The following is a 135,558-nucleotide window of genomic DNA, read 5'->3' as shown; positions in this document are numbered from 1 at the left end:
AGGAGCTAGAAGCTTCATGTGGCTCCCCCCTTCCTGAGCTAGGTGGTAATGATCGATATCATTTGGGAATCCAAACTAACTCTGGAAGAAGTGGTGCAGAGCACTATGTTACTATTCCCTTACCACGGTCTTGAATTGTCGTTGGGGTGGCAACATTTGGTTTGCAAGGTTTTACAGGTGATGTAGAGGGATTCAGCTTATGCTTAGGGACCCAAATCTGGTCATTCCCTTCGTAATACCCTTGGGCTACTAATAATTTTTTAGGGATCCATCATGTGATGTCACATTGCCCTTTTTCGAGTGGGTAGCTGCTTTCCTCCTACGAGGCTTTGTGTCTGAACGAGATTGAGCAGGAGAAGTAGCTGTGTTAACAAAGCTTTTGGGACCCATTTGTATGTACTCTTTGGCATAGTAAGCGGAGCTTTAGAGACCACCTTGCATGTTTCCACTCTTGGTGTTGAAGCGTTAGAGGGGTGGCAAACAATCAAAGATGGTTTTGCCTCTGGACTTTGTGATTTTTCATTATCTAGCATTTTGTCCAGAGTTGATGGCTTAGGAGCGGGATTTTGAGCGGGTAGCTGCTTTCCTCCTACGAGGCTTTGTGTCTGAACGAGATTGAGCAGGAGAAGTAGCTGTGTTAACAAAGCTTTTGGGACCCATTTGTATGTACTCTTTGGCATAGTAAGCGGAGCTTTAGAGACCACCTTGCATGTTTCCACTCTTGGTGTTGAAGCGTTAGAGGGGTGGCAAACAATCAAAGATGGTTTTGCCTCTGGACTTTGTGATTTTTCATTATCTAGCATTTTGTCCAGAGTTGATGGCTTAGGAGCGGGATTTTGAGCGGTCAGACCTAGTGTTGGTTCTTGCATTGTGACTCGTCTGGTTGCCCAATCGATATTGCACTTGGTGGCCATCATCCATTTGCGCCCTAAGTTTACAGTCCCTTCCATGGTACTCGCAGGCATAACCAAAAAGCTTTGAATTACGGTCCCCTTGTCATAGGCAACCGGAGTGTGCAGAATTCCTGAGACAGGGGTTTTCTTCTTGTTGATTCCTTTAACTTGGATAGCATTCTTGGATAAAGGTGGTTTTCCAAGTTGACACCACACGCCATATGATTGCAAATTGTGTTGAGCTCCTGTATCCAATAATGCATTATACAGCACCTCCCCATAAGGACTCTGCAACTCAATTGGGTATCTTAGAGGCGGGTCAGATTCCAGTGAATCCTCGTCTGCCTCCTCGAATGCTTGTGTAATCCCCGAGTTGGCTTTTTCCTTCTATCCTTCTCCATAAGGGCATTGTATACAGCCAATTGTCTTTCTTCGTTTAGCCGCTCAAGGATATATAGACGCTCTATTAAGGGATAACCATCCCAACCTTCTTGAGTAGCAACACGAAGACTAGGAATGACAAATTCCCACGGCATGACCGCTTCTTGACCATATACCATTTTGAATGGTGTGCAATTAATAGCCACTTTGTACGCAGTACGATAGGCCCATAAAGCTGTTGTAAGCTTTAGATCCCAATCCGTGCGATGAGCTTCAATTGTCTTTGTCAAAACAGAGATTAAGGTCTTGTTGGTACTCTCGGCTTGGCCATTCGCTTGCGGATAGTAAGGAGTAGATTTATGATGGGATATCATGAAATTTGTTGTGAGCTCCTTAATCACTTCATTTATAAAATGCGTACCATTGTCGCTCACAAGTTCAAAAGGACAACCGAAGCGTGTGATTATATTTTCAAAGAGGAACTTGGCTGTTGTCCTTGCATCTGCCTTACGTGTCGCCTTCGCTTTAGCCCATTTGGTCATATAGTCAGTGGGCACAATAATATAGCGAGATTGTGTGTTTCGGGCCGCTGGGCTAATTGGACCTACAGTCTAAACCCCACTTTTCAAATGGTTGGTTTACTTTGATTGGATGTAGGGGCATCTGATCTTTCCTCTGGGGTTTCTTGTATCGTTGGCATTCATCGCAACCCAACCCTTCACAAAGAGTGATGCATCTTGGAACATAGTGGGCCACCAATACCCCGATTGTAAGATCTTTCGCGCAGTTAAGTCTCCTGAGAAGTGACCACCGCGGCTACACCCATATGTGCCTCTTGCAAAATGTATAGATACTCATCCTCTCGGGCACAACGCCTAAGAACGTCATCCTTTCCTCTTTTATAAAGAGTCCTGGCTATCAGGCAATAGGGTTCGCATTCTTTGATCAGCTTTCGAGCTAGATCTTTATGAAGCTCCTTGGGTGGAAAGCCATTAACCAAAAAGTTAACAATCTTCTCACTCCATTCAGGCATTGTCTCCACCATGAACAGGGAAGTGTCAGGTAAGTCATCATCAACCCCCGTAGGAGTCTCACCATTAGGTATGCGAGACAAATGATCAGCCATAACATGTTTTTTGCCAGGTCTCACAACCTGCTTGCCATGGCCTTTCATTGTTGTGTGCTTCCTACTGCTTGGGCCTAGCTAAGGAGGCTTGGCAAAGAACGAGCTTGGTCAAGGGAGATTTTGCATCATTGCTCTCACCCTCTCCTCCCAATTCTCTCTCTCCTCCCAATTCTCCCTCTCCCCAGTCTCTCTCTCTCTCTTTCTCTCTCATAGCGTGAGAGGAACAGAGTATTGAGACAGGACCTATGGCAGCTCTATACACGAGAGACATGGATATCGCCTACACAGCCTCTTCCACCCCGAAGATGCTATACTACAGAGATCACTTTATGAGTATCATTGATGATGGATTTATAGAGAGGCATAGATACATGGAGGGATTTTTACCACACGGCTCCCGAGTGGCTATTGGTCAGCTTAGAGTTTCATCACATCGATTGGAGGTCGAGACTGGCAAAGCAGCACGGATCCCCCGAGAGGAGAGGGTATGCAGATTGTGCAGAGAGGAGGTGGAGAGTGAGGAGCATTATGTATGCAAATGCAGAGCGTATACAGCCATCAGAGAGAGATATCCCATTTTGTTCAGAGAGCCACATTCCCTATGCCAGATCTTTGAGGCAGTAGACCAGCGCATACTGGGGAGATTCATTCTAGACATATAGCGTCACAGAGAGACATCATTACAGGCTCAGACAGCTCTAGAGGGGGGACGACAGACACAAATTATTACATTTTTTTAGAGATCCATCCCACTCCCAGCCCTTACATGCAGGGAATTACTCTTGAGAGAGCAGAGACACTCAGCCCCTACATGCAGGGAATTACTCTTGAGAGAGCAGAGACACTCATCAGAGCCCACAGGAGACACAGAGGACACCTGGCTTTCGGACACCATGCCTATATCAGAGAGAGATGACAGAGATCAGAGCTCAGTTTCACAGAGAGGGTGGCGGAGCGACTGCCTCGCTTCAGAGCAGACCCAGGCATGTTCTTCAGGGAGCTGTGGACACCCCCTTCATTGATGTTTGTATACCATTTTATACCCCGAGTATGGTACAGGATGGAGCTAGCTAGGTTGCATATCATGATTGTATACTCCATGCATATAGCTTTGCATTCTCCTAGTAGTAGAGCTCCATCCCCTCCCCCACTCATTGTACTTATTGCACACCCAAATTCAGCTTTTTAGTTCAGTACTTTTTCATTTTGTTGGGATGACAGAGGATACCCCATACAAGTACACCGATTTGTCTCATAGGCCGAGTTCGATCTTTTGGAAGACGTTAATAAAATCTTTCTTTCTTTCTCTCTCTCTCTCTCTCTCTCGCTTTCTCTCTCTCTCTCTCTCTCTCTCTCTCTCTCTCTCTCTCTCATGTCTCTCCCTTTCTCCCTTTGTCTCCCCCTCTCTCCCTCCTTGCACCCTTAACCCTCTCCCCTCCTCTCTTTCATTAGTTGTCGATCATTGTCTCTCCCTTTCCCACTCATTTTCACTCTTCCTTCATGTTAGTCTCGCTCTTTTGCGATTGTTCCTATGACATCAAAAGAGTCTTCTTCTTCCCCTCTCTTCTCGTATGACTATTCTATTCTTCTTCTTCATGATTTCAGTGAGCACACCCCTCTTACCTCATTTTTATATTGCAATCCCTCTTTCTCTCTCCCTCTCACCGTATGACTGTTCCGTTTTTCTTCTTTGTGATTTTAGTGAGCACACCCCTCTTTCCTCTTTTTATATTGCAATCCCTCTTGCTCTCACTATATTTTTCCTTCCTCTTGCATCTCTCTTGCTCTTCATGTTCTCTCTCTCTCTCTCTCTCTCTCTCTCTCTCTCTCTCTCTCTCTCTCTCTCTCTCTCTCTCTCGTCCTTTGGATCAGTTAAGCCTACATACTTGTCATTAATTTATTTACATAGTTCACATGATGTCATAACTTTATTTATCCTACAATTCAATTATCCCCTATAGATCCTTTGTGTCTTCAAAGTTAACACTACTTTATTCATTTACATAATACACATAATGTCATTACTTTATTTGTTTATTTGACTTGTTGAGCACAAACATAAAAGAAACTATCTCTCTCATTTTATTTTAAAACATAGTAGTGGTAACTCTAAGATTATGTGGATCTTATTTTTGTTAGTTATCATTCTTAGAGACAATGTGTCCACCAAGACTAACCCCATGTTTATCCCACAATTGGCATTTGAGTAGGTTTAATGAGATGTAGTAGAGTCTTCACCTCTCAAAGAACCTCTCAAAGGCTAGTAAAAGATAAGATGCTCCTTCCACTTTGAGTGTACACATAAGTCATCAATAAATATCTCTAGGATCTTCCAAAAGAGACTCTTTAAGGTTATATACATCAAGCGTTGGAAGGTGTAGCAGGGGCATTGGTCAAGTCGACGAATGGCATGATATGATGTATAGGTTCCCCATTTTGTAATGGCATCTTATATTAGTCGGCTAGGTCGATCATCACTTAGTTATAGCCAGAGAAGCCATATAAGAAGTTGTAAGCTTTTTTCCTGGTGGTGGTGACTCTTTAAGCATATAATTTGTGTAGAGAAAGGGGTAGTGATATCACCATGAGTTATGGCTTTTATACCCACTCTAAGTTTTACATTATTTTTGGGAACGATCACCATGGATGACAATGAACTTGATCTCATACACAAATCCCATGTTGATGAGCTTGTCTAGCTCTTCTTCGACCATTTGACCGTACTTGGGATTCATGTGTTAAGCTATGTGTTTGGATGGTTTTGCACCTTCATGGTGGAGAGGGATGGTTTATTTCACCATTTTTGAAGGAATTCCCTTCATGTCACTATATTTCAAAAGGTAAACATCTTGAAATTACTTGAGCAAGGAAAATATCCTGAAATTGTTTGAGCAAGGCTAATGTCTTTGGCAATAAACATTGGCTTAGGTTCTCACCTAGGCTAGCAAGGTTTATTTCCTTGGTCTCGAATGGAGCTGTTATATGAATCATGTGGCTCTTCACCTAGGCTTCTTTTAGCCTTCTCACTGTATACCACTCTATCCCTAATATTGTAGGACTTAAAGTAATCAAGCACTTGCCTCAGATCTCTCAAGCACTTACCTTAGATCTTCCTCTTAAGGCTCGGTGGAGCTCTTTGAGTTTTTCTTCCTTCTCTACCTTAGCCTTGACTTTGTTGATCTTGGCAAAGCTTAGCTTGCTCGAAGCTCCTGGGCTCCTCATCACTTTTATAAACAATTGTCTTGTCTTGGTTTGAATGCTGACCTTGTTTAGGTCAACTTTCCACTATCAAAAGTGTAGGTTTTATGTGAATCTATGGTCTCAAAATAGCGAAGATAATGAACATCCATCGCCATGGGGAGAAGATTCTTCTTAAACTTTCTATGGTTGGTTTACTTTGATTGGATGTAGGGGCATCTTATCTTTCCTCTGGGGTTTCTTGTATCGTTGGCATTCATCGCAACCCTTCACAAAGAGTGATGCATCTTGGAACATAGTGGGCCACCAATACCCCGATTGTAAGATCTTTCGCGCAGTTAAGTCTCCTGAGAAGTGACCACCGGCTACACCCATATGTGCCTCTTGCAAAATGTATAGATACTCATCCTCTCGGGCACAACGCCTAAGAACGTCATCCTTTCCTCTTTTATAAAGAGTCCTGGCTATCAGGCAATAGGGTTTGCATTCTTTGATCAGCTTTCGAGCTAGATCTTTATGAAGCTCCTTGGGTGGAAAGCCATTAACCAAAAAGTTAACAATCTTCTCACTCCATTCAGGCATTGTCTCCACCATGAACAGGGAAGTGTCAGGTAAGTCATCATCAACCCCCGTAGGAGTCTCACCATTAGGTATGCGAGACAAATGATCAGCCATAACATGTTTTTTGCCAGGTCTCACAACCTGCTTGCCATGGCCTTTCATTGTTGTGTGCTTCCTACTGCTTGGGCCTAGCTAAGGAGGCTTGGAAAAGAACGAGCTTGGTCAAGGGAGATTTTGCATCATTGCTCTCACCCTCTCCTCCCAATTCTCTCTCTCCTCCCAATTCTCCCTCTCCCCAGTCTCTCTCTCTCTCTTTCTCTCTCATAGCGTGAGAGGAACAGAGTATTGAGACAGGACCTATGGCAGCTCTATACACGAGAGACATGGATATCGCCTACACAGCCTCTTCCACCCCGAAGATGCTATACTACAGAGATCACTTTATGAGTATCATTGATGATGGATTTATAGAGAGGCATAGATACATGGAGGGATTTTTACCACACGGCTCCCGAGTGGCTATTGGTCAGCTTAGAGTTTCATCACATCGATTGGAGGTCGAAACTGGCAGAGCAGCACGGATCCCCCGAGAGGAGAGGGTATGCAGATTGTGCAGAGAGGAGGTGGAGAGTGAGGAGCATTATGTATGCAAATGCAGAGCGTATACAGCCATCAGAGAGAGATATCCCATTTTGTTTAGAGAGCCACATTCCCTATGCCAGATCTTTGAGGCAGTAGACCAGCGCATACTGGGGAGATTCATTCTAGACATATAGCGTCACAGAGAGACATCATTACAGGCTCAGACAGCTCTAGAGGGGGGACGACAGACACAAATTATTACATTTTTTTAGAGATCCATCCCACTCCCAGCCCTTACATGCAGGGAATTACTCTTGAGAGAGCAGAGACACTCAGCCCCTACATGCAGGGAATTACTCTTGAGAGAGCAGAGACACTCATCAGAGCCCACAGGAGACACAGAGGACACCTGGCTTTCGGACACCATGCCTATATCAGAGAGAGATGACAGAGATCAGAGCTCAGTTTCACAGAGAGGGTGGCGGAGCGACTGCCTCGCTTCAGAGCAGACCCAGGCATGTTCTTCAGGGAGCTGTGGACACCCCCTTCATTGATGTTTGTATACCATTTTATACCCCGAGTATGGTACAGATGGAGCTAGCTAGGTTGCATATCATGATTGTATACTCCATGCATATAGCTTTGCATTCTCCTAGTAGTAGAGCTCCATCCCCTCCCCCACTCATTGTACTTATTGCACACCCAAATTCAGCTTTTTAGTTCAGTACTTTTTCATTTTGTTGGGATGACAGAGGATACCCCATGTACAAGTACACCGATTTGTCTCATAGGCCGAGTTCGATCTTTTGGAAGACGTTAATAAAATCTTTCTTTCTTTCTCTCTCTCTCTCTCTCTCTCTCTCTCGCTTTCTCTCTCTCTCTCTCTCTCTCTCTCTCTCTTTCTCTCTCTCTCTCTCTCTCTCTCTCATGTCTCTCCCTTTCTCCCTTTGTCTCCCCCTCTCTCCCTCCTTGCACCCTTAACCCTCTCCCCTCCTCTCTTTCATTAGTTGTCGATCATTGTCTCTCCCTTTCCCACTCATTTTCACTCTTCCTTCATGTTAGTCTCGCTCTTTTGCGATTGTTCCTATGACATCAAAAGAGTCTTCTTCTTCCCCTCTCTTATCGTATGACTATTCTATTCTTCTTCTTCATGATTTCAGTGAGCACACCCCTCTTACCTCATTTTTATATTGCAATCCCTCTTTCTCTCTCCCTCTCACCGTATGACTGTTCCGTTTTTCTTCTTTGTGATTTTAGTGAGCACACCCCTCTTTCCTCTTTTTATATTGCAATCCCTCTTGCTCTCACTATATTTTTCCTTCCTCTTGCATCTCTCTTGCTCTTCATGTTCTCTCTCTCTCTCTCTCTCTCTCTCTCTCTCTCTCTCTCTCTCTCTCTCTCTCTCGTCCTTTGGATCAGTTAAGCCTACATACTTGTCATTAATTTATTTACATAGTTCACATGATGTCATAACTTTATTTATCCTACAATTCAATTATCCCCTATAGATCCTTTGTGTCTTCAAAGTTAACACTACTTTATTCATTTACATAATACACATAATGTCATTACTTTATTTGTTTATTTGACTTGTTGAGCACAAACATAAAAGAAACTATCTCTCTCATTTTATTTTAAAACATAGTAGTGGTAACTCTAAGATTATGTGGATCTTATTTTTGTTAGTTATCATTCTTAGAGACAATGTGTCCACCAAGACTAACCCCATGTTTATCCCACAATTGGCATTTGAGTAGGTTTAATGAGATGTAGTAGAGTCTTCACCTCTCAAAGAACCTCTCAAAGGCTAGTAAAAGATAAGATGCTCCTTCCACTTTGAGTGTACACATAAGTCATCAATAAATATCTCTAGGATCTTCCAAAAGAGACTCTTTAAGGTTATATACATCAAGCGTTGGAAGGTGTAGCAGGGGCATTGGTCAAGTCGACGAATGGCATGATATGATGTATAGGTTCCCCATTTTGTAATGGCATCTTATATTAGTCGGCTAGGTCGATCATCACTTAGTTATAGCCAGAGAAGCCATATAAGAAGTTGTAAGCTTTTTTCCTGGTGGTGGTGACTCTTTAAGCATATAATTTGTGTAGAGAAAGGGGTAGTGATATCACCATGAGTTATGGCTTTTATACCCACTCTAAGTTTTACATTATTTTTGGGAACGATCACCATGGATGACAATGAACTTGATCTCATACACAAATCCCATGTTGATGAGCTTGTCTAGCTCTTCTTCGACCATTTGACCGTACTTGGGATTCATGTGTTAAGCTATGTGTTTGGATGGTTTTGCACCTTCATGGTGGAGAGGGATGGTTTATTTCACCATTTTTGAAGGAATTCCCTTCATGTCACTATATTTCAAAAGGTAAACATCTTGAAATTACTTGAGCAAGGAAAATATCCTGAAATTGTTTGAGCAAGGCTAATGTCTTTGGCAATAAACATTGGCTTAGGTTCTCACCTAGGCTAGCAAGGTTTATTTCCTTGGTCTCGAATGGAGCTGTTATATGAATCATGTGGCTCTTCACCTAGGCTTCTTTTAGCCTTCTCACTGTATACCACTCTATCCCTAATATTGTAGGACTTAAAGTAATCAAGCACTTGCCTCAGATCTCTCAAGCACTTACCTTAGATCTTCCTCTTAAGGCTCGGTGGAGCTCTTTGAGTTTTTCTTCCTTCTCTACCTTAGCCTTGACTTTGTTGATCTTGGCAAAGCTTAGCTTGCTCGAAGCTCCTGGGCTCCTCATCACTTTTATAAACAATTGTCTTGTCTTGGTTTGAATGCTGACCTTGTTTAGGTCAACTTTCCACTATCAAAAGTGTAGGTTTTATGTGAATCTATGGTCTCAAAATAGCGAAGATAATGAACATCCATCGCCATGGGGAGAAGATACTTCTTAAACTTTCTATGGTTGGTTTACTTTGATTGGATGTAGGGGCATCTTATCTTTCCTCTGGGGTTTCTTGTATCGTTGGCATTCATCGCAACCCTTCACAAAGAGTGATGCATCTTGGAACATAGTGGGCCACCAATACCCCGATTGTAAGATCTTTCGCGCAGTTAAGTCTCCTGAGAAGTGACCACCGCGGCTACACCCATATGTGCCTCTTGCAAAATGTATAGATACTCATCCTCTCGGGCACAACGCCTAAGAACGTCATCCTTTCCTCTTTTATAAAGAGTCCTGGCTATCAGGCAATAGGGTTCGCATTCTTTGATCAGCTTTCGAGCTAGATCTTTATGAAGCTCCTTGGGTGGAAAGCCATTAACCAAAAAGTTAACAATCTTCTCACTCCATTCAGGCATTGTCTCCACCATGAACAGGGAAGTGTCAGGTAAGTCATCATCAACCCCCGTAGGAGTCTCACCATTAGGTATGCGAGACAAATGATCAGCCATAACATGTTTTTTGCCAGGTCTCACAACCTGCTTGCCATGGCCTTTCATTGTTGTGTGCTTCCTACTGCTTGGGCCTAGCTAAGGAGGCTTGGCAAAGAACGAGCTTGGTCAAGGGAGATTTTGCATCATTGCTCTCACCCTCTCCTCCCAATTCTCTCTCTCCTCCCAATTCTCCCTCTCCCCAGTCTCTCTCTCTCTCTTTCTCTCTCATAGCGTGAGAGGAACAGAGTATTGAGACAGGACCTATGGCAGCTCTATACACGAGAGACATGGATATCGCCTACACAGCCTCTTCCACCCCGAAGATGCTATACTACAGAGATCACTTTATGAGTATCATTGATGATGGATTTATAGAGAGGCATAGATACATGGAGGGATTTTTACCACACGGCTCCCGAGTGGCTATTGGTCAGCTTAGAGTTTCATCACATCGATTGGAGGTCGAGACTGGCAAAGCAGCACGGATCCCCCGAGAGGAGAGGGTATGCAGATTGTGCAGAGAGGAGGTGGAGAGTGAGGAGCATTATGTATGCAAATGCAGAGCGTATACAGCCATCAGAGAGAGATATCCCATTTTGTTCAGAGAGCCACATTCCCTATGCCAGATCTTTGAGGCAGTAGACCAGCGCATACTGGGGAGATTCATTCTAGACATATAGCGTCACAGAGAGACATCATTACAGGCTCAGACAGCTCTAGAGGGGGGACGACAGACACAAATTATTACATTTTTTTAGAGATCCATCCCACTCCCAGCCCTTACATGCAGGGAATTACTCTTGAGAGAGCAGAGACACTCAGCCCCTACATGCAGGGAATTACTCTTGAGAGAGCAGAGACACTCATCAGAGCCCACAGGAGACACAGAGGACACCTGGCTTTCGGACACCATGCCTATATCAGAGAGAGATGACAGAGATCAGAGCTCAGTTTCACAGAGAGGGTGGCGGAGCGACTGCCTCGCTTCAGAGCAGACCCAGGCATGTTCTTCAGGGAGCTGTGGACACCCCCTTCATTGATGTTTGTATACCATTTTATACCCCGAGTATGGTACAGGATGGAGCTAGCTAGGTTGCATATCATGATTGTATACTCCATGCATATAGCTTTGCATTCTCCTAGTAGTAGAGCTCCATCCCCTCCCCCACTCATTGTACTTATTGCACACCCAAATTCAGCTTTTTAGTTCAGTACTTTTTCATTTTGTTGGGATGACAGAGGATACCCCATACAAGTACACCGATTTGTCTCATAGGCCGAGTTCGATCTTTTGGAAGACGTTAATAAAATCTTTCTTTCTTTCTCTCTCTCTCTCTCTCTCTCGCTTTCTCTCTCTCTCTCTCTCTCTCTCTCTCTCTCTCTCTCTCTCATGTCTCTCCCTTTCTCCCTTTGTCTCCCCCTCTCTCCCTCCTTGCACCCTTAACCCTCTCCCCTCCTCTCTTTCATTAGTTGTCGATCATTGTCTCTCCCTTTCCCACTCATTTTCACTCTTCCTTCATGTTAGTCTCGCTCTTTTGCGATTGTTCCTATGACATCAAAAGAGTCTTCTTCTTCCCCTCTCTTCTCGTATGACTATTCTATTCTTCTTCTTCATGATTTCAGTGAGCACACCCCTCTTACCTCATTTTTATATTGCAATCCCTCTTTCTCTCTCCCTCTCACCGTATGACTGTTCCGTTTTTCTTCTTTGTGATTTTAGTGAGCACACCCCTCTTTCCTCTTTTTATATTGCAATCCCTCTTGCTCTCACTATATTTTTCCTTCCTCTTGCATCTCTCTTGCTCTTCATGTTCTCTCTCTCTCTCTCTCTCTCTCTCTCTCTCTCTCTCTCTCTCTCTCTCTCTCGTCCTTTGGATCAGTTAAGCCTACATACTTGTCATTAATTTATTTACATAGTTCACATGATGTCATAACTTTATTTATCCTACAATTCAATTATCCCCTATAGATCCTTTGTGTCTTCAAAGTTAACACTACTTTATTCATTTACATAATACACATAATGTCATTACTTTATTTGTTTATTTGACTTGTTGAGCACAAACATAAAAGAAACTATCTCTCTCATTTTATTTTAAAACATAGTAGTGGTAACTCTAAGATTATGTGGATCTTATTTTTGTTAGTTATCATTCTTAGAGACAATGTGTCCACCAAGACTAACCCCATGTTTATCCCACAATTGGCATTTGAGTAGGTTTAATGAGATGTAGTAGAGTCTTCACCTCTCAAAGAACCTCTCAAAGGCTAGTAAAAGATAAGATGCTCCTTCCACTTTGAGTGTACACATAAGTCATCAATAAATATCTCTAGGATCTTCCAAAAGAGACTCTTTAAGGTTATATACATCAAGCGTTGGAAGGTGTAGCAGGGGCATTGGTCAAGTCGACGAATGGCATGATATGATGTATAGGTTCCCCATTTTGTAATGGCATCTTATATTAGTCGGCTAGGTCGATCATCACTTAGTTATAGCCAGAGAAGCCATATAAGAAGTTGTAAGCTTTTTTCCTGGTGGTGGTGACTCTTTAAGCATATAATTTGTGTAGAGAAAGGGGTAGTGATATCACCATGAGTTATGGCTTTTATACCCACTCTAAGTTTTACATTATTTTTGGGAACGATCACCATGGATGACAATGAACTTGATCTCATACACAAATCCCATGTTGATGAGCTTGTCTAGCTCTTCTTCGACCATTTGACCGTACTTGGGATTCATGTGTTAAGCTATGTGTTTGGATGGTTTTGCACCTTCATGGTGGAGAGGGATGGTTTATTTCACCATTTTTGAAGGAATTCCCTTCATGTCACTATATTTCAAAAGGTAAACATCTTGAAATTACTTGAGCAAGGAAAATATCCTGAAATTGTTTGAGCAAGGCTAATGTCTTTGGCAATAAACATTGGCTTAGGTTCTCACCTAGGCTAGCAAGGTTTATTTCCTTGGTCTCGAATGGAGCTGTTATATGAATCATGTGGCTCTTCACCTAGGCTTCTTTTAGCCTTCTCACTATATACCACTCTATCCCTAATATTGTAGGACTTAAAGTAATCAAGCACTTGCCTCAGATCTCTCAAGCACTTACCTTAGATCTTCCTCTTAAGGCTCGGTGGAGCTCTTTGAGTTTTTCTTCCTTCTCTACCTTAGCCTTGACTTTGTTGATCTTGGCAAAGCTTAGCTTGCTCGAAGCTCCTGGGCTCCTCATCACTTTTATAAACAATTGTCTTGTCTTGGTTTGAATGCTGACCTTGTTTAGGTCAACTTTCCACTATCAAAAGTGTAGGTTTTATGTGAATCTATGGTCTCAAAATAGCGAAGATAATGAACATCCATCGCCATGGGGAGAAGATACTTCTTAAACTTTCTATGGTTGGTTTACTTTGATTGGATGTAGGGGCATCTTATCTTTCCTCTGGGGTTTCTTGTATCGTTGGCATTCATCGCAACCCTTCACAAAGAGTGATGCATCTTGGAACATAGTGGGCCACCAATACCCCGATTGTAAGATCTTTCGCGCAGTTAAGTCTCCTGAGAAGTGACCACCGCGGCTACACCCATATGTGCCTCTTGCAAAATGTATAGATACTCATCCTCTCGGGCACAACGCCTAAGAACGTCATCCTTTCCTCTTTTATAAAGAGTCCTGGCTATCAGGCAATAGGGTTCGCATTCTTTGATCAGCTTTCGAGCTAGATCTTTATGAAGCTCCTTGGGTGGAAAGCCATTAACCAAAAAGTTAACAATCTTCTCACTCCATTCAGGCATTGTCTCCACCATGAACAGGGAAGTGTCAGGTAAGTCATCATCAACCCCCGTAGGAGTCTCACCATTAGGTATGCGAGACAAATGATCAGCCATAACATGTTTTTTGCCAGGTCTCACAACCTGCTTGCCATGGCCTTTCATTGTTGTGTGCTTCCTACTGCTTGGGCCTAGCTAAGGAGGCTTGGCAAAGAACGAGCTTGGTCAAGGGAGATTTTGCATCATTGCTCTCACCCTCTCCTCCCAATTCTCTCTCTCCTCCCAATTCTCCCTCTCCCCAGTCTCTCTCTCTCTCTTTCTCTCTCATAGCGTGAGAGGAACAGAGTATTGAGACAGGACCTATGGCAGCTCTATACACGAGAGACATGGATATCGCCTACACAGCCTCTTCCACCCCGAAGATGCTATACTACAGAGATCACTTTATGAGTATCATTGATGATGGATTTATAGAGAGGCATAGATACATGGAGGGATTTTTACCACACGGCTCCCGAGTGGCTATTGGTCAGCTTAGAGTTTCATCACATCGATTGGAGGTCGAGACTGGCAAAGCAGCACGGATCCCCCGAGAGGAGAGGGTATGCAGATTGTGCAGAGAGGAGGTGGAGAGTGAGGAGCATTATGTATGCAAATGCAGAGCGTATACAGCCATCAGAGAGAGATATCCCATTTTGTTCAGAGAGCCACATTCCCTATGCCAGATCTTTGAGGCAGTAGACCAGCGCATACTGGGGAGATTCATTCTAGACATATAGCGTCACAGAGAGACATCATTACAGGCTCAGACAGCTCTAGAGGGGGGACGACAGACACAAATTATTACATTTTTTTAGAGATCCATCCCACTCCCAGCCCTTACATGCAGGGAATTACTCTTGAGAGAGCAGAGACACTCAGCCCCTACATGCAGGGAATTACTCTTGAGAGAGCAGAGACACTCATCAGAGCCCACAGGAGACACAGAGGACACCTGGCTTTCGGACACCATGCCTATATCAGAGAGAGATGACAGAGATCAGAGCTCAGTTTCACAGAGAGGGTGGCGGAGCGACTGCCTCGCTTCAGAGCAGACCCAGGCATGTTCTTCAGGGAGCTGTGGACACCCCCTTCATTGATGTTTGTATACCATTTTATACCCCGAGTATGGTACAGGATGGAGCTAGCTAGGTTGCATATCATGATTGTATACTCCATGCATATAGCTTTGCATTCTCCTAGTAGTAGAGCTCCATCCCCTCCCCCACTCATTGTACTTATTGCACACCCAAATTCAGCTTTTTAGTTCAGTACTTTTTCATTTTGTTGGGATGACAGAGGATACCCCATACAAGTACACCGATTTGTCTCATAGGCCGAGTTCGATCTTTTGGAAGACGTTAATAAAATCTTTCTTTCTTTCTCTCTCTCTCTCTCTCTCTCGCTTTCTCTCTCTCTCTCTCTCTCTCTCTCTCTCTCTCTCTCTCTCTCTCTCTCTCTCTCTCTCTCTCTCTCTCTCTCTCTCTCTCTCTCATGTCTCTCCCTTTCTCCCTTTGTCTCCCCCTCTCTCCCTCCTTGCACCCTTAACCCTCTCCCCTCCTCTCTTTCATTAGTTGTCGATCATTGTCTCTCCCTTTCCCACTCATTTTCACTCTTCCTTCATGTTAGTCTCGCTCTTTTGCGATTGTTCCTATGACATCAAAAGAGTCTTCTTCTTCCCCTCTCTTATCGTATGACTATTCTATTCTTCTTCTTCATGATTTCAGTGAGCACACCCCTCTTACCTCATTTTTATATTCCAATCCCTCTTTCTCTCTCCCTCTCACCGTATGACTGTTCCGTTTTTCTTCTTTGTGATTTTAGTGAGCACACCCCTCTTTCCTCTTTTTATATTGCAATCCCTCTTGCTCTCACTATATTTTTCCTTCCTCTTGCATCTCTCTTGCTCTTCATGTTCTCTCTCTCTCTCTCTCTCTCTCTCTCTCTCTCTCTCTCTCTCTCTCTCTCTCTCGTCCTTTGGATCAGTTAAGCCTACATACTTGTCATTAATTTATTTACATAGTTCACATGATGTCATAACTTTATTTATCCTACAATTCAATTATCCCCTATAGATCCTTTGTGTCTTCAAAGTTAACACTACTTTATTCATTTACATAATACACATAATGTCATTACTTTATTTGTTTATTTGACTTGTTGAGCACAAACATAAAAGAAACTATCTCTCTCATTTTATTTTAAAACATAGTAGTGGTAACTCTAAGATTATGTGGATCTTATTTTTGTTAGTTATCATTCTTAGAGACAATGTGTCCACCAAGACTAACCCCATGTTTATCCCACAATTGGCATTTGAGTAGGTTTAATGAGATGTAGTAGAGTCTTCACCTCTCAAAGAACCTCTCAAAGGCTAGTAAAAGATAAGATGCTCCTTCCACTTTGAGTGTACACATAAGTCATCAATAAATATCTCTAGGATCTTCCAAAAGAGACTCTTTAAGGTTATATACATCAAGCGTTGGAAGGTGTAGCAGGGGCATTGGTCAAGTCGACGAATGGCATGATATGATGTATAGGTTCCCCATTTTGTAATGGCATCTTATATTAGTCGGCTAGGTCGATCATCACTTAGTTATAGCCAGAGAAGCCATATAAGAAGTTGTAAGCTTTTTTCCTGGTGGTGGTGACTCTTTAAGCATATAATTTGTGTAGAGAAAGGGGTAGTGATATCACCATGAGTTATGGCTTTTATACCCACTCTAAGTTTTACATTATTTTTGGGAACGATCACCATGGATGACAATGAACTTGATCTCATACACAAATCCCATGTTGATGAGCTTGTCTAGCTCTTCTTCGACCATTTGACCGTACTTGGGATTCATGTGTTAAGCTATGTGTTTGGATGGTTTTGCACCTTCATGGTGGAGAGGGATGGTTTATTTCACCATTTTTGAAGGAATTCCCTTCATGTCACTATATTTCAAAAGGTAAACATCTTGAAATTACTTGAGCAAGGAAAATATCCTGAAATTGTTTGAGCAAGGCTAATGTCTTTGGCAATAAACATTGGCTTAGGTTCTCACCTAGGCTAGCAAGGTTTATTTCCTTGGTCTCGAATGGAGCTGTTATATGAATCATGTGGCTCTTCACCTAGGCTTCTTTTAGCCTTCTCACTGTATACCACTCTATCCCTAATATTGTAGGACTTAAAGTAATCAAGCACTTGCCTCAGATCTCTCAAGCACTTACCTTAGATCTTCCTCTTAAGGCTCGGTGGAGCTCTTTGAGTTTTTCTTCCTTCTCTACCTTAGCCTTGACTTTGTTGATCTTGGCAAAGCTTAGCTTGCTCGAAGCTCCTGGGCTCCTCATCACTTTTATAAACAATTGTCTTGTCTTGGTTTGAATGCTGACCTTGTTTAGGTCAACTTTCCACTATCAAAAGTGTAGGTTTTATGTGAATCTATGGTCTCAAAATAGCGAAGATAATGAACATCCATCGCCATGGGGAGAAGATACTTCTTAAACTTTCTATGCTGGCTAGGTGACTGTGGGGCAATATAATCAAAAGTGTAGGTTTTATGTGAATCTACAGTCTCAAAATAGCGAAGCTAATGAAGATCCATCTCCATGGGGAGAAGATACTTCTTAAAATTTCTATGCTGGCTAGGTGACTATCGAGCAACATAAAAGTGGATCCTTCTATGGAGGAGTCCTTTACTAGATACATCATTAGCTACTCCTAGCTCAAAGTCACTATTAGCTTAGAAAAGGGATTATGCATTGAGCATGAACATGGAGGTGATATTCATCTCATCCAATCATGCAAACCTTGTTTTGAGATTTTGTGAAAGACTATCCATGGTGGCCAAGACATGGACCTAATCCTCAAAGTTGTCAGGCTGCTCTGGAGGAGAGTAGTCCTGTGTGGTTCTCATCTTAAATATCCAATAACTTGTTACAACATTTAAACATGTTGAACCAAAGTGGTTTGGACCATTGTGTCAAACTCATTGGCAAGAATTCCTCAATTAATGGGATGTCTTCTTTGTCTGCAAGTTTATCTTTAAGGACCAGTTGCCTTTTTGTATATATGTGTGTGGTTGGTTTTTTCCCAATCATGAACCAGTCTTGCTTCCCTAATGTAAGGCCTTTTGAGGATCATGGTATATGACCTCCTCTAAAAAATCCACCACCAGCTTAGTCCGAAGGTCTTAATCTTTGCATCTTGCAGGATGCCTAAGGGTTTATGTTCTCGCCGGCAAGCTTCTCTACAAGTCTATGAGTGACAGACTACCCTAGGCCACCCAACAATCCTTTGTGATTATGCTGACACTAGCACTACCATCTAAGATCACAGAGACTGTAAGGCCCTTATACATGATAGGTGACACAATGTTCATTTCATTACTTTCAAAATAGTGTATTGGCTTGTTCATGGGAACTTTTGGTGGCTATCCTCTAGTTTTGGTTATGGAGGGAGTATGCTCAAATGAGGCATGGTTTGCCCTCCTTCTCCTTAGGTTTAAGTTCAGTTGTGTGGGCTCTTAGATTCCCATTTATCTAGTCAGATTAGTCTCTCCAAAGTTGTGAATTTCATTGCAAAAGAGAACTTATATGAACTCAGAGCTCTGAGGACAAGAAGACTATGAGGTCTACTATGTCCCAATAAGCGAAACTCACACTAAGGTTCATAGTCACTCTAAGGTGGGTCAAGCCCTACTAATGTGTGTAAGGGTTGTGTATTGACCCTTCCCTAGGAGGTGGTGCCTTTGAAGGGGATGAGATAAAGTCGTTTGCTGATCACCTCAAAGAAAATGTTACATTGGCTATGGTGACCCATGATGGAAGGTTAACTTTTACCTCCCACTAAGTCCTTGCTCACTGCATTAGCAATGTGGGGCATGGTTGGATTAGTTCAAGAGTTAGAGGCTCCAAAACTGGTTCTGTTTGTAGCCTCTTAAGAATGAATATGGGTCTATCTAAGGCCTTGGATAAAGTTTGAGGTTCTCTCACTAGGTTTGTGATTGGCTTTGGGACAAGTTCTGGAATCCGCTTAGGTAAGGTTAGTGGTTCATACTCAACCATTGGCTCTAGTTTAGCCTATACCTTTCTCACAAGCTCTTGCGATTGTTTCATTTTATCTTTCCAACACGAGTTTGGGGTGCTAATTGAGTTTCTTTACAAGGTTTTCATAGTTTATGGGTTTCTTTTCCTAAGGAAGAGTATGTTTGAATATGAGATTGCTTGTTGTCTCCATGAGGGAGCTCTCGTCCGAAACACTTTCAATGGTCATGACATTGTTGCCCTTGACAACTAATCATGCATTGCATTTCCATGTGCTCCCACCATGTGATAAATAGCGATAAATATCGAGTAGAGGAGAAGGAGGAGTTCATAGAGTATGCAAAGAAAAGGAAGGCAAAGCAAGAAAGGTATTTTAAATACTTTTATGCATCTCCACTTTATAACTTAAGATATTAACATATAAATTTTCATAAGTTTCTTATGGTAAGAAGTTCCAAAGTCAAAAGCCATCCCACTCAACTTTTGTACACAACATAAGATAACGTGGAAGGATAAGAGCTTGAAAATATCGATGATGACAAAGGATTTGATAATACACTGCATGGTGATAGAGCATCCATGTCAAGCATTGATGAGTCTTCCCATCAATCAGTTCAACGATCTAAGGTTGGCAACGTATATTGATAGTGATATTTAGTTGTAAATGATGTATAGATAAACTCTAAATTTATATAACTAGGGGAATAAGCAACACATTGAAGAAAGTCAAGTTCAATGGGGAAAAACTTAGGCTACCAATAAGCATCAAGCATAATATATCAAGGCCAACCAAAGAAACAAAGAGAAACTTGGGCTCCAACCAAGAAGCAAGTAGAACCTTTCCCTCCACCCAATCTCAACAAGTAGAATCTCATGCTCCACCTAGCAACATCATGTAGAAACTTAGGCTTCGCCATCTGAAAGTTAGGCTCCACCAAAGCAAGACATGCAACAACTCCAAGGTAAGCACAAGAATTTGACCACTAAAAGTAGTGAATTTTGTTCCCTGGCTTATTTAGTTTTCTATGAGTGTAGTCTATAGACAGTTGCAATTTTGGCAAGATTGAGTTGGCTTGGGGAGAGGAGTTACCCCAAACTATTGTTCACTTACACAATGCTTTTAGGGAGGTTGACTCCTCCACATCACAGATTCGGTCTAAACAATGAAGCTACATCTGCATACTTTCTCTTTAATGACTTTTTGTAGAGTCCCTACAATGTTGGAGAGTAGCATAATATGGGAGATTGCTAATAGGTTGGCTTGTAACAATGTTTGTGCCCTCATTAATAAGCACCTTATACTTTGTCACTACGCCATCGGTAATATTTATACGGATTGGATCTTGTAATGATGTGCAAACATTGAGGTGCAAAATAGAGGTTGGCATAACCTATGGAAGCCATGTAAGTTGATTTTCCAATGTGTAATCTCAAATCTAAAAAACTAATGTAATAGTATTTTTAATTTAAAGCATCTTTATGCTTTTGCATTTTACAGGCTTACAATCTCATGCTATCCTTCTTTATGAGAGTGTCCTCGATATTGACCCTGAGCTAGACTTTTGGAAAGATGAAGGGAAGAGCAGGGGAGTGAAAAATAAGTAGTCATGGAGAAGCATATAGAGGTGGGTGTTTATTTCCTAAGTTTGATGAATAGGTGTAGTTTGAAATCTTGGTGGTAGCTTGATAGCTTTGCTATGTTTATAAATGGGTGGGATAAAATGTAAAAGAACTTTTTGGAAGAAGTTGTTGAAGTAACTGATCGTTCTCGAAGATGTGGTTACTAATATCCTCTTTGTGATGGAAGTGCTCTAAGTCTATTTTATGTTTGAAGTGCTCTTTGTGATGGAAGTGCTCTTTGTGATGGAAGTGCTCTAAGTCTATTTTATGTTTGCATGAACAACAATGTGAGAGAGAGAGAGAGAGAGAGAGAGAGAGAGAGAGAGAGAGAGAGAGAGAGAGAGAGAGAGAGAGAGAGAGAGGACAATGTGAGAGGTAGATGGAGACAGATAGAGAGAGTAAAATGTGAGAGGTAGATGGAGACAGACATAAAAAGAGGGAGAGAAAGGAGGAGGAGAAGCACATGAGGGTTGTGTGTGTGTGTGTGTGTGTGTGTGTGTGTGTGTGTGTGTGAGAGAGAGAGAGAGAGAGAGAGAGAGAGAGAGAGAGAGAGAGAGAGAGGAAAAAGAAGCACATGAGGGTTCTGTGTGTGTGTGTGTGTGTGTGTGTGAGAGAGAGAGAGAGAGAGAGAGAGAGAGAGAGAGAGAAGAAGAAGAAGAAGAAGAAGAAGAAGAAGAAGAAGAAGAAGAAGAGGATACATGTAGATGGGGGGGGAGAGAGAGAGGACAATTTGAGCGGTAGATGGAGACAGATATACAGAGAGGACAATGTGAGAGGTAGATGGAGACAGACATAGAGAGAGGGAGAGGGAGAGGTAAATGGAGACAAACATAGAGAGAGGGAGAGGGAGAGGTAGATGGAGACAGACATAGAGAGAGGGAGAGGAGGAGGAGAAGCACATGAGGGTTCTAGGTGTGTGTGTGTGTGTGTGTATGTGTGTGCATGAGCTAGAGAGAGAGAGAGAGAGAGAGAGAGAGAGAGAGAGAGAGAGAGAGAGAGAGAGGATTGTAGGGTTGGGTGAGCTAGTTGGAGGAGAAGGGGAGGAGTGAGGAGGAGGAAACAAGAGTGAGAAGAAGCAAAGAGGTACGGGTATATAGAGTGGTTGTGAAAAAAAATCTTGCTCCAAAAATCTCACCCTAAACTCACACGGTGATGCCTTTTGGTTTATACAGTGCTCCTGCTACCTTCCAAACTCACATGGTGACGCCTTTTGGTTTACATAGTGCTCCCGCTACCTTCCAATCATTGATGCATCGGATGCTTCAACCCTATCTATTCAAATCGGTGTTGGGATTCTTGGGTCTCTTATCTTTCTCTATCGGAAAAGGTTTATTGAGAGAAACGAACAAATTGTGGCTTCATTGAGGGGATAAGTTAAAGGGAGAGTCATTCTTTTGGGATGCAATGGCAAACAAGAGTTTTAAAGACCTCAAAAGAATGCTTACTGCTGCAACCCCTATTGTTGTATGCTTATATTTTTCCAAATCTTTCCCATAACGGCAGATGCATGTGGAAGAGGGATTGGGGCTGTTTTATATCAAGATCATGGGATAATTGCTTTTGAGAGCTGAAAGCTAAGTGACAAAGATATGGAGATATGATAAAGTAATGATAGCCATTTTGCATGCATTTAAGAAATGTCATCATTATCTTTATGGGAGAAAATTCTATGTCAAAGTGATCATCGAGTGCTCAAATATTTCTTTCACAACCTGCACTCTCACACAAGCAAAGGAGATGGTTGGCTACACTCCAAAACTATGACTTTGAGATCACATATACAAAGTAAAAAGACAATGTAGTGTTACTGATTCATTATCAAGAATGTGGGTATTTCATTCGCCGGCGATAGGAAAAGTGCATAAAGATTGGATTAAGGACATACAAGAGGAGTATTTGTTGGGTGAGGAATCAGATCTTATGATGTAGAAGTTATAGGATAGTACATGTGAAGAAAGGTAGGATCTTGGAGTTCTGTATTAAGCGGCCAAATGGTGTAATAGAGGTCCTTGTGCAGGAAGGTACATGGTATATATAAAGAATCGCCTCATTTTTATATGAGAAATGGTGTCATGTAATTCAAAGATAAAGTCTATACTTCGACATTCAAGCAGAAGGTGATGGATGAAATGCATTCTTTGATGAGTCATTTGGGACTCTACAAAACATATGGCACTATGAGAAAGAGTTTTCATTGGAAACGGCTTTGGAAGGATGTGCATGCGTATGTGTCCAAGTGTCTACCATGTCAAATGAACAAATACCCTATGCATAAAGAGGGTGGTTTGCTTCAACCCTTTCCTATTCTATAAGGCACATGGATGCATATTGGTATGGACTTCATCACCAATCTTCTCATCACCAAGAAAGGATAGATGCGTATTGCTATGGACTTCAACATCGGTCTTCTTATCACTAAGAAAGGATGGGATAGTGTTTATGTCATGATGGATAGGTTGACAAAGGCAATCCACGTCATGCTAACAAAAGTAAGATATTCGACATCACAAAAGTGGCACATCAATTCATGGAGAATGTGTTTAGATTGCACGGGATTACACAACAAATAGTAATAAGTGATAAAGATGTGAAGTTCATGAGCAGCTTTTGGCACACATTATTTGTAAGCATGAGAACAAAACTGACACCGAGCACCCCTATCATCCCGAGACGGATTGTCAAACCAAGAGGGTGAAAAAATGGTTGGAGACTTATTTGAGGTGCTATTGTTTTGATACCCAACATGCTTGGGGGATGAGTGGTTTCATATGGTGGTATTTGCGTATGATAGTACCAATCACTCTAGCACTGGGATATGGTGATGCGTATAATAGTACCTATCACTCTCTAGCACTGGGATGTCACCATTTAAGGCTATGTATGGATACAAAGTGACCTTACCAATGGTAATTTGCAAGCAATGCCCATCATGAAGAAAGTTGGAGAAGTTTCTTATCAATTATTGGTGTTTTTGAGAATTCCAATAGTAGATATGGCTTATCAAAGGCAACACATGCACGAAGCTTGCCCATTATGAGGAAAGTTGGGGAAGTTGTTTCCTCCTACCACTAGGATTACATGATGTTTTCCTTGTATCACATTTGAAGGCTTACTTGGGTCCGTATGTGCAAGTGGTGGATGAGCTACTTCCCATGAATATGTGCTGAAGATTATAGTGGGCAAGAGGGAAAGAGTGCTACAATCATTCTCTAGTGGAATACTTGGTGAAAATGGAAAGGTTAATCCCTTGAGGAGACTTCTGCTTCCATGTTGGAAAGGTTTGAAGGACTTATGGATGCATTGGGTGGTGATAATTGAGGCAAAGGGGAATTATATGCTTGTTGGAATTTCTCATAATTTTTAGTTTTTGAGGCCCTATGAGTAGGGAATTTAAGCTCCTATATGAAAATTGGGCTTTATGGAGGGCTGATTTTAGAGCATTACATGTAGTTTTTGATCATATGGATGACATTATGCTCTCATAGAGATATTTAATAGCTATATCATTTTGGTCATTTCATGACAATTGGCTTGCATGGTGTGGTGGTGTTGAATACCATCTCTTGAGTTGAAAGTTAATGGTTTCGAGGACGAGACCTATGGGTAGGGATGGTTTGTAACAATGGTGAGCCATGGACATGAGAAGTGGTCCCATGTACATATTAGCCTACAAGCCATGGAAATTATGTTAAATGGTGTGGTGCTGTTGAATACCATCTCTTAAGTCGAGTGTTAATGGTTTCAAGGACAAAACCTACGGGTAGGGAAGGTTTGTAATAATGGTGAGCCATGGACATGAGAAGTGGTCATGTACATATTAGCCTATGAGCCATGGACATTATACACTCATGGACAGATTTAACAACCATATCATTTTGGTCATTTCATGACAATTGGCTTACAGGGTGTTGTGATGTTGAATACCATCTCTTGATTTGAATGTTAATGGTTTTGAGGACGAAACCTACGGGTAGGGATGGTTTGTAACAATGTTGAGCCCTGGACATAAGAAGTGGTCATGTACATATTAGCCTATATGCTTATATAAATTTGGCATGGGGGTAGTTCAATACATGTGAAAATAGGACCAAGTATATAAGATGATTGTTGGGCCTAATCTTATACCAATTCATTTGCTAATTATTTCACCAATACACTTTCTTGGAGAGCTTATTCAAGCTTCTATGTAACCTTGAACATATAGAAGCAGACTTTCTTCTATTTTGTGCCCATTCAAGTCCTATTGAGATCTCTCCCTTGTGCAATCACATGCACAAGTAAACATCTTTTCCTTAGGCACATCAATCCAAACAATAATCTTAGAAGTGCTTACTTATACTCCTTGGATACATGAAAATCTTTGAAGGTATAAAGTCTAGCATATGTTGTAACCTATGATGGGTTCTCTCAAACTAGCTTCTTACTTTTAAGATACATATTAAAATTGCACACGTTTAGTCATGAAGTGTAGATCAATTGGCATGACTTAACATAGCGAATACTATACATACATCAAAGTTTAACAAGAAACAACACAAACACAAACTAAATGTAATAACAAACCTACAAACAAGTCTTTGAGCTTCCATCTCCACATCTCGCACCTTTAATTCCTTTCCACTTGAAGGCTCCCCCCTTATACACACACAAAAACAAAACATGACTCTATCCTAATATTTTCATGCAAAGTCATACAAACATGAGATAGCCGGTGTTTTAACATCGATAACAAGGTGGAGGAGCATTGATATCCATGTGTACCAACTATTGTAATACCACATTGTTTGCTCCCTTATACCACTCATGTATTCTCTTATATGTTTAGAGAATGGTGCAAGAACATCACATCTTGATTTCTTCTTCTTAAAGACATTAATTAAGGAACTAAATAGTTTCACAATGAAAATTAAGTAACCACCAAAAGAAGGGACAAGATTATCGAGCTCTATTTTGCTTACTACTACTTAAGAAGTCTATTGCTCCAATTGTTGCATTGATTATCTTCAACAATGTGGGGAGGCTCATTCTTCCAATCATGACATGAAATCTTTGTGTTCCCTTTGATACTTAGGTTTTTGACACTTGAATGTTTTTTCGTGTTTCACGTGATTTTCGACACTAGTTTTTTTGTACAACATCCTCCTTGGACATTGAGAATTGATTAAAAAAACAACATGAATCACATACCTTGTGGTTCTTTGTCAACAAGGATATAAATAGTATATTTAAGCTTCATATCTTCTTATACATTATTGTTGTTGGTTGCAATAAAAAGAAACTAAAGGTTTATATTCAAAGCTAGTCATCCTTGATGGACATATTCTTTTGAATTGTCTCTTTGATTGGGTTTCATTTATAGTCCTTGAGTGATTTGTATCATTTGATATTCCCACAACACCTTTTCCTCACAACCCCAAAGAGGAAAAAAATTGAGCAATTGATGTACTAAGTCTAGACATGGACATCTTGCTTCCACACCTTTCCATGCAATGAAGATCCCCTAGTCAATGGTGGAGGACATTAAAACACAACACTACCAACATATGAATCAAGTGTTTCATGTTTCTTTTCAACGGAGACACACTTGATGTAGGTAATATGAAGCTTATTGATGACAAGGAGAGCTTGGACAATCAAAGGAGTACTTGATTCAGACTAAAATTTACTTTTTTGCAACACTAAACTCTTATTTCTTAGCTCAATTACATAGTTTTGAAAACTCCACGAAAAGACTTGATGCAAGACCTCTTGGAGCATCTAATAAGGTATATACCCATGCACTTTGTTGGAAGCCACACATGGCAAAATATAATGAGTGGGATGTATCAAGGAAACCAATTAGAAAAAGAAGAGGAATGACCACAAGTACAATTTTAATGAAAGGGAGTTTAATTCATTAATGAGTACTTTTGTTGACGTGATGGTAATGATATATTAAAGCTTCAAAAGGCAAGGTTGGATGGGGCATGAGTTTTCACTCAAATGGTTAAATAACCTTCATATCTAAACATCAAAGGTATTTCTTAACTCGCCTCCCACGAGAAGCATGCTGAAGGAAACACAGAGTTGAAGGTTTAAAAAGTTTTGAAGCTTGAAATGTTTCATTTTTTAATACTTTATATTTATTTGAATCTAGTTAGAAATACCTTCGATCTTTAGATATACTTTATATTTATTTGAATCTGGTCTGTGTATATCCGCCATAGCCAGACCTTTGAAGAAAACAGCCCCAACTAATACATGGCATATAAGAAAGCTAGAGCTTTTGTGTGCTTTTTTACAACGGTTTCTCCATACCGGAGGGGTTTAAGAAAGTTATTCACAGAATGTTACCAGATAAGAGACAGGTAGGCGATGGGGGGTGGGAAAGGTGGGAGCAAAGGCCTCGCCATGAAGATCCTCTCTCGAATCCCACACTCATCTGGACCCCTTTTGCTTCTGAACCCGTGTGATTCTAGGCGACTATCTCAGTTCCTAGTAGTGCATGTGAAAGTCCCCTAGGATAGAGCGCATGAGGGGGAGCACAGTGAAGCCTTCAAGTGGACATGAATCTAAGATGCCACATTTGGAGATGGATGCTGAAGGTTATACAAAGTCAAATTCCAAGGAAGATATGGTCCATAAACTCGTGTCAAAGCAAGAAGTCCATGCTTCACATAAAAAAAATCGAAGTGCCAGTTGCACAAGACATGGCAATGCTCACAAGAAGTGGATTTCCCAACTAGGAAGTCAGATGCCTAAATGAGGAGGTGGCTGGGCCTTTATTACAGGGCTAAATCAGCCCCCTCGAAGCTGTTGGCCCGCTCCACCAGCCTATGTTCATGCTGCCTCCGACACGGCCGCATCATCTGACTCGCCCAAACAGGTCTAGCACTACCAGAACAGCTACCTACTCTTGCTGGTGTCTGGTGCGCCTGGCACATCTCCTCATAAGCTGCCATACATCACATCAATCCCAAGCGGGTTACAAAATTACCAGGGGTTCAAGCACTGTAAAACTGCTTGGACATACCCAAGCCTTCCTTGATGGTGAACAGCCTGACATGTCCCTGGATTAATTACAACAGGGCATAGTGCTCGTCACTAACCCAAAACTAGCAACTAATCGTGATTAGTATAAGTGTGATATGCACATGACACATGCACACACACGCGGGGTGGAGAGAGAGAGAGAGAGAGAGAGAGAGCACCCTATGTCACTTGCCATCGATGGAGCTAAATAACTAAGGTAGATGAACTAAGCAAGATACTCACAAACATATAATATTAGAAATTACTCAATTGCTAATGTAGGCTGATGTAAATGCGCGCGCGTGCGCACACACACAGAAAGAGAGAGTGTGTTCAAACTGTAATAGCTTGTATTATTTAGAATTTACCATGCAATACACATCTTCAGGCAACAGATCATGACGGAGCCCCCAGGTAAGAGGCAAGCCGCAAGATGTCACAAAAGACGCCACCTGCAGTTACTTCCGCTCCTGCTCCTGGACCCCTGACAATAAGTGGCTGCTTGTGATATCGTTGTGTAGTAAATGAAATTATGTTATCGCTGCCTGACAATTGTGCAAAGGCATGTGATTTCGGATACCGTCGAAGCTCAACACTGCCTGTGTTTGTAAGCACATCAACGACCCCAACATAACGCAGTACCTGCACATACACAAAGCATTTGAACATTAAACCACTAGCCTTCATGTAGGAGATATAATCGCCAATATATCCAAACATCCATTCACCTCGTTTGCACTCTCTGCCTCTACCCTTTGCTTTGTCATTTCTGCATCATGTTCCTGGAGTCTATTCAAAAATTCATCCGAGGAGCAAGCCTCCTGCAACAAGACACAGTCATCTCTCTCTCTCTCTCTCTCTCTCTCTCTCTCTCTCTCTCTCTCTAGGACTGACCCCAATGCAATTCAAACATAACAACGCAGAACTAGCCAAGGTTCAAGAGCTCGCAAAGAAGGCAACTGGGCAGCCTATCACGAGGGTAGAACCTGAAAGAAAGTGAAGAAAATAGAAAACACAGATGTAGGCCCAGGTACAAGACCTGTAAATGCTGGAAACTGATGTTTATTGCTGAAAACTGAGCACGAGGGAAGCCCATAGGTGTTGTACAATGTACGAAGTAGAAGCAGCTGCTAATGACCTCAACAAGATGCAAAAGAATGAGTGAAATGGGGGAAAGGGGGATCAGCCTTACATACTCCCCCAGAATGCTAGTCGACCAGCTGTAGCAGGCCGACAACAGACCAATAGCATAAAATGCTATAAAATACCTTAAAAATGGTAGAAAATTGTTGAATAATATCTGCTAAGATATGCCAATGCAGGGCCTCATAAATGGCCAATACAAGCATGAAAATGGTGATGTAGACCATCTAGAGATGATATACTCCAACCCGTCCTCTTCAGCGCCAGAGGGTTGGTCCAATACTAGAACGCTGAAGAAAGAACTCCAAAAGGAGCTGAAGTTCGGTCCCAGGGATCCTTTGGTTGATCAATGTCATGTAAAGCATATAAGACTGAAAAGGATCAACGAACACTGGACGAAGAAGAACACGTCCTCTCAAATTGGAAGGAAGAGATTCAAGTTGCAGTAATGAACACATCCAAAGCAGGTGATGTAGAAGCACCACCGGGATCAATCCAAAAGAAGTTGTTCTCAAGAAAGGGAACCACTGATAGCTCCAAGGAAAATGGTACCTCCTCTATATCTGCAACAAGTATCGGTACCGTAGTAGACTTCTCTAAAGAAGAAGAAGAAGAAGAAGAAGAAGAAACAACTGTGGGTACTGGTGAAGTAGGAATTGGTGACACCAAAATGCCTGGAGAAGGGCTAGGAAACAACCATCACTAGAGCAGTCACCGGAGAAACCGCAGAGGTAGCAACTCCAAAATCCACCAAAGGTACGCTAGATGAAAATACTGTCTGGGGTAAAGATTCTCCAACAATAGGAGAAAGATGATCTTCAGATGATGAATCCTCCTCTGGAGAAGGAGGAAATGAAATATCCTCTGGCACAAGAGGATCATCGAGGATAACTGAATCTGCCAGGGTTGAATTCTGAACCAAAATAGACTCTAAAATAATGGAAGTAACCACCAATGAGGATTCCATAGAACCCTCTGAAGATGCCTCCTCTGGAACATAAGAAGCGGAATCCTCCTCTGAAAGCAGATCTTGTAGCATAGGAGGGGAACCCAAAGAAATATCATCAACACCATGGAGAGGGTAGGCATGATCATCTGCAATCTTAACGGAGGAAGAAATCAATGGATGATCCACAACCTCATCCAATGTGACCCTAACCTCTTATGAAGAAGTCATAGCTGTGGTCACTAGGATTGTGTCCTGTGGAGAGGGAGAGAGAATCTGAAACTGACAATGGGCCACTTTGGCCTAGTCTTGTGATGTTGTGAGGCAATGCCTGAGTCTGAATACCGCCTGTGAAGTTCAAACCGCAGCAGAGACAAAAAGCCTCCAAAGTTAACTGAGTCTAGTATGACCAAATCTGATAGTTGGTAGAAGTAAGGGGAGGGTTTCCAGAAGCCATCACCACCAAGAATCCAAGCCTCCTCAAGAAAGACTAGAAGAGAGGGTGGATGGGAGATCTAGGCACTGGAGAAGAAATTATAGAAGGAGCAGCAGGAGAGAAATCTCATGAAGCCATGTCCTCTGACAAGAAACCTTGTCTTAAGAAAGGAGCTGAATTAAAAAAAAAATCAGCAAATCCTCCTCTCAGGTTGTGCACAGCAAGAAGAAAGGGAGGAAAGGTGGTAAACTGAAAGGAGAGGAAGAAGGAAGATCTCTCCAAGCTGAAGATCCTTGTCCTCACCACCTAGAAGAGGGCTTTAGCAATCCAATCAGCATACAAATCAGCAATCTTTGAAAATTCAGAAATACAACAGTCCCAAGCGTTAGATGAAGAAAACACAGCAATCTTGAAGAAGCCTCTGCTCTTGGAAGAAAATGCAGCACCTTCCTCGCTGTAATCTGCAAAAAACGCAGCAAACTGTCGAAGCCTCTGCTCCAAAACAGAAAACACAGCTCTCTTCTGCTCACAGGTCAGCATTTTTCTCTGATACCATGAAAAAAAGTGAAGCAAATAGAAAGCATAGACATGGCCCAGGTACAAGACCTGTTAATGCTAGAAACTGATGTTTATTGCTAAAAACTGAGCACGAGGGAAGCCCGTAGGTGTTGTACAATGGTAAGAAACAGAAGCAGCTCCTAATAACCTCAACAAGATGCAAAAGAATGAGATGAAATGGGGGAAAGGGGGGTCAGCCCTTACATACACCCCCAGAGTACTGGTCGGCCAGCTGTAACAAGCCGACAGCAGACCAATAGCATAAAATGCTATAAAATACCTTAAAAATGGTAGAAAAATGCTGAATAACATCTCCTAAGATATGCCAATGTAGGGCCGCATAAATGGCCAATACAAGCATGAAAATTGTTACAAGCATGAAAATTGTTATGTAGACCATTTGGAGATGATATATTCCAACAGAACCCTTGTTGAGGATTTCCGCAAACCCAGTACAAAATCAAAATCCTTCTCTGATACCTCACACCATCGCTCTGGTCGCTGATTAGTAGGATTTTTTATTTTTTTGGGTGTTTTCTTTTACTAGACCACAAATTTGGCTCAAGGCCTTCATGGTCCTCATGTTGTGTATTTGGTCTTGGCCTTTCGCAAACATTAATTCTCTCTCTCTCTCTCTCTCTCTCTCTCTCTCTCTCTCTCTAAGAGAATTAATGTTTGTGAAAGGACATCCAGAGGACATTGACAGTTGTACATTGATTTGTCTCATAGGTCGAGTTCGGCCTCTAGTAGATGTTAATACAGCTTTCTTTCTTTCTCTCTCTCTCTCTCTCTCTCTCTCTCTCTCTCTCTCTCTCTCTCTCTCTCTCATTAAGAGAATCATAACTACACAGTGGAGGCCGTGCCAAGGCTTATAGCAGGGTCTGAAGCCTTTCAAACCAAACAAAAATGATTGTTTGCTAAATCATTTCAGATCTCAAAGCAATTGAAAGTTGTGAAGGGTGGGATCAGGTAGTAAGGGACACCAGGACTTGAGCTTGATGACATACACACCAGAATTTTGGAAAAGGCTACTTGTGAAGGTTTCGAACTATATACCTTCATAAGATTGGAATATATCCAAACTTACAAATTGAGAAAATAATAATTGCACTTATTTAGCAAAAACAAACACAAGTATGAAAAACACTAGAAAAGGTTTTGAAAAGAATACAAGCACTTGAAGAAAAAACGAATTTCTGAAAAATAAAAGTTCAGCTGATAGCGCAGCTACAAAAGAAGAAACTTCAAGCATGACTTAAATCAAGAAAAATCTATAAAAGTAAGGAGGGAGAAGAGGTATGACACAGAGAGAGAGAGAGAGAGAGAGAGAGAGAGAGAGAGAGAGAGACCCTCTTAGTAAGCCAAGCAATACTCTATTCTCATGAGCACCCAATCATAAGGTACTCACGAGGTTACAAAAGAGTCTGGACTCTTGGATGGACCCGGCACTTACTAAGAAGTAAAAACAAAAAAGTGAAGGTTAAAAGCAAAAAGATAAGGAGGTGATTGGGGGGGAGAGAGAGAGAGAGAGAGAGAGAGAGAGAGTAGAGACTAATGAAGCAGACAACAACAAAATTATTGTACATATTAAAAAATGTGGCCTGCACCTGTGCATAGATGCGAAAAAAACAGACTTTCAAACATGCAGCCCTAGAAATAAAAATGCTTACCCGTAGAGGTTCAGGAACTAAGCTTAATACCGGGACGTTTTCCAGCTCCAGCTTTAAGCCAGATTCTCTTGCGAGTATTATAACCTGCATGAAAAGGCAAAGAAGATTACCATGAAAATTTCAACCCCATTAACACTGCGCCTGTATTCATCAAAAAGCATGATCAAGTTGTGCACCTTTCTTGCCACATCCATGCCAGAAAGATCATCACGAGGATCTGGCTCCGTGTACCCTGCAGCCTTTGCCTCAAGTACAATCTGACTGAAGGACTTGTCCCCCATAAAATTGTTGAATATATAGCTCAGCGTTCCACTGCCAAACCAGAAAGACAGTTGAAATCTACTGTGAATCACAACACTGCAAACCATATCTTCAAAAACCTGAGAAGGAGGCATTCGACTTCTAAACTGACCTGAAGATACCCTCTATACGCTGGATTTTATCACCTGTTTCAAGAAGTCCCCTCAGTGTGCTGATAATAGGAAGCCCAGCCCCAACTGTAGCTTCATAAAAGTAATGTGTATAGGACTGCCTCTGAAGAGCCCTTAGCCGGAGGTACTTCAAACGGGAGAAAAAAAACATGCAAAGAAAATCAATGCATAAGACACCTTATGCCAATATTACATGCGTACATACATGCATTTGTGCTTGCACACATACACATGCATGTACATACATTATACATACATACCTACTAGCTATGTGCGTACACGCTTGACCAAGATATGCCAACTAAGTTGATATAAAATAACCAATAGAATACACTATAATTTTATACCATAGCCTTGAGACAAATGTAGAAATTACTAGTCAGCTTGCTAAATACGGAAAATACCAGATCTAAGGGTCCAGAGTTGGCTTTCTTGTTCGGGGTAATCAGGTGTATCCCCCTTCTAATCCAGGAATAGTAATGCTTTGCCACGTCCGCACTTGCCGTACAGTCCACAATCAATGTGTTTGGTATAGAGTGATTGGACTGCAGGTGTTCTGTAAGTTTATTAATGTCAGCAGGTTCCCCCTTCTCCTTGAGCAAATGCTTCCAGTTCTCAAGGTCAATTCCACTGCACGTGGAAGAAAAACATATTTGAAGTTTTGCAATGTCTTGGACACTCATACAAATTCCACCTCATAACACATATAGAGGTTAGCATGAGCCAAAGCTTTGATACCATGTTAGAAGTGGCTTCTCTTCTACAAACAAAAAAGTATTGGCTAGGCACACCATCCCTTATTTTACAAGCACACATAATAACAGGATAACATTTGGTTGAATTATGCAAGTCCATGGAAGGGGTAAACAGCCTGAATATAGAGGCTACTTAATGCTAATTACATATGATATGGAGCAGGAAAGGCTTAGCACAAAAGATGAGGAACTAGGTTATGTGCATCACCCCTTCGAAATTGTTTGGCAAAGGAACTCACGTGTCATCTAAGACCATTGCCTTTGATCCCAATATTCCCATGACCCGAAGATCAATCTTAAACTCTTCCTTTAATGTTGCTGCCTGCAAAATTAAAAATCCATTGAAACATTAAAAACTCACATAGATACAGAGCTACTTTTTGCATGCAAGTGTGGGTATATGCATGATGCACGCACACGTGCCTGCATGCCAGCGTGTGTATTTATGCGCATGCTATTACATGCGACATGGCCTTGCTCTACTCTCATGCCAATGTTACATGCACTACTTTGCGGAAGGATACATGATTGAGATGTCCGATTTAATACTTTGGCGTACTAGCAGAAGAAGGGGTTGGGGAGAGAGAGAGAGAGAGAGAGAGAGAGTTATATTAACGTCTACAAAAGGCCAAAATCACCTGAAGATTACATCATGTCCATGGAATACATCATCATGGGTACTAAAATATAAGAAAGGAACAAGAGCTGAGATGCCAAAACTGATCCCAATACAAAGAGCATCAAGCTCTCACATCACCCTAAAATATCCTGCATATGGCGTTGCATCAAGGTGGGGTCCAGCTCTCTCTCTCTCTGTATATAGGTAACTATCTGGAAGACTGCCTCTATAACCATGTGGAAACGGGCCTGGAAGCACTGTCTCTCCATGAGAGCGAGAGAAGCATACCCTTGCATCAGTCTAGCCTCTGCAGCATGGCTCATTGAGAAGACCGGTCCAGTTAAAAGTGACTCCCAAGTACACGTATCTCCCACAAGGTACTGACTCTCTAATTAGTGAGTCTCTGTGGCGATGATGCTCTAGTAGGAAGAGGCCCAGGCACCGCTGATTTGCATAATCCATGATCCATGAGATAGTGGAACCTCCCTTAGATCTCATAATATACGGCGCACCTGCATATGAAGCGCTCATCAGACTCGACCTCGCTGTGGCATATAGTGCATATCCTCTCTATTGGGATTCGGAGTCATGTGTGTACATGCCCATCATGTGTCTCGTCATGTGTGTGTAACCATGTTTGTGTGTCCATGAGAGAGAGAGAAATGAAATGAAATGAAATGTTATATTAACGTCTTCAAAAGGCGACATCTGATACACTGTCTGGAAAAGAAAAGAAAGAACTAAGTATCTAGCCCCACAATACATCAGTAGGGGGGGCATTCGGAAGCAGCAACTAGGGAGAGTGGGAAGCTAATGCTACTAGTCAAAATGGGGTACATGAGTACATGGATACATGAATACATGAATATGGAGGAGTACAAAAGTGACAGTGAGTACAACAGTATATGGCTGGAGTGGTAATCATCCTAGGAGCTCTAGCATGGGTCTCTGTCGGATGGCCTGGATATCTGCCATAGTGAGATGCCTAGTCGGGCAAGCCCGATGCCTCGCAATGATGCTCTGAATCCTCTGGTGTAGGCACCGTCTCCGATGTGAGGATCCGCGAACCCTCGGGCGTCTAGATCTGCCCAACTGGATAGCTCTCTCAACTAGAGTCCCACGAGGTGCTCGCTGTTGGGCTGTCGGCTGTGTGTCCTTTCGGGTAGTCCCTCTAAAGAAGTCAGTAATCTGTCTCTGTGTGGACTCCCTGCCAGTCGGTCGTCTGCTCCTGATGATGGACTCTCTGCGTCTGCGGATCTCCAGGAGATAAAAACCCAAGCATCGCTGATCACAATAGTCCATGACTCTAGCCAGTGGTCCAAATCCCTCTCTGAAAAGGCAATGGTAGCGCCCTCGAATCTCATAATATGCTGTGCAACGACAGATGTAGTGCTCCTCCGTCTCTGGCTCTAACCAACAAATCTGACAAATCCTGTCCCCTGGAGGTATGCCTCTAAATCTGCCTGTCTCTATCTCTAACTGATGTGAGAAGGTGCGGATCTGCCCAATGGCGCACCTCAATCCATGAGACAGATGGGTATCCATCTAGCTCGGTCTAAGTATAAAGCCATCCTCAGTGGTGCGGAGAAGATGGCCTCTATAGAAAGCCATCTTCGTCCCCAACTCCTGTGAGGCCTCTAGCCATGTCCTCCTAGTGTGCAACTGAATGAGGTCCTGTCTGATGACTCTACTAATCTCAAAAGAGTGTGTGTGTGTGTGTGTGTACATCTCCAAAATGGTGTGAACGCTCACTTATGTGTTGTGTGTGTATTTTGGTGTGAAGCCACTCTTATAGTGGTTCACATAATATCTAGATAGTTATACTTGCTTCAGATCATTGCTTTTGGCATGGAAAAAAACATCACATTAATAAATATCATTGAGTCGTGCACATAGTCTCTCTCTAGCTTTGGCTCTCTCTCTCTCTCTCGCCGTTGTATCAGGGCACTAGTTCCTCTTTGGCCACATGTTATAGCTAGTTGTTTTTCAGTTTACGCTTTTCATTTTCTACTCAAGACATTTAGTTTCCTTGAGTTTTGGATGTATTGGTACTTTTGTCTCATAGGCCACTTTGGCCTCTTGTAGACGTTAATCTCTCTCTCTCTCTTGGGCACATGGAGGAGATCCATCATCGAGCGAGAGAGGATGGCCAGAAGATCTGAAATAGTGAAGAGAGGCTGAGAAGACGTGTACCCAATGCAATGGTGGTGGGAAATGATGGCTCTAATTCTTCTATGGTGACTCGAGCGTGGGCGGGGGCCACGGGGTTGGGGGCGTAGGGCTCTGCATAGCTTAATGGCTGTGTCTAGTGGAGAGAGAAATGAAATGAAATGTTATATTAACGTCTTCAAAAGGCCAAAGTGACCTATGAGACCAAAGTTACAACCGTGTGACATCTGATACACTGTCTGGAAAAGAAAAGAAAGAACTGAAGGTAAGTATCTAGCCCTACAATACATCAGTATGGAGCATCCGGAAGTAGCAACTAGGGAGAGTGGGAAGCTAATGCTACTAGTCAAAATGGGGTACATGAGTACATGGATACATGAATACATGAATATGGGGGAGTACAAAAGTGATAGTGAGTACAACAGTATATGGCTGGAGTGGTAATCATCCTAGGAGCTCTAGCATGGGTCTCTGCCAGATGGCCTGGATATCTGCCATAGTGAGATGCTTGGTCGGACGAGCCCGATGCCTCGCGATGATGCTCTGAATCCTCCGGTGTAGGCACCATCTCGGATGTGAGGATCCGCGAACCCTCGGGCGTCTGGATCTGCCCAACTGGATAGCTCTCTCAACTAGAGTCCCACGGGGTGCCTACTGTTGGGCTGTCGGCTGTGTGTCCTCCCGGGTAGTCCCTCTAAAGAAGTCAGTAATCTGTCTCTGTGTGGACTCCCTGCCAGTCGGGCGTCTGCTCCTGATAATGGACTCTCTGAGCTTGCGAATCTCCAAGAGATAAAAACCCAAGCATCTCTGATCACAATAGTCCATGACTCTAGCCACTGGTCCAAGTCCCTCTCTGAAAAGGCAATGGTAGCGCCCTCGAATCTCATAATATGCTGTGCAGCGACAGATGTAGTGCTTCTCTGTCTCTGGCTCTATCCAACAAATCTGACAAATCCTATCCCCTGGAGGTATACCTCTAAATCTGCCTGTCTCTATCTCTTACTGATGTGAAGAGGTGCAGATCTGCCCAATGGCACACCTCAATCCATGAGACAGATGGGTATCCATGTAGCTCGGTCTAAGTATAAAGCCATCCTCAGTGGTGCGGAGAAGATGGTCTCTATAGAAAGCCATCTTCGTCCCCAACTCCTGTGAGGGCTCTAGCCATGTCCTCCTAGTGTCCAACTAAATGAGGTCATGTCTGATGACTCTACTAATCTCAGATTGTGTCAAGGTGAGAGAGGGTGCCTCCAGAGAGTACTCGAAGGGTGGAAGTCTGTCTAAATTGAACACATGGAGCTCAAACCAGGATGCTATTTTTTCTCATTCGCCTTCTCCTTCTAGCTTCCGCCCCCCCTTGGTGTTTTTCTTTTTCGCTCCGTATCCCGCCTCTCTGTGTGCAGTTCGGTTCCAGGAGGTTCCCGCCTTCGCCTCGCCTTCGCCGCAGCTTCAGACTCTGATGGAGGCTCCTCCCGCCCCGCCTCAGAGGGACTCATCCGCAGCCCCCTCGCCCGCCCCCGAGGTCACCCCCATCAAGCTTTCTCTTTCGCCGGAAGAGGAAGCGAGCCTCACCGCAGAGGTGGAACGCCTTCAGGCTCATTCCACCATCTGCCGTATAGTCGGCACTCGCCCCAGCAGAGGGGAGATCAGGGATCTTCTTCAGGCCCGCCTTCTTGCAGATGTGGGCAAGATCCTGGATGTACAGCTTCTGGGCCGAGGACATTATCAGATCGAGTTCGAGGCCGCCCAGAGCGTTGCCAAGGTCCTTGCCATGAGTCCTCTTGACATCAGGGGTGCTCGGGCTTTCTTCAGACCTTGGCAGCATGGATTTGACCCGGCGGAGCAGGGAGAGCGCCTCTTCCATGTTACAGTTTGTTTCCCTGGTCTCCGCCGGGAGTATCTTCCGCTCCTCTCCAGGCTCGGAGCATTGGTGGGCTCGGTACTAGAGACGGGCCCCTCAACAGCTTCAGTGGTGGCCAGAGCAGCGGGGCTACCTTCGGTCAGAGTGTTGGTGTCTGACATCTCCTCCCTTCCTAAGGTCATTCAGCTACCTAGGATAGGGGGGGGGGGGGGGGTGGATAGATCAGAGAGTGGAGTTCTCGGGGCTCCCGAACCAGTGCTTCATTTGCAGGCAGGTCGGTCATCTGGCCAAGGCCTGCCCTCGCAGGAGACCTCGACCCTCACCACAGCAGCAGGCTACTGATGGCCCGCCCACAGATTCGGCTCGGCACACTGCCTCCGGGACACTTGCTCAGGCCATAGAGACCTCGGAGTGGCAGCCTGGACAGGGGCGCCGCCGAGGGAGACAACCACAGCAGCACGCCCAGAGACCGCTGCAGCAGCAGCCACAGTCTCAGCCTCACTGGGTTCTCGTGAGGAATAGCTTTGCTCCCCTACAGGAGGAGACCCCTGCAGCGACTGAGGACCAGGAGATGCCAGCTCCCCCTCCTTCACCCCCCCCCCACCCCCGTCCCCTCCCTCCGCCTCGCTTCCACCATCGCCTCCTCCCGCCCCCGCTCCGGCTTCGGCAACGGCTCCCTCGCCTCCCCCTCCTCCCCCTCCGCCCGCCTCACCTTCCCGGGAGGCCCTGGCAGTTCCCTGGCGCTCACCTGCAGTCCGGAGAGCGCTGAGCACTGACCTCGCTCGAGCATCACAGAGGAGACCTATGCCGATTAGGGCCTCACGGATTTCATCTATCCGCAGTCGGCTGAGTCGCCTTGGCATTAGACAGCGCTCGGAGGCTTTTGATTATACCTTCACACGGCTTTTTGGAGCAGAGGGCCCCCATGAGCCAACACCCATTCGCGTTCATGTTGTGATACCTCCGGCCCGCGGGGAGGAGGCACTAGACTCAGCGGTGGCCTTCTCGTTCCCTCTTTGTGGACCTTGTGACCGGGAGTGGACTCTAGAGCTCGCTCTCAGCACTTTGAAGACTCAGGCAGTTGAGTTTTCGCATCACATGAGCGATCTGGAGGTGACAGATGTGATAGGCCGACTTTGGGAGTTGGCTCATTTTTTCTTGGATCCCGGGAGTGTGGATACCTCAGGGATTCGTCATTTGGTCGTGCGCATAGTGGCAGACTTGGCACGCGACCCTGGATATGTGAGTATACACGAGGTTGCTCTGTCAGAGCAGGAGGCAGTCGCCATGGGCCACAGCCACTGGCGCCTGATCCGGGATTCTTGCAGTACACCGGGTGGGCAGATTCGCAGCCGTTCGGATGGGGACTACTCTCCATCCAAGCCGCTTGCGAAGGCCCGCCGTACGGCTGAGACAGCATCCACCTCAGCAGGGCATCCATGAGGATCATCTCATGGAATGTACAGGGCCTTGGCGGAGCACACTTTATACGCTATCGAGGCTGCTTGAGGCAGGAGCTTCAGAGATGCCTGGTTGGTGGCAGCATTGACATTTTGATGATGCAGGAGCACCACTTGGGTGAGAGCAGGATCCGGAGATATGGTTCGGTGATGCCTGGTAGATGGGACACTTTTTGGTCTGCAGGGTTTGGTCCTTTGGGTGGACAGGGAGGAGTATGCATGGTTATTGCAGATGTATGGCGGCAGGCCATTGTGGATCGAGGGATCATTGTGCCTGGTAGAGCACAGTATGTCATTTTGAGGATGCATGATGAGCTATTGGGTGTGCTCAACATTTATGCGCCCAATCATGCTAGTGCCAGAGCAGAGTTCTGGACTCAGGTTACAGATGCATTGCCAGAGGCCGCACATTGGTGTGTTGGGGGAGACTTCAACATGCTTGAGGACCCGGCAGATAGGGTGGGAGGCAGTCATGTTACAGTGCACGGCACGGAGCTTGCAGCTTGGGACCGGTTTTGCATGTCACTAAGGATCACTGATGCATGGCAGCATGGGGCTTTCTCCCGGTCTCAGGACAGTCTTAGTTTCTCTCGGTCGGATCGCCGGCAGGGAGGGACTAATCTATCACGGATTGATCGCTTTTATGTGGGCGACTGGTTAGGGGAGCGAGGGGGCTCCGTCGGCATTCTCGCTGGCACCTCATTTTCAGATCATGCGCCAGTTATATTGGCATTGGAGGAGGGGACCCGGGAGCCCAGCTTGCAGTTGAGGATCCCAGAGAGGGTACTTACAGATCCCAGTCTCGTTGAGGATATTGAGAGGATCTGGCATGATAGTCAGTGCTCTGACCAGGATGCAGCGGGCCAGTGTGCCCAGGGACTCATTGATCTTAGCTCTTTTCTACACGCTGCAGCTTTGACACGACTGGGAGAGATTCGCGAGCGGGAGCAACGGCTGAGACGCAGCCTTGCTTCGCTACAGCGCCTTCAGGAGCAGCAGCCTGCATGTGAGTGGGTGGCGTCCCAGCTGAGCCAGGCACGCCAGGAGGTTAGAGAGGTAGAGGAGCAGAGACATGAGTTTTACTATCGTCGTCAGGCCTCTCAGTGGACGCAGCTTGGTGATAGAGTGACTGGAGAGTTTTTTGAGATCACTGGACTCCGTCATGCGCGAGCAGGAGTCCGCCAGCTTGGTAGACCGGATGGATCGGTAGCTACTGAGCTCGGGGAGATCAGAGCAATTGCTACTGCATTTTATAGCGACCTGCTTTCAGCGGAGCCAGCCACTGAGGATCGAGATGTTTGCAGACAGACTGTGTGGGCCCATGTGCAGAGGAGGGTCACAGACCATATGCGTACAGTTCTAGGTGCGCCTCTGTCAGAGATTGAGCTTGCCGAGGCCTTGAGGGTCCTGCCGCGACATAGTTGCCCAGGGGAGGACGGACTGACGCCGGCCTTTTTTATGCGCTATTGGGACCTTTTGGGGCCAGGCCTCCGCAGGGGCTTTCAGCATGTTTTGGACACTGGGGTGATGCCGCAGAGCTTTTCAGAGGGCTTGATCTATCTTATCCCCAAGGGGGAGGGAGTATCAGATGACATTCGGCATTGGAGGCCTATTACGATCCTCAATACTGTCTACAAGGTCTTGGCAAAGGCCTTGAGTTTGAGGATCCAGCCCTTCCTTGGGGAGTTGATTCATGCTACTCAGACAGGATTTGTCAAGGAGCGCAGTATCCTTGACAACATCTTTACTTTCTGGGAGGCGACGGCCCGAGCTAGATTTCTTGGCGAGGACTTGGTCATGATGCTTCTCGATTTTGAGAAGGCATACGATAGGTTGATTGGGGTTTCTTAGAGGGCACTATGCTTCGCCTGGGCTTTGAGCCAGGATGGATCAGAGGGGTGGCAGCTCTGTATTCCACAGCTCGCAGTCAGGTGCTGATTGCAGGAGGACAGGGGCCGAGTTTTGAGCTGACCAGATCAGTCCGTCAGGGGTGTCCTCTCGCCCCTTTCCTTTTTCTCTTCTTTGCGGAGGCTATGAGTATGTATTTGACGGCAGAAGAGGTTGGTTTGAGAGGACTGCAGCTCCCAGTCCGGGGGGAGGACCTGCTTGATGCTGAGTTTGCAGACGACACGGGCTTATTTTTGCATGGCCATGAGGCCAATCTTATTCGGGCTGAGCAGTCGCTCCAGGTTTTTAGTGCAGCTTCGGGAGCACTGATCAATTGGCGCAAGACAGTGGCCTTTTGGATCAGTAGTGCTCCCACTCCGGCATGGAGCCCGGACCCCGGTTTTAGATGGATTCCTCCGGGCACAGCAGTGCGGTATTTGGGACGCCAGATTGGCCTTGATTTGTCACCTGAGCAGCAGATTGCCCCGCTTCTTCTGAGCATTCGGAAGAAGCTATTGTATTGGAGTGCAGCTCGACTATCCTTGGCTGGGAGGGTGGTGGTGGCAAATCAGGTGCTATTAGCGACCATGTGGTACATTACGTCTTGCTGGATTTTCTCGAGCTCTTGCATCAGCCAGGTACAGAGGCTGATCAGGAACTTTCTGTGGTCCGGGAGGGACGGTCAGCCAGCTCGGGCAAAGGTTGCATGGGCAGTTATTACACTTCCGCTGGCTCAGGGCGGTTTGGGCATTATAGATCCAGTCGATCAGAGTAGAGCCTTATTGGGGAAGCTTATTGTTCGGGGGTTGCTTCCAGGCGCTGAGCCTTGGAAAGAGCTCCTCTTGCAGCGACTACAGGCACGGGCGCCCCCAGAGCAGGGGGTACTTGGGCACCAGAGATTCGCTGGATCTTCATAGAGATGAGGAGGACAGGCCTCAGTAGAGGATGGGAGGACAGATTTGCTTTGAGCATCCTAAGAGCTTGGGAGCTGCTGAGACCTGGGCTCTCTCAGCAGCCTCCTTCTTGTGTTGAGGAGCGGGCCAGACAGCCGCTCATCTGGAGCCCAGCGGTTCGCATGGAGCAGGGTCATATGCTAGGTTCTCGGCCTCGTCTAGCCTGGTGATATACAGGAGGCACTCACAAAGGAGTGGTTCACGCCTCTCGAGCCAGTGGCCCCACGGTGGATGGGAGCCTTTACACAGTTGGAGATCCTGATTGCTGTCAGAGCTAGCACTGAGGATGGCAGATGCCTTTACTATGAGATTCAGGATGAGGGCAGACTCCAGAGAGTGGAGGTGGAGTCGCCTTTGGTTGCAGAGTGCACCTTTCAGAGGATTCGGGTAGTGGCCGCCGCTTCTCGGAAGTGGCATATTGACCCCGACCCTGCTGATGTGCTCCCGGATTGGCGTATATGGGCATATGCAGCGCGCCCCTTGGCCCGGCTACAGTGGGACCCCGGGGAGTACGAGTGGCATGATCCTTATGCATCCCTTGAGGCCACAGAGATCACCTTTTTCCAGTATACTGTTCGGCTGGGGCGGCATATTTTGACGGCGAGGAGGACGGTTTCTCCAGCGGCAGCGGGGCATTGGCGACTACAGGGACTCTCACAGGAGTTCCTTGAGGATTTCTGGGCTCGGCTCTGGGCTAGTCGGCAGGCCTGCAGGATCTCGGCTTTTCAGTGGCTGGTCGCTCACAGGGGCTCAGCAGTTGGCACTTGGCTTGTTTACAGCGGTCTTCCGGCGGCCTGCGTCCGATGCGGCCACCCTATGGAGACACAGAGACATTGCCTTTGGGACTGCCCTCAGGCACAGCAGATTTGGCTGCGGATGCTGCGTATTCTGGCCCCCCTCTCTCCAGAGGGTATGTTTACGTGGGGTGCCGCTGCTTGGTCGACTTCGTCAGGGCCTGCTATGGGCTATGAGATGGAGCAGGGCAGTCAGGACATCAGATTTATTAGGGGCCAGCCTCGCCTGGTTCCGGCACCGGATTTCTCGTCCGCCAGCTGGACACAGGAGAGGGATTTACGATGGGAGCTCCTCAGCAGCCTCACAATCTGGTTCACCTGGAGGGCCCGGTGCTTTACGGCCTTTGAGGGGAGATTGGAGCCACCAGCAGAGACTGTACGGGGGATTTGGCAGGAGTTGATCCACACCCTGCGAGGACAGTACGACCGCATCCGGGGAGACTCGGATGAGGCGATCTTATGGCGCCAGGCCTTTCACACCACTTGGCGCTGTGGCCCTTTCTACACCTTACACACGGGATCCCCCCGCTGGCACTACAGGCCACCTGTTTGGCTCTTTCCCCCCCCTATTGTATGATTTAGCCGCTCAGTTCTTTGTACTGATGCTTGTATTTTGCAGCACCTAGGGAGAGTCTCCCGGGCTGCCATGATGTATTCGCTGCTCTATCTTTCTTAGGAGCAGGAGAGATCTTTTGTAGCCCTACGGGCGTTTTTATATAACTTATGAAAGGATCTTTTCTCGGGGAAAAAAAAAACCAGGATGCTATCTGCGCATACCAACATGAAGTGTCTCCCTCCATGGCTAGCTGATGAGAGGACTCAGAGAGAGATTAGGCTCTGTTTTTTTTTAATGTTCTGATTTGTTTTGGGGGTTTTGCAGGTAAAATGGAAAGAAAACCAAGATTAGGCTCTATTTTTTTTATAAAGAAAATATTTAGAGAAATAAAGAAAGAAGAAAGAAAGTTACATTAACGTCTACAAAAGGCCAAAATGACAAAGTTATATTAACATCTACAAAAGGCCAAAATGACCTATGAGACCAAAAGATTACATCATGCCCAGGAATACATCATCATGGGTACTAAAAATAAAAGAAAGGAACAAGAGCTGAAATGCCAAAGCTGATCCCAATACAAAGAGCATCAAGCTCTCACATCACCCTAAAATATCCCGCATAGGGCGCTGCATCATGGTACCCAATGTAGTAAAGCTGGCTGCTGAGCCGGCGGGAGAAAAGTCCTGTGGTGGTAGGAAATGATAGCCCTTATCCTCCTGTGGTGACACGAGCGTGGGCGGGGTCCACGGGGTCGGGGGCGTTGGGCTTTGCATAGCTTGATGACTGTGTCTAGTGTCACTCTTCTCGGCTGGGCTCATGCATCAACCTGGAGGTCAAGTGTAGTGGGTGGCTCTGCTCTTGGAGCTCTAGTCTAGAAGAAGTCAGTGAGAGCTCTTTGTGCTAGTCCTCGCGCAGGTGTAGCTGGTCTAGGCTGTAAATTAAAACAAGGTCTTACTGTAAAAATAGGGCCCCTCCTCCCATTCAAGCCTATCCAGACGAGGCCAAGCAGGCATCTGGTCTCAGCCTCGGATCAAGTAAGAAGGAATCAACAGAACATCAGTACAAGACATTCAGCACTCTTCTGCAATAGATAGCAAATTCATCAGCACATCCCTGGACCCCCGCTCATAAGATAGTCTATTGCGGCACATATGCTGTTCGTATCAGCAAGTTCCCGAGTTATGTGCAGCCTGGATACACAGGCTAGTGCTCAGCTAAGCAAGGAAGGAGATATCTTAAGGTCAAGGATTCAGAGATAAATTATACCAATTTTAATTTGGTAATAAAACAAAGATATTGCAAGGTCTGGGTGGAGGAAATGTCAGAAATTGAAGAACACACAGCACATCTCCCATCTGGGGGAAACTCTAGCACCCCTCCTGGCCCATATGTTCAACTGGGCTCTTCTGAAAGGATTCCTAGGAGGATTATCAGAGGAGATCTCTAGTACCATCAGAGTGAAGCAAGGATGCCCACTGTCTCCCACTCTCTTTGGCCTCTACCTCGACGAGATTTCGGCCTTTATTGATAGAGGCGGAGGCGGCGTATCACTAGCAGGCATCGTTGTTTCCATACTACTTTATGCTGATGGCATTGTGCTTATTGCAGATTTACCAGAGGCATCTTGACACATTACAGGACTTTTGTGAACAACGGGATCTCACAGTAAACCTTGGGAAAACCAGGGTTATGGTCTCAACGCATCTCCTCTTTTCACATCTTGACTGAGTTTTACCTACATGGATGGCCCAGCGAAAATTGCACACTCATACATGTACTTAGGAGTCACTTTTGGTCTTCTCAATGAGCTGTGCTGCAGAGGCTAGACTGATGCCAGGGTATGCTTCTCTCGCTCTCATGGAGAGACAGTGCTTCGAGGCCTGTTTCCACAGGTTATGGTCTCAACATATCCCCTCTTTCACATCTTGACTTTGTTTCACCTGCATGGGCAGCCCAGTGGGGATTGCATTCACATCCACCCCAATCCCAAGCAACCATCACTTAGTTCTTCCGAGCACGAGAGGATGCCACACCAACCATGGATGACATACCCACATAGCCTCATCGAGCCACACATTTTCAAGTGCCCAACCACCTACCAAACCCCACTCTGGTGTGACTATAGATCAGGCCACATCACTATAGCGATCCCGATGTCCCACACTCCCTGGACCTCACCAACAACATAGACATCAGCCCTAGCTTGAGGAGATCTTGGAGAGGCACAGAGCCACTTTCCCACGTCCAATGGATCTGCAGAGCCTTCTCCAGTCTACCCCTATACTTGATATCTCTTAGAACCTTTAAGACCCTTGGAGAAGAAATTCTAATCTGTCAACACACAAATTAGAGCATAACATACATGCTTCCCACATAGCGAGGGCTCTAGCACAATTCACTACTTGATGGGGTCACCGGCTTTAGCCTCAGTAATACCCGATTTCACCATCCCGCCCTGCCCACTCTCAGCCGACCACACCTTTTACGCCCCAACAAACCTAGGATTAGGGCTAGGGACGTGTGCTAACCCAAAATTAGGGTTAGGGTCAGAACACTAACCCAAAACTTGCACTAATGGTACAGTCACGTTACTGTGGCACCCAAATACAGTGGGTGCACATGACTGTGTGTGTGCACACTTCATAAGAGGTTGGAAAAGAGCTTACAAATTGAAAGAAATTTAACAAAGACACAATAAGAGAGCTTTTTCAACAAATTAAAAGGCATGGCAAACCTCCTTGATGCTTTAATACCTGCTCCTTCAGTTGCTCCAGAAGTGTTCCACCAATCAAACCTGGCCCTATAATGCCAACAGACATTGTTGTCTTTGATAGATAAAATCTCGAATGAACTGCCTTTAGAGCCTTCACAGAATCCTCTCGATTCACAACAATAGTTACATTATACTCAGAGCACCCCTGAGCTATCGCCCTCACATTGATATTGGCCTACAAAACCGACAACCATGGCATCATGTGAAAAGCATGTCGTAAAAGATGAAAGACTGATATATGGCCCATGAGCGGGGCCATTTGTTAGCCATAGGCAGGCCATTTGCCCATCTACAACTTCCCCAGTCCCATGGGTGGGAAGATATCTGTAAAGGCCCATAAATAAGCAAGCTGGACAACTCTCGCACCACATTATGCCTGTGAGAAAGACTTCAGAGAGAAATTACCTTTGCAAGTGCACTAAAAAGAGTAGCACTAACTCCTGGAGTACTTGCCATGCGCTGACCGACTGCGGCTAGTATACTACAATTGGGAAGCACATCCACCTATAACAAAGTATTATAAATTTATTACTGACAGAAACGTTCAAAAAAAAATTTTAAATGTAGCCAGGAATGTGAACACCTTAATGTAAGCAAGTGTCGATTACCTTAGAAAGGCGCCCAGCTTCCAATGCTCTCTGAAATTTTGCCTCCAAAGCTTTTGCTACAGCCTTTGCTTCTTTCTCCGGAACAGCAAAACAGACCGAATGCTCACTGCTTGCCTTCACAAACCCAACACAGGCGTATCAGAAGACAATGTAATGTGAAACACAAAGATAGGTCAGCCAATGAAGTGCATACACTACCTGTGAGATCATCACAACATTGGCTCCAGCATCTTTGACTGCTCCAAAAATTTCACTTGCAGTTCCAGGAACGCCAGCCATTCCAGTTCTGCATGTTTTCACCTTAGTTACAGTTGTACAATTCCCATTATGGGAAAAACATGACAATGCATGAACATGCCTAGCTGCAATACATTTGTAAGACATATAAGTATTACCCTTCCACATTTATAAGAGCCACATTATCTATCGTAGCAAAACCTTTCACAGTGGAGAACCCTTCTGGCTCAGTTCCCAGCTGTGAATCTTCGATTTCCGGGATCGGATAGCGCCAGATTTTTGTGCCAGATGCTGCGAGATTGAACACATTCCGGATTGTGATGGGTATATTGTACCGCATGACTGGAATTATTGTTCTAGGATGGAGCACGTTGGCGCCGAAATAAGACTGCGAAAGTAAAGTCTGGAGATTAGAGCCTCCGCAAAGTGTCCAAATAATCATATCAAATGAATGATAAACTGCAAAGCCACCTTCACAGGTTAAAGCCTTACCATCTCCCATGCTTCCTGATAGGAGAGAGTGCTGAGAATTACAGCTTCACTGACTGCAATTTACATTTTCAACAGTTAAACACATGCAACTAGAATAAATTCAAATGGAATTCATCGTATATGCAGTGAAATGGCAAAAACATACGACTGGATGAGACTAAGGCAGGTTACAAAATGGTGGTTCACCTGTCAACAGTGAAACACACTCGTGTAAAGAACCAGGACCAACCTCCAGAGCACCAAATACAGGCACACATGCACGTCACATGGAGAACACAAAAAAGCAGTTGATGGACTCACCAACCCAACCATAAACCCCAACTGCTCTAGACTACCCCCGAGTGTAGGAGATTGAGAATGTGTGAACACATCTATGTACGATGCCTCCAGGCCTTAGAACACTTTGCACAAACAAGACTACACACATCCCATAACCACCAAGGGGGGGGGGGGTGTTAGCAGTCAATATGCCTCCTGAGCTAGACTAGGTCCACATCCACACTACTGTTGGTTGGCTCACCAATACATATATATATATATATATATATATATACATATATATATACATACATATACATATATATATACATACATATACATATATATATACATACATATATATACATATACATATACATATATATACATATACATATACATATATATACATAGATATATATACATATACATATATATACATATATATATATATATACATACATATACATATATATACATATATTATACATATATATACATATATTATACATATATATACATATATTATACATATATATACATATATATATATATATATACATACATATACATATATATATATACATATACATATCTACATATATATATATATATATACATACATATACATATATATATATACATATACATATCTACATATATATATATATATATATACATACATATACATATACATATCTACATATATACATATATATATACATATATATATATACATATATATATATATATATGTACCTAGATGAATCCAGGAACATGCCCAAATTCACCTTTTAGGAATGTGCATGTTATATACTCATGGTAGTCAACCCACAAGGCTATATAACTATCAACTCCATTATGCATAGTATGGACTAGATACTATGACATCCCCACTAACATCATCAGTGCCCAATAGTGGGTGTAGACCTATGTATCAAGATATGCTCTCACACACGCACTCCACACACACACACACACACACATAATAGCATATATTCACACAAAGCCCTTTGTATTGAGTTTCTGTCAAACCTCCGGAGATGCAGGGCAGACTCAGTCATAATGAAGCCTAGCACTAAGGGAAGTAGCAAATAGAAAGAATTAGTACAGCAAATAAGTAGTTGATAGGGCAAATGCACCGCTAAAGATAGAAAGAATAAGCACAATATCAACTGGCCGCAACTTGGACGAAAACTTCACAATGTGAAATTTGCATGTCCGCTAATACGGCTGAATTATATACCTAGATGAATCCAGGAACATGCCCAAATTCACCTTTTAGGAATGTGCATGTTATATACTCATGGTAGTCAACCCACAAGTATGTGCACACCCACACACGTATATAGGCCCCAAACCCTATTAATAACTCTTTTGCTATGGGAATACTAATTCACTCTCCAATAGCCAACTACACCTTGTGTGACCATAAAGTATTAGTCATATCTTTTATGATACTACGGAGCCCTAGGATTAGAGGAAGCAGGCTGATACATGCGGCTAAGGCTCATGGTTAATAATACCAAGTATATTGGCTATTTATGACTGACAATTATTTATAGTAGCATATCCACTATATAAGTGAGACTTGGGTTATTATTGTTCACAGATAGTTATTCGATGGTCTCTGATGGACCAAGATTACCGTCGGGAACATGACTGGACTCGACGGATCATGAACAATCACACTGAAGGCCTCAGCACACAGGCGTTACCAGTGCTAATTGGCATGGTTCGTGGGATTGGAGCCTCAGCCTCTAGCTTAGGGGAGGTTTGTGGACGCGAACCCACGGTTGGGTGGTGAGCTAGCCTGCACCCTTCTTAGAAGGTTGGTACTTATCACTCTTGTTTTGTGTTAAGGAGATCCCTAGGGTTGTAACACTTGGTATCATAGCAACCTAAACACAAAAGATCACACGATGCACGCGTGAAGGTCCCAGTAAGCTTTTCCTCTTTGCTTTTGATGGTTCCTTCCATAGACCTGATGGCTCTTTCCCCTCTAAGAGGGTTCCGTGGGTTTCACACCCATAAGGAGCAGACATAGGCTGAGGGAGTTTAGTTTGCTTAAGTACTGAGAAGCAGATTTTTGATACCTTCTTGTGTTGTACTTAGCTGAACATCATGGACCAAGATTCTCCTTGATTACTCAAATTCATGGTAGACTGATCCGAAGAACTACATTTGGTAGATAGGTTTGAAGGACTAGATCTGGACCATGTAGGGGTGATCTCAAAGAAGAACTCGAGAGTAGTTGATCTCTTGGAAGGTTCAGATGGACAAACACACCTTGGAGACATATATTGTTGGGTGTTGGACTTACACACTCACACACACAAACCTGCACATTAGGGTTAGGTGCAGGGTAGAGAAGCTCACACACAGAAATGAGAGAGAGAGAGAGAGAGAGAGAGAGAGAGAGAGCCAAAAGTGTGGTATCCACAAAATGCAAGTCAACACTTGCATGTGTGCCACATCCATATAATATAGAAGTACAAAATATTATATGTTAAGAGTGTCCTTTCACACTTGATGTCCAAGGGAAAAAACCACACGGGAAAAAATGCCCTTGGTTAAGCCCTGTTCACACATAGCACTACCATAAGTGAGCATATGCCTACAAATCCCCCCTGTAGTGGAAGTGTGAACCTGTACAAGGTAGCAGATCACTCTCTGTAGGAGGGTAAGCCCAAAGCTTTGCGAAAAGCTTCAATCTTTTCTCGAGGTAAAGCCTTTGTGAATAGATCTGCAACATTATCCTGTTTAGGGCAGTAAGATAAACTTATCTCCCCTGCATGTAGCCTCTCTCTGACATAGTGATAATGAATCTCAATGTACTTGGTACATGCATGAAATACTGGATTTTGTGCCACGGCCATAGCACTCTGGCTATCAGTGAGAATGGTGGTGGGTGTCTGCTGACACTCACGAAGATCAGCCAATAGTCTCCGCAACCATACACAATCTACTGTAGCTGTAAAGATTGCCCTGTACTCAGCCTCACAAGTAGATGTAGCAACAGTGGGTTGCTTTTTACTCAACCAAGATATGCATGAACTGCCAAGAAAAAAAACAATTTCCACTGGTGGATTGCCTAGAATCATAATCACCAGCCCAATCTGAATCACTGTATGCATAAAGCTGCAAGCTGCCCCCCTGGGATAGAACAAACCTAGATCTAGGGTACCCTTAAGATAACGAAAAATGCGTTTGACTGCTTGCCAATGCTTTGTGCCTGGGCTGTGCATGAATTTACTCAACAAAGACACCCCAAAAGATATGTCTGGCCTCGTGTTACACAAGTAAAGGAGGCATCCCACTGCTTGGCTGTAAATGCCGGCCTCAAAAGGCTCTCCAGTAAAATGCATAGTAAGCCGTACACCTGGTTCTACCGGAGTAGAAATGGGCTTACATTCATCCATGTGAAACCTTTTTAGCAAATTTTTTATGTATTTAGTTTGCTGCATAACAATGCCATCATCTGTATGCATAAACTGTATGCCGAGATAGTAGTGTAAAGGCCCCAAATCTCACATATCAAATTCAGCTTTCAAATCAGCTTTGAAATCTGAAATTTGTGCTTTGCTAGTACCTGTAATGAGCATGTCATCTACATACAAGATGACTATGAGAATATTGGCATCGGTTTTCTTCATATACAATGTGCTTTCAGCTGGACTATTCTCATAACCTTGGCTCGTTAGATGAGCATGTATCTTATCATACCAAGCTCTTGGAGCTTGCTTTAACCCATACAATGCTTTGTGCAACCTGCATACTTTATGTTCCTCACCAGGAACTACAAAACCAATGGACTGATTTACATATACTTCCTCCTGTAAATCCCCATTTAAGAATGCAGTTTTGATGTCCAATTAATGCACTTTTCATCCTTTCTGGGCAGCCAATGCAATCACTGATCTTATTGTGGTCATTCTCGAAGTAGGAGCAAAAGTCTCTTCATAATCTATTCCCTTTTTCTGGGAGTAACCTTTAGCCACAAGTCTTGCTTTGTACCTGTCAATAGTACCATCAGACTTTCTTTTGACTTTGTACACCCACTTTGTTCCAATTACATGCTTGCCTTTAGGAAATTCCACAAGATCCCATGTATTGTTCTTCATGATAGAAGAAATTTCAGCTTGCATAGCTTGCGACCAATGCTCATTCTCATGTGCTTCTTCATAAGAAGAAGGCTCTTCTGAATCAAAGAGACCACCCATTGCTAATGCAGACTCCCCACGATGTATATTCGAAGCATGGCTGGAACTAGCCCTTGTTCTACCTGTGAGTGGAGCTGCAAGTTTGCTTTCTTGCAAAGTTTTCGGCAACCATCTTGGCACTGACTTGGCTGTGTCTATGGCTGTTTGCTCTTCCCTGACAAGATCTTCCACTTCTTCCATAGAAGGGGGCTGAATGGCTGGCTGTTCCTGTCACCATCTGGCCACCCAAATGGTTCACTCTTGCTTTCACACTATGTACATATTGGATTGGTGTCCATGGCTTATGGAATATGCCTATGCAGGTGATTGACACGTGTCATGCTGTATAGTTGGATATGATATTCCGCTGGGACTTGATGTTATCATGCCCGGAATATCTGGAGGACTTGGCTTTCCGCTGGGACTTGTGCCTTTGTGTACATGCCCGGAAACGCCTGGAGGACTTGGCTTTCCGCTGGGACTTGTGCCTTTGTGTACATGCCCGGAAACGCCTGGAGGATTGGCTTTCCACTAGGTCTGGTATTGCGTATACTTGCCTGGAAACGCCTGGTCTTATATGGTTTCATGAACGGAAATTGCTCATGCCAATGCTGCATTGCATAGCATCTTTATGTGCTTGCCTGCAAATGAAATTGCATGCTGTTTTCATGCCTGCATGACCTATGTGTAGTTCCGGGCTAGGGGACGCCCGCCCGTGAACTGTGCGTGTGAAACTGTCTGCTGACATGGTTGTGTGGCATGTGAACAGGTGGTAAGTATTACCCAATCTAGGCTCAAATAGCCCTTAGGACTTAGCCAATATTTATCAGTGAGTGCGTTCCCACTTCATTAAAGTTTGGGCGCCCAAAAGTCACTTATAAATTACGACCGCTTCCAAGTTCACACTCACTGAAGTCCCGAGGCGGACAAGACTCAATGTCCAGGACCTGATCCTCCCTTTTTACTCATAGATGGGCATCTCCCCATGTCCCTTCACCTGATTGGACCCCAATTCACTTACTTATTAAGAGAAATTCGTGTTTTCTCTTCATGAGGATTTTTGGAGGCTGAAAACTCTGTTTTTCCACCATTTCTCTCCATTTCCAAGCTCTCCATAGCCATACCCAACTTGCTAGGGTGTTTTCCAAGCTTCCAAGAGTGTTTCCAAGTGCTAATCACTCTCCTACTCACTCCCAATGACTGAAATTCAGCAAAACAGCTCTCATTTTTGCTGTAATTTCTGGTCTTTTTGCTGAAAACCCTAATTTCAGCCTTCCTTTCTCAAGTTGAACCATAGGGGAAGCTTTCCCAAGGTTCCCTTCATCCTCTTGAAGACTTTTGTCGCGAAGGATTGCGGCAAATCGAAGATATCAACACTTCTAAAGCTTCCAATGCGAAGGCTTCCGCTTGCAACAACTTCTATGAAGACTGGTAAGCTAATTGGACAATGTGTTGTCATTACTTACTCAGTAGAAGGGCAGGACTCCTTGTTTAGCCGCCCTGTGTAGTATTTCTCTTGTCCTATGTGCTCTTGAAGATGTTGCTACCTTGCTTGGTAGAACATAGAGCCAATGGTAGAGAATATGGGCACTGAAGTCGGGCCGGACATCAAGGCAGCTCCTTGGTGATCTACATCGACATACCATTGTTTTCTAAATGCTGAATTTCATATGCATTGGCATGGAGGATTTGGCAATGGATGCCCGTGAAGCTATGTATTGAATTTCTCCAATAGTAATACAATTTACTCAAGGGAGGGGTCGGCCGTTCCGGCTCATTGTGTGCCTCTTGTCAATTCAGCAATTTACTTCTTGTATTTGAGCAAGTGTCCTTCAAATCTTAGTGTATTTAAGTGTATTGATTAGCATTGTGTTCAACCAAGTTACATTGGTATCAGAGTATACAGTTCTCTTTCACTTCTATCGTGAGAGACGATCACCGTGAACACTAATTATCTCTACACTTAGAACATTATGGATAGCCATACAATGAATGTTGGAGATGCTAATACAAGAGGCAGGGACAATGAAATGCATGCCTCCAATGCTTTACAGGATGAGCAAACTCATGTGGTGCACAATAGGGAACATGAATATGTGGGACAGCCGTCTCGTGGCAAAGAGAAGATGCAAGAAGAAGAGTCGATAGTCTTGAGGGCTGAACTTACTCGTATGTAGGCTCTTCTCCAAGCACAACAAGAAGAATTGAATCTCTATCGCCGCGAGGACCCATTGGTACATGATCGTTTGAAGGCCAAGAAAGCTGAATCTTATATGGATCATGCAATGGCAATGATTGCTCAAGAGTTGCACATGCAACCGAGGGATGCAGCACGTGCATACTTGGCTCGTACCGAGGATGCCTAAGCAGAAAAGGCAACCATCCCACATGTCTTGGAATCCCCACAAGTGCCCGAACAAGAAGTTATGTCTAAGAGGATGAATCTCCATGCTATGGGAGAGGAACAATCAGTGACTTCACGCCATGCAGGAATATCTCATGTAGCCCGTGAAGGATACAATGTTTATGGCAGTGGTCAAAATGTATGTCAAATGCCATTGCCGGCTGAAAATGTACATGCACAACACATGCAACATGGGCTGCAATTTGCTGTTGGTGCAGGTATTCCGCGTATCTCTCATGCCACTCATGCCTTCTGCTATCTGGTCTCTGCGGACCGCTGTACACAGCTCCATGGAGGAAATAAGTGGTGTGGCAGGGACAGTACGGTTGCCCTGCAGGGTGATGACTCTACCTCCGTGCTCAAAACATAGCGTATTATGTAAGTAATTCCGAGCTAGACTAGGGCCCAAGCCATACAGCCACTCCCTGCCTAGATATACGTCTGCTCTGGCTAAGTGCATGACCTGAAAGTCAAGCGGAGCCTCGTAGTCCTGCATAGATAATGGGACCCCCAATACTACGGTATTCCATACCGTTTTGTCATATCCGTTGGCTAGGCCAACAGTATACTCATGATCACTCCGGGTCTCAGTCAATCCCAACTTCTTGACTAACGACGAGTAGTTCAAGAAGTTGTGGCTAGCTCCATCATCAATAAAAACTGTGACTCTACGGCCACCTATGGTGCCATACATGCGCACCATGTCATGCGGACCTACAGTAGGCTGCCACATCGCTGGTGTCACTGAACAAGCGTGATGCTCATCACAATGACACACTGTCACCTCTCTGAACTCTGCGGAACTGAGAGGGAGTCTCTGCACTGTATGCAACTACCTAGAAGATTTACCATCTTTTTTGGGCTCGTTGCCACTCGTGCTGGCTTTAGGCTTTGGACACTTAGCCTTCGTGTGCCCTACTTCATTGCAATTAAAGCAGCGATTTTCCTTTCGCGCTTTAATATACTGCTCTTTCTTTTGGATTTCAGTTTGATATTGCTTTCAGTGATGAGGATTTCACTCAGAAATCCATGATCCGGCATGTAAGCATGTTCATGAAAGGCACTGCTGCCCATTGGTGGCTCACGGAGAAGCTCTCACCGAATCCTGTTAGATCATGGAAAGAGTTCAAGGAGAGGTTCTATGCTCAATTCTTGCCTCCCAATGCATTGAATGAGATAATAATGAAGTGGGATTGGGTAAAGCAAAATGAGGGGGAATCGGTAAATGCATATGTACAAAAGTTTTGGAAAGTGCTTTTGGAGGTGTCTCCATTTATGCATGTCACCGAGGCGGAAAGGAAGAGAAGGTTTCAATCGGGATTGCAACCCGTGTACAAAGCGGGATTACAAATGTATCCTGGTCATACCTTACACCAATTAATCGCAGCCGCCACCGCCACCGAGCAATTGGAACTCAAATTGAGTCGATCCAATAAGGCTAAACCCTCATTTCAAGGCAAAGAGAGGGCTGTCCAAAACCTGCAAAATCATGGACAGCCACCTAAAAGGGACCAAAACCAAGCCAAATCAGGTCCAAAAGCTGAAAATAAGTTTGCTAACAAGCGCCCTTATAAGCCGGCAAACTTTGGTCTTAGTGCTGAGAAGAAGGAACAATATATGCGTGAAGGCAAATGCTTTACTTGTGGCAGCACTGAGCACATGGCAAGAGCATGCCCAAATAAGAAGAACAAAGCTGAAAATGCTAATGTACCGAAGCCTAATGTGCATATGGTTCCGGATGTGCAGGGCAACACTTCACATGATAGCAAAGATAGGGTTGTATGTAAAGCTTGGGGACAGCTCAAAGATCAACCCGCTTTGTTCATGTTTGATGATTGTGCATTGGAGAATTTCATATCCACTCAGATGGCAGCTGGTTTGGGTATTGAAGTGGGGGACATGGGTCCTCAAATTGAAGCAGGGGCTGCCTTTGTTGGTAGAGAAGTGCAGGTCATGCCTATTTTTGGCAAGTTGCGCATACACATTCAAGGCTATGTGGATCATGAGGATTTTCTTGTGGCGCCTTTGAATGGCTGTGATGTATTGCTTGGAAAGCCTTGGCATACACATATTGATCCGTGCAAGGCTTACAAGACTAACAGGATCACCTTCATACATAAAGGCCGAGAACATGTAATTGATGCTGGTGAAGAGGGTGATACCATTCCCCTTGTATCTCATGTACAAATTAAGAAAGTAATGAAAAAGAGTGTTTTTGCGTACTTGATTTTTGTACGAGATCATGTTGAGAAAAATAATGTACATGTAAACACTCTTAGTAATGATAGGCTGAAATTTTTGCAAGAGCACAATGATTGTTTTGCTGATGAGTTACCAAATGAGTTACCACCTGTACGACCGGAAGATCATCGCATTGATCTTGTGCCGGGTAGCTCACCACCTAATAGGCCAGCCTATCGTGTAAGTGCATCCCAAAAAGAGGAGATCATGAAGCAAGTAAATGAGCTTCTTGAGAAGGGTTTGGTTCAGCCAAGCTCTTCCCCATATTGTTCACCCGTTCTCTTGGTTCAAAAGAAGGATGGATCCTTTCGTATGTGTGTGGATTATAGAGCTTTGAATAAGCTTACCATCAAGAATCGGTTTCCGATTCCACGCATAGACGACATCCTTGACAAGTTGGATGGATCGGCATGCTTTAGCCGAATTGATCTCAAGAGTGGATATCATCAAGTGCGTGTAGTGCCTGAGGATGTACACAAAACTGCTTTCAGGACAGCATTTGGGCTTTATGAGTATCTTGTTATGCCTTTTGGTCTTACAAATGCCCCGGCTACATTCAATAGAATGATGGATCGCGTATTCCGTGGATACAGGAAATTTACAGGTATCTTCTTTGATGACATACTAGTCTTCTCGAAGACCGAAGAAGAGCATAAAGCTCATTTGGCTATTGTTTTTGAAGAGCTCCATAAGCATAAACTCTTCATAAATGCAAAGAAGAGTGAGTTCTTCTTGTCAGACATACATTATCTTGGGCATATTGTGTCCAAAGATGGAGTGCGGATGGATCCTGCAAAGATTGATGCAATTCGGAATTGGCCCGAATTGAGTTCAGTGCATGAGATCCGTAGTTTTCTTGGATTATGCTCTTACTACCGCAGGTTCATTCGGCACTTTGCATGGATTGCTTCTCCTTTGCATGATTTGACAAAGAAGAAGGCCGTGTTCAAATGGACTAATGTAGAGAGAGATGCATTCCTCACATTGAAAGATGCAACTACTCATGGTCCAGTGTTGATCGTTCCGGATTTGCAAAAGCCTTTTTGTGTGGAATGTGATGCATCTGGAAATTGCATAGGGGCTGTCCTTAATCAAGAGGGACATGCCGTGGCTTATGAGAGTCGTAGATTGCATAATGCAGAGCTATCTCTTGGCATTTATGAGAAAGAGCTCTTGGCTGTAATTCATGCACTTACTATATGGAAACATTACCTTCTTGGGGCTGATTTCACTGTGAAGACAGATCACCAGAGTTTGAGATATTTTCTTACTCAAACTAAATTGTCAGAGAAGCATATGAGGATGGCCAATTTCCTCTCTATGTTTCATTTTCAGATCTTGCACACCCCAGGAAAGAAGAATGTAGTGGCCGATGCATTGTCACGAAAGCCGTATGTAGCAGCTATCTCGGTTGCCTCTCATGGGGACTTGTCTACCATGCGTGATTTGTATCATACGGATGCTGATTTTGCCACTATTTGGGCTGATTTGATGGCTGGTCATGCACATGCCTCATATGTGATCAAAGAGGGTTATCTCATGAAAGATAATTGCCTGTGTGTGGTGTCTGACATGAGGCAAAAGGTTTTGGATGAGTGCCATGCTCCTCCATATGCTGGTCATAGAGGCATAATGCCTACTACGCACATGATTGAGCGGTATTTCTTTTGGCCAGGTATGCGGAAGGACATAGAGGCACATGTACGTGCATGTATCACCTGTCAAAAGGTCAAATTTGATAGGCAAAAGGCACCAGGTTTGCTTCAGCCATTGCCTATTCCCACGCAGCCATGGGAAAGTATTACAATGGATTTCATTATGGACTTGCCACGTACCCAACAGGGTAATGATGCAATTTGGACAATTGTGGACAGGTTTAGCAAGCAAGCTCATTTCTTGCCGGTCAAAAAGACCATCAAAGCTGAGCATATGGTTAAAATATATCTTGCACAAGTGTTCAAACATCATGGAATGCCGAAGTCCATTGTGGGGGATAGAGATCCCAGGACTACAAGTCTCTTTTGGCGGGCCTTATTTGATAATATGGGCACCAAATTGGACTTCTCATCAGCTTATCACCCTCAAACGGATGGGCAAAGTGAGGCTGCAAATTCAGCCGTGTTGGATCTCTTGAAATGTTATGTGGCGGATCAGAAGTCTTCTTGGGAGAAGTACTTACCGCTTGTGGAATTTGCATACAACAACACGGTGCATGCATCTACGGGAAAGACCCCGTTTGAGATTGTTTATGGTAAGGTGGTTTTGCCACCCATCCTTCGCACAAAGGATGAGATATTTGCAGCTGATGAGTATGTAAGAGACTTGGATATTGCTTTTGCTCAGGTGCGGACAGCCATTGCAAGGTCACAAGACAAGCATAAAAAGGCTGCCGACAAGCATAGAAGGCAATTGGATGTTAAAGAGAATGATTGGGTATTGTTGAAATTTGAGAAAGCAAGACTTGCAAAGAGGCCTGGCAAAGAGGGTGCATATTCTAAGCTTGCAACCAGGTACTATGGACCTTTTCGAGTGATCGAGAAGATCAATGAAGTGGCTTTCAGATTGGCATTACCTAGTCATTGGCACATACACAATGCTTTTCATGTGAGTCTCCTTCGCAAGTATGTAGGGCCGGAGCCCAGTGAAATGGTCATTGAGGATCCACCAGAAGTGGATGAGCTCGAGGAGATCTTGCAGCCAGAGCAGATTGTGTATCACAAGGAACGCAAGCTTGCTGCAGGCAAAGTTGTGAGGCGTGACCTTGTGAAGTTTAAGAACTATCTTCCCATTGATGCTAAATGGGTAGATGAAGAGTTCTTCAAAGATTGCCCGCATGTGCTTCAGACATATTTGGATGCATTTCAGTTACGGACAACTGTTTAGAAGCGGGGGGGAATGTCACCATTTGGCCACCCAAATGGTTCACTCTTGCTTTCACACTATGTACATATTGGATTGGTGTCCATGGCTTATGGAATATGCCTATGCAGGTGATTGACACGTGTCATGCTGGGACTTGATGTTATCATGCCCGGAATATCTGGAGGACTTGGCTTTCCGCTGGGACTTGTGCCTTTGTGTACATGCCCGGAAACGCCTGGAGGACTTGGCTTTCCGCTGGGACTTGTGCCTTTGTGTACATGCCCGGAAATGCCTGGAGGATTGGCTTTCCACTGGGTCTGGTATTGCGTATACTTGCCTGGAAACGCCTGGTCTTATATGGTTTCGTGAACGAAAATTGCTCATGCCAATGCTGCATTGCATAGCATCTTTATGTGCTTGCCTGCAAATGAAATTGCATGCTGTTTTCATGCCTGCATGACCTATGTGTAGTTCCGGGCTAGGGGACGCCCGCCCGTGAACCGTGCGTGTGAAACTGTCTGCTGACATGGTTGTGTGGCATGTGAACAGGTGGTAAGTATTACCCAATCTAGGCTCAAATAGCCCTTAGGACTTAGCCAATATTTATGAGTGAGTGCGTTCCCACTTCATTAAAGTTTGGGCGCCCAAAAGTCACTTATAAATTATGACCGCTTCCAAGTTCACACTCACTGAAGTCCCGAGGCGGACAAGACTCAATGTCCAGGACCTGATCCTCCCTTTTTACTCATAGATGGGCATCTCCCCATGTCCCTTCACCTGATTGGACCCCAATTCACTTACTTATTAAGAGAAATTCGTGTTTTCTCTTCATGAGGATTTTTGGAGGCTGAAAACTCTGTTTTTCCACCATTTCTCTCCATTTCCAAGCTCTCCATAGCCATACCCAACTTGCTAGGGTGTTTTCCAAGCTTCCAAGAGTGTTTCCAAGTGCTAATCACTCTCCTACTCACTCCCAATGACTGAAATTCAGCAAAACAGCTCTCATTTTTGCTGTAATTTCTGGTCTTTTTGCTGAAAACCCTAATTTCAGCCTTCCTTTCTCAAGTTGAACCATAGGGGAAGCTTTCCCAAGGTTCCCTTCATCCTCTTGAAGACTTTTGTCGCGAAGGATTGCGGCAAATCGAAGATATCAACACTTCTAAAGCTTCAAATGCGAAGGCTTCCGCTTGCAACAACTTCTATGAAGACTGGTAAGCTAATTGGACAATGTGTTGTCATTACTTACTCAGTAGAAGGACAGGACTCCTTGTTTAGCCGCCCTGTGTAGTATTTCTCTTGTCCTATGTGCTCTTGAAGATGTTGCTACCTTGCTTGGTAGAACATAGAGCCAATGGTAGAGAATATGGGCACTGAAGTCGGGCCGGGCATCAAGGCAGCTCCTTGGTGATCTACATCGACATACCATTGTTTTCTAAATGCTGAATTTCATATGCATTGGCATGGAGGATTTGGCAATGGATGCCCGTGAAGCTATGTATTGAATTTCTCCAATAGTAATACAATTTACTCAAGGGAGGGGTCGGCCGTTCCGGCTCATTGTGTGCCTCTTGTCAATTCAGCAATTTACTTCTTGTATTTGAGCAAGTGTCCTTCAAATCTTAGTGTATTTAAGTGTATTGATTAGCATTGTGTTCAACCAAGTTACAGTTCCACGTGTTCTACATGAGGATTTTCTTGTGTTGGGACTGGCTGATATGAATCCCCCTAATTGCAATGGGTAAAAGTCCATCAAACATGTCATGTATGCCTGTATCATTGCTTTTATACAAGCTGTACATGGGCTGTTCTGAATTTTCAGCAAATACCACATCTCTACTGACAAAAATCCTTCGTGTAGTTGGATTATAAAGACGGTATCCTTTGCTTTCATTGCTGTAGTCCACAAAAATGCATTTAATTGCTTTGTCACCTAGCTTTGTTCGAAGTTGTTCTGGCACATGTGCATATGCCAAACACCCAAATGTACGCATATAATCCACTGTTGGCTTTCGGCTATACCAAGCCTCAAATGGTGTTATGGTTTTCAAAGCTTTTGTTGGACACCTGTTCAACACATGAGTTGCACACATTATAGCTTCCATCCAAAATTTGTGAGGCAACTTTTGTGCTTTCACCATGCATCTTGCCATCTCCATGAGAGATCTATTTTTCCTTTCAGCTACACCATTCTGCTGTGGTGTATAAGGCACAGTACATTGGTGTTTGATGCCCTTTTAAAGTATATAATCTTTGAATACATTTGACATGTATTCTCCACCTCTATCTGAGCGGAGTGTTTGGACTTTACATCCACACATATTTTCAGCCATTGCTACAAAGTGTCGAAAGCATGTAAACACATCTACTTTCGCTTTCAAGGGGTAAGCCCAAGCAAACTTGGAGTAGTCATCAATGAATGTGACGAAGTAAAGATGCCCCTCTATGGATGGTGTCCGCATTGGACCACATACATCACTATGTATGAGTTGTAATCTACTTTCAGCTCTAACAGCTCCATCTTTGGGGAATGGTTTTCGTTGCATCTTTCCCAAAATACACCCTTCACATACATGTCTTGGTGGAGACTCAAGAGACGGCATATTATCAACCATATGATGCTACTGCAAAAGCATCAAACTCTGAAAATTTACATGCCCAAAACGAGCATGCCATAGCTCTGCATCATGCATAGCAGGAGTGTGGGCAGCCACTGTATTTGCATCGTAAGTGCGCTTGTCATAGTTGTCCAGCTTATACAAGCCTTTGTATCGTGTTCCAGAAGTGACTATTTCATAACCCTTTGATGGGTCTTTTACCAAACACTTCCCGTCTTCAAATTCAATCTTTAAACCTTGGTCGTTTATGGCTGAGACGGAGAGCAGACTTTTCTTTATCCCTGGAACATACAATACACAAATATTGGCACCATTGGCTGCAATAAGTATGACATTGCCAATTCCCTTTACTAGATATGTGGTATGATCTGCACATGATACAGTGCGGCCTTTTGAAGCATAAACCAAGTGCTGAAATACATCTTTGCATGAAGTGATGTGGCTTGAAGCACCACTATCAAAATACCATGATGCATTCTATCTGTCAGATGCAATGCAAGACATATCAGTGTCTGAAGCACTTGCTGTGCCACTAGTGCATGTGACCAAAAAAGTGTACTCTTCTTGGATTACATTAGAAGTGACCAAAAAAGTGTACTCTTCTGATTGCTGTGCTTTGTCATCAGAAGAGTCTGCTACTGCATTGCCTGCTTCTTTCCTTTTCTCTTTTGCAATCCGCTTCCTCAATTCACTAATGTAGTGTCCAGGCTTATGGTAGTAGTGACATTTGCCCTTCTTTTTGGGTTTGTTTGCATCCCCTTTGTCAGACTTTTCACCACCAGAAGAGGGCTGTCCATGACCAGCCTTGCTAGACTGTTGTCCCCCATGCCTAAAGCTCTTTGCTTTACCTTTATCCTTGGCTGTAAATGCCTTGTCTCCACCACGGTTGCTCGATAAGTTTGCTCTTGTTTGCTCTTCCTGCAAGAGTAAACCCACCAGCTCTTCAAAAGTGACGGGATCACCACCTCCTCTCATTGAGAGGTTGAGAGAGGTGTGAAAGCCCAAGTAGGAAGGCGGTAAAGAATGAAGAGTGTTGGTGACCATCTGTCTGTCTAGGATGACCTCATCAATGTTGAGCAATTGTTCCTGCAAATCTTTCACTTTGGTGAGATGATCTTCCATGGAGTCACCCTCATCCATAGAAAGAAGATCCAATTGCCTCTTCAAGTAGGCAACTCTTGCCTCATTGCGTACCTGATACATTGCTTCCAATGTGTCCCATGCAAGCTTCGATGTCTTGCAAGAACGAATGTGCGGAATAATAGTCCTTTTCACTGAAAGGGCTATCAATGACATGGCCTGTACATCTCTAGAGTCCCATCTCTTCTGCTCTTGTGTGGGAGCAGGTTCTACATGAGCAGCTCTTTGAGCACCTCCCCTTTGAGGCGTGGCTGGTTGTATGGTAAGCGGACGTGTGTCATCACCACACACGATGCCCCAAAGCCCTTTGGCTAACCAGCAAATTACGGATCATGAAACTCCAGAGGGAGTAGTTAGATCCATCCAGCTTGTCCTCCTAGGTGAGCAAACCAAATACATCTTTAGCATTCTGTGCCATGTCAACAAAAATATACCTTCAAGCAAACCAAGCACCAATGTGCACTGGCAGGTAACCAAATGTCATGTGCAAATGTATGCCTGCAAACCAAAGCAAGTGTAAACCTGCACCAAATTGTCCAATTACACACAATGTGTATACATACGCGACATGTCTGTAATGCCCAATTACATGCTCCAATCTGAAAATCCCTAATTTTTATGCACTCCAATCGCTTCAATGTGCATCTAATTGGCCAATTTTCACAAAAGCCCCAAATTTCTGCAACTAAAAGAGGTTCAATTTGCTGATTTTGACCTCAATTTCGAAAACCCCCAAATTGCAATTTTTCAATTTGGCCTCAAATTGAGAAATCCCCCAAATTACACCTGCACTGCAATTTTCCTTTGAATCTGACTTGCACAAAAGTGTCTGCAAAATCTGCATATGACCTGCACTGGAATGGCTGCAAAGTCTGTATTTGTATTTGGAAGAAAATGTGCAAGAAGAATACCTTTGGGGGCAGCACGTGTGAAGCGGGTGCTAGGCGGGAGCACACAGGCGAAGACAGCCGACGGGCCAGCAGGCTGGCCAAGGCGTGCAGAGGGCGAGGATGGGCGTTGGATGGCGTCGTTGCAGCTGAACAGGTGTCGACGAGGGCGCACAAAGCGGACAGGTGTAGGCGGCGCGCAGAGCGCACTCAGGCCAGGAGGCACGCGTTGGGCGCTGGGCAGGCGTTGGGCCAATCAGAGGCGGGCTCTGGGCACGAAGAGCAGTAGGCGAGCACCAGGACCCGCCGGCGGGCTGTAGTCGTGAGCAGCGACGGCGGGGCGTCTATCAGCGGACCAGAATGGAGCCTCGCATGGGAGTCGACGGCCGGAAGGGAGCAATGAAGACCAGTCAGCCGGAACAAAGCAGTGACGTCGACTCTGGTCGGCCGGAACGGAACGGGCAGCCGTAACGGACTGGGTTTGGGCGGCTGGAATCAAGCGCTGACGGATGGACGTCGGCCGGAACGAAGCGGGTGCGGTGCTGTAGGCGGCCGGAACGGAATGGGAGGCACTGTTGGTACTGGGCGCATTGTCGCCGCCGGCTGGAGAGGGAGGAGCCGCCAGTGGGCTCAGCTGCGGTGGTGGGCTCCCCACTAGTGTCGCCGGCTTCTGGTGGCCGGACGGTGGAGCACCGACGGAATCGACGGACGGACGCAGGCAATCCGGCGACAGAAATTCACAGTCTGTCGACGGAAATTCGCTGCTGCTTCTCCACAGGTAGATTTCCAGGGCCAGCTCCCAGCTCTGATACCAATTGTTGGGTGTTGGACTTACACACTCACACACACAAACCTGCACATTAGGGTTAGGTGCAGGGTAGAGAAGCTCACACACAGAAATGAGAGAGAGAGAGAGAGAGAGAGAGAGAGAGAGAGAGAGAGAGAGAGAGAGCCAAAAGTGTGGTATCCACAAAATGCAAGTCAACACTTGCATGTGTGCCACATCCATATAATATAGAAGTACAAAATATTATATGTTAGAGTGTCCTTTCACACTTGATGTCCAAGGGGAAAAACCAAATGGAAAAAAATACCCTTGGTTAAGCCTGTTCACACATAGCACTACCATAAGTGAGCACATGCCTACATATACTTTGGTGTCCCATTTGGTACGCAATATTTGACAAATTATTGTTTGGATATTTGAGTGGGTCCACTTGTAGAAGGGTGATTTCCTTCTGGGAAACAACCTTGACCTATAGAGAAGAATTTGTTGTAGGTAACCTTGAGTTTGCTTAGATGAACTCTTGGATGCGGACGTACTTTGGTGTTTATTCCGTGACCAGTGTGTTGCCAAAGTGGGAACCCAAGTCTTTAGTGGGGATCCTACTGATTGCAAGCTACCTGGAGTGAACTAGTAGAGGGCGAGGATCGATGGCATGACTTTGATAATACTATGCACTTATCTAATTTTAATTTGCTGGTAGAGTTGTTATGATCGATAGTTCCTTCATGCATCCAAGAATCAAGAAGCTTCGATGAAGGAATTTCGTTAGCCATTTTCTTCGATTGCAATCCGTGTGTGTCACAACCAAGTGCTAGTGGCCACTTTACCCTTGGCTCATGGGCGATTTCTTGGAGTAGCAAGAAGCAGTCAATTGTTGCCTTGTCTTCCACTGAGGCAGAGTATCGGGCTACTTGTGGTGCTGCTTGCGAGGTGGTGTGGCTTAGGAGGTTACTTGGCGAGATTGACCATCATCCAGTGCGACAACCAAAGCTGTATAGCTGTTGCTAGAAACCCGGTCTTCCATGCCCGGACCAAGTATATAGTAGACTTCGACACCACATCTCCTCTCTTGCTCTTCTACAGTTTTCTGCTCTCTGATTTCTATTTCATTTCCGCTGCACATTCCAACACTAAGAGGGTATATCATATAAGGCAGATTAATGTGGTGGGCTAACCTCAAAGTCAATGTCCTTCAGATGGGCGTTAGGTAGGATTGAGAAGGAAATAATCACTTGACTTAATCTTATGTCTAAAGAGGGTCTTGTATGGAGTGTATCAAGGTAGGATTGGGAAGGAAATAATCACTCTTGACTTAATCTTATGTCTAAAGGGAGTCTTATATGGAGCATATCCTGGTCGTATGGGACGCTAGGATCCACTACATGCAGGGTTTCTGGATACATCTATATTCCTATTTGTGGATTTCTAGGCCGAGGGGAAGCGGCTGTTGATTTGAGAAATCAATTATAGGAGGAAGGAAGAACGAGATTGAAGATTGCAAATGCTTGGAGAGTGTTATGTAGTTGCGTAGTATTTGCAGCTATGATTGGGTCTATGTTTTGGGTAAGGCGGTTATGCTTTGCTAGATGCTAGATAAAGCTACTTTTCTGAGAGAGTTCTGAGGATCTTGGCACGTGCACATATATTTTGTAGAAATCTAGATTCACATGAGATTTCACTAATATTGAGATCAACAAGGTTTCCGGATAGATTTTTTCTCCCGAAAAGATTCAGTTTGTATGCCGAAAGAGATTGCTGGTAACCTTAAGAAATCTTTCGGAATATTTGCAAGTTGAGTAGTGACGGATTATAAGACGTACATGGGGTATGTTCTGGTGGTATGGAACGCTAGGATGTATCACATGTGCGGGTTTGCAGGGTTTTGTCAAGGCAAATGTTTAAGCTTTTTTTTTTTTCAGGAAAGAGATCCTTCAATTAGTTAAAGAAAAAACAGCCACAAAGGGCTAGATACAACCACAAAGGGCTACATACAAACTCACCTCATTTAAGGGTGGGAATCAAATGATCATTAGGGGAGGAGATGCTTCTCCTTCGACCAGCCGCTCTGAGAGGAGAAGGCTATCTCATACAAGGGGAGGGGGGAACAACCACACAAGTGGTCTTCTGTAATGCCAAATGGGGTCACCTCCTCTATCTGTGAGGAATGGGCCGGGCCTCCAAAGTCACAAGAAAGCTTCCCACCACTTCCGCATGTGGTCTGAACCTCCATGTAACTTCCCCCACTGACTACAAAGGATGTGAGTGATATCAAGCCATATGCTCCTGATGGTCTCCGCCGGCGACCCAAGGGCCCCCAACACTCAAAGTGCGGGCTGAAATCCGGGCCAACAGGAAATCCTTCCACAGCTCACCACCAGGAAGGAGGCTTTAACAATCAACCTGTCCAGCAGGGCGCGGCTTTGATTAGCTGGATCAATGAGGCCTACCTTCCCTTTGCGACGACGAGGCTGCCCTCCCATCACTTCCGGCCCATGAGAAATTCCAGATCAATCGCTATACCTGGCCAATACATGCCTGAGAAAAGGCCCAGCACGAAGTGATGTACCACATGGTGGCAAGAAGTACCTGGTTCGCCGCCACCACCCTCCCTGCTAGGGAGAGCCTCGCCGAGCTCCAATATAGAAGCTTCTTCCGAATACTTAGACGAAGCGGGGCGGGCTGCTTCTCAGGAGAGAGATCAATGCCAACCTAGCAATTGAGATATCGAACTAGAGTACCCCTTGGGATCCACTGAAAATCCTCAACTAGTCGCCAAGTTGGGGCAGGTGTTGAGCCTACCCAAAAACCACACGACATGTGCCAGTTGATATGTGCTCTTGATGCGCAGCAAAAAACCTCGAAAGCCTCCGCAAATCTCTTTAGATTTCCCACATCTCCTGCGAGGAAAGCTTTTGTGTCGTCTGCAAACTCTAAATCCAACAGCTCCTCCCGCGTGCGGAGGGGAAGACGCAATCCCTAAAGCCTGGTCTCCTGGGCGGAGAGAAAACTACTCATGGCCTCGGCAACGAACAGGAAGAGGTAAGGTGCCAAAGGACAGCCCTCTATAACCGAGCGGGAGAGGGGGAATCTGTCGCCACGGGCTCCTTGAATGAGAACCTAGTTGTGTGAGGCTAAGTCTTGAGACTCCACGAATCCACTCCATGGGGAATCCATCCAGCTCATAGTGCCCTCCAAAAAGCTCCAATTCACCCTATCATAAGCTTTCTCAAAGTCTAGGAGTAGTCTTGTTGCCGCACCCTGGCCAAAGTTGTCGCCTCCCAGAAGGTAAAGATGTTGTCCAGAAGGCTCCTCCGATCCTAAACAAAGCCAGTCTGAGTGTCGTGGATCAAGTCTGAGAGAAGAGAAAGAAGTCTCTTGTTGATGGCCTTTGGCCAAGATCTTATAGGCTGTCCCTAGAAGAGTGATGGGTCTCCACTGTCGGATCTCCAATCTGTCACCACCCTCCCTGGGAATCAAGTAAATCAAGCCCTCTGAGAGCATCTCTGCATGGCACCTATGATCATAATCTCATTGAAGGCAGCTCAAAGGCCACCTTCCATTAGGTTCCAATGGCAAAGAAAGGAGACTGGAAGCCCATCCGCCCCGAGCATTTTCCCCTTGGAAGTGCCGTCACTGCCTCTGCCAACTCCTCAACAGTAATAAATGGTGTCAATAAGAATGGCCGAAGACTCAAGAGAAAGGGGAACCACCTCCCTCGTATGCCGCCAGACCCTCTCGTGTGCTTCCACCACCTGTGGAGATGCTAGGGCACTAGTGAGAAGGGATCGAAAAAAGTCCGTGGCGATGGCTCTCACCCCTTTTTTTTGGGGGGGGGCGGGCGGGGGGGAACCTGAAAAAATAGCTCCATCCTGGCCACACAACTTGTGAATACCGTCTCTCCTCCTGTGGGGGACGGCTATCTCAAAGAAATCCCCTGTGACTCTATCGTCTGCTTGAGTCCAGAAAGAGGCCATAGCATGATATACCTGTATTCCACCCTCCTCTCCTCTATGGATCTAATCTTCGTGCAAGCGGGGGCAAGCTAGCTCTCGATCCACTAGCTATCCGGGGACCTCTCCTAAAGCTACTATAAAGAGGCAAGACTCCTCTCCTACTCCCGGAAACCCTCTCATCGGCTCTGGGCTACCTCTTGCAAGAAACAACTGATCTCCCCTAAGCCCTCATCGAATGTGCGCGCAGCAGAGCCTGAAAGAAAATCCAATCCCACCCATATCTGCTCTATCCTGCTGCAAATCTCGGAGTTCTGAATGAGGCTATCCGAAATTCTCGAGCTCACATGCCTATCATGCCCCCAGGGGTCCTCTAAGGACAAAATAACCGGGGTGTGGTCAGAAAATGAAGTGCCTGCCAGAATATCAATCATACCCCCTCGACTGCAAGCCCACTCATCAACATAAAACCTATCAAGTCTAGAGAGATTGGGGCCAACGCTCCTCCTATCCGATCTCGAGAAGCAAAGGCTCCCAGGGCTATGCCCAAACTCTAGAAGATGCCAAGGGTCCTGTCCCCTGACTGCAAGAATCATCTCCTCCCAGGCTGAGTACTCTGCACCTGAAACTAGGGCCATGCCACCCCCAAGTCTGTCCTCTGTTGCCTCTATCATGTTAAAGTCATTGCCCAAGCACCAAAAGTCAGACTAGGGGAGGGCCTATCATACTGAGCTCCAAAAGAGGGCTCTACCTACATCACCGTTCGGAGCGTAAACGTTGAGGAAGCCAACACTATCCTCTCCAATAGTAATGGTAATCCATTGTGCACGCCCCGGGACGATGACTCCTGAGCCAATCACTGCCGGCAGCAACTATTCATTGACAGATATACACACCCCTCCCTGCGTCCCTAAGGGGCCAAAGGATGGGGACCAGAAAGTGTGACTCCTACCTGCTGGAAGAATCTTCCCGCATCTACGGGTGTGCCCCTCTGAGAGATGATACTCCTGAAGGAAAAGAATGTCTACGGGTTCCCCCACTATGGCCCTCTGAAGCTTGCCACGTAGGACGCCTCATCTATGAAAGCACTGAGGCCCCCCTAAACCTTGAATGTTCCATGAAACAATCCGCATATCAATCTCGGTGTGATGCGCCACTAGCAGAACTGCCCTCCACTCGAAGAGTCTTAGACGAGGGCTTAGACAGGGAATAATCACAATCCGTACGGGAGCGAAGGCGCACCAAGTGGGCACTAATCTGTCCTCCATGTGATGCCACTTTGTATGAGTGCGCGCATATGCATGCTCCGGACTCCATCGATCACAGTAGAGGTATCTGTAAGAGGGGGAAAGAGGTACCGCAGCAAAAGATGCATGAACACAAAAAGCAGCACCTCCAGACTAGAGACTACCATCTCTCCATCTTGGCCTTAATGGGCTGAACCTCCAAGCTCCATCCTAGATAGAGGCCAAAAATGGGTGAGAATGTCAATGATGCGGAGATCATGGGTGGAGATGGTGGGAGAGCTCAACTACCTGACCCTGGATGGCAACTGCTACCAACTCAAGATCCCACTCTGTCCTCGGGGCTGCACTAAAGGGGAAAGAGAGGATCATGGTGCCATTATCTAGCGTAGAGGGCCTGGAGTGGTGAAAAACCGCACATACCCAAACAGAAGCTACTGTCTCCAAAAACATGTCGGTCCCTTCCATCGGCAAACACTGGAACAAACTGTAGTCCACAAACTGTCCCAGGATCCGGGGGACACCCCCTGGGGACTCTGGTGGGAGAGCCCTCACCGGGGAGGCAGCAATGGTCATCTCGACCGGCTTAGAGAATCAGTGAATCAAGCAATGGATTGATCCCGCCGGCTCCCTCCGCTCCGCGTCAGGGGCTGCTGGGGGGGGGGGGGGGGGGGGGGGGGGGGCGACAAGAGTGCTCTAGAGAGACAGAAAGATGGGGGAGGGAGGGCTCGGATGATAAAGGCGGGGCGGAGTGCGTTGTGGTGGGTATAGTCAGTGTTGAGACTAGGGTAGGAGGGGTGGGAGGAGGTAGGGGAGGTGGCAAGAGAGGGCGGAGGGGCGTAGAGGCCGAGGAGGGGTGCTCCTATGAAGGATCCATCAGAAAGGAAAGCTGAGGGGAGGGATATATCAGGGGGCTTGGAGAGGTCAGCTCGCCTCTCAAAACACTAGGGGTCGGAGGGGGAGGGGCAATTGTTGGGTGTTGGACTCACACACTCACACACACAAACCTGCACATTAGGGTTAGGTGCAGGGTAGAGAAGCTCACACACAGAAATGAGAGAGAGAGAAAGAGAGAGAGCCAAAAGTGTGGTATCCACAAAATGCAAGTCAACCCTTGCATGTGTGCCACATCCATATAATATAGAAGTACAAAATATTATATGTTAAGAGTGTCCTTTCACACTTGATGTCCAAGGGGAAAAACCACATGGGAAAAAGTGCCCTTGGTTAAGCCCTGTTCACACATAGCACTACCATAAGTGAGCATATGCCTATAAATCCCCCCTTTAGTGGAAGTGTGAACCTGTACAAGGGTAGCAGATCACTCTCTATATGAGAGTAAGCCCAAAGCTTTGCGGAAAGCTTCAAACTTTTCTCGATGTAAAAGCTTTTGTGAATAGATCTACAACATTATCCTGTGTAGGGCAATAAGATAAACTGATCTCCCCTGCATGTAGCCTCTCTCTGACATAGTGATAATAAATCCCTATGTGCTTGGTACGTGCATGAAATACTGGATTTCGTGCCATGGCCATAGCACTCTGGCTATCAGTGAGAATGGTGGTGGGTGTCTGCTGACACTCACGAAGATCAGCCAATAGTCTCCTCAACCATACACAATCTACTGTAGCTGTAAAGACTGCCCTGTACTCAGCCTCACAAGTAGATGTAGCAACAGTGGGTTGCTTTTTACTCAACCAAGATATGCATGAGCTGCCAAGAAAAAAACAATTCCCACTGGTGGATTGCCTGGTATCATAATCACCAGCCCAATCTGAATCACTATATGCATAAAGCTGCAAGCTGCCCCCCCTGGGATAGAACAAACCAAGATCCAAGGTACCCTTAAGATATCGAAAAATGCATTTGACTGCTTGCCAATGCTTTGTGCCTGGGCTGTGCATGAATTTGCTCAACAAAGACACCCCAAAAGATATGTCTGGCCTCGTGTTACACAAGTAAATGAGGCATCCCACTGCCTGGCTATAAAGGCCGGCCTCAAAAGGCTCTCCAATATCATGCATAGTAAGCCGTACACCTGGTTCTACCGGAGTAGAAATGGGCTTACATTCATCCATGTGAAACCTTTTTAGCAAACTTTGTATGTACTTAGTTTGCTGCATAACAATGCCATCATCTGTATGCATAAACTGTATGCCGAGATAGTAGTGTAAAGGCCCCAAATCTGACATATCAAATTCAGCTTTCAAATCAGATTTGAAATCTGAAATTTGTGCTTTGCTTGTACCTGTAATGAGCATGTCATCTACATACAAGATGACTATGAGAATATCGGCATCGGTTTTCTTCACATACAATGTGCTTTCAGCTGGACTATTCTCATAACCTTGGCTGGTTAGATGAGCATGTATCTTATCATACCAAGCTCTTGGAGCTTGCTTTAACCCATACAATGCTTTGTGCAACCTGCATACTTTATGTTCCTCACCAGGAACTACAAAACCAATGGGTTGATTTACATATACTTCCTCCTGTAAATCCCCATTTAAGAATGCAGTTTTGATATCCAATTGATGCACTTTTCATCCTTTATGGGCAGCCAATGCAATCACAGATCTTATTGTGGTCATTCTCGAAGTAGGAGCAAAAGTCTCCTCATAATCTATTCCCTTTTTTTGGGAGTAGCCTTTAGCCACAAGTCTTGCTTTGTTATAATCCTTGAATGCATTTGACATGTATTCTCCACCTCTATCTGAGCGGAGTGTTTGGACTTTACATGCACACATATTTTCAGCCATTGCTACAAAGTGTCGAAAGCATGGAAACACATCTGCTTTCGCTTTCAAAGGGTAAGCCCAAGCAAACCTGGAGTAGTCATCAATGAATGTGACAAAGTAAAGATGCCCCCCTATGGATGGTGTCTGCATTGGACCACATACATCACTATGTATGAGCTGTAATTTACTTTCAGCTCTAACAGCTCCATCTTTGGGGAATGGTTTCCGTTGCATCTTTCCCAAATACACCCCTCACATACATGTCTTGGCGGAGACTCAAGAGGCGGCATATTATCAACCATATGATGCTTCTGCAAAAGCATCAAACTCTGAAAATTTACATGCCCAAAACGAGCATGCCATAGCTCTGCATCATGCATAGCAGGAGTGTGGGCAGCCACTGTATTTGCATCATAAGTGCGCTTGTCATAGCTGTCCAGCTTATACAAGCCTTTGTATCGTGTTCCAGAAGTGACTATTTCATAACCCTTTGATGGGTCTTTTACCAAACACTTCCCGTCTTCAAATTCAACCTTGAAACCTTGGTCGTTTATGGCTGAGACGGAGAGCAGATTTTTCTTTATCCCTGGAACATACAATACATTTTTCATACATATATTGGCACCATTGGCTGCAATAAGTATGACATTACCAATTCCCTTTACTGGATATGTGATATGATCTGCACATGATACAGTGCGGCCATTTGAAGCATAAACCAAGTGCTGAAATACATCTTTGCATGAAGTGATGTGGCTCGAAGCACCACTATCAAAATACCATGATGCATTCTGTCTGTCAGATGCAATGCAAGACATATCATTGTCCGAAGCACTTGGTGTGTCACTAGTGCATGTGACCAAAAAAGTATACTCTTCCTGGATTACATTAGCTGATTACTGTGCTTTGTCATCCGAAGAGTCTGCTACTGCATTGCCTGCTTCTTTCTTTTTCTCTTTTGCAATCCTTTTCCTACATTCACTGATGTAGTGTCCAGGCTTATGGCAGTAGTGACATTTGCCCTTCTTTTTGGGCTTGTTTGCATCCCCTTTGTCAGACTTTTCACCACTAGAAGAGGGCTGTCCATGACCAGCCTTGCTAGACTGTTGTCCCCCATGCTTAAAGCTCTTTGCTTTACCCTTATCCTTGGCTGTAAATGCCTTTTCTCCACCACGGTTGCTTGATATGTTTGCTCTTGTTTGCTCTTCCTGCAAGAGTAAACCCACCAGCTCTTCAAAAGTGACGGGATCACCACCTCCTCTCATTGAGAGGTTGAGAGAGGTGTGAAAACCCAAGTAGGAAGGCAGTAAAGAATGAAGAGTGTTGGTGACCATCTGTCTGTCTAGGATAACCTCATCAATGTTGAGCAATTGTTCCTGCAAATCTTTCACTTTGGTGAGATGATCTGCCATGGAGTCACCCTCATCCATAGAGAGAAGATTCAATTGCCTCTTCAAGTAGGCAACTCTTGCCTCGTTGCGTACCTGATACATTGCTTCCAATGTGTCCCATGCAAGCTTCGATGTCTTGCATGAACGAATGTGCGGAATAATAGTCCTTTTCACTGAAAGGGCTATCAATGACATGGCCTGTGCATCTCTAGAGTCCCATCTCTTCTGCTCTTGTGTGGGAGCAGGATCTACATCAGGAGCTCTTTGAGCACCTCCCCTTTTGAGGCGTGGCTGGCTGTATGGTAAGTGGGCGTGTGTCATCACCACACACGATGCCCCAAAGCCCTTTGGCTACCAGCAAATTACGGATCATAAAACTCCAGAGGGAGTAGTTAGATCCATCCAGCTTGTCCTCCTGGGTGAGCACACCAAATACATCTGCTCCGTCTCGACCGGCACCAGTCGACTGCAGGCACCCGCGTTGGTCAAAGGCCGCCGGCGCACCTTCCCGACTATTCAAAAGCGCCGTACTCGCTTGTGTCTCCCGCTTCTGGCTCGCCCGACATCAACGCCCGCCCGACTCCAGCGACTAGCTCGTTACCTGCATGGTGCAGCTAGCCTTCGCCTGTGCCATCAGCTCCGTAAGCTTCAACCCCAGCTCCCCATCGGCTGCCCACAGCCATCCGCCTTCTCCACCTCCAACAACTCCCTCCAACGTCTCCACCTGCAACAACTAGTCACCTGCAACGACTTCCTCCATTGCCCAAGTTCTTTGTCACGTACGTATACACATTGTGTGTAATTGGACAATTTGGTGCAGGTTTACACTTGCTTTGATTTGCAGGCATACATTTGCACAGGACATTTGGTTGCCTGGCAGTGCACATTGGTGCTTGGTTTGCTTGCAGATATATTTTGTTGACATGAGCGAGCAAGCCGGCGGGTCGAGACGGCCTGAACGGAGACGTCGGCCGGCGGCTGCTGTGACGGAGCGCAAGGCGCCGACCGGAACGGAGACGCCGGACGGGAGCAGACGGCGACTGGAACGGAGGCGTGGACGGAAGTGGTCGGCCGGAACAGAACGGCAGGTTGAGACGACGCTGGCCGGCGGCAACCAAGGCCGACGGGAGCACGTGCGGATCGTTGACGGGCCAGGCCGGGCCGGGACGGAGGTGACAAAGCTCCCAAGCGCCGATGGACGGGCAGGCGGTGCAGCTGGGACGCCGGCTGAGGAGTGGCGCCGCCCGCGAGGCTGGGCGGTGGTGGTGGGCTCCCCACTAGTGCCGCCCGTTTCTGGCGGCCGGACGGTGGAGCAGCGACGGACCTGTCGGACGGACGTCGACGGAAATTCGCAATCGACGGAAAACCACGTCGACGAAAATTTGCAGTTTTTTCTGCAGATTCTGCACAGCCACCACTCAAGGGCCAGCTCCCAACTCTGATACCAAATGTTGGGTGTTGGACTCACACACTCACACACACAAACCTGCACATTAGGGTTAGGTGCAGGATAGAGAAGCTCACACACAGAAATGAGAGAGAGAGAGAGAGAGAGAGAGCCAAAAGTGTGGTATCCACAAAATGCAAGTCAACCCTTGCATGTGTGCCACATCCTATGTGTGAACAGGGCTTAACCAAGGGCACTTTTTCCCATGTGGTTTTTCCCCTTGGACATCAAGTGTGAAAGGACACTCTAACATATAATATAGAAGTACAAAAGGGATCTCAACAAGGGATCAGCAGCCATACTGGTGGGGCTGGAGGGACCCGCTTGAGGACTAGAGAGGGTGCGTCACCAACAGAAAAATGATGAGATAAATGCTCATAACGGTTCTCTGACAAAACCGAATCCTCTTGAGATCTGCTAGCCTGGCGCGCACGGCGGCGGTGTTCGGCTCTAGTGGTTGTCTGGCAGTCCGGGCGTGGTCCAACCGTCCACCACTCGCCGTCTGTTGGGTCACCCAAAGTCGGGGTTTGGTGCTCTGCTGCCTGAGGGCCGGCCTCTCTCTCTACCCCCTGGTGAGGGTTAGCACAAGAACTCGGGGGAGGAACCACCGAAGGCGGTCTCCTGGACTGCCGCCGAGGGCAAGCTCTAGCTAAATGACCCATCTATCTGCAAATGGAGCATTGGCTTGGAAGGCCAGAATACTCCACTTGCTGCATGACTCGGTCTAACGTCAATGGCGAGTTGAAACTCCACCTAGTAGTATCCACGCCCCAAAGGATGAATATTGGTGATCTTTGCAAGTTCGCCGATGAGACTGGCCTGAAAAGGATCCCTAAGTTGTCCACACAGGGCGGCTACCAACAATTTTGTAGACCAAGGTGGAGGCCTCAAGTGAGGCAACAGTCATGGCAAGAATCTGTAGATCCGCTTCGGAGAAGGTAATGCAAACAACAGCGGCTTCAGTCGGGGATGACGGAGCGGCTGCCATGTAGTCCTCCTAAGGGTAAGACCAGAATGGGCCGAAGCTTGCCGAATAAAGCTGAAACCCCCAAAAGCCAGAAAGCACCAACCTACACGGGAGGAGAGAGAGGAGAGGAATGGGGAAACGAAGAGGGAACGAAAAAGAAAAAGGGGGGCGGGAAGAAAAAAAAAAATGAAAAATGAAAAGAAAAGAAAGAAAGAAAAGGGGGTGGGGGGCCGTCATCAAAAAGAAGAGGCGGGCAAAAGCCGGACAGAGGGAGTAGCGAACCCCGCCCGGGGGGGGGGGGGGGGGGGGTGGGGGCAGCAGATCAAAGAGAGGGAGGGGGGGAGGTGGGCAGCGAAGCGATGAAAGGGGGGATGCAAGCAGTGAAGCTAAGAAGGGGGGGGGGGGAGGCAGGCGGGCAGCAAAGCCAAGAATGGAGGCGGGCAGCGAAGCAAGGAAAGGGGGGGGGGGGAGGGCGCAGGCGACGCGGGCGACAGGGGGGGGGATCTAATGGGAGCTTGTGCGACGACTCACACCTTCCGCACCAAGAAAAGTTTTTCAGCACATCACTTTTGACACGAAATGTTTAAGCTTCTAATGGGATGGTTATCCAGAACTCAAGATTGATGCCTAGTTCATGGGGTGAGTCCACCAGCCTCTGATATGGCAGACGTCCAATTCATTAGCCACACCTTTGATGCGGCATATGTACGGTTTACGGGCCATGCTTCTGATGAGGCTAATGTCCAAGCTACCAGCTTTTATGGCTGTTATCCAGAGTTGTGTAGTGAGGTATTGACTAGTGGGATTATATTAGTTTGACCCACTTCCAATAGAGAGTGTTAATGTTGATAGATTTCACTTGCATCTTGATTTTTTGGATACTTAAGGCAATCAAAGTTTGATTGAGATAGGTTCCTACTCATGATGATTGTTTTTAGTCTGTCAAGCAACAAAGAGGATACATCAGTTCTCGTGGAACATTGCACATGTTCAGCACCGAGAGATCGTTTGATTGGTCAGCATCTCCCTATGATAATACTGAACATGTTATGTTTGGTATGGGTGTCAACCCAAGTTCCCCTGAAAATTAGAACTTGAAGATGTAGTTCTAGGTGGTCCTTCACAGTTGTGCATTTGACAAATGATATGGTACAGTAGGAGAGTTATATCATGGGTGTTTTAGCTTGGACACTGTCTTGATAGGGACACTTTCAAAGGTGATTTATGACGAGAGTGTTCAGATATCTAATAGTTTTGTGGTTCTCAAAGAGGGAAGGTATTTTTATCCCCTGGGTACGAGGAATTGCACAATCCTGATAGGATAGGTAATTTGATTGGCTATGACAATTGTCCCTATGATGTCAGATTATCCAATTCCTCAGGAGTTGGATTGAGGGACTGTGTTCCTCACGACTCTAGTTTGAATTGGTCTATTTTAGTTCCACTAAAATAGTTGTAGGGACAGTGGTGGCTGCAGATTTAGTTAGTTCCTATGGCAGAGTTATGAGTGGAAAGTGCATGAATGGTGAACAGATTATGGAGTCAGTTGTCAGATGTAGTTTGTGTTTCCCCCGTCTTTTTCCAAGACTAGGAATATCTTCGACTTGGGAGCCAGTTGCTAGTTTACTGCATAGGTTTCCCAATTTTCTTTCTTGGACGGATTTTGTTTCCAAGAGTGGAAACATGTGAGGAGGGGAAGTATGTTACGTACCTAGTACTAGTCTTTAGGATTAGTGGTCTAATCCAACATGATTAGGGGAGTCGAATTAGAGGAAGTAGGCTGATATAGGTGGCTAAGGCTCATGGTTAATAATACCAAGTATATTGGCTATTTATGACTGAACAGTTAATTATGGCAGCAGTAGCCACTATATAAGTGAGACTTGGGTTACTATTGTTCACATAGAGTAATTCACTCGATGGTCTCTAATGGACTCGGGAACATGATTAGATTCGACGGATCACAGTCATGCCAAAGGCCTCAGTAGGAAAGCACTGGTGGGTATACCAGTGCTGACTGGCATGGTTCGTGGGATTAGAGCCTTGGCCTTTGGCTTGGGGGGGGGGGGGGGGGGGGGGGTGGGGTTGCGGACGCGAACCTATGGTTGGGTGGTAAGCTAGCTTGCAAACCTCTTAGGGGGTCTGTACTAATCACTCATGTTTTGCGTTAAGGAGATCCCTGGCCTTAGCTGGTCCATGCCAAAGATGTAACAAGCAAGGCCCATCCAGGCCGCCCAAAGGTGATGTTGCCTGTGGGATGTGTGGGGAGATTTGTCAAACCAGCCTAATACATAATTAGCAGATTCCTAGGTTCTTTATTGTCACAACAGGCACACTATTTAAGGCAACAATATAAAATGGACTGAAAACGGGAAAAATCACCTTTTCTTGGATCTGCGCTGTATACACCGTCCACATCTGTCCAGATTGTGATTTGCCCGGCTCTGAACAGAGCGCCAAAAATGGCTGCTGAGAAATCGCTACCGTCTCGCTTCAGAGTGGTTGGAACATTATCTGGAGTACTTGCAATGAACCCTGTTATAATTATGGTGTCGGCCGGATTGCGGACATACCAAGCATTAAGCCTTTCATCTGAGGCTTCGAAATCAGGATCTACTTGATTCGAAGAGGTTGGATTGACAATAAGAACCTCCCTTGCATCCATCCAACTGCAAGTCGAACCCCTCTGCAAAGAAAAGTATCGAAAACATTATCCAGTTTTGTATGAAGACCATAGCAGCCCAGACACCACCATTGCTGCAGTAGGGATTCCATAACAATTGCACAATTATTATTATATCTCAGTAAAATTTTGAAAAAAATATCTGTAATGGCCATGTGCATTATACCTTCCGTACTGTGGCAGCAAGCAATTGAGCCGACCAAAGTTCACCATGCCCAACAATGAAGTCTGAGAAGGATTCAGTGCAATGTCCAGCTACACAATGATAAAAGGGCAAGCCTCAGCCACACAACCAAACTTTGAATTGTTCACACAAGATGAAAACAAAGGCACTGAATTGAATTACAAAGTAAATGTATTTTTCAAGCACACTCGATTCTTATTCTTAAAACAGAAAAAGCAGGAAAAGGATATTCTACTCTGTAGCAAGCTTTAGCAGAACAACCTAATAATGGCACGCACAGACTGCCACAGCATACACATACTGTCTAAGGCTGGATACACAATTGCCCCCACCATGGGTGGCCAGTGTGTTGAACAACCAAGATAGCCCGTCCATCATGCACAGGCAGGCCCCTACCAACAGGCTCACTGTTGTTTGTTACAAGCTTTGCACGATTCTCCCTGCCCAAAAAACAATGGACAGGCACGCTTGCCAATCCATCATGCACTGCGAGTGCACTGATCTGTAACCAGCATAACACAATTCTCCCCTCTCATGGAACGGGCAGGAACTTAGACAGGTTATCTTGCTTGTCTCATTCATGAGATGCCTGGATTGGCCCCTACCAACGGTGGGCGCACTGATGTCTGTGACCCATAGTCACCAGAAACGGGAAACGGGGACAAGACCGGCACCCCCCTAAAACATGAACCAGTAGATGTATAGGAAACGAAAACGGCCAGGAAATGGCATGTAAACTAATTATTTAACAAAAACGAATAATTCAAACTTAGTAAGACTTAATTAAATTAGCATAAACGAGCACACATTCAACTAATGCCTCCCCAACCTAGAAAAAATCATAGCTTGTGATCGACAAAGGCTATTGAAAATTCGTCACCATAGGTGAGTGCCCATGTGATGCTTGCCTAAAGATGCAAGTAAATGAGGAAAGAAAGAGGGAGGGAGGGACGGAGGGAGGGAGGGACGGTGCCTTTCCTTGGGGCATCGTCTACCTTGCACACATGAGAGATGGCGAGAGATGCCTCTGAAACACAGCGTTGAAGCGGTGAGGAAGAGATGACGGAAACCGAAAAAACTGCAATGTGTACGTGGTACGCGACGTTTAATTGGTGTCATAATAACGTTTAGATTAAGGTTCCACCTTAATAAAATAAAGTTTTACACGATGTCTCTTGCTTGGTTAATTAATGAATTCGATTTTTTCATCATTATCAGCCCCTAATTCAGAGTAAAAAAAAGAAAGGAGACCTCATGCTCAAGTTGCTTTGCTTGTTAAATTTAGGGTACAAGTTACACTGCAAATGCATCTTCCAAACTTGGAAGTCATGAATTTTTATTAAAAGTTCGATAAAAAACGTTTTTAATAAAGTTCAATAAAAAAACGTTTTTTTTTAACATAACACAAAAGTTCAATAAAATGTTTATGTGTTACATTTATAAAAAAACATAACACAAAAGTTCAATAAAACGTTTTCTTAATGAACTTTTAATTAAAAAACACTGTTTCAAGAAAACAAAGGCTGTTTCCATACATTATATAAAAACGTACAGCAGCATGAACTTTCAATAAAATATAACGTGGAGTTTCAAGCCGTTTCAGCCCTTTTTTGACTAATCTTACCTTGGAAACTGCGTTTCACCGATTCAGATCTTCAATTCCCCTAATTCCTGTGACTATGCTGTGGCCAGCCTCACACAATTTTCCCTGCCATAAGACAAGCGAGGGCAAGTCTTCCCCTCTGCAACCTGGGTGGGCTGTAAATTTGGATAGGCAAGATAGCATGTCCATGAAGTATGGGCGGCCTGGATGGGCCTCTACTGACAGTGGCTGAAACGGTCTGTTACCAGCTTTACAGGCACACCAATGTCTGTAACCAGCCATAAGTCATATAGAGCTACTACTTTGCCTACCTTGGCCAGCTCTACCTGGCACTCAAACCTTCTAAGACAGCTGCAATATGTTCCTATGGTAGAGCAAAAGACACTAGTGCGAGGATAATACCAATGTAAATAGCTCGCAGTATGGCCCGAAGGTTTTGCACATCTGTCTGAAGGTTGTCCAAGAAGCTATCAAGATCTGGGCTTTTGCCCAGAAGACAGACAGCAGTTTCCCTGTGCTTTTCATAGACCTGAACTAAATCAGCTTCATAATTGCCATCCTTGTGCTGCGCCTTGTCAAGTAGACTATACATAAGATCTGTAACCTTCGACATAGCTGAAACAACGACAAGCTTTCGAAGTGAAGGATCGTCAACGATTATACCAGACACCTTCCAAATACACTCCCATGTGCCCACACATGTGCCTCCAAACTTGTGCACAGACCAAGTATCCCCTCTTGGCAAAGCTACCTCTTTTAAACCATTCTCTTGGGTTAAAAAATCTGCATGACAAAAGTAAAATAGAAGTCAAATTACACTCAAAACATACATGTATTGGTGGCAATTTGTTGATAAAAAAAGCAAACGACACCACGAGACTGCAGAACTAGAGATGTTGTGAAGTAACACAAACCTGCCAGGGCAGCTTGAAATCCAGTAAAAGATCTTCCAGCTTTTTTCTGATGACGATAGGTTTCCAACCTGCCAGCTCCACATGTAAAGCTAGTCAATCGTGCATTCAATCAAATTAAAACCATGCATGTAAAGCAAACAGAGACTGACCTCTACATTGGAAAGAAAGTGCAAAAACAAGCTATGAATAGGCAGTTGATCTGCCCGAGGAGTTACATCCGTCCTGGCCTGAGGACCACTTCATTGAGCTTATTCCCTGTGCAGAGCTCCCATCTCAAGCCCAACACCGGCGGATGAGTCGTCCAGAGCTGATAAAGCTTAAGTAACAGTTGGAGTAGATGCTAGCGAAACGCTTGGTACATTCGACCTCCTCGCCATTTGGAGCTCCAATTCTCTTGGTCAAGAAAAAGGATGGGAGTATGCGCATGTGTGTGGACTACTAGGCGTTAAACAAGCTCACTGTCAAGAACAAGTTCCCACTACCTCACATTGATGACTTATTGGATCACCACGCAGGGGTGAAATGGTTTAGTAAGCTGGATTTGAAGTCTGGATGCCATTAACTTCGCATTCATCCAAATAATATTGGAAAGAACTTTCTTACGATTATTTGAGTTCCTTGTGATACCATTCGGGTTTACTAATGACCTGGCCACCTTCAGCAAGATTTTCAGCCTTTTCTGGAGACCTTTATCATTGTGTTCCTTGATGACAACATGGGCTTCAGCATAACCAAAGACAATCATGGGATGGCCTTACGGTTAATTGATGCCGGCCAATTACAGCTTCACCCTCGGAAGACAAAGATTTTCATGGTTTCTATGGATCCGGAGAAGATTGAGGCCATCGTTCTGTGGCCCGCTACAAAGAATGTACAAAAGCTTTGAGGACTTCTTGAGCTGACTATCCTTTATTAGCGTCTTTGGGAGCTCTACACCCGGGCAAACCAATCCTCTCACAAATGCGACGCAAGAGGATCAGATATTTTTCTAGACCTTATTTCAAAAGCTCAAAGTTCCTATGTCCTCTACTCCCGTTCTTCACTTATGAAATTTGGATGTACCCTTCACTATTTTCTACAATGTTAGTGGAGGCGGCCTTGGAGCAATGTTGCAACATCATTGACACCCAATCGCCTATGAGAGTCAAAAGCTCTATGATGCCGAGTTACAGTATTCCATGTAAAACCACAAACTCTCGTAGGCACTAGTTAATTGGTTCAAAGTTTTGGAGGACCATCAATTACTCGGATACTTGCTCGTTTAGTCACAACAAAATCTTTCTCCCTGCCAGCTTTGGTGGTGGCACTTTATATCACAATTCACCTTTCATCGGGTGAGGAGAATTTGGTAACTGATGTGCTAGTCAAAGGCCACATCCAAATTGTGGAAGGATGCCAGAGTGAGTATTTTGTGCCGATGACAAGCATGTATGATGAGGACCCAAACTTGAAGGAAAGGATCACTAGAGCAAGTGTGCACTATGTGCAAGGCATTGCTTCAAAGTACACCATTCGCGATGGGTGGTTGTACTACAAGGATCAGCTATGCATAGCCAAGAGTGGTGATTTCTATTGGGTTCTCCTGCTGCAAGAGGCCCATGGTGTTTCACTGTTTGGACACCACCATGAGTGCCCTATGATAGGGAACAAGTGTCGTCTCTTCTTTTGGCCTCACATGAAGAAGGTTGTGCATCATTATGTACGGTTCTGCCAACTATGTCAGAGGTCCAAGCTAGACACCAACATTAGGAAGGCATCCAACAAGCTTCATCCGTTTGCCAATACCAAGATTGCCATGGAAGGACGTTTCTAGGGACTCTGTGGTTGGATTGCCGAAGAATGATTGTAATCTTCTAGTCATTCGTGATCGGTTGAGCAAGCGCACACACCTCATTCCTTACAAGTCAAATGCAGATGCTCAAGAGGTGGCTAGGCTTTTCATCCGAGAGGTGTTCCGCTTGCATGGACTTCCAAAGAGGATCTTCTCAAACACAAATTCGAAGTTCAATGGAGTTGTTTGGAAAGCCTTGTTGTAAGGTCTGGGACGAACTTACAGCTCAAAACCGCATTCCACCCCCAAACGAATGGTCGGACAAGAGGCATGAACAAAACCATGACCACTATGCTTCAATGTTACTGCCATGAACATCATGAAGGTCCTAGAGTTAGGGTTTCTTCACAAGGCCAAGCTATGGAGGACGGAAGCATTCCATGGTGGAAGCATACAGGTAGTAAGAGAGAGAGAGAGAAGAGAGTTAGAGAGAGAAACTCAATGCTCTAGAGAGAGATGATTGCACGACTCAATGTGTATTGGATTTGATTGATATGAACTACACCAAGTACATGCTTTTATAGGTTTCAAACCTTATCTTTTGCCTCACATAAATCACATAGACATATAAGCATATAAGCATATGACACATGTCATACACTTATCTTATCAAGCTATAAGAGGGTGTTCACACCTACACAAGTGTTCACACACACATATACATGAATGAGTCTACACACACATACATACGAACACATAACCCTTTGGTGGCGGTACACACATGGATACACACACACAAGACTCTGAAATACCCAACACATCATACCGTTAAAGAGGATTTTTTATCATTGGTGGAGCATGCCATCGATGAGAGAGTGCGGGCATCCACAAAGAAGACTCCATTTGAAGTTGTATATGGTCATCGAGTCGTAAACCCAATGACATGAGCTCTAGAGACTTCCAAAAGACATTATGGTGCAAATCAAGTAGTTCACAACTTGGATTAGATGTTGCATCAAGTCCAAGAAGAGATACACAAGGCTCCGATGAAACAAGTCTGCAAGGCTAACAAGGATCGTCAGGATAGCACATTTAAAGGAGGACAATTGGGTATATCCACAGCTCTGCTAAACTTTCTACATGAAGAAGAAGGTTACTTGATCATCAAGAACCTCAAGGACCGTATAACTATGCAAAAGCATGATTAATGATGATTTACACCAAGCTACAAGACATGTGCAATAATGACAGAGAGAAGTAGAGAGAAGGAGAAGAGAAAGACTCCTTACCTGACCTACTTCCGCTGTATATTACTGAATGTAAGAGTAATTACAATGATTTCAAAGATCCAAATCATATCTAAGCCCTGAATGATGTGCATGAACTAATGCTATGCATAAATTAAAGTTATAGTTCTTCTCTGTGTGTTAATGGAAAATGTTGATATGAAGGTGTACTCTGTTGGTCCAGATGTTGTGGACAGTGGGTGCATGCCCTTGGTCTTCGCTCTCCATCCCCTGTCTCTACAAGTCATATTCAGATCGGCTAGTCCTTTTCAAGCCATAAAAGGTCATCAAAAATGTCATTAAATGTGTTCATATTGTACCCAATACTTGTCCCAACCATTGGTGCATGTCCTAGGCACCTCTGGGCACCTATAGGGCTGTTAAAATGCCTCCAAACTTCCCATTTACTTTAGGTGATTGCAAGGAATAGTCGTCTCTACGAGAGGCACCGAATTAAAGTATGCACGTGACATCTCCTCTTGCTAAACTTGGAGCGCTAGGGCAAACCATGCACCGTTGCTCCATTCTTGACTTGGTCTAACGGTAGGTTCATCTTTCATTTGCTTCCACCAGAATTATCGGCACTTCTTCTGACTCCTTTGCCAATGGTGCTCTTCAAGAATTGATAACATGGGAAACTCCTCTGTTGCCATGGGAACTTTTGCAGCACTTATCTCATCCTCCTCGTTACAAACATACCTAAACTATGGGTGTCTCCACCACTTTGGAAAACTGCTAGACCTCGACCACTGATTCTAGAACTAATGTGGACCTTGATGACTCGAATAATTGCCCCCTTGGTCGACCTCAAGAAGTGGATCCAATGATGTCCTTGGCATGTCTATGGTAATCCCATTGACCTAGGTCTTCAACTATGGCACACTTATCAACCTTAATTGCCACCATGCTTCCTTGATTGCACTTGGCCTCATGACTTCTAGCATGTTCTCTCCAACTCCTTCACGACTCTACCTTGGTTCTCCAACATCTTCAAGCATAAAGCATCTTGTTGTTGACACCATTCTTTGATGGCGTCTATATCTGCCATGGATGACACTTGCCTACTAGACCTAAACTTGACGCATTCTGCATGCAAAACTAACTTTACATGCTTGACCTATGTAAGGAATCACACATGCACAAAGCTAATTGCGGCGGATGCAAAAACGCAAACCCTGATTTCGTTGCCTATGCAAAAACACAAACCCTAATTTTGTTGCATGCACAAACATTACCTAGGATTACCTATGCAAAAACACAAACCCAATTTTGTTGCATGCACAAACGTTACCTAGGATTAACCTAGACGATGTGGTACCGATGTGTAACATGCTATCGCGCAGACATTGTTGTGGTTGAACGAACCAAAAGCTCTAATACCAATGTAACATGCTAACTATGTGGAAGTGGAATTAATGATGATTAATGCTGAGCTACATAGATTAACACTAATCACATGCACAATGACAACACGAAGAACTAGAGAAAAGGAGGAGAGAGACTCTTCACCTAATCTACTCCTATAGTATATTACTAAATGAAATAATTTATACAATGATTGGCAAAGATCCAAGTCAAATCTAAGCGCTAAATGATGTGCATGAACTAATGCTATCCATAAACTAATGCTTGATGTTCTCCTCTGTATTAATGGAAAATGTTGATATGGAGGCGGATTCAGGTAGCTAGGGTTCAAAATTTAATAATCTATCACGGGAGTGAGATTTTTCAAAATATTTTATAATAGGAGTGAATCCAAATAATTATGTGTGATGCATGGTTCATGTGTGAAGCATGGTAGTGAATGATTTCCATTTGTTATAATTATTTTTGTGAGTGATTCCAAAGTAATTGTGATCTAACATTGTGGATTATGTTGAGTATAGATCATGGGTTCGAGACAACCAAGGTGGACATTGGACGAGATTATCTAGCCAAGCACACGTATACTAAATATTTAACTTTGCATGGTTTGGCCCATTGTACATATGTTGGGCAAGGATTATTTTTGATGAGATGCTTTAAAAGCATTGGACTAAGGTTCAATTTTGTAAAAGCCCAATTTTGGAAAAGCTATGCTATTTATGACTCCAAGGGCTAAATTTATTTATATGATTAAATTACCGCGTGTGGGAGTGGAGCCACACACGTCGGGGGGAAGATTGCACCCAGTCTTGTATTCTTGATCTATGCTATGATGTTATGGTTTAATTTCTTTTATTATTGAATTTGTGGATAGTTTAATCTCCATGTACCATGGTCCTGTAACATAATCCAAGTGGCAAGGTTATTAGCTATTTATGACTGGACCAATGTCATGTACCTAGCACCAATCCTTGAGGTTAGGGACTAATCCAGCAGGGTTAGGGGAGCCCTGGGATTTGGGAAAGCAGGCGGATTCCGATGGCTAGGGTTCAGATTTAATAAATCCAAGACTCACTTATATAGTGCTTATTGCTATTATAAATAACATTCCAATCATATCTCCCTCCTGCTTTCTGGGGTAAAGCTGTGGCTACCTCAGTTTATCTCATTAATCGCTCTCTCACAAAAGCAGTTGAGGAAATGACTCCGAAGGAGGCTTTTACAGGCCACAAGCCTTCTGTTTCTCATCTTCGTGTTTTCGGTTGTGTTGCTTATGTGCATTGTCCCAAATAAGAAAAGAACCACACTCACACCGAAGTCAAAGAGGATGATCTTCACAAGCTACAGTCTAAGATCCAAAGGGTACAGCTTTTGGGATCCAGAGGTTGATGACATCATCATTTCCCGTGATGCTCGGTTTGATGAGAGCTTGTTTGGCATTGATTCCTCTCCACTTGATGCATCTTCCGACTTTCTGGATGATCCATTCCTAACAAATGCTAGTGATCTTTTACCTCTTCTACGTCTAGCTCCTCCTCCTCCCCTGCTGCAACCCCGGTGCCAACTGCTCCTTCACAGTCACCTGTTCCCGTTGCATCAACTTCTACAGCTCCCAATCCCTCTACAAGTCCTACTTTGACTCCGGGATTACCCTCACTAGTGCTTACTTCATCACCACTTCCAGCAGCATCGAATGAGTCCTCTACTACAGCAGGTTGCTAGATCTTCTCAACATAAACTTCCTCCTCTCAGAAAAGAGGATTTGACATTCATTTGGAACACGGGCCATCTGAAGTGTGTAGCCAGAGCCAAAACAATCTTGATGGTGGTATACCTGGCTGTAGGAGCAAATGTCTCATCAAAGTCTTCACCTGCCTTCTGAGCATATCCTCGAGCAACAAGGCTGGGTTTGTACTTATCCAAAGTACCATCTGCATGAAACTTGACTTTGAAAATCCATTTCACACCAATAACACGACGATGTAAAGGCTGTGGCACCAAAGACCAAGTGTTATTCCTCTCAATAGAGGCTATCTCTGCTTCCATGGCTTGCCGCCATTGCGGTTGTGAAAGAGCCTCCTCTGGACTCTCAGGCTCATCGATCTCCTGGAGAGAACTCATGAGAGCATAATTCACTTTGTGATGAGATGTGGAAGCTCGAGATGAACGGCGAGGTCTAGGGGTGATGGTAGAGATCTGGTTATGGAGCTGTGTATCAGTGAGACCAGAATCTCTAAAGAGTTGTTGAACCCACTCCTGGTTTTGTGATTCACGGACAGAATACCCATGTGTATCTTCTGCAGAAGGCTCTTTATGGTCTCAAACAGGCACCCCGTGCCTGGTATCAAAAGATTAATGTCTTCTTGTTATCTTTTGGCTTTGAGAGGGCATATGCTGACAGCAATCTCTATGTGCTTCTTTCTAATGGAGATATTTGTATCATTGTTTTGTATGTTGATGACCTCATTCTTTCTAGCTCAAATACTGCGTTGGTCACACGAGTTTAGTCCAAGCTTTCAGAGACATTTGAGATGACTAATCTTGGCCTTCTACATTATTTTCTTGGGTTGGAGGTTTGGCAAAAAGATGATTGTATCTTCATTTCTCAGCATAAGTATGTGAAGAAGCTGCTCTCACTTTATGGGTTGTCAAATTGTACCTCTCTCTCTCGTCCCATGGATCCCAATACCAAGTTATCCAAGGAGGACAATACACCCTTGGTGGATTCCACAGAGTACTGGTAGATTGTTGGTTCATTGCTTTACCTTGCCAACACCCGTCCAGACACCTCCTATGCTATGAGGGTCCTCAGCCAATTCTCATCAGCAGCTCGAAGGTCTCATTGGCAGGCAGCTTTGAGAGTTCTTCGTTATCTTCGAGGTACTTTAGATTAAGGCATCACCTACTCTTGTGGTGCTCATTTGGTTGGCTTCACAGATTCTGATTGGGCAGGTTGTATTGATACTCCGAGGTCTACATCTAGATATTGCTTCATGCTTGGTTCTGGATTGGTTTCTTGGAAGTCTCAAAAGCAGAGAACTATTTCTGCTTCTTCCACCAAGGCTGAGTATAAATCCTACCTTCTCTCCTCCACTGAGGCACTTTGGATTCCATCAGATTCTGGAGCATTTGTGATGTGCCGATACTTCTCCGGTTATTATCTTCTCGGAGTGCTATTGCTCTAGCTCAAAATCCTATGATACAAGGACGATCCAAACATGTTGAAGTGCATTATCATTTTGTACGTGACTGGATCGAGTCAAGACTTCTTCGACTCGCCTACTGTTATACCAAGGACAATGTGGCCGATCTCTTCACCAAACCACTTCTGAGAGCTACTATGGAGGTGTTACTTCAGCGTGCTGGTATTGGACCGCCCCTCTGGCGCTGAAGAGAAGGTGTTGGATTATATATCTCCAGATGGTCTACATCACCATTTTCATGCTTGTATTGGCCATTTATGAGGCCCTGCCTTGGCATATCTTAGCAGATATTATTCAGCATTTTTCTACCATTTTTTAGGTATTTTATAGCATTTTATGCTATTGTCCTGTTGTCGGCCTGCTACAACTGGTCGACCAACACCTTGGGGGAGTATATAAGGGCTGACCCCCTTTCCCCGAGTTTATCTCATTCTTTTGCATCCAGTTGAGTTCATTAGCAATTGCTTCTGCTTCTTACCATTGTACAACACCTATGGGCTTCCCTCGTGCTCAGTTTTTAGCAATAAACATCAGTTTCCAACATTTACAGGTCTTGTTCTTGGGCCTACATCTGTGTTTTCTATTTGCTTCACTTTCTTTTAACGCTTTGCTTAAATACTTATTTATGCTGCTGGTCGGGTACTGTACAGCAGTCGGCCAGCCATCTGAGTCTTCACGACTACATAAAATGCTAATAAATGCTGTCGACTGGTTGTAACAGCCCACAACCTGATGCTTGAGTGCCCTAAATGCCCTTCAATGCTTTGTACCTACTATTGGTGTTGTAGAAGTCCCAAACTCATGCTCATGCTGTGTTGTACGTTGTAAATGCTTGGATAAATGGATTAATGTTTGCTAAACGCTTATGGATGCCATGTCACTTGTACAACCCATAGGGTGTGCACGTGACAAGTCTAGCCTTGAAACTGTCAACTAATCCATCTACCTTTGAAAACCCACTTAGTGTCAATAGCTTTCTTCCCAAGAGGTAGATCCACTAAATCCTAAGTACCTTTGAAAACCCACTTAGTGTCAATAGCTTTCTTCCCAAGAGGTAGATCCACTAAATCCTAAGTACCATTATTCTGAATGGAATGAATTTCATCTTGCATAGCTTTCACCCAATTTGGATCTTCTTGAGCCTCTTCAAAAGACTCAAGTTCATCTACATCATGTAGAGAACTAAGAAATGTAAACTCACCAATATTTGCTGAAGAAGTAGTTCGATCACCAAGTTTGGTTCTACTCTGCAAAGGAGCAGACAATTTACCATCCTACAAGGTGCTTCTAACCTATCTAGGCATAACCCAAGATTCATTGATTGCTGATCTTTCAACATTTACTGCATCTTCCAGAGCTGATGTGAAGTTGCTGCATCAATTCCTTGAGCATTTCTCCTTTGTAACAAACAAGAATCAGAAGGCAAAATCTACTGAGAATCAACTTCTTCTGGCACAGGTAATACCCATCAAACATGTCTGGTGTCACGACCCTGTGTTTTTCTCTAGACAATATGCAGGTGTGCACGGGAACATGGTGGACAGTGTTAATGGCATCAGTTTGGGGCAATAACTTCATGGACAGATTGGTACAACTCTTGGGGTCGAAAAGGGAATTAATGTTGATAATCCCATGTGTGGACAACCCCAAGTGTGAAGGGGACAAAGAGAAATAAAGTTTAAAGGTTTTATATCCTTTGGCGCAAAGAGAATTAAAGTTTAAAACGTTTTATAACCTTTGGTGGCCCCTAGGCTAATTATGGAGGCTACACCACTTTTGGAGACACGCCTCTCTTTCTCTCTCATGCTTTTTGGGAGGCGCCAGCTGCATCTTCAGGCGTGTGCTTTTTCTTAAGGCTGGTCGGGCTGCAGCAAAGGCATGTTTTTCTGGCAAACAGAACAAGCATGCTGAACAGGCTGGGAGTCGCGCAACGGCACACGTGGGTTCCCTCTGTGCATCAGGCTGGCGGGTCTGCGCTGGTGGTCTTCTCTTGCTTTTTGAAAGGATTGCAGGAGGGCTGCGCTATGGTGTATACAGGCGTTGCTGAATACAGGCCCTGGACTACCTTTTGGAGAGGAAGGTTAGTTGGCTGCTGTGCTACGCTACAGAGAACACAGGCCTCCTCTCTCTCTCTCTCTCTCTCTCTCTCTCTCTCTCTCTCTCTCTTCAAACGGGTGTGTGGGTAAATAAACAAAATGGGCTAACCTTTCTATCACCCAATGTGTGGTAGATTGGTTAGCTCATGGAGTTGTTATTCAACACGTCTTGTGTTCGAATCTCACTCCCGTCGGATAGATCATATTTGGTCTCTTGGGATTGTTCCTATGACGTTAAAAGAGCTTCTTCTTCTTCTTCTTCTTCTCTCTTTGGCTTCTGGAGGACGGTCTGGCTGCTGCGCATCAATACACACAGGCGCCTGCAGAATCTCCTTCTCTTCTCCTTTGCTTTTGGCAAGAAGCTGACTGTCAGCTGAACTGTTGTTCGTACAAACAGTGCTGAACATAGAAGCGTGGACTGTAGGAAGGGAATAGAGGGTTGAACAGTAGGTTCACTCACAGGTGTTCTCTCTCTCTCGGTTGCAAGACAAGAGGAGCATGGCTGAGCAGGTCTCTCTCTGTCTTTCTCTCTCTCTTGGAAGGGAAGGAGTGGGCTGAAGGAGGCGCATAGCCGGGACTGTTTATGGGCTGTTTTGCTTGGCTGCAAGTACACCTCCCTCCCCAACTCCCCCCGTCCAGACCGGAGGACCACAAGATTGACCTCCTCCCAGGCTCAGAAGCCCCGAGCAAGTTTCCGTATCGCCTTTCCAAGGCAATGGAATCGGAGTTGGACCGCCAACTCCAAGAATTGTTGCAATCCGCCCCAGCGTGTCGCCATTTGCAGCACCGATCTTATTTGTCAAGAAGAAAGATGGGTCTTCCCGTTTGTGTGTCGATTATCGTGCACTCAACAAGCTGACTATCAAGAGCAAATTCCCGATGCCTCGAATTGATTATATTCTCGAGAGGCTGAATGGAGCAAAGGTGTTCTCAAAACTGGATTTAAAGAGTGGGTACCACCAAGTGCGGATTGTGGAGGGAGACATCCCCAAGACAGCCTTCCGTACAGAACGGGCCCACTATGAATTTGTGGTCATGCCATTTGGCTTGACGAACGCCCCAGCTGCATTTAACCGCATGATGATGCGTGTTTTCCGGGATTTGATTGGAAAGTGTGTGTTCATATTTCTGGACGACATACTAGTATTTTCAGCTACAGTTAAGCAGCATGACGTTGATGTGGAGAAAGTCCTTAAGTTGCTGAAAAACAACGAGCTCTACGTCAATGAAAAGAAGTCTGAATTTTATCTGTTCCAGGTGCATTACTTGGGATATATAATTAGTGCTGAAGGCATTCGTCTTGATCTGGCTAAAGTGGCCGAGATTGTCAACTGGGAAGTACCTCAGACAGCCTATGACATTAGATCTTTTGTGGGTATATGCCAGGCATACTCCACTCACATCGACAAGTTTTCTGACCTCTCGGCAGATCTCACCGATCTGCTAAAGGGAGTGCCTATGACATTAGATCTTTTGTGGGTATATGCCAGGCATACTCCACTCACATCGACAAGTTTTCTGACCTCTCGGCAGATCTCACCGATTTGCTAAAGGGAGTGAAGACAAGACGGCAAAAGATTCGAATGACTCCACGAGCGTTGGAGGCATTCCAGAACAAAGTGGCTTTGTCAGAAGCGCCTTGTTTAGCACTTGCCTCGTGGGACGAACCATTTCAAGTGATCACCGATGCGAGTAACATCGCAATTGGAGGTGTTTTACAACAGAATGGTCATCCAATAGCTTACATGTCTCGTAAGTTACTGCCCGCCGAGAAGAACTACTCAGTTTATGATCGTGAACTCCTAGCAGTGATACAGGCCTTCAAACATTGGAAACATTTCCTGTATGGCCGTGACTTCGAGGTTCGCACTGACCATCAGGCATTACGCTGGATTCAAACAATGCCAAGTGCACAGTGGAGTAATTGACAACACCGCTGAAGTCAGATATTCCAACAGTTTGGTGGTATGATTGAGTACCTTCCAGGAAAGACCAATCCAGTGGCTGATGATTTGAGCAGGAAGGAACAAGTGTCTACGATTCAGACCACTAGACTTGATCTTGTTGGTACAGGACTAGAGGACATGAAGCACACGTACGCGGATTCCCAGGAATTCGGTACACAGTGGGAACAGGCATTGGATGCCACAAGACCATGCCACTTTTTGATACGCGATGGTTGGCTTTTCTACAAAGGCCGACTGTGTGTCATGAAGTCGTTCACGGCAGCTCTTCTCCATGATGCCCATGACGCCATTACAGGTGGTCATAGGGACATGAATTCGACTCTAGAGAAATTGGAACAGCAATACTATTGGCCAAAGATGAGGCGTGATGTGTTTGTACAACGCTGTGACATTTGTTGTCAAAAGGTGAAAGCTCCTCGTGGAAAGAAGATAGCGTTGTTACAGCCCTTGCCAATTCCTGAGGGTCCTTTCCAAGACATTTCCATGGACTTTGTCACGAATCTGCCTCCTAGTCCGAGTAAGCGTAATACGCAGTGCTTAACTATTGTTGATAGGTTTAGCAAATTTGTTATGCTTATTCCTTGCAGGGCCAATATGACCGTCGAAGATGTTGCCCAGTTGATCATTCGGCATTGGTACCCGATTGGCGGGATTCCTAGGACCATAGTGTTAGACCGAGATGCCAAGTTTACCAGTCATTTTTGGAGGGCATTGTTTGATAATTTTGGTACTAAGTTGAATTTTTCCAGTGCATTCCACCCACGGACAGACGGCCAGACAGAGATATAGAACTAGTTGGCCTTTGATGTGCTGAAGTGTTATGTCCACGATCAGCAAGGTAAGTGGGAATCGTATTTGCCTTTAGTTCAAGCTGTTTTGAATGATTCTTTTTCTTCAGCAATTGGTAGGACTCCATATGAGGCAAACGTTTGGAAGACCTTTCCAGTCGTTGTTAACCAGGACTTCGTCTTCAATACCGGAGGCGAACAGAGTGACGGAGTCTTACCAGGAGATTTTAGAGTCAGTAAAGGACAGATTGGCTAAAGCGCAAGAGGCCTACACTCAACAGGCCAATAAAGACCGAAGGGATATGAAGTTTTCGGAAGGGGATTGGGTTTATCTTCGGATTATGAAGCAAAGATTGAAGCAGGTGGGCAAGCGATGCCCAAAGTTGTCTTTCAGGAGCTTCGGACCTTTTCCCATCATCAGGAAAAAGATTAATGAGGTGTCTATGCAGTTAAAGCTACCTCCGAGTTGGACTATGCACGATGTATTTCATGTCAGTTGGTTAAAGCCATATGCAGGTCCAACCCCTTCAGAGGTCAAAGACGAAGCGGAACCAGACATTGTGGATGAAGCAAAAGTTATGGTTCCAGAACAAATCCTTCTGCACCGTTTCAAGCATGGCTCAAGCCGAAGACTACGACAGTTCCTCACGAAGTTTCAGGACCAAGGAACTCATGAAGCGGTATGGCTCGACAAAGAGTTTTTCGAAGACTATCCGGCGTTATTGACGGATTATTTGGAGGCTATGCAGCTTCCGTCAAGTTAAGGAGAAGGGGATGTCACGTGCATCCCGCACTTGGATGCCACGTAGACATTTCTGTACAGAAGGTGCAGGACCTGGGATGGTGAACTGGTCCCATGTGAGCCCAGTCCGGGACGAGTCAGCCAAGGATCCACCTCAGTCGTCCGAGGTCAGGTGTGCATTGTCCTGCACATGAGTCTAAGGTCAGGTGTGCACTGTCCTGCACATGAAACAGTGCCAGTCCGCGCAGTGAGTCTCCCTCTAGAATGATGTCAGTGATTCTGTGTATCTGGTATGGTACCGGATGCCAGATCACTGAGTAGTTAGTGTTTAGGACAAGGGGCCAGCCCATAGGGCTACCCCGGATCTTAGTGTGGGCATGGGAATGGTGTAGAACCACCCCCATGAGGGCCAAGAAGGCCCAGGTTGAACCCACGAGCCATGGAGGGGCTATAGGACAGCCCTAGGGCAAGAATAAGGCAGATTCCAGGAGATTACAGCCTTTACATGGCTGTAGGGCAAGTATGGGGCAGCCCATACAGGCTGCCCGGCCCTTGGATTGTGGGCAAAAGCTGTGCCCAGCCCTCTGGAAGCAGGCGCATCACCTTTCAGCTTGATAGGGAAAAACGCAGCATTTTATGGGATTTTATTCAGCATTTATTGCTGAATTTTCATAGTCGTGGGACATTAAATGCTGGCCGCCTGGCTTTGTGCTAGCCGACTGCTGCAGTAGGAGTACTATATAAGGGAGAGCCCACAATCCCATTTATTCATCTCATTCTCCACCAAGAGCTCAAGCATAAGAGGCTAAACAAAGCCAAGAGGGTACTAAGCAAAGGGGTGAAGGATTCAGGTCAAGGGCAGGGTATTCCCAGCCAAGAAAAGGTCCAAGATTGCTGTATTTTCTTTCCGATTTCTCATCATTCTAATAAAGCAAATACACCATCCGTGGTGGGGGCCCTAGAGAGGGTAATTGGGACCCAATACTGTGTCCTCTCCACCTCTCCCTCTCTCTCTCTATTTTTTGCACTTCTCCTTTCAGTTTGTGCGTTAATTTCCGTCGCGAAAAGAGTGCTGAATTCTGAGTATTGAAGTCACCGATTCTTCTCCGAAGCTTCCGCATATTACAGTGTTTGGGACTCATATGGTTTCCTTATGTGTTTTGCAAGTGGTAAGTGTGCACACTTAACCCAATTTATTATTTATTTCATGTTACTAAGGTTTATTGGGTGCAGGGTTCACATTCACTTAAAGTGTGGGCGGACACACTTATAATTTTATAAGCGAGTTCACATCAGGGTGGACTATTTTTAACAAACCAAGGCCAAATATGAGAGATGGGCACCCGAGCACTCCCAAAAAGCTCCACGAGTTGCTATTCTGGGTGTGGGAGGGCCAAAGTGGGCAAGCCCTGACTTGTAGAGCACTCATGTGGAAATCGTGGGCTGTTAGTAGCTGTTTGGATAGGAAAAACAGCAAGTTTACTCATTCGCATGAGCTACAAGTGGAATACATGCGAAGTACAAGGGTCCCAGGGCTGGCCGGCTGCTATTTCTCTCTCTACAGGGCTGCAGGCTGATCGATTTGGTTCCAGAAGCTTGCGCATGGCTGTTGGGACCGTTTTTGGGCTTCTCTGCTGAGAATAGGGCTTGGACGGAGTGAGCAGAGTCTCTATAGGAGCTGGCCGACTGTTGTAAGGGCCATTATTGGCTATTTTTACAGGTTTGCAGGAGGTTTCTCGCGACGAAACCTGAGCAAACATGTCCCTAGACAACCAGGCCTGGGGATGTGATCTAATGGAACTTGTGGGTGGCCAGTGAGCCAAAAACCATGGCTGGTTACTGTTTTGCAGGTTTGGGACAGCACTTTGTTAGAGGGTTGGTGACCGTTCTATCAAAGTACAGGAGTGGTTGGTGATCACTCTATCCTGGTTGGTGACCAAGGGTGTTCTACAGGAGCGGTTGGTGATCGCTCAACCTTGGTTGGTGACCGAGGGTGTTGCAACAGGTGTGGTTGGTGACCGCTCGACCTTGGTTGGTGACTGAGGAGTTGCAAGTAATGTATTTACCTATGTTTTCACAGTTGGATAAATCTGGTGTCGGCTGGATGAGTGTGTACTCTCTGGGCACCCGCATCTTATACATATAAATACTTCTGTTGGTAATAAAGATACCTCGCCGGGGGGGGGGGGGCTGGCCCAACTTCAGCCCCTAGTGCTATGTCATGTGCAAGTTGGTTTATGTTTGCAGGATGTATATGCTCATGTAATGTTTCACAATGATGGTAATCATGTATATGCCAGGAATGGTTGATGTATGTATGCTGTTTTGGTAGTGAATGTCAAAATACACAGTGGAAATGATAACCAAATCTGAGACCACAAGAGCAAGTAGAGTGCAGAAAATAGACAGCACAAGAGGAGGAGAGAGATAGGCGTATAACTCTTCTCTATACACAAGATCCCGAGGAAAAACTGAATACAAACAGTGGGGGGCCATGGGGCTTATATGTCCCCATGAGTGCAGTCGGCCAGTAGATGGACAGCCAACTGGACCTGAAATGCCCACGACCAGAAAATACAGCAGTCGGCCAGCATATCAAAGTCGGCCATCACTCGTGTGCAGTCGGCCAGCAGCAGAGAGCAACTGGGACTGCCTGTGACCAGTCGGCCAGCATCTGGTACAGCCGACAGGTCCTACACTGCCTCCCACACCCTGGAAAAATAGGGAAAAATGGCGAAAAAATACGGGGAGTGAGAAAAAATGATAAAACACCTATACAGGGCGGGCACACCCACAACAGAGGCCCTGGCGTCTAATAAAGACAAGAGATGACTTCTAACACCCCCTCTCAGCTCTTGGCTGTGAAATCAACCCTAGGGAGCTGGAGTGCCGCCTGAGCGTAGCCTGAGGTAGAGACTTCGTGAAGAGGTCCGCCGCATTGTCCTCCGTCGAACAATAAAGAAGCAAGATGTCACCAGCCAAGATCTTCTCACGTACAAAGTGATACTGTATCTCTTTGTGCTTGGTCCGGGCATGAAAGACCGGGTTCCGAGCAATAGCTATACAACTCTGGTTATCGCACTGGATGACTGTGGGCTCCTTTTGTGGAAACCCAATCTCGCCTAGCAGCCTCCGCAACCACACAACCTCGCAAGCAGCACCACAAGCAGCCCGGTACTCTGCCTCTGTCGAAGATAGGGCAATAGTTGGCTGTCTCTTACTGCTCCTGAGCCGAGGGTAAAACTGTAACCTGAAGTAGATCTCTCCTCCCCAATCTGAGTCACTCCAACCTTGGAGTTTGACTCCATCCCCTCCTATGTAAAAGAGTCCTAGATCCTTCGTACTCTGCAGATACCGCAAGATATGCAATCCTACGTCCCAATAAGACTTCAATGGCGTCTACATAAAAGAGCTCAACAGCCCCACGGAGAAGCTCAAGTCCAATCTGGTGTTCAGCAACCAGATCAATGAACCAACCAACTTTCGATACTGCGAGGCATCGACCGGCTCACAAGGATCATTAATGGTCAACTTTGTGTTTGGGTCCATCGGCGAAGTAATAGGCTTGCAGTTCTCCATCCCAAAGGCCTCAAGCAACTCATGAACATACCGCTGCTGAGAGACAAAAAACCCCCTCTGGGTCTGCCGGATCTCCAATCCCAAGAAGGAGTGGAGTAAGCCTAAGTCGGTCATCTCAAACTCCTTTGACAAGGTAGCCTTCGTCATGCCAATGTGCTCCACATGACCGCCGGTGAGAATGAGATCATCCACATAAAGGATGATAATCGTAACCATGCCACGTTCCCAAAAGAGATACAGGTTAGGATCTGCAACCGATCTCTGAAATCCAGTCCGAACAAAGAAGGAATCAATCTTCTAATTCCAAGCCCTGGGAGCCTGCTTAAGACCATACAAGGCCTTACGTAACCTGTAAACCATTCCTTCTGATCCTGGAACAACAAAGCCTGGAGGCTGCTCAACATACACCTCCTCCTGCAGGTCACCATTAAGGAACACAGATTTTACATCCATTTGATACACGGGCCACCTCTGAGAAGAAGCAAGGGCAAGAACGGTCCGAATCGTGGACATCCGTGCTGTCGGTGCAAAGGTATCCTCGTAGTCGATGCCTGGCCGCTGAGCATAACCTTTAGCCACAAGTCTGGCTTTGTGTTTGTCCACCGACCCATCTGACGCATATTTGGTCTTAAAGACCCATTTGACACCAATGACTGACTGTTTCGACGGCCTCGGTACCAACTCCCATGTGTTGTTCTTCTCGATGGCATCAAGTTCCACCTCCATGGCTTTCTTCCAAGTCTCCTGTGAGACAGCTTCCTTGACGGAAGTGGGCTCCTTGTCCCGCATAATACGAGACATCAGAGCATAGTTTACCTGAAGAAGCTCCGCTGTATTGCTTTTGTCTCGGACTCTGTGTGATCTTCGAGGGCCGTCCTCTGTGGTCCACTCGGAGGGTAACTCCGTGACACCTGATTCCCGAAGGGTGTCCAACAACCACCTAGGTACTTGAACAGATCGTGGAGCCTCCTGCTGTTGCGGGGGCTCTACTCCAGCTGCGGGCTCAACTTCCTGTGCTGACTGAGGTTGATCAACTGGAGCAATGGTCTGGAATCATCATCAGACTCTTCTGGATCTCCAAGAAGTGGCGGCTCCTCGACAGTGGATACTGGAACATGCTCATCAAAGACCACATCCCGGCTGACAACAATCTCGTTCCGGTCTGGATCATACAATCTGTCCCTTGGAAAGAGAATTATACCCCACAAATATAAGCCTGCGGGACTTGGAGTCAAGCTTCCCCCTCTGCTTCTTCGGAATATGTATATACGCATCACTCCCAAAAACACGGAAATGCAAGACATCATGTTTCCTGCCAAAGTATGCCTTAAACGGAGTCATATTAGGTACTGAAGTCATTGGAGACCGGTTGAGGGTATGGACAGCTGTTGCCACAGCCTCTCCCCAAAGTGGACGAGGAAGATCACGATGCTCCAGCATGGTCCTCGCCATCTCCACCACAGTCCTATTTTTGCGTTCAACAACTCCATTCTCTGAAGGCGATCCTGTATTGGCCAGTTCCCTCTTGATGCCATGATCTGCACAAAATCTGAGAAATACAGTCGAGGAGAATTCACCCCATTTGTCAGCCCTGAGAGTCTTTACCTGCAATCCAGACTCTTTTTCCACCATCACGTGCCAATCCTTGAACCGTGCAAAAGCTTGGTCCTTCTGTGAAAAAAAGTAGACCCACATGAATCTGGTACAATCATCAACAAGCAGCATAAAATAGAGATATCCTCCCAATGATGGTGTCTGCTGAGGTCCACACAAGTCAGTGTGAATCAACTCCAACGGTTTCGAAGCCCGCGCCTGGAAGCCTGCTTCGGAAAGGATTCCCTCTGCTGCTTACCACGTATGCAAGAACTGCAACGTCCTTGCCTACTGCCAACATCTGGCAAGCCAGCCACCATATGGTCTCGGAAAGCTCGCCGCAGTGCGTCCACATTTAAGTGGCCAAAACGAAAGTGCCACAGATCTCCCACCTGAGAACCTGTCAACGAGGAGAGTGCAGAGAGCTTGTAGATACCATTCTCCACACCGCCTTCCCAAACAACCTGGCCAGTCTCACGGTCCCGTAGAGCAACTGAATGCTCCTCATATTCCACCCGAAAGTCAGTCTTGCATACTTCAAGCACTGACAGAAGATGAAAACCCAGAGCAGGGACGTAAAGAACACGGGAAGCATACTTGCCCCCCTTGCCGTCGGGAATAATCTCCATCCGACCCTCACTGTGTATCGGAATAGTGGAGTTGTCACCAATAAAAATGCAACCTGACTGCCGTTTCAGATCCAAAAAGAAGTCACGGGATGGAGTCGCGTGCCTGGAAGCACCACTGTCAAGAATCCATTCCCGGGTATCCTTCACGGTGAAGCCAACTGCCTCCTCGCTCGAAGACGATGAAGCATCGGAGTCCATCATCTCTACGTGCACAAATGCAGGAGTCTTCGCAACTGAGGCTGAAGAATCAGCACTCTTCCCAGTCCGCTTAGGACACTTCCTCCAATAGTGGCCTTTCTCGCCACAATCATTGCAGGATCGTTCGGCCTTCAGCTTCTCTCGTTCTCTGTTGGGCTTCTTCTCAGAAGACTTCTCCGGTGGAGCCTTCCCTTTGCCCTTGTTGTTATTCCGACCTTTCGACCGTTGGCCAGTTAAGGCCTCCGAACCTCCGCTGTGAGGAGGGTTCGTGAAACGTTCCTCCTCGTCCAAGACCATGGGCACAAGCTCCTCCTAGGTAATGGTACTGAGCCTGCCTCAAAGAGGAGTAGAGAGCGGAATACTGAGCATGCAAGTGAGACAACAAAGTAATGGCCATGTCTTCAGATGATATCTCTTTCCCAGCCTGGAGGACTTCCTGCTGAAGGGCCTGCAGCTTGTTAATGTGCTCCCGCATTGTCGACGACTTTGCAAGGTTCATAACCCGCATCTGCACTTCCAAGGAGATCCTCTTCATGGGTGATACCCTGTTATAAAGAGAAGCCAAGTGCTGCCATATGCCTCTGGCCAGCGTCATATGCTTTACGTGATTGATTACGTGTGGTGTGCAATTGAGGAAAATAAATGACCGGACCCTGGCGTTGACACCCACATCTGTGCATGTGCCTCGCGGTCCTTCTTCATTGACAGTAACTCCCCTTCCTCTGCTTCCGACCTTGGAACCCCAATAACGATGAAATCAGTAAGGTCATATGACTCCAGCACATACTCCATCATAACCTTCCAGATGCCGTAATTGTTCCCATCCAACTGACGGTCCACTGGGAACGTGGGGAGAGTCGGGATCTTCGCATGCTTCTCAGCCATCTCTAACAAATCTGCCATCGCGGGGATGTAACTGAAAAAGGGTGGGTGGGTGGAAAAAAAAACTCTAAACCTGCAAGTGGCTGTCCAGCACCTTAGCCCACCTTCCTCTTGCAACTTCTCTTCCCGAACAGTCCAAACAGTCCACCAATCAGCAACGTAACTATCCCCCTCTTGCTCAGAAAACTCCCAAGATCTTTCAAGAGCCTAGGGCTCTGATACCATGTCAAAATACGCAGCGGAAATGGCGGAAATGATAACCAAATCTGAGACCACAAGAGCAAGTAGAGTGCAGAAAATAGACAGCACAAGAAAAGGAGAGAGATAGGCCGTATAACTCTTCTCTATACACAAGATCCCGAGGAAAAACAGAATACAATAGGTGGGGGGCCATGGGGCCATTTTATATGGCCCCATGAGTGCAGTCGGCCAGTAGATGGACAGCCGACTGGACCTGAAATCCCCACGACCAGAAAATACAGCAGTCGGCCAGCATATCAAAGTCAGCCATCACTCGTGTACTGTCGGCTAGCAACAGAGAGCAACTGGGACTGCCTGTTACCAGTCGGCCAGCATCTGGTACAGCTGACAGGTCCTACACTGCCTCCCACACCCTGGAAAAATAGAAAAAAATGGAAAAAAAATACAAGTGAGGAAAAATGATAAAACACCTATACAGGGCGGACACACCCACAACAGAGGCCCTGGTGTCTGATAAAGATAGGAGATGACTTCTAACAGTGAATTGGTTCCGTATGCACGTGCCCGTGTGTGACACTCACACACACACACAATGCTTAATGACGAAAGTGCCTCGGACAAAAGTGCCCGCGGCATAAGTGCATAACCTCACAGTGAAGTACTACCAAATATCTAACAAGTGTGTCCACCCACTTATTATAAACTGTGAATGTGACACCAAAATACACAATAAAGTTCTTCTTAAAAGTTTGTTCACATGGCCCATGCTCAGGCTACTCTTCGAGGCCCACAAGAATGGTTTGCCATGTGAATATGACCCCATAATACACAATAAAGTCTTTCTTAAAAGTTTGTTCACATGGCCCGTGCTCAAGCTGCTCCTAGAGGCCCACAAGAATGGTTTCACACATGACTTTAATCTACCAATGGGTTAGCTTCCATTTTACATGTCCTTATGCATCCTTCTGGGCACTCCTCATTCTTTGTACTATATATTTCTAAATGCTTGTACAAACTAGTCCTCGCGTCCATGTTGACCAATAATCTTAAAGCTTATGTCACAGCTAATCACAACAATCACAAACAAGCAAAAAAGAGCTTCTAGTTTTCTATCAAGAAGAAAAGGCATGCCACTTCACAGTAAATAGGTGTCTCAATTGTTGTGGTGTGGGGGATTCTAAGAGAAATTGCCCCAAGTTGCATGACACCACAAGTCCCACAATAAACAATCAGCGTACACAGACAGGATAGTCCCAAGTCAACACCATTGTTGCTCCATGGGTTCCAATTCAGCAAGAGAAAGTTCCCTTGACAAAAGGAGACCCTGATATGCTTTGGCCAAACACATGGAGTGAAGGTGTTGGTAGTTTTTGATTTACGTTGTGCGGAAGATTTGGTATCCCTACTGGAGTTCAAGGAAAACAATCAGCTGTTGCTGCTGCATTCCCAACCTTCACCACATAAGGAGCACAATACGCTTTTGTTTTCACATTCAAGCCAGTTTGTGTAGGGAGAAGGGAAACCGGGGGGGAGGAGAAAAGGGAGAGGAGGAGGGCCAATGCTGGCGCCTTCTGTGGGTGATTGTGCAAATGTGTGAAGTTTTAATGACTCAACAGTAAACATTTATCAAAAGACTTGTTATGTCCCTAAAGGATATCATGAAGTCGAGCTTGGAGGGACTACAGAGACTGAAAAAACACCACCACCACTCCATTTATCACTGTCACCCTCAGCACTCTTCAGCACAGCATTTGGTCTTTCCTACTTCCAAGAAGAATGTCAAATAATCAGGTATCTCTATAGCACTACCCATAGGCTGAACAACCAGAGCATCCAAAAACATGAAGATGGATTCTGTACCTCCGTTCTTCCATCTTGCTTCTCAAAGACCTCGGCTAAAGCATGGGCCAATTCCCATGTTTGCTTGCAATGTGACTATTGAGATTTGAGGTGACGTGTAAGCTACAGAAAAAAGTCGAGACTTATCCCACATTGATGTACAAGCCCAAGAGTATACCTCCTCATATAAAAGGGAAACATTTCAAGCAATGAAAAATATAGCAAGCTCTCAAGCCTCTCTGTGAGTAAAAGTCTCAATCTTGTAACCTAATTGTGCTTGAGTCTTAAGCTAAATTAGCTTAGTTCATTCATTATGTTTGTTATTAAGTATCACCCACCCTAGCTTAGCTTAGATTAGTACTAATCACACGTTAATTAGATTAGGATTAAGATCTAATTAGATAGTTGATTGTCATTAGAAAGCTTAATCCATAAATTTCAACATGGTATTAGAGCTTAGTTTAAGCTCCCCATTAGCTTAGCTTTAACTCGTATTAGTATAATCTCTTCATTAATCACCTAATCAGCTACTAATCTAAAGCGTATCTTCTTCACCCTCTTGTGGTCCAAATTTCATAAGCTTGCCATTGTCCATTCTTCTAGCCATTTGTTTCCAAATTTTGTGGTCATACTGAGCAACTAAAAGCTAAGTATTGGGTAAGAGAAATTAGATAAAACCACTTTCTACAGCCTGAAAACGGCAATTAAAACCCAACTGGTCTTTTGCTGATATCTCCACGACTACACACAACTGAGCAACTAAAAGCTAAGTATTGGGTAAGAGGAATTAGATAAAACCACTTTCTACAGCCTGAAAACGGCGATAAAAAGCCAACTGGTCTTTTGCTGATATCTCCACGACTGCGCACAATTGATCCAAGCCCCTTTAGGGCTAGCTTAGCAATGGTGTAAGCTATCCACAAATGCAATCTTGACTCATTTCATCACTGGACACGACCACAACAAGCAAATAACCAGGCAGATGAAATTGACGATTTTCGCCTGTTTTATGAAGATTTGAGCTATCTTTTCTATACAGAACACTTGCTCTCATCTAGGGTAACACCCTCATGCAAAAAACCCTCTCAATAGTTGCTTCCACATGCCCAATTTCATCTTTCACTTTTCAGCTCTGTTAATCACAGTGATTAATACTTAATCATTATCATTAGCAATCATTTAGCAAAAATTGAGCTTAATCAAAGACAAAATTGAAAAATTCGAGTACTATTTCATTGTGAAAAACTCTTTATTGCATCAAAATTCATCTCGACTACTTGCATTGCTCAAACTTAAGTGATGCTTTTACCACATTGAGTTTATCTCTAGTATATAGTTTGCAAATCACTTGTAAAAGGGTTAGACACTACCTCAGCACTAAAACCAAGGCTCAACGTAAAACTCCCTTCTCATCATGGAGCATGTAACAGTTGTCTCAAGATTTAATGGTGATGGGTTTTACACATGGCAAAGCAAGACCATGTACTTCCTTATGCGTAAGGGGCTTTGGCATCTTATATTGAGGATGAACAAGTGGAGGTTGAGCCACTTCAAAACAACAAAGCATTCGGCTTATCACTCAAAATCTTGATGATGATGTAATTAGTCATATTGCTGGCATCAAGGATGCCAAGTTGGCATAACACGAACTCAACAAGATTTTCAGTACTGACTCAAAGAGCTCAAAGATCAACCTTCTCACGCAGTTTTACAAGCTCGACAAGAAGAAGACCGAGACTATGGCATAACACATCAATAAATTCAAAGGTATCAAGCAACAACTTAGTACATTAAAGAAAGTCATTGAGGAAGATAAATCTATTGCAGTATTGTTAAAAAGTGTTAACGAAGAACCTTATAAATCACTTGTTGCTACACTTAAAAATATGCCCAACACTAAACTTCAAGATATAGAATCATCTCTACTTGAACAAGAATCAAAACTCAAGGATAAAGAACCATTCAAATCACATTAAGTGGATAAGCACTGTTTACAAAGGATGGGAGATTCCAAAGAACAAATCAATCAACATCTCAAAAATGTAATCACTATGACAAGCTTAGTCATATCTTTACAAATTGTCGTTTTAAACATAAACCAAAAAGAATTTGTAATGCATGTGAAAAGATTGGGCACTTGGAAGAAGAACATTGCTACTCCAAACAGAATGATGCCTCTAGCTCCAATCATCTTTTCTAAAAAAATTGTATGTCCTAGTCTCTGGCACCGATAATGTAGCCAAGGTAGAAGAAATAGCCAAAATTTATAACCCTACTTCAGAAGAGACTCTAGACCTCAAAGATAAGTCAAGTCTCTATCAAGGGGAAGACCTCACTCTTAGAGATAACCTCTAGGCCTCAAAGATAGGTCAAGTCACCATCAAGGGGGGTGTAAAGATTTGAGGTGACATATAAGCTAGAGAGAAAAGTAAAAACTTATCCCATATTGATGTACAAGCCCAAGAGTGTACCTCTATATATAAAAGGAGGCCATTTCAAGCAATGAAAAATATAGCAAGCTCTCAAGCCTTTCTATGAGTACAAGTCTCAAATCTTGTAACCTAATTATGCTTAAGTCTTAAGCTAAATTAGCTTAGTTCATTCATTACATTTGTTATTAGGTATCACCTCCTAGCTTAGCTTAGCTTAGTACTAATCACATGTTAGATTAGGATTATGATCTAATTAGATAGTTAATTGTCATTAGAGAGCTTGATTCATAAATTTCAACAAGGCCAAACAACATGACAAGGAGTGCTTGATGAATCGTCCCAAGGAGGGAGGAGGAGGTAAGGGAGTGCACATCCAAGAGGTCACTCACTGGGCAATGTTAGCCGAAGTTACTAGTTGATGAGCTTCATTTGGGATACGCTTTCAGTTCTATTGATTGAGGTCACGGGTTCAAAATTTGCAGGGCCATTTATCACCTTGTCTGCACTTTGGCCCCTGTGTTCAGGCCAAATGGTTTTTTTCTAAAGCCATCTCTGACCTGATAGGATTGGAGAGCCTCCAATACACAGACACCTTTCGATAACCAACAAAATTTTGCCAAGTATGCAGGCAACTGTGTCCGAGTGCCGATGCATATAAAGATTCAGTTCCTTAATACATACAGATTATTAACAATGAAAAACATGATAGTTTACCCTGACTTAATGGCATCCATTGAATAGAAACCATAACATACAGCCTAAGGCTCCTCTGTAGTAACAAGCAGATTAAGCAAATAACTACCACACTCTGCAGATTAAGGGCAAAGAAGTGGTCACAGTAAGTTACAAACCAAGCAACGATAAAGGGAGTACGAAACCGTTTATAAGCAACAGATTAAGAAACCTACTTCCGTGTGAGAGCTCGCTGGGAACGCAATCCGGAGAAAACCCTAAATCCAGCCACTGCACGGTGTGGACGCAGTTCAGGTACCTTATCTGTGACCCAGGCAGAAGAAGCAATCTGCTTATGCAGCTGCTGATTAGCAGACATGGCAGGGGGCAAGGGCAGGCTCATTCTGTTTCTCTCTCTTCCTCCCTGTGTAGGATAGGACTCCTCTGTGACAAAAAACCGTAGAAGGGCTCACACCATAGCCAAAACTCGTCACAGAGATGGGTCAAGAAGGAACCCTTGAGCACTGTACATGAGCTCTTTGGTACTGAAATTGAGAACTTTCAAAGTTCCATTTTTTTTTCTCTCTTTTTTTTGCCCCACAAGTTATTACTAAAATTACATGCCACCTTATGAAATACCTAGTAGTAGGGAGTTTCATTCAAAACACTCTTGGTCCGTAATCTAAGGGCTTATAATTTGAAATATGTTATTTGTGGAAAATTTCTACAGTCATGATTTTTTTTGTGAAATAGTCAAACTTAGATCTCATGTATTTAATCACCTATGTGGTCTTCTTTTGTAGTGATGGTTATTGACAATGATTACAAGACACTTTGTGTAAGTATAGTTGATGTTTGCAATATTTTATTGCATAACCACTTATATTAAAGGTAAGCCCTTCACACACATGCTTTTTTATTTGGCAAGAGGATTTGTTTCTTTGGCCCCATCTATTATGTGTGTGCAGGGACCGGGATGGGGGAGTTGGGGGTTTTGGGGTTTTCGACACACACGTCCTTGCATCTATAGCCTTGGGCGCTACCGCTAGGATATCTCCCCCACCCTTACACTTGTATTCGACCCCTAAACCTTTGGCCTAGGTACTCATCCAATGCATTCCGAAAGATACCCGAGCTGCTTTAGAAAGGGTGAGAAAATAGGTTTAGGGTCCACCGTCCACCCTTTTTTGAAGTTTCCTGGAACAAGGGAAAAAGAAGTGCATGCAAAAATGTAGGGGCCAAACTTTTAGGCACCTATACCTAGGTGGGCTTCACTAATTACATGTATGCTTTCTAAATTCGAAAGAGTGAGAAAAGTTTTAAGACCCATCATCCCACTCATTTTTCTTGAAAAAAAAATGAGTGGAAAAAAATGAGGGGAAAAAAAATTTGTTGCACAAATGAATGAGCCCTCCTCTTAAATGTTAGGCCAAGTGTAGTTTATAAACTAATGCACTCTAAAGCAAAAATGTCAACATTGTGTTTGATCCCATGATTGAGTTTTATCTAGTTTGAGGATTATTATTTTTTCCCTTAATATGTAATATTAAGGGATGTCAGCAAAGAGATGTTTTGGATCTACTGTTAAAAGGTTATTATCTAGTTTGAGGATTATTATTTTTTCCCTTAATATGTAATATGATGTCAGCAAAGAGATGTTTTAGATCTACTGTTAAAAGGTTATTATCATAGATTTTGGTCTTTCTAGTTTATAATGAAGCTCAATAAGGTACTGATTGGCAAACTTAGTAATGCAGTGGTTTTCAAGAATCTAACCTAGTAATATTATCTTGGCTTGGCAAGTCTACGGTGATTGTATGGCCAACCATTTTTGACAGGGCGGCAACCACTGATTGAGGTAGTTTAGATGCATTTGACGTGGAACGTGATTAAATTACTTCTCATCATCCCCACACAGGTAAGCAACTTTTCCAATTCTAGAGACACCATCCCAAACATTGTCAATGGGGTGCAACAAAATTCTTATTATTATGCAATCAATGGTGATCATTAAGCCATCTCTTTTTTTAGCACCAAGTGTAACTAAAGATGGGTCCTATGTTGTAAATTGGGTTCGTCCTTACATACTCACATAAATGGGAGATTTTAGGTATGATACCATCTGTATGAGTTCTAGCAACATGCGTCATGTCTCTTTATTATAGTGTCCCTTTCTTCTACAGAGCACACATGTATGATCATGAATCGTGTCTCTCTTTGTAGTGTCTCCTTTCATCTAGAGAGTGCCTATGAAGATTTCTTAGTTGTGCCTTAACTCTTAGCTATGTAGTGTACCTCGTACATGACTAAGTTGGAGTTCTCAAGGTATTCACGCTTTATGAGTTGTTGTAATAAATGATGACTCCACGGAACACAAACAAGGCACCACCTTATCTTTAATAGTGCTCACATGTCACTTAATCAATCATGATTATTTAGGGAGGGATGACCTTGCAAGCTTTTGCTTTACCATTTTTATCTTACCCTTCGTTATGCAATGTACTTCTTGGTGTTGTCATGGTACATATTAAAGCTTTATGCCCTTTAACAAATGACTATGATGATCGATCCAAAGTGCAACAACCTATAACTTTTCATTGAGAGCATTGGTAACATTGGTGGATTCTATTTTGTTATTTGTAGTGGTTGTGCGGGTCAAAGAGGGAGAGTTTTGTGCATACTAACTTGGTAAAATAATTCAATAGATGGTGGTGATTTTGATCTAAAAAACGATTGCTAATAAGAACAACAGCATACACAAATATCCTACTCTGGGTTACATGTTAATATAATCGTTTCCATTAATAAAGTGTTTCTTCCCAATATGAGTGGTAATGTGATAAAGTCTTTGGTATTAAGGGCACTAGAGAAGATATTTGTCTAGGGTTTCTATTGTGGTGCTTCTATTGTGATTTGCTATTCTATAAAAATTGACCTTTTCTTAGTGGGCTTGTGAACAAGATATGAGCCTCTATAGTGCACTTTCCTAAATTTATGGTGATGCTAAATCATGTGCTTATAACTATTAGAAGGGATTGCTATTTGGTCTCACCTATGTGCTCCCACCACTTTTTAGCAAATGATGAAGAATGTTTTTTATTCATAGCTATGATAGTTTATGACAATCTTTCTTAATGGAATTTTTGTCTATAGTAAGACATCGCCAGAACATGGGTAACACCTTTGCATGGTTTTTGAATTCCTTGGATGTAAAAATATCTATGCTAATAAAAGTAATAGCAGCTTTGTTGTTTGGAAATGCTTTACCTATGATGTGTTACATACTAAGAGATTATACATCTAGATAAAAGCAAGGTAGCTCTATGCCAATATTAGCAAGTGCAAATTATGTTATTTGGAAATGTTTCTAGGTTATGTTCTATACTAGGAGTGGATACATCCTGAAGTAAGGGCAAATTTTGTTGTTTAGAAATGCTTTACCTAGGTTGTGCTATATACTAGGAGAGGATACATCTAGATAAAAGTAAAGTGACATTCATAGCTTTTCTACATGTTTGTTCATTAGGGTAAGGGAGAACGTTGAAGCTTCTCCTTGGCTATTGCTCTAGGGGAGAAAACTAATATGGCTAAATTATTTTTCTACTTTTTTAATTTATGAGGGTTATGGATCGGTAGGTAATCAAAGCCCAATTTGCTGATATTATTAGCTCACACATAATGAAGAGCTAGACTCACACACACACAATGTTCAAAGAAAAGAACATAAGGGTGTAAAGTATGACAAAGATTTACAAGCTCAAAGAATAGAGATGAAGCTATCTACAAGTACAGAGAGAAAGAACACAAGGGTGTAGAGTGTGGGGGAGATTGGCAAGCTCAAAGAATAGAGATGAAGCTCTCTATAAGTACAAAGAGAACGTACAAATAAGCAAGCAACCTTGAACTATGAATGAGATTGCTTATATACTAGAGTAGCTAACCCTAAGGTGCTCGTTCACACCTACATGGCCATGGGAAAAAACCCAATGGGATAGACGTGCCCATGGCATAAAGTGCATGACCTCATAGTGTAATGCATGACCTCCTAGTTTAGTGCTACCAAATATCTAACAAACCCCCCCTTTAGAACGAATGTGAGGTTTATAGAGATTGCAGATCATGCTCTAAAAGAGAAGAGGCCCAAAGCTTTGTGGAAGACCTCAAACTTTTCACATGATAAGTTTTTAGTGAAAAGATCTACCACATTATCATGTGTACTGCAATAGATCATATTGATCTCTCTAGCATGGAGTCTCTCTCTAACATAATGATAATGCACTTCAATGTGCATGGTCTAGGCATGAAAGACACGATTCTTTGTAATTGCCATTACACTTTTACTATCAATGAGAATAGGAATAGGTGTGCTTAAAGAGACATAAAGATCCTCTATCAATCTTCTCAACCATACACATTTAACTATCACAGTGAATGTTGCTTTGTATTCAACTTTATAGGATGATGTTGCCACAGTACGTTGCTTCTTGCTTAGCCAAAATATGCATAAATTACCAATAAAGAAGTAGTTTTAGATGTGGGATATCGTGTCTCATAATCGCCTCTGCCCAATCGGAGTCACTAAGAAGGTCTGCAGTTCTAAATCACCCCCCCCTTGGCAGAACAATCCAAGTTCTTGAGTGCCTTACAAGTATCTAAAGATATATTTAACTACCTGACAATGCTTAGTGCTTGGGCGTAATGCATGAACTTTGAAAGTTATACTGGATATCTAGCTATGAGTTGCACTAAAAGTGGTTATGTCGAATGGTTCACTCGCATCCTGCAAACTAAGTTTTACACCAAGTTCCATTGGTGTAGAAATTGGTTTGCAACTCTTCATATTGAGCCTCTTAAGCAATGTTGTGATGTACTTTGCTACTTAATGACTATACCATCATCTTGCTGTATAAACTACATACCCAAGTAGTAGTGCAATATACCAAGACTGAATATCTCAAAATTTGAGGCAAGGTCAGCCTTGAAAGTTGTAATGAAATCCTCATTGGATGCCTGTCACTAGCATATCTACATAGAAAATGATAACAAGTAAATCCTGCTTGTCCTTTTTCACATATAAAGTGCTTTTTATAGGACTATTTTGAAATCCATGTCCAGTCAAATAGGTGGTATCAAGCTTATGGGAGCTTGTTTTAAACCATATAAATCCCTATTAAGCTTACACACCTGGTGTTCTTGACTGGGTTGGGCAAATCCATTTGGTTGACTCATATAAATCCTGCTATTCTTGACTAATCTAGTTGGTTTACGCACATAAACTTCTTTCTATGAGTCACCATTCAAGAACATTGTTTCAAGAAAAATGATGCAAGATCCATACCGAATTCCTATACAAAAACATAATTGCTAGATTAGAGATTAGAGGAACACATTTCATCAATGAAGAAGTGGTAAGATTCTTGTTAAAAGGAATTTATGGTTGTACACCACGTCTCACCCTATTACCCTTGAGAAAATGGCCAGGCTGAGAGCATTAATAAAATCATGTGCTATTCGGACTAAGACCATAGAGGCTAGAAGTGAAGGATGTATGTAGCAACTAGGAAGAGAAGTTTCCTGCAGCTCTATGGGCATACCGTAAAGGTAGCCATTGACACCATGCTGTTCAACCTAACATATGGAACCAATGCCACTATGCCAACCCAAGCTTAGGATTTCCATGCAAGTTGACTTGTCATCTTCTCATTGATTGTCTCTTTGATTTGGAGAGGAGAGGTTTCCTGGTTACATTCTCACTGTCATCTCTTTGAGTTGGAGAGGAGAGGTTTTGCCATGTTACATTCTCACTGATTGTCTCTTTGAGCTAGAAAGACTATAGGAGGCCGTGCTCTGTGCAATCTATGGAAGGCTTTTTCTTGGAAAGATGCCTCTAGCCTCTCATACTTTCAAGTGTTCTTATAAACTCTCAAGGACACCATATAAGGACTCCAACCCTATATCTCTAATACATGTTCGAGAGTTTGGAAGCAAACCTAGCCTAAAAAGAAAATAGATCAAACATAATTCTACAGCAAAAAAACAAGATTGAGAAAGCAAGCAAGCTTGACATGACCATATGCTCAATTGAAGAACCATGAATGTGCACAAAGCTTACCCTTTTGATGGTTTATAAATGGAAGCTTGTAGAAACCATGAATGTGCACAAAGCTTACCCTTTTGATGGTTTATAAATGGTTAAGCTTGTGCAAAATGCAAAGCAATTGAATTAAACTTTAACAAGTCACTGTATTGAAAAATAACAAAATTACATTACAACTACCTTGTTTTGCAGCTCTAATATCGCACATAATGTTTGATTAAAATTTGTGAATTAGAAAAACTCATATAAACTACAATGTTCAACTTGCCCAACCTAACATGTAAAATTGAAAGAAAAAGTGGTGTGAATGATCCTTAGTAGATATTTATGAGTATCTCTAGGTGAGAGCTAGGTTATTTGAGTGACTAGCTAGTCAATTGCACTGAACCATTATGTTACTCTAAACTAGAATGCTTGGGTACCCTAATTGCTTGCTCTTATGCGTTGCCAACGTGCTTTGAAAGACGTGTGTGTCATCTTGAAGTGCTCAAATGAACTTGAATTTGAAAGCTTACCTGGTAGGGATGCTAGAGTGACATCCGCAATTCATGAACCTCAAGCCTATGCTTATATTTGGTGGAGATCTCAAAGTACCTCACAAGACAAAACGTTGCAAATTCACTACGACGTTTGAATCTGAGTTCTATGTCATTACTCAAGGCATAGGACTTTTGTGCGTGTTTGTGTGAGTGAGGGGGAAAAAAAACCACACATAAGTATGGTGTGGAGTTGGCACAGTCCTCCCCAAAAAATAATAAACATAGGGGAACTTGCCCTTCCCCTGTTTCCAAAATAACACTTTTGATATCGAAAGTGGACTAAAGATACACCTTCAATGTTGAAGGTGGCCACCATACCTTCACTGCTCTTGAAGTTTGGTGCTCTCCAAAGCTTGAGAATTTGATACACATCTTGCAGATGCTCCAAGGAGGTGTCATGCTTGTGCCAGCACTCTGATGCTCCTATCTCTCATCGCACCTCCATAAACCCTGACAAAGTTGGATCTATGGCCTCGTACGCTCACAATTTTGCCGTCTAGCAGCATGCTCTAGGAACATGAATATGTAAACATACTTGGAAAGGGTGCTAGAGCCACATTTGCTATCGATGAACTGCATGACTACGCTTATGATCGATGATCTTGAATTACCTCGCAAAAAGGATAATTACAAATTGGTTAGCACATTTGAATCTCAGTTACACGTCGTTCAAGTCATACGAATTTTGTGCTTGTGTGACCTCATTCTCCATTCCACCTCGTCCTATTGGGGCAGATCATACATACTTGGTATTTTCACTAGCCAGATCACCAGTATCACCAGCTCCCCACATACCGACCCCACACACTACCATCTACTTCACACATGACATGGCAGACATATACACTAGCAGAGTAGAGGATGGGCTCCTACTCATGGATCCCCTGGCACCTATGGACCATTACAGAGCCCAGCTGGCATCACTCCTACACACGGATGCATTACAGAGCTTCCCACATCGTGTCCACTCAGGAGAGCCTGCGGGATCTGGGACTATGCTCCAGAACAGATGGTATGATGACGAGTGCAGAGCCCTATACTCACAGCTCCGCATACAGAGAGCCTTGGGAGCCATCACAGAGCAGGAGTCGAGGAGAGAGATGAGGAGACTTACTCGCCGCAAAAGGCGGGCCTTCGCAGAGATACATGAGCTAGAGATCTTTCATTTCTTCATGAGTAGAGATAGCCCTGTCTCATGGCGGCACTTCAGAGAGCCCTGGACACGACACCTATTGTTGCAGACCCACAGACATGGCACACATATGCAGAGGGCCTATACCACGCCCCACAGCTCAGCCCACAGGAGCCTCGACCTACCACAGCTAGCTTCTTTACCCACTCGATGGTACAGGAAGCTATCCGCCCGTCTACAACATGGATGGGCCACCGACCATATGGGCCTGCAGGGTGAGCATCTCATATATGCAGTTGATTCTTTGGCTCCTTTTCTTGCACACCTGTTTAACAGGGCACTAGCAGAGGGTTTACCTGTGGAGTGGACGATGGACACCATTGTGCCGATTCACAAAACAGGGGATATGCTCGACCCGAGCAACTACAGGACGGTTATGGTTGGCCACGTGCTGGCCAAACTCTATGGTGCAGTGTTGGAGCAAGAGCTTAGCTTATATGCTGAGCGAGCAGGTTTACGCTCATCAGGGCGGCAGGCAGGCTTCAGGAGAGCTTTCTCTACCACTGACCATGTATTCACTTTGAGATGTATGATTGATCAGGCCAGAGTGAGGAAGAGAAAGCTCTATTGTTGCTTTGTGGATTTTCGCAAGAAGGCATTTGACACAGTACCACGAGAGAGACTCTTTCAGCGCCTATAGTCTCTTGGCATACCAGCAGATGTGACATGGGGCATCTATGCATTAAATCAAATAGTGGGGTCACATGGAAAGTAGGAGAGAAAGTTTCATCATAATTGATCCCTTTCTACTAGGTATAGTAGGAGAGAAAGTTTCATCATAATTGATCCCTTTCTACTAGGTATAACCTTTTGCAATTAGTCTGGCCTTGAATCTGTCAACAAATCCATCTACCTTTCTCTTGATTTTGAAAACCCACTTTATACCAATAACTTTCTTACCAAGTGGTAGTTCCACTAAATCCCAAGTACTATTTTCTAAATGGAATGAATTTCATCTTGCATGGCTTTCAACCAATTTGGATCTTCTTGAGCCTCTTCAAAAAATGCGAGTTCATCTATATCATGTAGAGAACTAAGAAATACAAACTCATAATATTTGCTGAAGAAGTGTTTCGAGCACTGAATCTAGTTCTACTATGTAAAGGAGCATACAATTTGCTTTCATACATGGTGCTTCTAACCTATCCAAGAATAACCATAGATTTATTGATTGTTGACCTTTCAGCATTTATTGCATCTTCCAGCTAATCTAAAGTTGGTGCATCGAGTCCTTGAGCATTCGCCCCTTGCAACAACAAACAAGGATCAGTAGGCAAAATCTGTTGAGAATCAATAGATACTAGCATAGCTAATAATCCATTAAACATGTCCGGAGAAATGGTATATGCATGCTTATTGATTTCCATCATTGGATAGATGGAATCCTTTACAAAAACAACATCCCTGCTAACAATAATCTTCTTTGTGAGAGGATTGTAGAGATAATAACCTTTTCTTTTTTAGCACTATAACCTATAAAAATGCATTTCAATGCATTGTTATCAAGCTTAGTTCTGTTTTGGACTGGCACATATGCGTATGCCAAATAACCAAAAACACACGTGTTCCGCCCTTAGGTTTTTTATTAAACCAAGACTCATATAAGGAGTGATAGTTAGTGGGGCACGTGTTCAACACATAGGTAGCTCAAAGAAATTCTTCTATCCAAAACTTATGTGCAAGCCGCTAACCTTAAACCATGCAACTAACCATCTCCATGAGGGTTCTGTTTCTCCTTTCAATAACACCATTTTGTTGTGATGTATAAGGAGTTGTACACTTATGTTTAATGCCTTTTTGTGCTTGAAAATATTTAAATGCACAGGACATATATTCCCCCCCTCTATAAAAAACAGAGAGTTTGAATTTTTAAGCCAAAATATCTTTAAATACATTGGACATATATTCCCCCCTGTTGGAATGGGTTCAAATTTTTAAGCCAATTTCATTTTCAGCCATATCAACAAAGTGTTGAAAATGAGAAAATACTTATGAGTTTTATTTCATAGGGTAAGATCAATTGTATTTACTGTAATCATCAATGAATGTAATAAAGTATAAGTTTCCTCCCAACAACAAAGTAGTATGCACTAGACCACACACATTGCTGTGTATGAGCTACAACTCTATCTACTACATTCTTTGGGGAAGGTTAGTGAGAAAGTTTGCCAAGGATGCATCTTTCACAAATATATCTTAGTGGTGGATCAGCCACAACTAGGCATCTTTCATTGCATTAGAAATGTCTGCCAGGACAAGCACTATCACACTTATCATAAATGTCCAATTTATACATACCACTGGTGGTTAAGGATCCAAGAAGCACAATCAATTTGTCATGTTCTCTATACGGACAATGCATTTATCATCTACAAATTCAACATTAAGATTCCCCCTTGCTAGAGTGGTCACAGAAAGCAAATTCTTTTGAATTCATGAAAAAAAATTACATTTTGAAGACAAACTTACAGTAATGAGGACTATCTCACAAATACCTTTGACGGGGTAAGAGGCATTGTTAGCACATGTAACAATGTGACCATCTTGCGCAGTCTTTAATTGTTTTACCAAAATTCATTGAGAAGTTATATGCTTAGAAGCACCATTATCAAGAAACTAACTATCAGAGATAATTGCATTGAGACATGCATCTTGATTATAATTATAACTGCAAATAACCATTAGTGAGACGTCTTAATGGACAACAACATTAGCATAGTCCTCTTTCTGATTGTACGTGGCAAAATTGTCAGAATCCTTAATTTTCAATTGCATGGCTGGGCTTCTTACATACTGACAATTGGCTGTTCGGAATTGTTGGGTAGGAGGGAAGCTAGCCTCCTGCACACACACACACACACACACACACACACACACAAAATCAAGCACAGAGAAACGTGAGAGTACTGGAAAATATGTACTCAATAATGATATGAAATGAAAGTACAAGTGAGTACCAAAATGCCTAGGGCAAAGTGCCCGTGAGTAAGCTGGGTTCACACTTGAACTAGCCGGGAGTGGACGACCCCAACAGGAATCACCCTTAGCCTCAAAAGTTTCCACTAAAATGTTTTATCCTTGTCCTTGGTTGCTAGAGCCTAATCATGCTAGAACTATTCCTTTTACAACAATAAGCTAACAAGCTCCTGATAGAGGTAAGAGGGGTTGCATTACCTCTCAAAAAAGAAAGACAAAGAAAAGTATTAAAACCTAGATATAAGATTCAGGCAAAGAGGTAAGGGTGATGTTAATCATGTCCTTTTCAAGAATGATTTCATTAATATTTATCTTTCAAGTCTTACAATTGGTTAAATGTTCAAGTCTTACAATTGGTTAAATGTTCAATATCAAGTTGCCCTTTTGAGAAAGGTAAACCTTGCATCATTTTTAGCCTGATACATAATTTCTTGAGTGTTCCATGCATGGATGTTTTACAAGAGAGAATGTGCATAACCATAGACCTTTTAACTGACAACGTAATCAATGCCAAAGCTTAAGCATCATGTGAAATCCCATCTTCTTTGGTCAAAATGGTAATTTGAAAAGCTTAATGTTAAATCTATTGGGTAATTGTACCAAGGTGGGCTCGTCACCATTGACATGACCTTATAAACCCTTTACAACACAAAAGAACATTTCTAACCATAAAACTCCATAAGGAGTATATTGACCCATCTAATTTATCCTCTTTAGAAAGAATAACGACTTGTTGGCATAAATAACTACTTAAGAATTTGAGAAGGAAAGATGCTAAAACAAAGCTTAAACTGATGCCAATCAGTTAAATACTCTTCCAAGATACTAGAAATTATCAGTCGGATCATTGATTGGAGTCTCCGATCAAGCGATTGGAGGCTTCACTCGGACAATTGAACAATTTGGAGAAGTACAATTGATCGATTGAAAAACAATGATCAGACGATTGGACACGACCAATCGAATGATTTAGAAACAAGAATTGCACGACCGATCGAATGATTAGAAAAAATGAATCACACAATCAAAAAGTGCAATTTGAAAAATTGATCTTGACGATGATTGAAAAAGTACAGCCGTCGATTGGAAAAGTTGAATCAAACTAATGAAAAAGTAGAATTGTCGATTAAAAAAGTATAATCAGGTGGTTAGACCAGCCAGAGTCACAATTGAAAAATCAGAGCAATTGCTCTGTGTAGTGATTAGAAAAGTCGATGATTGGTAAACTAGTTAATCGAATGGTCAAACAATTGGAAAAACTTGTAGCAATAGATGATTGGAGTACAAAGTGATTGCATAGTCCAATCGAGCGATTGGACTATTTATTATAGTGATTGCAGCTCTGCTGCTCTTTGTGATTGGAGAAATTATGTCATATGGTGGATAACGTGCCACACATTAAATCCCTTTAATACGATGGATAATGAAGGAATTCTTTAACAAATCTAGCTCGTCAATCGTCAACAAAATTAACAATCGTCAGTTAATCAATCAACGAAATTTTTGACACTACAACAATTGACAGAACTACACCCGACTGACTGATTACACTCGACTGCATGATGTACATCGCATATAAACCATTTTTTCACCTCATTGAACTGTAGTGTTGTCACCTTAGAGTGTATTTATATGACTATATGCTATAGTGTACAAAACCATATCCTATAGTCTGCACCCAAATGGAAACCACCTGAGCTCCACAAAACAAAGATACCACTTGATGGAAAACATCTACAATTTTGAAAGATTGAAACAAACAAACTATGGAAAGATTGGAAACTTGAATAGAAAACCAAGCTATGGAGAACTTCTTTTAGCTCACACAAAGTAGAGAGCTAGACACACACACACAATGCTCAAAGACAAGAACACAAGGGTCTAAAGCGTGAGAGAGATTGTTAACCTATGACAGACATTGAGACGTATTACTTTTTACGTCATATAATTAATTTAAGTATTCTGAGTCATGGGCCGGGCTTGTCGGCACCACATGTAAAGGGTAAAGGGATTGGGTGATCACCGATGAGAGGCGCACCTCGAATGTCATCAGGATAAGGGTTACGATCGACCGGTCATGTGTGGACACCCATGTGTGAATGGCTAGGTCACATATAAGAGTCAAATGTAACCCTAAAAACTATCATTCTCAATGTGTCGAATACAAGGAGTGCTCTTGCCTTATCTTCTCCATCCCATTCTCTTGCGTGTGTGTGTGTGAGAGAGAGAGAGAGAGAGGATAACGATCGAGCATTGCGTGGCGGAACGATGGCGGCGAGGCGGCAGCAGCAGCAGCTCCTTCTTCATTGCGGCGCGAGAATCCTTCGCTACGGCGGTCTGAGCGATAAGTGACACACCTTTGCTCCCTGTTTGAGCTTGCTAGTTTCTGGTTGTGTGCTTGCAGCCATACGTGGCTCGCATACGGTGCCTGGCAAGTTCCCAGCTCCGATACGTGCGACAAAAGCACACATTTTTTGCGCCGCTGTGTCGGGGAAATGCCCTGCACCAAGCTCTAGATGCAGCTCGGGCTGTTGTTAGAAGTCAAATTTATTCTTAGGGAAGGAATAGAGAGGCGATTTTTGATTTCTTTTTTGCATTTCTGTTTTACCCGGCCAGTTCTCTGTTCTACGCGTTGTGTGCGTGTGTGCTCTGTTCTCTGTACTGTGTGCATGAAAACGGACGAAGTGCTGTTCTCCCAGCACTGCGTGTCGCGTGCGTGCTTGCGTGTGAACAGGAAGGGCAAAACAGAGCAAGGAGCTACTGTTTGCATGTGAACAGGAAGGGCAAAACAACAGCAAGGAGTTGCGGTCAACCCTAAAACAGCAAGGAGCTGCGGTCAACCCTAAAACAGCAAACAAATTAATTTTTTTTGTTAAAAATAAAATAAAATTTTCCAAAAAAATAAAAACGAAAACAAAACGAAAACGAAACCCGCGCGGAGTGGAAAGAAATTGTTTATTTGGAAAAAAAATTTAAGAAGAAAAAACCCCCAATTAGCCTTGGCCTCAGTCTTTTGATATATATATATATATATAGGAGAGTGAGCCTCCATAGCTTTCTTTCAAGTGAAAGCCTAAGGGGAGTGGAGCTCTATATGTAGTCTACCCCCCAAGGAGTGGAGTGGGCATGTGGGATAAAGCCTTCACCTTTCCCCCCACCACAAGCAAATAGAGTGTTGTAAGGACCACGGGAGCTCCGGATAGGTGAACACTATGCTGTAAAGCATGTTAGGACCCCTTGAACGATACGCTTGTCTTGAGCTATCACACGCCCTAGTCCAGGTTCGACCATAAGTAAGGGGGTAAAAAATGGGTTGAAAATAAGACAAAAACAAATAAAAATGGGGTGCGAAACACCTGAGAAACCACTTGGGTGGGCTTCAAGGGTAGTTTTCAACGCCCGTAGGGTACCCACGTCACATGCATCTACGCTCTGGTCGGGTGTTAGAGTATGAGCAACTAGAAAGCGTTTCGGTTTACGCAGGCTCACACCATCCCTCCACGTTAGCATCTTGGCCTTCAGTTGGAACCCAAGGAAGTGCAACCCAAGATTCACGAATAGGGCCTAGTGACTCATCCTCTGACTCTGAAGTCATGGAAGGGCACCCTACAAGAACGGGGAAGCAAGCCAAAACATGCTAGTTTGGGCCCCACAACCCGGATTAGTCGTCTAATAGAGACTTTTAGTAGAGCTACGCGCTCTAAACCTACGACAAGTGAAGTAAACGAAGGAGGAGGGAAAGTAGATTCGCCATTCACATCTCATGTAGACCCTGCCCTCCCAAAGAGTGTCCATGTGGATATTCTACCCACTTCATTTAATGAAGGCCCTACTGAGCTACCACCTTTTGATGCTCTTCCTAAAGTAGGGGTCCCTAGAAGTCAATCCATAAGAAGTGACATTGCGTTCACTTCAAGAGAACCTTTTGGCATGCCAAGTTTAGATGGGATATTTCTCAATGAAAATGGGGAATATGACCTACACACGAAGACTCTAACTGAACTATACACGGGTTACACATACCATGTAGGTTGGTTAGAAGTCATACGATCTACATCTAGTGCCACCAATCTAGATGAAGAACAACAATTGATATGTGAAGTTATCCATAGAATTATCCAATTCGAGAGGCAGAATAGGGGAGTGAACCTAGTTTCCACTGGCCCTATGAGATTTTTGGATAATACGGGCAAGGCTAAACAACCAACCGTGTCGCAATTGGAGACTCCTTCGGTGAGTCCCGTAGATCCTTCGTATGTTGTTTCGCCTGGAGTCTCAATGCAGGTTGAGCCCACGAGCAGTAACTTTAGCTTTCCAACCTTGGCTCAACTTTCCATTAGGGAATCCACAATGCCTACTCCGATGATGAGCATGACGGAAAGTGCACCCGTTACCTCTGTAGTTAGTACAACACCGCTACCTAGTGGTACAGTACCTACAACAGTGCGTACCAGTGCATATCGGCCATATGTACCTATCGCTACTCATGCTCATGTAGCACCTACGCCTCTTGTAATGCCAATGGCGTATGCTCCACAAATGCCTTATCACAACCCTTATCCAAGAGGAGCTATGCCTAGTCACATATCATATCCTATGTTAGCTGCATACATATTAAGACCAATGCCTAATCACATATCATATCCTATGTCAGCTGCAATATCAAGACCAATGCCTAATCACATATCATATCCTATGTCAGCTGCATACATATCAAGACCAATGCCTAATCACATATCATATCCTATGTCAACTGCATACATATCAAGACCAATGCCAACTCTTGTCAACCAGGCCATCCCAGAAGTGCCTCCACCAGTTATGCCTGCTCACCTAGGTGATCTAGCAACGTTTGCTCAAATGATCGGACGATCTATTGTGGAAAAGATGCGTGGCATGCCTGAGAGAGAGCCTAGAAGCAAGGCACTACAAGTTGCCAAGCTCACTCAAAACTTCAGTGGTAACGAAGATGTTAGGAAGCACATTGAAGTTTTTGAACACGTGTGTGATTCCTTGGAAGAGCACAATGAGCTACATAAGTGTAAAGCCTTAGGCTTAACCTTGAGTGGAAAAGCCGGAGATTGGTATCAAACTTTAAGGGTTGAAGAGCATACTCACTATCCCACTCTCAAGAGATTGTTCTTGAAAGAATACATACGTGAGGGTGTGCTTTGGGGAGTAGCATCTCAACTCCAAAAAGCTGAACGCGAGGAAGGAGAGTCAGTTGATGAGAGACTTTATTAGTCGATTAAAGCATCTAAATTCTTGCTGTACTCCCGATGAGCGCTTCAATAACAACCAACTTCTTGATAGATTCATCCGAGGATTGCGCCACGAGGACATATACAATGGCCTAGTCATTAGAGGTCTTACAACGTGGGAAGCAATCACTGCCAATGCAATCCAGTTAGAAGACAATTTGATGATTGCAGGTAAAAAGGAGTCTTCGGAGACAAAGTCTACTAGCTCGCAAGTATCTGGGCACGAGCCAATGACTGTAAAACCTATTGCCAAGGAGCCTAAGATATCCAAAATGTCTATAGCTGACCTTACTAAGGCTCTCCAAGAATACTTTAGGGGTAATCGAGCTCCTCAAAATAGCCATATGTACCCAGGAAGAGAGCAACAATGATGTTCAGTTTGCTTAGGACCACATAGCACGAGTGAATGTTCCACATTCAGAGTCAAATTCAATGGGACTTGCAATGCATGTGGTAAGTATGTCCATCAATCTAAGGATTGCCTACTAGTAGTTAAGCGTATGTTAACAAATCAGGCAGCACCACTAGCCTGGTCAAACACACCTCAAGTACCCGCATTAATGCTTGCACCACCTGTCGAGCAAACGTCACAACACATAGTTCCAAGGAACCCAAATTTAGTCCAATCTGTGCCGTTACAACCGCCAATGCTAGGACCGAAACCTCCACATTCAAGGACTACCCTTATAAACCAGATGGGTTGTGAGTCACATAGTGCGTGTGGGGATTATGAAGAGGATATAGACCCCACTATTCCATATGGGATTGATACGTTTAAAATGACTCCGCAGTACTACATGGAGGATCATTTCGGGCAAGTCAAGCCTGTATATCAAGTAGCTGCTCTCGCCCCACAAGAGGGCAAAACCTTAATACCTTGGCGAGGATACCACCTCTTCAATTCTACGATTGTGGTGGACCGCATCATGTAGCAGAGTGCCCTAATAGGCTACAGAAGATCGCTACTCAAATGCAACCAAATCAAGGGAGCACGTCGAGAATGCCGGTACTTACATGTAATCGTTGTGGCATAGATCATTTGATTGCTCAATGTCCCCATAATCCGAGTGCACCCAAGATTACGCCATTGAATTTGGTTGAGGTCACCAATGAGGCACTAGGAACCACACCTGTTGTACCCGCGAATGTAGTCACACGCGGTCAATGATTCAAAATCAAAACTACATTCTTGAAGAGAGGGATACTGCATCAATTGCTCGAGCAAAGAAAAAGAAAACGTGACGGAAGAGATCGCTTAATGCCACAAGCTCCAAACCTAGTTCGAAGACTAATATAGGGATAGGAGACGACCCCGTGTATATGAATGATCCTGAAGATGATTCTGATTCAATAGAAACCATGGGGACTAAAGCCACTACTCTAAGGGAGGAACCCACTCAGGAGCTCAACGGAGGAGAATCAAGCGAATACATAAATCAAGGGAAACAAAAGGAAACCCCTCTGGCCCCACAACCAAGTCAGCTAATGCCCTCTCGGCTACCCAGACTGACTGAGACTCCCAAAGACAAGCCATGTGGGCCAAAAACTCTCAAGAAAAAGATTGGAATCTACCCAAACCCAGTAGAGGAGATTGAACGAGTGCAGCACTTAAGGGGCTTGGTGGAAGAAACACAAAGAGAACTGGAGCCACAGACCCTAGAAAAATCAAGATTCCAGACATAGTGTTTCCTACCAAGTTCAGCCTCACAGGAGCCATAAACCGTTAGCTATACCTAGTATCATTCGGGAAGAAAGTGAGGATAGGACATCAGGAAGTGGGCAGACACCCTTCTTGCTAGAAAGAATGTTTAGTGAGGGAATACCTGACCCCATCGAAGAGGAAGTGATTCCATCTTCACCAGCCCCTAGTGAGGGGTTGACATCTCAAAAAGTACCATTGAATGTGTCCAAACTAATGGATTTCATGTCCTCTGAAATTAGAACCACGATCATATCCAAGTTATACGGAGATCCTGAGCTATTCTTTGCTCTTCGGGCATTTCTCAATGGAGAACTGAAAGCGGGGTTACCACAATTTGCAAATATGGATAGACCCGACACGCTTCAAGATGAGGAGGAACATTTGGATCTACAACCCAACCTAGATGAAGACTCGGTCGTTGAAATACCTGTTAACAAGTTGGGACATTACTTTGAAGGTGATGAATCTAATGCAACCCTCCCCATTACTACCAAGGGATTAACTCTAAAGGGAATCCTTGATGGTGGTGCTGGAGTGAGCATTGTGACTAAAAGCTGTTGGGAATCTATGGGAAGACCTCACCTAGAAGTCACAAACATAGTGGTTAAGATGGCGAACGGAACTATAGCTAAACCTATTGGAATGCTAAGGGACCTTAAGATCAAGGTTCTGGGATACAAGGTAAGATGTACCTTCATTGTAATGGATTTCTCTAAGCATCCTATGTCATATCAAATGATCTTAGGACGCCCCTTCATGAGGGAAGCACAAATGGTGCATGACTGGTCGAAAAACCATGTCTACTTACAATTCTAGGACTCTTATCATTCGAGTTGATCTTGAGAATGGTCACGTGCATCCTTTAAGAAGCAAGGTTATCATTGATAATCGATCGGATACCACTATTCACTCAGTCCCATTAAAGTATTGCTATACATCTAAAAAAAGAGACTGATGATGGGAAAGATTCTCCTTATATGGATGTCCTACCGGGTATGACTGAGTCGAATAACGTGGATTGGGTACACCTAGCGGCAACCATAGACACACGGAGAAATAGAGGCACAAGTTGGGTAACGCCTGAGGGGCAAGATATGCCACCATTAGTGCCAATAAACATGATAGGTGTTATGCACTTGACTCCTCATGGCAAGAAAGTGGCAAACTCCCCTGACACTGAAAGTAGCGAAGACTCTAACCAATGTGACTTTGAGTTTGAATCTCAAGAAGAAACTGACTCTGAGCGTGATAGTAGGGGGTATGAATCAAATATTCACCCAAGTGTGGAAGCAACATGCCCAAGGCCTAGGACAGTGACCTCTTGCAGTTCATCCAAGAGTGAGGGGGACACAAGTGAAGATCAACCAAGTGAGTCTAAATCTGATAGAAACAAAAATAAAAAACTTGGTAAGAAGAAAACGAGACATAAGCAACAACGCTATCGAGCTAATGTACGAACTATAATAAACAAAGAGAGATCCACTGTAGAATGGCTTAGTTATGTAGGAGCTATTAACGCTCATCGTCGGAAGTTAGCGGCGGATAATTGGGGACAATACCTCCAAAGTGTCATGTGGTGTATTCCGCAACCTCATGACATCGCCCAATTAGAAATCGAAGAGAAGCCGAAACTAAGTCGTACTGCAAGAAGGCATCAAAACTGAGAGTTAGCTCAGCAACAAAAGGATGCGGAATTAAAAGAAAAAAGCATGGCACAACAAGAACCGGTAGACTTACACCCTGCACCCGATCATTTCAAATCATTTACCAGAGGGGAATGTAAAGTAGTCTACACAAAAGCCCAACGAATGCCTACCAATGGGAGTAGCGGTGTCTACGATGGCCCGGCGGTAGTTAAGGAGATAGAACTAGCAGATCCAGGTGAGGAGTTTAACCCAGTTTTCATTGCTCAAGACCTCACCAACACGGAGGAAGCTACACTTAAGATGTTTCTTAAAGAATTCAAGGACATATTTGCTTGGACATACCATGATATGAAGAGTGCTCCACCCTCTGTGGTGCAACACACAATTCCAATGATTAGCACTGCTAAACCAGTCCAGCAACATCCCTACCCAATGAATCCTAAGTATGCAAAGATTGTACAAGAGGAAATTGAAAAGCTTATAAAATGTGGATTCATATACCCTATTGAGCACTCAGAATGGGTTTCTCCGATAGTCATTGTACCAAAGAAGAATGGAAAACTCAGAGTGTGCATTGATCTCAAAAAGATTAATGCAGCCACCCGAAGAGATCATTACCCCTTGCCATATTCAGAACATGTGCTTGAAAGAGTTGCAGGTAAGGAGGCTTATAGCTTTTTAGACGGGTACTCTGGTTATAATCAGATCACAATTGCAGCAGAGGACCAAGCTAAAACAGCATTTATCATACGGAGTTTGGAGTGTTTGCCTTTCACGTCATGGCCTTTGGCTTAGCCAATGCACCTGCAACATTCCAACGATTGATAAACACAGCCTTTAAGAAATATCTATGGGACTTTTGTGAAGCTTTCTTAGATGATCTTTGTGTTCATTCCTCTTGGGACGAGCACTTGATGTGTTTATGAAAAATATTTGAAAGGTGTAGATTATATCACATCTCATTGAATCCTTTCAAATGCCAATTCTGGGTTAAACACGAAGTTATTCTAGGGCATATAGTGTCCAAAAATGGGATTTCCATCGACGAAAGTAAAATCAAGGTCATTCTGGAATTGCCCCCACCCACCAACTATAAGGGAGTCCAACGCTTTATGGGCCATGTTGGTTATTATCGAAGGTTTATTTTATTCGCTGAGATAGCTCGACCATTGTACAAGCTTCTCATCGAGTTTATTTGGACCGAAGATTGTGACCGTGCATATGAACTTTTAAAGAAGGCCTTGGCGAGTGCTCTAATCTTGTGAATGCCTAACTGGGATTTAATCTTCCATGTGCATATTGATGCATCAAACTTTGCTATTGGGTGTGTGTTAACTCAACCTGGAGAACATAAACTAGACTACCCCATTAGCTTTGCTATCTGGTGGTAAACAAACCATGCTCCACAGGAAGAATCACACGATGGTTATTGATTCTTCTTGAGTTTGATTTCACTATTGTTGTGAGACCTAGCAAAAAACATGTCATGGCGCTGATCATTTGTCTCGCATACCTAATGGTGAAGCTCCTACGGGAGTTGATGATGACTTACTTGACACTTCCTTGTTCATGGTGGAGACAATACTTGAATGGAGTGAGAAGATTGTTAACTTTTTGGTTAATGGCTTTCCACCCAAGGAGCTTTGTAAAGATCTAGCTCGAAAGCTGATCAAGGAATGCGAACCCTATTGCCTGATGGGCCGGACTCTTTATAAAAGAGGAAAGGATAACGTTCTTAGGCGTTGTGCCCGAGAGGATGAGTATCTATACATTTTGCAAGAGGCACATATGGGCGTAGCTAGTGGTCACTTCTCAGGAGACTTAACTGTGCGAAAGATCTTACAATCAGGGTATTGGTGGCCCACTATGTTCCAAGATGCATCACTTTTTGTGAAGAGTTGCGATGAATGCCAACGCTACAAGAAATCCCAGCGAAAAGATCAGATGCCCCTACATCCAATTAAAGTAAACCAACCATTTGAAAAGTGGGGTTTGGACTTTGTAGGTCCAATTAGCCCAGCGACCCGCAACACACAATCTCGCTATATTATTGTGGCCACTAACTATATTATTGTGAGCGACAGGTGATGCGAGGACTACAGCAAAGTTCCTCGTTGAAAATATATTCACACGCTTCAGTTGTCCTTTTGAACTTGTGAGCGATAATGGTACGGATTTTATAAATGAAGTGATTAAGGAGCTGACAACAAATTTCATGATATCCCATTATAAATCTACTCCTTATTATCCGCAAGCGAATGGCCAAGCTGAGAGTACCAACAAGACCTTAATCTCTATTCTAACAAAGTGTTGAGGCTCATCGCACGGATTGGGATCTAAAGCTTACGACAGCTTTATGGACCTTTTGAACTGCGTACAAAGTGGCTATTAATTGCACACCATTCAAGATGGTATATGGCCAAGAAGCAGTCATGCCGTGGGAATTTGTCATTCCTAGTCTTCGTGTTGCTACTCAAGAGGGTTGGGATGGTAATCCCTTAGTAGAGCGTTTGTATATCCTTGAGTGGCTAAACGAAGAAAGACAATTGGCAGTGTACAATACCCTTGTGGAGAAGGATAGGAGGAAGAAATGGTTTGATTGCCACTTGAAAGACAAGGACATCAAAGTTGGGGATAAAGTCTTAATGTATAGAGTGCGTAACGAAAAGAAGAAGCTCAAATATGCTGGTAAGGGACCGTATAGAGTATGTGAAATTACCCCGCAAGGTACCATTCGAGTGGAGACTCTCGACGGAGTTGAAACCATTGGATTCCTCAATGGGAGTAAATTTAAAAGATACTATGACCCCCTAAGCCAAGAGGAGTTACATGCAATCCATCAGAAGAAGGCAGCTAAAGAACAAGCTGAGCTTAAGAAGATACAAGCAAGAGTTGAAGCCAAAGAATGTCAACAGTGTGTTAGGCGCCAACGGGAAGCCAACTTGGGGATTACGCAAGCATTTTTCGAGGAGGCAGAGGAGGATTCACTCTGGAATCTGACCTACCTCTAAGATACCCAATTGAGCTACATAGTCCTTACGGGGAGGTGCTGTATAATGCATTATTGGTGGATATAGGAGAGTGTGGAGTGAGCCCCTATCGGCTTCACATCCAGGAGTTAACCCTCATAGGATTAGCCAAGTGCTCAGCTCAACACAATTTGCTATCATATGGAGTGTGGTGTCAACTTGGAAAACCATCTTTATCCAAGAGTGCTATCCAAGTTAAAGGTATCAATAAGAAGGAAACCCCTGTCTCAGGAATTCTGCACACTCCTATTGCCTATGACAAGGGGACCGTAATTCAAAGCTTTTTGGTTATGCCTGCTGGTACCATGGAGGGGACTATAAACTTAGGGTGCAAATGGATGTTAGCCACCAAGTGCAATATTGATTGGGCAACCACGCAAGTTACAATGCAAGAACCAGCTCTCAATCTGACCGCTCAAGGTCCCGCACCTAAGCCATCAACTCTGGACAAAACGCTAGATAATGAAAAATGACAGTCAAGTGGCAACACCATCTTTGATTGTTTGCCACCCCTCTAACGCTTCAATGCCAAGAGTGGAAATAGGCAGTGTGGTCTCCAAGGCTTCGCTTACTATACCAAAGAGTACATACAAATGGGTCCCAAAAGCTTCGCTCTAACGGCTACCTCCGCTGCTCAATCTCGTTCTCAGACAAGAAGTCTCGTAGTAGGAAAGCAGCTAACCGCTTGAGAAAAGGCAACGTAACATCATGTTGGATTCCTAAAACATTATTAGCAGCCCAAGGGTACTACCAAGGGAATGACCAGATTTGGGTCCCTAAACATAAGCTGAATCCCTCTACATCGCCTGTAAACCAAATGTTGCCACCCCAATGACAATTCAAGACTGTGGTAAAGGGAAGGTAATGGAGTGCTCCACACCACTTCTTCTAGAGTTAGTTTGGATTCCTAAACGATATCGATTAATACCACCTAGCTCAGGAAGGGAGGAGCCACATGAAGCTTCTAGCTCATCATGCCAGGCACACGTTCGTATAGAAGTTTCTGCATGCTCTACACCTACTCTTATCAACACCCACCAAGAAACCAATGAGTCTATGTCTCCCCTTGTAAAAGTATCGTCGAAAATCATTTCCTCCATTCGTTCATGGGAGCGTACACTACCATCTCTGTAATTTGATGTGGCCACAAGGGTCATAAAAAGCTATTTGTCCACATCACCACCTATAACCCACTGGACAAATTGGTTCCAACAAGGGGCTACAACATCATTGCAAAAGATATGATATACCCTAGGAAGGGGGGGAGCATATACTCACATTCGACATTCTATTGCTTCCTCCCTAACCTTCTCCCCTAACCATGTAACTCCCAAATTCAAGGGGATGTATATATATAGCTTCAGACACAAAAAAGAAACGAAAAAAATTAAAAAATAGTAAAAAGTGCAAGAGCACATTAAGAGGAGAAACATTCGCATACAATTATGAACTAGATTGACCTGTCTTCATAAACCTACTGATGCTATATCTGTGTTTGCAGATATGGCAGATGCACGAGCATCACACACTTCATCCACTTCCACCTTTGGTGAGAGGTATCATCTGTACCTTTCTCAGATATTTCACATTGTGCTATCCTGTAATTAAAACCGAATTGGATCATATAGATGTACTAGCCAGAGAGGAAAATGTTGAGGAATTAGAATGGCTAATTCGCCTATTAACCACGACTGACCCATACTCCGTAGAGAACGTCCCCGATAGCCCAAGACTTTCCTTTTCCACAGGATGACTATCCTCACATAGTTACATTCTTGACGAGTTTATGTGGATGGGAAAACGAAGAAGATATATCTGACGATGAATGGATGGACGAAACTCATGGCACTACCGAAACTGACTTTATTTATTTGGATGATGTGGATAGAGGCTTAGCCTTAGGGCTAGAGCCAGAACTCTACAACATCCTCTTACCTTAATCCTCAGTATTAGTGTGGTGACTAGTAGGCAGGTTAATGTTTTCAAGTTGTTTCTAGTTTTGTGTGCTTAAACAAACCTTATTTTTTCCCACTGATGAGCCTCTCAAGGTATAGTGTTTGTTAGTTAATTGTATAGGTTGAAAATTTTGAGGTGGGTTTCTTTCAAGTCCTGAGACTGCCATAATGTTCATCATAAATATCTACATCAAATTGCGGGCTTTCTCATCGAATCAAGGAGATCTCCAATTTACAGGTGTAATTCTTCCATGCCCACTCTCTTTAATTTTTACTGTTCAATTAATTGCATGAACTAGGATGCATGACCACATGGAATTTGTCAACGCACTACTTAGTTTTTGAAGTTGCCTAACGTGTTAATGTAATCATTAATGAGTTTAACCTTATTTGAAAAATTCTTGGGAATGCATGAAGTCTTTAGTTAACCTTGGAATATGGTTGTCTTGATCTAGGGTTATAACCATCTTAATGTTTGAACAACCTGGCCGTGTGTGTGTTGACCTCTGAGACATAGCTTTTACCCCTTTGTCGAAAGGATGTAAGAACACATTATAGTTCAGGAGCGAAAATCCAAAGAGATTAATAAAATAAAAAGAAAAAAGAAAAGCCTACAAAAAATGGCAATGTAAGTCTATTATGTGCTTTAATGTCGGCCTATCGCCCTATTGACACTTGGTATAGGCGAGGAGTATTCTACTCCAGACCGATGCCCTGGGTTGGTAGAGGGTAGCCTTGCCTAAGGTGAGCTGATAGATTCCTGGAGAATGCCTTGTGTTAAACATGACACCAGGATCGATGCTAGTTTTGCCTTAGGGAGGTCACCATTGTGTGTTAAAATTGTCACGTGCATAAAGAAATAATGGCAAAAGGCTCCTATAACTCTGATGTTTCTTGTGTCCCTAGGCTCTTGGGATTAGCTTGTTCTTAGAGTAGACACATTGTGGTCATCTATTTATTTATTAAGCTTGGTAATTTTCCTTGACTTAGGCCAGTTATAGACCTTGATTAACCTTCGACACCTTGCTGACTCTTGAATTACTTTCAATAATTTTGAACTCCTGTTAATTTGCTACGCTAGCTCATTCATGTGACCCCTTAAGCTAAGTTCTCATGGCAAACTTCCATTGTGGTCTAACATGCTTGATTTTCTTACACTCTATATCTTTTCAATTCCAGCATACTTTCACTCTACTTCCCTGTTTTGCAGATACAGTCTACCAAACAAACCCCTGTCGAGCTTACCATCCCATAGCTTCCGAGGACGGAATCTACATTAGGAAAGGGGGCATGTTAACCTATGACGGACATTGAGGCGTATTACTTTTTACGTCATATAATTAATTTAAGTATTCTGAGTCATGGGCCGGGCTTGTCGGCACCACATGTAAAGGGTAAAGGGATTGGGTGATCGCCGATGAGAGGCGCACCTCGAATGTCCTAAAAATTGTCATTCTCAATGTGTTGAATACAAGGAGTGCTCTTGCCTTATCTTCTCCATCCTCTTCTCCTGTGTGTGTGTGTGTGTGTGTGTGTGTGTGTGTGTGTGTGTGTGAGAGAGAGAGAGAGAGAGAGAGAGAGAGAGAGAGAGAGAGAGAGAGAGGATAACGATCGAGCATTGCGTGGCGGCATGGCAGCGGCGAGGCGGTAGAGCGGCAGCAGTGGCTCCTTCTTCACTGCGGCGTGAGAATCCTTCATGACAGCGGTCTGAGCCGTGAAGTGACACACCTTTGCTCCCTATTTGAGTTTGCTAGTTTCTGGTTGTGTGCTTGCAGCCATTCATGGCTCGCATACTGTGCCTGGCAAGTCCCTAGCTCCGACACGTGTGGCAAAAGTGCACAGAGATTGGCAGGCTCAAAGGAGAGAGATGAAGCTCTCAACAAGTATAAAGAGAAAGTATAAAATAAGAAAGCAACCCTAAACTATACTTGCTCTAAACTGTGAATGAGGTTGCTTGTATATTGGCTATGGGATAAAACCTAGTGGGAAGAAAATGCCCAAGGCGTAAGTGCATGACCTCACGCTATAGTACTATTAACACATATCTACCATATATGAAATTGTGTTATAGGCAAGACTTGACATATTACATCTAAGTAAAAAAGATTGGTTATTTTCAAAGGAGGTAATCAATGGTGTATTGGTTATGTTTTCTAATTTATAAATCTATGGTTATTTTTGAAGGAGATAATCAATGGTGTATGGGCTAGGATGAAAGAAGACAAAAGGCAAATTAAAAACATGCCCATCACATAATTAATAATAAACATTATTAATTATGTGATGGGCATGTTTTTAATTAATAATGTTTATTATTAATTAATAATAAACATATCTTGTTTCCATGCTTGTGATACCCTAGTGACAATAATGAACTTATTCTTTGAGATCTTGATCATTAATTTGGATTCAAAAACTCTGAAGGGTCTAGTCCTAAGAGGAAAGTCCCAAGAAGCTACAAAAAGGGGGTTTGTTGTTACCACATCATTTCCCAAAAACATTAATTTCTCTACAGTTCTGATATGAACTCCTCAATGGCTTAGATGCATTTGGATCCCCCATTATTTTTTACTTCTTTGAGTGCGTTTGGCTCCCCCATTTTGATCTTTTGGTCTCTTGGTCTCTCCATGGTTGATGTGAATATCAACAATTATACTATTACCACGTTGCATGGTTTATTAGTGAGCTCACAATTGAGCCCCCCTTTTGTTTGATGAGCTTGTGTAGACTTATTAATAGTTTTCTCATTTATAAATTATTTGAACTCATCTTATAAACATGCATTTGTGACTAACATGCATGATCTTTTTGTTTCTCTATGGTTAATGACAATATCATTCCTATGTTATTAAGGAGGATTACTAATACCTAGGTAACAGAAATTAAGTGAGAGAGAAAACTATGTGATCATAAGTGTGTTTAAGAGTTCAATTTCAAAAACTCCTGTGTATTTTGTTCTATGCACGTAACTTTATTTGTATTCTAAAATCTTCACATTAAACTTAGTCAAACAACTTGGATGGCAGTGTCAAATCCACAACGAGTGCAAATTTCTGTGTGGACACAAAAGGTAATCACTTCCACAAATATTATCAATATAAACTTTTTTATTAGTGATAGGAAAGAAATGCAATAGACATATAACTTCTAAAAAAGCCAGCCTTATCACGTAAAGATCAAATCATCAATTGAGAAATGCTTACAACTATAAAAATCTAAAATCCCAAAATGCTTATGAGTAACCATGTCATTGTAACACCACAAAAAAAATAACCTAAGATGCAACATGACTCCAAAAAAAGAACCTACACTACCCTTGAATTTTAAGACGATACTATTGTCTTGAAAAAGCTTAGTAAAGCTTCACATGTTAGTGCTACATAGTGGATTTACTCATGTATATATGTTAGCAAGGCATATATGCACCCCCTTTGTTTTCAC

At 44.0% G+C, this 135,558-nt stretch overlaps 2 protein-coding genes across 2 annotated transcripts; one reads left to right on the top strand and one right to left on the bottom strand.

Annotated features, from left to right (window-relative positions):
* Positions 1 to 27,848: 27,848 nt before the first annotated feature.
* Positions 27,849 to 108,397, bottom strand: LOC147613850 (bifunctional aspartokinase/homoserine dehydrogenase 1, chloroplastic-like). Its single transcript, XM_086781826.1, has 18 exons — positions 107,957 to 108,397; positions 82,478 to 82,545; positions 81,966 to 82,346; positions 79,943 to 80,031; positions 79,476 to 79,779; positions 47,961 to 48,013; positions 47,627 to 47,856; positions 47,430 to 47,517; positions 47,232 to 47,345; positions 47,029 to 47,127; positions 46,604 to 46,798; positions 33,791 to 33,873; positions 33,201 to 33,426; positions 32,778 to 32,923; positions 32,542 to 32,677; positions 32,366 to 32,449; positions 28,341 to 28,433; positions 27,849 to 28,254 (listed from the first exon to the last, which is right to left on the bottom strand). The coding sequence occupies exons 1-18, from the start codon at positions 108,121 to 108,123 to the stop codon at positions 28,009 to 28,011; spliced, it is 2,802 nt and encodes a 933-aa protein (XP_086637952.1). The 5' UTR covers positions 108,124 to 108,397; the 3' UTR covers positions 27,849 to 28,008.
* Positions 95,205 to 96,453, top strand: LOC147613851 (uncharacterized). Its single transcript, XM_086781248.1, has 2 exons — positions 95,205 to 95,867; positions 95,902 to 96,453. The coding sequence occupies exon 1, from the start codon at positions 95,256 to 95,258 to the stop codon at positions 95,715 to 95,717; it is 462 nt and encodes a 153-aa protein (XP_086637374.1). The 5' UTR covers positions 95,205 to 95,255; the 3' UTR covers positions 95,718 to 95,867; positions 95,902 to 96,453.
* Positions 108,398 to 135,558: the final 27,161 nt, after the last annotated feature.

Source organism: Cibotium barometz, chromosome 43, assembly GCF_041138505.1.
Source record: "Cibotium barometz isolate CiBa-2024 chromosome 43, ASM4113850v1, whole genome shotgun sequence".
Classification (NCBI taxonomy): Eukaryota; Viridiplantae; Streptophyta; class Polypodiopsida; order Cyatheales; family Cibotiaceae; genus Cibotium; species Cibotium barometz.
The sequence above is the reverse complement of the archived record's forward strand: the minus strand, read 5'-3'. Positions and strand labels throughout refer to the sequence as shown.

What these genes read in the sequence shown, in the direction of transcription:
- LOC147613851 (XM_086781248.1), top strand. Translation starts at nt 95,256, where the DNA reads ATGAAGTTTTCGGAAGGGGATTGGGTTTATCTTCGGATTATGAAGCAA.
- LOC147613850 (XM_086781826.1), bottom strand. Translation starts at nt 108,123, where the DNA reads ATGAGCCTGCCCTTGCCCCCTGCCATGTCTGCTAATCAGCAGCTGCAT. An exon ending in TTGCTGCCACAGTACGGAAG is followed by an intron (nt 79,780 to 79,942) that starts GTATAATGCACA and finishes TTTTCTTTGCAG; the next exon opens with AGGGGTTCGACTTGCAGTTG. An exon ending in ATCAGGAAGCATGGGAGATG is followed by an intron (nt 47,857 to 47,960) that starts GTAAGGCTTTAA and finishes TTACTTTCGCAG; the next exon opens with TCTTATTTCGGCGCCAACGT.